Source organism: Lissotriton vulgaris, chromosome 1_1 (genome assembly GCF_964263255.1).
Source record: "Lissotriton vulgaris chromosome 1_1, aLisVul1.2, whole genome shotgun sequence".
NCBI classification, from domain to species: Eukaryota; Metazoa; Chordata; class Amphibia; order Caudata; family Salamandridae; genus Lissotriton; species Lissotriton vulgaris.
Window position 1 is genome coordinate 2139185768 of NC_141685.1, and position 144179 is coordinate 2139329946.

At 44.6% G+C, this 144179-nt stretch overlaps 1 protein-coding gene across 2 annotated transcripts; it reads left to right on the forward strand.

The window, feature by feature from the left end:
- Positions 1 to 30973: 30973 nt before the first annotated feature.
- TSPO (translocator protein) lies at positions 30974 to 111509 on the forward strand. Of its 2 annotated transcripts, none has more exons than XM_086922238.1 (4): positions 30974 to 31124; positions 63652 to 63854; positions 81242 to 81380; positions 106251 to 111509. In XM_086922238.1, exons 2-4 carry the CDS (start codon positions 63673 to 63675, stop codon positions 106422 to 106424), a joined length of 495 nt encoding a protein of 164 aa, XP_086778364.1. In that variant the 5' UTR covers positions 30974 to 31124; positions 63652 to 63672; the 3' UTR covers positions 106425 to 111509. The 2 variants fall into 2 exon arrangements, with proteins under 2 accessions (XP_086778364.1, XP_086778373.1); XM_086922247.1 differs by lacking the exon at positions 30974 to 31124 and adding an exon at positions 50650 to 50674.
- The last annotated feature ends 32670 nt before the right edge of the window (positions 111510 to 144179 follow it).

Here is a 144179-nt window from a genome sequence, read left to right on the forward strand (position 1 = left end):
AGGTGTGTAACATTACATGAATTGTAAATAAAAAAATAATGTAATTGAAAGTGTATGGTTTAAAAATGAAATGTAAAGGTTTATAGTTGACGTTTTGAAAGCGGTTCTAGAGGGCCAGTTGCATGATAGATTTAAAAAAAATACTACATGTTTTTCAAAAGTATTATGTTAAAAATATGTGTCTTTATGTACTATTTAGATTATCTGCCTGTTGCCTATTCTTTGAGTTTTAGTAATGCTGTGTCTTATAACTTTACCAGGGGCGGTTTGAGGCTCATGGTGGCCTTGTGGGCAGGGAGGGTAGGTAGGGGGTTTGTAATAGGGGGTCCGGGTGGGGTGGAGTGCGGAGTTTAGTGAAGAGGGAGGGGGGGGGGTTAGGGTGTTTGGTAGTGGATCAGAGTCAGAGGACGCCAAATTTCTGTTATGGGCTGCCACGCAAATATGTATCCATTCTCAGAGGTTTATTATATTAAGGATATATATTAACATGGTGGCTCTTGGGGTTTTGTGGTTCTGTGCAAGTGTACTGCTTTCATGTGTATAATGCTGGCCCTGTAGTTTTTGGACATGGGGCCTTATTTATGACGGCCTTGCGCCACCCGTGCGTCACTTTTCCCATGCTAAAAGTGACGCACTGGCGGCGCAATGTTTTCATAAATAAGGCTTTTGTATTTTTGTGACTTGGCCTTTTAGTTATGAAAGCCTACTGTTGTAGTTGCATGAATTTTAACATGGGGAAAAGTGACATATCTGTGGCACAATGCTTTTATAAATGAGAAATTTTGTATTTATTTTTAATGGAGAGGATTTTGGGAAACTTATTAGTTATGCTTGTTCAATGCTATAATGATTGTATATTGTGTAGGAAATCAGTTTGTAATAAGTTAATAAAATTTTATTATTTCCATTTTTAGAGTGTTTGGTGCCTGAAAGGAACAACCTGCTATTTGAATTCATAAATTGAGAGTATATATTCTTTTTTTCAGGTGAGTTCCTTTTTTTGCTTTGGCAATTTCTGTGGGTGGTGATGAAAATAATAAAGAATCATTTTTAAATGTTTAGAACATGAGTTTATCTTAAATTTTTCACATGTGGTTCTATCTGCTTATACTACATATGTTTTTTGAGATGTTCTCCATTGACAGTTCAAATTATGTTTTAATGAGCTTGGTACATGTGTTCTTTTGCAAGGAGTTCAGATTTAGAAATCATTGGAGTATAATTCTTTCAGGTTTCTTTTAATTAATACTTGTGAAGTGCTCATTATTTTTGAAATCTTGTTGTATTATGTTTGGCAGTGTTCCACCTTTATTTACAGAGAGGTATTATGATATGGATCTAAATGTAATGCTCATGTTTCCTGCATATCTGTGAATATACTATGTAAAGGCACTTTTTTACATATTAATGTAGAGCTTTATTATGAGGTGGTTGTTCATGGTTAGTATGACATTTTGCATATGCTAAGACATTGACATGGTGAGCATGCTGTTGTAACATAAATGGAACTGTCTCTGTGGGAAGTAGTAATCTGTTAAGTGAATTAAATGGTTTGTATAGTGTGATCCTTTTCTTCAGAGTGCATACATTTATATTGCTCTTTGTAGTGATGAAATAAAAAAATGGGTCTCTAAAAATTATTGTACAGGTAATAAATATTTCAAATATCTAGAAAATCTAAAAATAAATTTGACAGTGAAATGTCTTTTATCAACAGTAATTATTTAATTGAAAGAAAAGCACAGTGTCAATGTTTAGAGTTATATTGCCAATTTCTTTTTCAAAACAAGAGGAATGTGGTATCTTACAATATATAGAGTTAATAAGTTAGAGATTTTTAAAATTATATGTAGTTTAAAAATTAGTAAAGGTAGTTTTCAGTTATACACTTATGGACAAAGATATAATTTAGTCTCTATATTTTTTTTAAAGGATAAAGAAGAAGTTATTCAAAAATTACTATGGAGAATTGTTCAGAAGATATTGAAGTTCATTTTGATATAATAAATGAACTGATGGAGGAAATATTAGACACGGTTGTTGGAGAGGAAGCGGATGAAAATTATTATTTTATGGACATTTCCTTAGATTCAGCTTATTTAGAGCTGATAGAAGAAGATGAGGACAATGGACTTGAAGAAGTCCCTGATGAACTGATGTTGGAAGTTCTTTTAAATTATGAACTTTTGAATAAATAAAAAAAAAATGATAGCAAAGCATTCGTGATGATAGTTTTCTTGATATATTCGTCGATGAAGTGCTTCATGAGAGTGATAAGATATGTTCTCATGAAGTGTAAAAGAGATTGTAGAAAAAAAGATTAAAACACTTATGATGACCGATAGTTCTTGAAAAAAGTGTACTGTTTGTATGCTTTAAAAAAAAAAATCAAAAATTGTCTATAAAGTTAAAAGAAATATAGAGTGTGATAAATTTACAAGGAAAATTCACTACAGGATTTACTACTTTGTTGAGAGATTTTCTGTTATTATCTGTATTTTATTAGAAAATGAATGTGTGGTTTTAATTTGTACGGTATATGCTAGTAGTGAACTATAATATTTGTTATTTTTGTGTTTTACAGATTCACAATTTCATCAAAATTTTAAATTAAGATGCCGACCAGAATTGAAAAAAAGAAACTCTACAAACGGACTTACAGTTTGAAGAAGAAAAGTATAGAATTATTTTCAAAGAATGAGAGGACGGATACAAAGAAGAGTGCTCCTGGTAAGCAAACTAAAAAGTTTTTAAAAGAATTTTGGGAAGGAAAAATGTAAATATTGAAGGTCAGAAGGAGAAAACGATATCACTATCTAAAAGGAGATCTGGAGTCAAACATAATACTGTTTCTGGAATTAGGAAAGATGAAAGTGTGTACAGTAAAACCCGGAGTAATCAATTCAGCCAAATCAGGAAGCGTATGTTTTACAACAGAGTCGTTTCGAATTTATTACAAAAGGAGAAAGTTTCTAAAAGAAGATCTGCTTTTTTTAAAAAGAAACTATATATAGAGGGTATCATTGAGCGCGCATTTGAGACAAAAAGAAAATTATTTATTTTAATACTTAATAGAATAAATATTTTAAATAAGGCGATTCGAGTTTTCAAAGGTAAAAGTAAATGGAAGAGACACATAAATAGGAGTAATTTTTGTAAAGTGTTTTCTGGGAAGTGGATGCATACTTCAACTTCTGAGCCATTTTTTAATGAAGAGAGTTACTTTCAAAGTAACGATCTGTTGCATGCAGTTGACACCAGTGGTCGAGCGTATGAGGTGAAGGATGGTTGTGTTATTGAGAAAGAGAAAATTGTGGTTAGAAATGCAGAAGATGTTATGGCTAGAGAAGCTTTAGAGGGACGTCCTAATGCTCCTGATTACAGTTGGAATTGTAGTAGCATTTGTAGTGTACGACAGGATTCAATTGATTTCTTTCGCAATTTCTTACGTAAGTACACTAAAGAAAGTCTAAAAAAAAAAATTTAAATGTTGCAAGAATTAGATGAATGCAGAGTGCGCGAGAAAATAGGTCTGCATGGCCATTCTCTGGCTTGTCTCTCTAAAAAAATATGCCAGAGTGTCTTTCATCACTTCCGGATGTTAGCAGTGCATCATACTAAAATGAGAAAATTAGTGAGAAAGTTGTACTATGCAAAAAGTCCAGCACTTAAACTTAAACAGTTAAATAGTGCTCTTTTGTATGGATGTGAATTAGATGTTAAGAAGATTTGTGCAGAAATTGAGGTAAGTTATTTTGGTCCAGAGGAAGATAATGCAGAAGCTGATATAATTATAGAAGGAAATGTGTTAGAAAATGTTGGAAATGTAAATATTGAAAATTTTGAACAGGAAATAATAAAGTTTAAGGTAATTGCAGGTGAGAAACCAAATTTTTCTTGTGTCTGTTGTCGACGCATTCATTACAAAAGTCAAACGAGGTTAGTTGATTTATATTTAAAAAGTGAAGATGAAAGTAATGGTCAATGGAAAGATTTTGCAACTTATTTGTTGGTGGAAAACTATTTTGATTTGGGTTTTCAGCAACGTGTTTGTAAATATTGTTATAATAAATTAAATGAAAATAAAAGGCCTGCTAGAGCTGTTCATAATAATCTAGAGTTGGTAAATATTCCATCAGAATTGATGGATTTAAATACTTATGAGACGATTCTGATTCAATGTGTACATCCTTTTCAGGCTATTGTTCGAATGGAGCCTAAGACTGGTAAATTAAATCCTTCAGACTTACTAAGAGGATTAAAGGGTAGAGTTGTGTATTTGCCTCTTGATCTAAAAAAAAATATGGAAACAATTGGTGTTGAAAATGTAGAAGAGGAACCTCTAGTTATTCTAGTTAATGGTGTACCTACAAAGAGTAAGAAAATCTGGCAAGATTTAGTGGATGTTAGGAAAGTAAAAAAGGCAACGTTGTATTTAGTGCAAAATAATAAGTATTACAAAGATGTATACGTAGAACAAGAAGATGTAAGTGAAGAAGAGGATAGTGATTTGTCTTGTGGACAAATTGAAAAAGTTGATGTATCCAGATCTGAAGAAATTTATGAACATTACAGTGTTCATCCAGTGCATTCCAAAGAAGCAATAGGGAATGCTATTGAATTATTTCAGATGAAAAAGCCGAAAGGAAATCCTATTAGTGTCTGGGAAGAAAGTTTGGAAGGTCGTTGTTTTCCACAGTTATTTCCTGCAGGTGAAGGTACACGATATGATGATCGACCTATTGGAGTTCTGGACTTTTTGGTTCCGTCCAGAGGTGTCAGGGATAACACCCGAAGACCCCGGAGTTCTACCTGTCTCGGTGCACAAATAAACAGAAACACGGGCTTCTCGATGGTGGCGTCAAAGACCAAAGATTTATTACTGCAGGGACACAGAAGTCACAGAAACTACACACGGGCAGTATCTAGGAGCCTGTTCGATTTGTACAAAGAGGGTTTCTCCTTATATACTAAAAATTGGGCTTCGGGCAAATTCTTTACATGTTAGTACATTCCCAAACCTTTGTGTCCTAAACAATAAATATTTGGCGTTGCACAGGAATCGTCGACAATATCTGATGTCAAAACATTACGAACGAGGGGTTCCCACTTTTCCATCATAATCCCATGTCAACTTTTCATTCAAGACCCGGACCGCCTCATCGTAAATTTCGTTACCTCCCCCTAATAAAGGCCCAGAAGGAAAGGAGCAGAGCCAGGTGCAGAAGATAGAAAAGCAGGATAAGAGATGTTTGTGGGTCGTAAATGGGCAAGGCTACCAGCTTCGGCCGCCTAATCATGATCAGGCCAACGAACACGAGAACCAGTATAGCAGGACTGGCCTCAGGCAGAGGAGGCAGCTTCTGTCGAGTCATGCATCCATGGCGTGTTCTGTTCTAAGGTGCACGTGTCACTAGAGAGGTGAATCGCCGGCCAAGCCTACGTGTCCTTAATCGAAATGAAGTAATCAGAGGTCATTGCGTGTCCATTGTCTATGTGAGGGCAAGAAACACAAAATGGCTGCCATAATCTAAGATGGATGCCATGGGTAGATCAGAAATGTGTTTGTAACAGGAGTACTCTTGCTCGTAGCATAGCGAAAACACCAGGATATACTAAATGGACCATTTGCGGTTCGCTGATACCAAAATTATGTATTTACGACAATGTTGAAAACACGGGTTCAAATCGTCACGGAACCTCACTATGCAGATTCCTGCATCTGAGTACCGGACAACAAGATTATATGCAGAAGATCCAAGGTTTCGCCAATGCATTCCATATCTGTTTCATCTTCTGTTTGAGAGTGACTTATCTGGTCTGTCTTATGCAGTAAATCATATCTTAAAAAGTGGTGTACATCTGCAAAATATTTTAGCAAAGGAATTTATGGATAAAGTGCAACAGAAAGATAGTGTTTTGGATTCACATCTTATTAATTTAATGGCTTGTCAGCGGGGTACTAATGAGTATTGGTACCGTTGTCATGGAGATTTGAAGTGCATGCTTAGAAACTTAGGAGCACCAACATGGTTTTTAACTCTAAGCTGTGCAGAGTATGCTTGGGAAGATTTAATTGAATTTCTTCGGGAGGCGAATGCAAACATAGAAAACATAAACTACAAGACACCTGGAGAACTGTGTTCATTAGATCCAGTTAATGTTTGCAGATATTTTAATCATAGATTTGAAGCTATGATGTCTTTCGTTACTAACAAGAAAAATCCGCCTCTTGGTGAAGTACTGGATTTCTTTTGGAGAAAGGAATATCAAGCAAGAGGTGCTACTCATATTCATATGCTGCTATGGATCAAGGATGCTCCTAAATTTGGAATAGACTCGGATGAGACTGTACTGTCTTTTATTGAACAGAATGCCACTTGTGACATACCTAATAGTACCACTGATAAGGACTTAAGAGGAAAAGTGTTACGTTTTCAAAGTCATCGCTGTGGAAAATATTGTCGGCGAAAATTCAAATCAAAGAGCAAATTTTACACCAAATGTCGCTTTGGATTTGCACGACCGGTACTTTCAAAAGGAAGAGTCAACAATTTGATGTCATGTTTGGGACATAATATCAGAAGGAGGTCACCTAAAAATACGTACAATTTAAGAAGAGGTGAAGAATCGAAATATATTAATGACTATAACCCAGTCATTTTGTCCATGTGGAATGCTAACATGGACATACAATATGTTGCAGACAACTCTATTGCTGTGGCTCGATATGTAACGTCTTACATCACGAAATCTGAAAAGACGGAACTGAAGGAGATGTGGGAAGACATTTCTCATGAAAAGAGCCTGAGCAAGAAATTGTATACGTACAGTTTGAAGATGCTGTCTCATCGAGAAATTGGAGCATATGAATGTTGTGACAGATTATCATCAGCAAGTCTTTATGCGAAATCAAGGACTATTCTCTGGGTGAGTTTGGGCCTAGCAGAAACACGAAACCGTGTTCTGAAACCTGTGCAAGAAATTGAGTATTTAGCCCAGAAAGAACCAAACAGTACAGACATTTTGAAAACAAATATGTTGGATACATACTATCCAAATAGAAGTACTCTGCTTGAAAACATTTGTCTGTATGAAATACTTCAAAATTATACTTTTAAAAGAAATGTTACGGAGAATATTGATAAAGGTGTACATGCTGTAATTGGACATGAAGGATGTCTGGTAAAACAAAGAAAAGGACACTTGATAAATCAGCGGAAACTGAGTTGCGAAACACCTGATAAAAGAGAATTTTACTATTTTTCTCTTTTGCAACTCTTTAAACCATGGCGTAGAGAAGAGGAACTACTTGGAGACTTTGATAGTTATGAAGATTCATTCAACGCATCTAAAAGTAATATTGAATGTCCTGTTTTTAGTAATTATCTCCAAATGTTGAATGATGAAATAGAGCAAGAAGCGACAATTGCAGCGGAGATTGCTAGAGATAGTTCACAAGGTAGTCAAAGTTCGGCTTCATTAAGTCAAGATCCACTGGGACAACCAATTATTCAAAATGAAGCAGCCACCGCCATGGATGAGGTGGAAAGCGCAATGCAGCAAGGTCAAGAGGAAGTAATCGACTTAGAAGAATTAAAGAAGCAGTTTAATGTTGAGCAAAGACAGATATATGATGAAGTGACAGAGCACATTGAGCATGGCTTTCGTCATGAGAGAAAAGATTGCTCATGTATGTCATTTGAACCTATTCGATTATATGTAAGTGGAGAAGCTGGGACTGGTAAAAGTTTCCTAATTAAAGGAATTACTACACATTTACAGCAAACAACTCAGTCAACACTGTCGTGTGTTGTTACTGCTCCAACTGGATTGGCAGCACATAATATTAAAGGTGTTACTTTACATCGTTTACTGATGCTGCCAGTTGAACATGAAAATAAATTACAATATCAGAAGCTATCTGGAGAAGCTTGTTTTGAAGTTTCTAGAGTCCTTAAAAAAATGAAACTTCTTATTATTGATGAAGTAAGCATGGTCTCCGATTTAATGCTTGCTTTTGTGCATTTAAGAATGCAACAGACACTTAAGACAGAGTATGATGTGTTATTTGGAGGTAAACATGTCATAGTTTTTGGAGATCTACTGCAGTTAACTCCTGTGAAAGGACAACCTGTATTTGAAACTGTTACACATGAGGAGACCAGAAAGTGTCTGGGCAGTATTGGAAATGTAAATATATGGTCACATTTCAAATATACTGTACTGATTCAAAATATGCGACAGGCAAAGGATACTAAATATGGAAGTATTCTTCAAGATATTAGGATTGGAAAATTAACTGAAGATGCGAAACACACTCTACGAACCCGATTACTTTCCAAGCTGTTTCCTAATGAAGATAATGTACCTGAGAAAATATATAGTAAAGAGGTAGCAGATAAGTCAGTGATATGCTTGATGCCAACTCTGAAAGAATGTTCAGTTTTTAATGAGAAAATGTTGAATTTAGAAAATCAAGAAATTAAGAAACTGGAAGCTAAAGATAGAATAGAGCATGAAGGTAGTACTATTGTTTTGTCTGAAAAGTTGAAATTAAAATTGGATTCTCTTCAAAAAACTATATCTAAAACTGCTGGTTTAGAGAAAAATCTGTATGTATGTTTAAATTGTCGGATAATTTTAAGGAGAAATTTACATGTAGAAAGAGGATTGGTAAATGGAGCAATGGGTAATGTTGTTGGTTTTGTCAATTATACAAATAGAGATGAGATTGAATTTTTGAGGATAAAATTTGATGGGATTGAGGAAGTTCAACAAATTAGTCGATGTTCAACTCGTTTTTTGCTTGTGAAAGACTTATATGTCCGTCGTAAGCAATTTCCAATTTGTTTGGCATATGCAGTGACTATACATAAATCTCAAGGTTTAAGTGTAGATTGTGCTTTGGTAAATATTGGAAGCACTGTATTCAAAGAGGGCATGGCGTATGTTGCTCTATCGCGAGTTAGAACTTTATGTGGACTTTATCTAATTGATTATGATGAGACAAAGATTAGTGCAGATTTAAATTGTGTGAAGGAGTATAATAGGTTAAGAAGAGAATATGCTCCAAGTTTACCTCAATATCCTTTAATTGAAAGGCGTATAGTTGGTCAGAAAAGGAAAAATGAGGACAAATGTGCTGAAGTAGTCAAGAAACGACGAAAAAAAGATGTAGCTGTTGTTGTTAGCCGTAGCAAAACTGTTAGTATTGAAGAGATTGTTGGATTTAAGTTTGAAAATAGGTCTGGTGTCAACTGCTATGCAAATGTAGTAGTTAATGTTGTTTTCTTTCTGAAAAATGTTAAGGAACAGATTATAGAAAATCAGGAGCATACATTTTGCTATTCTTTAAATTCTATATTTGAAATGTGTAGTAGTGGTGATAGTGAAGTAGCAAGTGTTTCAGAACTAAGGAATGTTTTATACATATGTGCAGGAGTAAATCAATTTTCTCCGAATATTCAGCAAGATTGTCAGGAATTTATCATGTATATGTTTACAGTTTTGGAAGATGAAGGTGTAGATATTGATAGTCTTTTTGGGCTTTCTTATAAATGGGAACATAAGTGTGATAATTGCTCATTTTTAAGTAGTACTGAGATACCCAGTGAAAGATTTTTATATTTGACATTACCAGACTGCAAAGAAGTGCCTTTTAATAAACTAGTTAAAGATGCGCATCAGAACATGGTCTGTTCTCAATGCAAGTCTGAAATGTTATCAACTTTATTTATCCATAGATACGGACAATATGTAATTTTAATGTTTCAACGATGCAGAGCTGATGGAATAAATTGTCAACTTTAATTAAAAATTTTGTGGCTTCTCAAGTTTCTATTTCTAGAAGAACATTTGTAACTGTAGCCATTATTTTTCATGAAGGGCCTTCTACATCATCAGGACATTATACAGCTTATTTGAAGTGTGCTAGTGGCTGGACGCTTTGCAATGATAGCCAATTGACTTTTAAAAAACGTTTGCCTTTTGCCTTAACTAACTCTTATTTGTTATTTTTGGAACCCAAATTTCAGTAGAATGACTTGCTGTAGGAAGATGTATACTGTAAAGATCTGAAACTTACTAGTTTACAAATATCATGTAAATGAGGGTGTACAAATCTATAAATGAAATTTGTGTTTGGCATAGTGATAACATCAGGTACAAATTTACTTAATGTTTGATGGTATAAAATATGGTACAAATTTTAATTGTGAAGGTACAAAAAAACAATAGATAAGACTAAGATTAAATAATTTCAGAAAAAAAACTACTTAGCTCATAGTATTTGGCCACGTGGAAAAATATGAGAGAAGAAAATGAGTACTTTTGAAAATTATTTTAAAACTTATATGGACGCAAGTGTTTGGGAGAGGTATTTAAAAGATAATGAGTTAGCTTATACAATTTGGCCACGCGGAAAGGTATGAGAGAAGAAACTGTGTCTTTCAAATACATTTTTTATAGGAGATAGCTGCACAGGGCTTTGTTGAGATATCTTGAAAAATAAGTGGTATACTTTAATTAGTTTGTAACTGTGGAAGATGTAGTGTGCTTACTCAAGAAATTGCGAATTTGAGGAAAACATTTAAGACATGTTTTTTTCAGGTATTTATAATATGTATGCAGATTTTGTATGGGTTTTTTAAACACAATTGTGGTTTTTTTTCCCCGCTGTTATATGATGATTAATATTGAAATCACTCTTGATAGTGAAAATCAATGTATTCTGAGGACAGCAAAAATAAATCATTTAATATGTTGTTTTACTTATTTTGTTACATTGCATTCAGAAATATGTATTATAACAGATTTTTTTTTACTCTCCTCCACAGATATTATATCTATAAGGTAAGTTTAATTAATAATATCTGAGAGTTTTCTTTGCATCTCTCTTATTGTCTCCTATTGTTTTTTCTTTAATAAATATACTTTATAATCTTATTTTTAATTTTCTTCCACAGGTGCTACGTTTTAATAAGAAATTTACTTTTTTTTTTCTCTTTTTTTTAGGTAAGTATATATAATAAAGAAATGTTTACATCATTGTGTTATTTATTTGTCTATCCTTGTTAAAGCAATGTCATCTTTTATATTAAACACTTCCACATAGGATTGGGTGCATTGTTAGAAGGCATGCTTTAAAAGTGATTTAATAAAATGAGCGTCATTTCACTGAGTGAGTTTAGCAATAGTGATATATGAAAACAATGGTGGATATGATATTAAATGTTACATGGTGTTCTTTGCAGGACTTTAAATCCTGTGTTGCAGTGCTAATTCTGCCTCAAGATTAGGGGGCTGGGGGGGCTTAGTGGTACTTGTATGGTCATGATAGAGCTACTCCTTTCTGAGCCATGTTTGAGGTGTGTTTATGATAGAGTGGTTCCGTCATGGTTCTGCTTAGTGAATAGAACGTGTCAAGGAAGCGCAATGTTAGTGTTGTGCAAGCACAGCGGCAAGTTCATCACAAATGTTGTCCGTCCTGAGGACAGCTGAGGCAATGCTCGTGATGGAGCGGCTTTGTGATGAGTATGGAAGGATTTAACAGCTGTTAAAAAAACCTGAGGGGTCTCTATAAAGAGGAGATATGTGTCATTCTAAAGCCCTGTATCATAAAGAAGTGTTCCTCTGAAGTAATGCGTCTTGAAAGTGGCTGACTGTAATTTATGAGATTTTACTCAGTGACTTTCAGGCCCATGTTGTTTCAAAACTGTGCATGTGATTGAAGCAGGCGTAGGTCTTGACGCAGCAATTTGAATATAGGGGTATATTATCAAGGGGGTTTATCTGTGTTTTTTGGCTTTAAAAGCCAAGAAAGCAGAGATAAAATTATCTCTCTATTACCTAGCTGCCGCTAACACCAGTTAGCGGCAGCTAGTAGGAGATAGCGACCATTTTGGTCTCCACTTTGCATGTCAGTTATATTTATATCTAATGAGATGCAAAGTGGGCGTGCCAAGATGTTAGCGACTGAAAAAAGTCTCTAACATCGCTATCTTTTATTACTAGCTTTTGGAGATATTTGCGCTAAGCGGGAATATCTCTAAAAGCTAACACCTGCCCTGAGCAGTTCTTAGCCATGTTATCCAATGGGAGGTGGATAACATGGCTAATAGCATTAGGTCGCTATGCATGAATAATGCTGACTTTTCTGTGATATTCATGCTTTGCAACGATTTTTACCGCATTTGCGTTAAACCTTATTAATACCAAGGTTTATTTGCGGTAGAAATCGCCGCAGCGCTGCGGTAAACTTTTAGTCTCTAACCAAGCAGGAGGACTACTACATACTTGAATACTGTTTAGTGCTTATTTTCATTGAGACCGTCACAGAAGTTCAATGGATCCGAGACGCTGTTCTTGTGGATCTTGGCGACTGCCAAGCCGTTGTAGCAGTGGGAGTGAGGCCTCTCCAAGGGGCGCAGCGTAGCTCCTTTTGATGTTTACAATTGCAGATAGCAGGGTAGAGATGTCCGTGGAATTTATGGATGCTTAGTCACAGTAGAGTGTGCGTGGTGCTCTTAGCACCTCATTACGACACAGAGGGGAGTCGCGTTGCACAGTTGGAGATCAGAGACTTAGGAAATAAAACTTAATGATAGCAAGGGCTCTAAGCGATACAAATCGCCCGTTCTCGGTGTAAAAAATATCACCGCTATTGGTGGTATTTTCTACGGTGTTAGTGCTTGAAGGAGAATAGTAACATATATGTGAAAGAAAATTCTGTAACAGGCTCAGCATTTCACATTATCGCGTGAAAACAAAAGTTGTTTTCACATAGCAATATGTCCCTTGTAATTAAGGGACGGAGTGTATCTAGTGTTATTTACTACACTGCTATGTGAACGATGTCGAATGTTTCATAAGAGGAGGGTTTAAAAGTTTTTCGATAAACTATTTCTCCAGGGAAGTGGGTGGAGTGTTCCGTGTAAATTGGAGAATAGAAACTACTAAGAACCAATTGGAAGTGTTGTTTTGAAGTCACATGACTTCACATGCGTGTCTCGATGTCTGTACGCGATAAGTGGGTGCGCGCACCCGATCGCGCACTAAAAGAAAGCGGCGAAAAAATATCTCATAATATGCTCTTGGAGCTCGTTTTGGTACAAAGAGTTAGTTCTGAAAAGAACTTTTTTTTTTTTGTTTTTTTGGGAAACAAGTGTTATGATGCTTTTGATTTCTTAAAGTTGCTACGACATTTTTCAGTATGTCATACTATCAAAATAAAGTGAAGAAATTTAACTTTTCTCGGAGCATTTATGACTCTCAATTTTGAGTTTAATTAGAATAAGGCTTTGCTCTCCGTATAGAAGAAGTTTTCCACAGTTCTTGCATTTCATGTGCACGTTCGCAAGATATGGTCTCAAGTCCATCTCAGCACTCGATGGAGATACAGGTCGTCCTGCAGAAGATGTGCTGGTCACTTCTGATGGTAATAGCGTGGCCTCCTTTTTTCTTCTCAAAGGTGGTCACTCATTTCCTTCAGATTCGGAAGATGAATGCGGAACGGCAGCCATTTCAGCAAAGTCTTCGGGAAGATGTTCGACGTTGTTCTCTCTTGAGAGTAGAAAAGAAAGTGATGGAAGTGGGTGGAGTGCTGCGTGTAAATTCCAGAATAGAAACTACCAAGAACCAATTGGAAGTGTTGTTTTGAAGTCACATGACTTCACATGCGAGTCTCAGGTCCTGTACGCGATAGGTGGGTGCGCGCACCCGGTCGCGCACTAAAAGAAAGCGGCGAAAAAAACATCTCATAATATGCTCTTGGAGCTCGTTTTGGTACAAAGAGTTAGTTCTGAAAAGAACTTTTTATTTTTTTTATTTTTTTATTTTTTGGAAACAAGTGTGTTGATGCTTTTGATTTCTTAAAGTTGCTACAACATTTTTCAGTATGTTATACTATCAAAATAAAATGAAGAAATTTAACTTTTCTCGGAGCATTTATGACTCTCAATTTTGAGTTTAATTAGAATAAGGCTTTGCTCTCCGTATAGAAGAAGTTTTCCACAGTTCTTGCATTTCATGAGCACGTTCGCAAGATATGGTCTCAAGTCCATCTCAGCACTCGATGGAGATACAGGTCGTCCTGCAGAAGATGTGCTGGTCACTTCTGATGGTAATAGCGTGGCCTCCTTTTTTCTTCTCAAAGGTGGTCGCTCATTTCCTTCAGATTCGGAAGATGAATGCGGAACGGCAGCCATTTCAGCAAAGTCTTCGGGAAGATGTTCAACGTTGTTCTCTCTTGAGAGTAGAAAAGAAAGTGATGGAAGTGGGTGGAGTGCTGCGTGTAAATTCCAGAATAGAAACTACCAAGAACCAATTGGAAGTGTTGTTTTGAAGTCACATGACTTCACATGCGAGTCTCAGGTCCTGTACGCGATAGGTGGGTGCGCGCACCCGGTCGCGCACTAAAAGAAAGCGGCGAAAAACATCTCATAATATGCTCTTGGAGTTCGTTTTGGTAGAAAGAGTTAGTTCTGAAAAGAACTTTTTTTTTTTTTTTTTTTTTGGAAACAAGTGTTATGATGCTTTCGATTTCTTAAAGTTGCTACGACATTTTTCAGTATGTAATACTATGAAAATGAAGTGAAGAAATTTATCTTTTCTTGGGGCATTTATGACTTTCAATTTTGAGTTTAATAAGAATGAGGCTCTGCTCTCCGTACAAAAGAATTTCTCCACACTCGTTGCATTTCATGTGCACCTTCGCAAGATATGGTCTCAAGTCCATCTCAGCACTCGATGGAGATACAGGTCGTCCACCAGAAGATGTGCTGGCCACCTCTGATGGTAATAGCGTGGCCAGGGCTCTTGTCGATGCTTTTGCATAATGCTCAGGGTGCCTTTGTTTAACATGCCGCTGCATGGTATGTATAGAAAAGGAATATTTTCTATTTGGATTTCCCCTTGAGAGCTCCGAATTGCATATCGTGCAGGTTACTTTTGGCGCATTCACTTTCTTTTGATCTTCAGGATAAGTGAAAAATTGCCAAATGAAAGATTCCTTTTTTCTTCTTAAAGGTGGTCGCTCATTTCCTTCGGATTCGGAAGATGAATGCGGAACGGCAGCCATTTCAGCAAAGTCTTCCGGAAGATGTTCGACGTTGTTGTCTCTTGAGAGGAGAAAAGATTGTGAGGAAAGTGGGTGGAGTGGTGCGTGTAAATTCCAGAATAGAAACTACTAAGAACCAATTGGAAGTGTTGTTTTCAAGTCACATGACTTTACATGCGCTTCTCAGGACGTGTAGGCGGTGACACTATCTAGTTACGAACGTGATTTGGAAGTAGCGATGTTCTTCAGCGAAGTTTAAAAACGTGAAAAGAAGTGAATTCAAACACATACGGATTTCACATATTTTTAGAGCTCGATTTAAGTATACAATTATTAAATTATAAAACCTTTTATATATTTTTTTAAAAATATTAAGGTGTGTACAACCAGTCACGCACGAACGATTAAAAAGAAATTCGGCTCCATTTAATTAAAAGGTTTATATGACAAAAAAAAAAGCCTAGGTTCAGTGTCTTTAACGTACTATAAGTTCTTTCATTGGTCTATGAAGAAATTCATTAGGTTTAAATTGGAAAGCTTTCATGAAATAAATAGGTGGGTGCGTGCACTCGGTTGTGCACGTAAGATTGGTATGTCGATATTTATTTCAGGTTTATCCTTCATACTTAGGAACTAGCATTAAAAAAACCTATGAAATTCACTGAAAAAACCATAGGTTTTACACACGTTATAGTTAGGAAGTAGCATTTGAAAAACCTATGAAATTCACTGAAAAAACCATAGGTTTTACACACGTTATAGTTAGGAAGAAGCATTTGAAAAACCTATGAAATTCACTGAAAAAAACATAGGTTTGACACATGTTATAGTTAGCTGGACATTTCACTCATATAAAACCAATGAAATTCCCCGTTATAGTTACTTCAGCTAACTATAACTCGCGCGCCCGCAATGCACTGCTGATGATGTTACATATTACATCACTCATCACATGGTTAGTGACATTACTCTTGATATCACTGATAATATCTAGTATCTGACATATGCTGCCTACAACATATAGGAATAGTATGTCACTGATTCTTGCATGTATGGAATATGTAAAATCTCCTAATGTAGCATATTAACACTTAGACACTGAGACACTTTTGGTAATAATAAAGAAACAATAACCTATATAGATATAATGTATCAGTGATAAAGCTACTCATCAACACATTTAGCCACTAAAATAGAAACTGATAGACAGACACAGATAGGTATATATTTAAATATTACTCAGTAACACATGTACTCATTAAGATATATTTAATCAGTCAGTTATAGAATCTATTTGTCACCCAAAAAGCAACTGTTTATACACTTATATACTACAATTTTTTTCAACCAACTTTCTGATCTACATATATGAAATATATGTAATTTTCAAAACTAACCCATTTAATAGATGATGTCATGAGTGATGTGATGTGTGACATCATCAGCAGTGCATTGCGGGCGCGCAAGTTATAGTTAGCTGAAGTAACTATAACGGGGAATTTCATTGGTTTTATATGAGTGAAATGTCCAGCTAACTATAACATGTGTCAAACCTATGGTTTTTTCAGTGAATTTCATAGGTTTTTCAAATGCTTCTTCCTAACTATAACGTGTGTAAAACCTATTGTTTTTTCAGTGAATTTCATAGGTTTTTCAAATGCTACTTCCTAACTATAACGTGTGTAAAACCTACACACATATATATATATATATATATATATATATATATATATATATATATATATATATATATATATATATATATTGTGTTCTTTTAAAAATAAATTATTTTCACATTACTTTACATCCCGTTCTGCGAAGAGCTCCGGGGTCCGACTGCTGGGGGGCCTGGCCTTACCCTATGGCCTCTGCGGCCCTGGTTTGCACCTCATTAAATCCTGCTGTGCTGCTTGAATGAGGCAAAGCAGCACAGCAGGAGAGTTTAAAGAATTGAACTTCTGTCCCTGTTTCCAAGAGTGCCAGTCAAAACGTGAGCCTGCACAACACTGTGATTAACATGCAGGTTCACCCAACCCTCCCTTAAAAACTGGGACATTTCTTTAAATACCCTAGGCACTACCCAAAAAACGGTAAATTTCTTCAATTTGGAGAAAAGTGTCAGGACACCAGGACACTTCTCAAAAAACCGGGACCGTCCGGAGAAATCCGGGACATCTGGTCACCCTACACACTTTCTGCACTGATATACGCCATCACCATAAAACCGCTGGATGAGTGGCTCTGCATCAACGCGCAGATGAGAGGGTTTGAGTGGGGGCCAAAGGTTTCAGACATGGTGGGTTTATATATCAACAATCCGGTACAAAAGGGGGTGGTGATGGACGGAGCATCTGAACCAATCAAACACTCACACCCAGTCAACAGATTTGGGTTTAATCCATCACAGTTCTTTAGCCCACTCTGCCACCCCAGTTCAGACATGGCAATATGCAAATCAGTCTGACCCTATGCCTCATGGGAACAGTCCAGCTCGAACTGCAAAGCCATGCCTTCCCTGGACCGGATTCAAGCTTCCTCGGACCGGTTTCTGGCATTCCAGCCGTCTTCAGCCAGCTTGCTTAAATCCAGTCACAAAGTGAGCAAGGTACTCACGTCTGAGCATACCCTGCCAACTTATGGCGAACAAAGCGGCACAAAAGGGGGTGGTGATGGACGGAGCATCTGAACCATTCAAACACTCACACCCAGGACTGGATTTGCATATGGCCATGTCTGAACTGGGGTGGCAGAGTGGGCTAAAGAACGGCACCTCCTCAAGGGGAGAGGGACACGACTGCTGCTCCATGTGGCAGCTAGGGTTCTGATTCAGATTTGGAGGTCCACTCTGAGGGACATGGGATGTGCCAGAAGGCTTACAGAACAGACACCGCTGTGGGTGGGATGTGCGATGCCACAGGTGGCTGAGCTAGTGAGATTTCAAATATGGGACACAATAGGCATCTCAATCCAGGGCGACATGATGGAGAACACAATACTCAAACCATATCAAAGTCTACAGACCAAGTATGTCCTACATCGGAACCAATTCTATTGTTACTTACAACTACAGCAAGCACGAACACCCTATATATCGAGTCTTGAAGTGCTCCAGGAGTATAACCACCAGGCATTCTTACAACATCTCTCTTACATACAGATTTTGAAAGTCAAAAGCTTGTCTCCAAATCGTGGTTTCTCTAAAGTACTTGTGAAGTACATTCTGTTCTTCCAGCTCATGCATATCTCTTATATACAGGGTTGAAAGTCAAAAGCTTGTCTCCAAATCCTGGTTTCTTTTAAGTACTTGTGAAGCACATGCTGTTCTTACAGCGTATGCATATCTCTTACATACAGGGGTTGAAAGTCAAAAGCTTGTCTCCAAGTTGTGGTTTCGCTTAAGTACTTGTGAAGTATACTAGGAATGAATTTTAAAACAAATTCCGACTTGCAGATCATGTAACAAGTTCACCTTATACTGTGTTTAAACCACTGCAGAAATGTTTTCACAGAAAGATAACACATAGGGAAAATATGCTTGCTTTACGTGTCAGAATACCTTTAGAATGCATTTGAATTCTGCTTAAAGAATACATAAGTAAATCACACACAGGGAAAATGTGTTTGCTTTAAGGTTAAGCGTATTTGAAAAATAATGTGGAGAATTTTTTGTGTACTGAGCTATCATTCCTAACTGTTCCCCTGTAACTAGGTCCAAGTCTTTTCTTTCACCTCTTGCTCATACCTAAATAAACGTTTGTAGGAGGCTGGCTTAGTATATGGTGCACACTTATTTAGGTGATGCACCTTGCACTAATCCAGGCAACCCTTGTGGGGATTTTAGTGGTCTTTGATAACCATAAAAAGCTCTCAAAGTGGTAGCTGTGGAGAGAAGCCTTCAGTCTTATCTTGAAGGAGTATCATGCAGCTTGTTTTACCAGTTCAATCCTATAGTGTAGGTTAAACGAAAAAGAACCATACAGTGTTTATATAAAAATACTTATTTTTATTACACATCACTCACTAACACATTGGTATAGCTCCTACCCGGAGATCTCAACACAATACAACAAAATAATTCAAATGCAATAAAGTAAGTAGCACAAAATGCAGTGGTTGCCTGGGGAGACTAAACCGTATACTAAGAAAGTAGAATGCAAACTGGAAAGGGGGACGGGACTTGGACCAGAAGACCCATAGGAGCTGGGGTCACATGGAACCACCCAAGGTAAGTACCCAGGAGCCCTACGGAGGAAGACAGAAGGTTTGAGAGCCACCTCAACCATGGAGGCCCCAGGAACCAGGTTACCTACACTTAGAAAGCCAGGCGTATGGGGGTAAAGAGACATCGGAAGACCTGGAAGAAAATGCATCTGGAGAAAAAGGTGAAGACGTCCAGTAGAATCCAAATGTTGATTATGGAGGTGAAGAACCTGCAAGAAGAGGGGACAGAGTCTATGCCACTTGGGAGTGACCAGGAGGCTCGAACACACAATGCCCAACTATGCCACTAGGTTCAGAAGAGTCGAAGGTGACCTTGTCGCTGCAGCTGTGAGGACCAGGCATGCTGAGGAAGAACATGAGTCCTGCATGAGCTGTCCCTCGTCGGATGTTGGTGATGAGGTGATCGGTGTCCAACGGGAGCACCAACAGGCCTTGGTAGCCGCAACTGTTGTGGAGAACGAAGAAGGAGCAATGTTGGGACCAGCAAGGTCCGAGGGACTCACAAATAGCAGGCGGCTCAGAGTAGGCCCTGAGCAAGCAGGGGAGCCCACTGAAGCAGTAAAAGACCCTACGGAGGGCCCAGAGGCCAAAGGCACAGGAGTCGCAAGAGCACCTTGAGCAGTTCACCAAGAACAAAAGCCCACAATACAGAGGATGCGGTAAGGACACTGAGCTTGGAGGGAAGAGATGCTGGAGCTTCTTGTAGCCCAAAGATCTCTGGAGTGCAGTGCCAACAAGCCTTGGCAACGGCAAGTCGACGCAGTGCAGAGGAGTTCAGTCCCAGTGGCTCCGATGAGGGATACTGGCATCAAAATTGCAGAGAGGACAGGTCAGGCCTCAAGGGAGTTGCAGAACCACCACCTGTGTTGCTGAGCCTCGGGAAGTCCGCAGGATGAAGGGAACAGCAAACCAGTTAGCTTTGCTGAGGGGCCTTCAGGTGCAGGGACGTGACTCCTTCACTCTAAGGGAGATTACTTTGGGTGTCCTTGAAACCCAGGAGTCTATCAAAAAAACCTGGAAGAAGCACAGACACAGACAACGAAAAAGACTTGGAGAACAGGTACACCAGGAGCAGCAGGAGTCTTCCTCAATGCAGTCTCGGTTCCAGGCAGCTGACCAACAACAAAACCACACAATACAGAGGATGCTGTAAGGACACTGAGCTTGGAGGGAAGAGATGCTGGAGCTTCTTGTAGCCCAAAGATCTCTGAGTGCAGAGCTAACAAGCCTTGGCAACGGCAAGTCGACGCAGTGCAGAGGAGTTCAGTTCTAGTGGCTCCGATGAGGGATACTGGCATGAAAATTGCAGAGAGGACAGGTCAGGCCTCGAGGGAGTTGCAGAACCACGACCTGTGTTGCTGAGCCTCGGGAATTCCGTAGCATGAAGGGAACAGCAAACCAGTTATCTTTGTTGAGGGGCATTCCCTTTGCCAATTTCCCGCTCCCACCTCCCAGCTGCACCTCCCTCCTACCTCCCCTATAATATGCCGGCTGCTTTGTGGTGAGTAAGAGCAGTGTTTTTGCCTTTTCCTGTGTCTGCTTGCCTCTTGTTTCCTCGCCGGTCCCGCTTCCCGCTGCTGTGTCCCCTGCGGCCCCACCCCTCCACTCCCATTCATCCTTTTCCCCCCTGCTTCTCCTCCCTTCCACCTTCCCTTCTTATGGCGGCCGCGCGCAGCGGGCGCGCCTAAGGCAAGCCCATCTGCGCCCGTCCGCGCCTGGACCGCACCCAGCGCCAGAACCCCTGGCCCCCACGACGCCCGAATCCGCTACAATGCCGGCACCCACTATGCACTCAACTCTGGACGAGAACACACCTGCTACCGGGCCACCCCGAAGCGCACCCAAGGACCCTTCACCTGCCGGAACTGCAGCTTCACCAGCATCCAGCCTGCCAAACCACCAACCAAAGAACCCAACCACCTCAGATGCATCCTCCTCAACCCCCCCTCCACCCGCAAACATGCTGTCGAACTCTGGGACCTCCTCGACTCAACCTCCCCTGACGTCGTCTTCCTGACGGAGACCTGGCTGAAACCCGCCTCAGCACCCGACATCGCCATAACCAACTGGAAGGCTATAAGATCACCCGCTGGGACTGCACCAATGGAGTAGGAGGAGGAGTCGCCATTGTCCACAAGAACACCCTCAGAGTCTCGACCATCTTCGACGACACCCTCAGCACCGCCAAACACCTGCACGTCCATATCCACACTGACCTCACCACCACCCTCAGAGGAACGCTCATCTACAGACCCCCCGGACCCCAACCACAGTTCAGCGACTCCATCGCCGACCTCATCAGCACACACAGCCTCACCTTCACGGACTACATCCTCCTCGGGGACCTGAACTTCCACCTCGAGAACAACAACAACACCGACTCCACCAACCTGATCGACAACCTCACCAACCTCAGACTCAGACAGCTTGTGATAACACCCAACCATGCAGCGGGCCACACGCTTGACCCCATCTTCTCCGCAAGCCCCACGTCTCCTTCAACCACACCACCGAACCCCACTGGACCGACCATCGCTGCATCCACCTTCAGGAAGCCCACCACGCACCACCGCACACAACAGATGCCTTGTCGCTGCTGGGGCAAAGTCACCGAAGACCAGCTAACCACCACCCTCGCCCAGAGCCCACCTGCCGAGCCCATCGACACCGCCGCCTGCAACCTCAGACAGTGGATCGACGACTGCGCCAACACCCTCACACCGCTCAAAACACCCCCCAACAGCCACACCAGCAAGAAAGTCACCTGGTTCACCGAAGACCTCCAGGCCTCCAAAGGAACATGCCGAAAACTGGAGAAGAACTGGCTCCGCAGCCCACAAGAACGCCGCCCGCAGACACCATCACCTCATCAGATCCGCCAAGAGGGCATCATTCAAAGATCGCCTAGATAACAACGCACACAACAGCAAAGAGCTCTTCAACATCATGAAGGAACTCTCCAACCCCTGCTCCAACACCAACTACATCCCACCTTTGCAAGACCTGTGCGACTCACTGGCCACCTTCTTCCATCGGAAGATCGCTGACATCCATGACAGCTTCAACGACACAACCACCCCGACAACCACCGTCCCCACGTCCACCACCTGCACCAACCGCCTGCTCTCCTGGACCAGCATCATCGAAGAGGAAACCAGCGAGATCATGAACACCATCCACTCCGGATCACCGTCAGACCCATGCCCTCATCACATCTTCAACAGAGCCCGCACAACCATTGCACCCCCTCTCCGGAAAGTAATCAACATCTCCTTTGAGACAGCAACCTTCCCGGAAAGCTGGAAGCACGCCAAGATCAACGCCTTAATCAAGAAACCCAAGGCGGACCCCAAGGACCCCAAGAACTACCGAACCATCTCCCTTCTCCCGTTCCCTTCGAAGGTCACCAAGAAAATCATCAACAAACAACCGACTCACTACCTTGAGGAGAACAGCATCTTGGACCCATCCCAGTCCGGGTTCCGTGGCAACCAGAGCACCAAAACCGCCCTCACTGCCGCCACCGATGACATCAGGACCCTGCTAGACAACGGAGAAACAGCAGCCCTCATCCTCCTGGACCTGTCAGCCGCCTTCGACATGGTCTGCCACCGCGCACTACGAACACGCCTACAAGACGCCGGGATCCAAGAGATGGCCCTGGACTTGACCACATCCTTCCTCTCCGGCAGAACTCAGAGTGTCCGCCTCACACCCTTCCACTCCAATGCCACCGAGATCATCTGCGGCGTACCCCATGGCTCATCCCTCAGCCCGACGCTGTTCAACATCTACATGGCACCCCTCGCCCACGTCGCCCGACAGCCCGACAGCACCTCAACATCATCTCCTATGCCGACGACACCCAACTGATCCTCTGCCTCACCAAAGACCCTCACACCGCAAAAACCAACCTCCATGAAGGAATGAAGACCGTCGCCGAAGGGATGAAGAACAGCTGGCTGAAGCAGAACTTGGACAAGACGAGGTCCTCTTCCACGGCGCCACCCCTTCAGCCTGGGACAACTCCTGGTGGCCGACAACACTGGGAACAGCCCCGACACCCACCGACCACGCACGCAACCTAGGGGTCATACTCGACTCCACACTCTCCATGACTAAGCAGGTCAACGCCGTCTCCTCATCCTGCTTCAACACCCTCAGAATGCTCCACAAAATCTTCAAGTGGATCCCCATTGAAACGAGAAGAACGGTCACCCAGGCCCTCGTCACCAGCAAGCTGGACTACGGAAATGCCCTCCACGCAGGAACGTCGACCTAGCTCCTGAGATGGCTGCAACGCCTCTGCGCGTCTGATCCTCTACATCCCCCGCCGCAGCCACATCACTCCCCACATGAGAGACCTGCACTGGCTCCCCGTCAACAAGAGGATAACATTCAAGCTCCTCATCCACGCACACAAAGCTCTCCATAACACCGGACCAGCATACATCTACAGACGACTCAGCTTCTACACCCCCGCCCGCCAGCTCCGCTCCGCTGACCTAGCCTTCGCCACAATACCCCGCATCCGAAGAACGACCACCGGTGGCAGATCCTTCTCCCATCTCGCCGCCAAGACCTGGAACACCCTCCCCACCAACCTACGGCAGACCCAAGACCTACTGGCCTTCAGAAGACTCCTCAAGACCTGGCTCTTCGATCAGTAGCAGCTCCCACCCCCACCTCCTTCGCCCCAGTGTCTTGAGACCCTCACGGGTATGTAGTGATTGATTGATTGATTGCAGGTGCAGGAACGTGTCTCCTTACTCTAAGGGAGATTACGTTGGGTGTTCTTGAAACCCATCGAAGAACCTGGAAGAAGCACAGTCACAGACAACGAAAAAGACTTGGAGAACAGGGATACCAGGAGCAGCAAGAGTCTTCATCAGTGCAGTCTCGTTTACAGGCAAAGTCCAGCGAAGTCAAAACATCCAGAAGGTCGAAGAGTGACGTGGTTTAAATCTTGAGTCTTGTCCCACGGCGAATATAAGGAACCAACCACAGGTAGCCCTTAAGTACACTAAGGAAAGGGTTGGACAACTCAGGGGTCACTCCCAGAGGAGGAGTTGAACAGAGAGGATGATTCTCCCATGTGCTTTATCCAGTTTTGCACCAAAGCGAGACATAAAGGCTACCTGAACTGGCTCAAACTGGAGTATGCAAGAAGGGCACCAAACGTGCCCTTCAAAGCAGTCTGGTGGCGCTGGCAAGCGCCCCCCAGCCCAATGCACTAAGTTCTGTCCTGTGACAGGGAACCTATTGTTCTGCCTTCCCCTGCTCAAGCATAGCTCAGCAGCAGGAAGGCAGAATCATGTTTGTGATCCGCAGTAGCAGTAGGTGGTTCTCAGACCCTGAAAGGCAGTTACCAGGAGAACATGGGGTATCCCAAGAGAGCCACCTAGTACATGGGATCATACTTCCAAGACTGGAATCGGTGTTGGGGTATGATTGGGGTATGATTCCAACATGTTTGATACCAAACATGACCGTGTTCGGTCCAGCCACTATATAGTTAGCGATCTTGAAATGATTGATGTTCACTATATATTTAAAATGGCTGACCAACTTATAATGCCTGGAGAATCGACTCTGCAGTTTGTAGGAGTGACCTGCTCATCCAGGGGCACCCTCACACTTATAACCAAGCACCCTGCCACCAGAACTGAAGATCCTACCATAGGGGTGACTTATAGGTTTTATGTGCAGTGACCTCACATTTAAGGAAACGTATATCTGTGGTGAGAGATGCAAAGCACCAACTCAAACAGGAGGCAATGGCAGGTCTGTAGTCACAGTTTAAGTGGACTCCCATGGGTGGCACAATACATGCTGCAGCCCATTGGAGACACCTGGGGTACCCATGCGCTGGGTACCTTAGTACCATATACTAGGGTCTTACAAGGGTACACCAGTAGCCAATTGTGGATGTACAAAAACACTTACCATGGTCAATAGAGCACAGTGACTGGGGTCCTGATTATAAGGATACCAATCAGACTAGGTCAAAAAAATACTGACACCAAGCAAAAGTGGGGGTAACCAGAAAAGCAGATCCTACTTTCCTACAATGTTTAAATAGGACTTTGTGCCTAGCACCAGCATCATGCTAAAGAATGTGCGGCTTTCAAGATTATATCTTTTGCTTCATCACACCATATTAGATCACTTTATTATAACAATTAATCTTGCTGTGAATTCATAATGAATAGACTGCTAGAATAAATAATAGTTTGGATATATTTTATATATGCTTAACTAGAATATCATTGATAGATTTTTTTCGTTGCATCTGACTAGCCTTTTGTACTCACAATGCGACATTGAACACAGCTAATGGCTTAGGTAAGGACGTTCTCGTGAGAACTTTCCTCCATGTTACTAGTATTTGCAACACAGTTTTACTGGCGTGAATGTTTACCGTGGGAATCAGGTGGAGAAGCAACGGATATTGATGACATTATCGGATGAGCGGTGTACATTGGATGAGAGATTTAGACACCTACTAATTTTATATTATTGTGAGTTTATTTTATAATGAGTTTTCCTAGTTAGTGAGTTAGGAGATCCCTTGTGAGAAGTTGGCCTGCTATATGATGTTCACTGTTCTAGTGAGCACTTGCACCAGTCCAAACAACCCTTATGGTGATGGTTGTAAAGTCAACCTTATAGACCAGCTATCCTAGGGGTAGCATAGACAGAGCAGTCTTAGGCTAAACTCTAGCGGGCATGTGAAACCAGCTGTTTTACCATATGTAACCCCTTTAATACCAAATGAAAAGACACCACACAGGATATATATAAAATATATATGTGATTTATTACTAAACAAACCCTCTGAACTCTTTATGAGGTCAGAGGTCTAAGCACAATACAAGATAATCAATTTAAATACAATAAGTAGCACAAAAAAACAGGAGGGCCCTAGGGGCACGCTAAACCATATACTAAAATAGTGGTATAAGAACCACTGCACGGAAAGTGAATAGGCCTAGGGCTTAGGGAATCACTGGGGCTACGCTGAGCTACCAAGAGTTAGGAAGCAGAAGGCCCACAGGATGCGTGTGCAGTGTCTAAACACACACATGGGTTACCATAGAGAATGAATGGGAACGTAAAAGATGGAAACTAGTTCTTTTAGGGTACTTCTGACTGGACTCAGTGAAAGTTACTTGAAACCTAGACAGTTGGATAGTTAATACCTACAGGAGCACCGGAGTACTCGCGTTACCTCACCCACAGGAAGCGGGTGCATAGGTGTCAAAGTGTGTTGGGTTTCTTCGTCGAATCCTATGGAGCCTGGAGAAAAGATGCTGCAGGCGACCAGGAGAGAAGTGTCCGGGTGGATCCAAGGGTGGATCGAAGATGAAGAGGACCTGAAAGCAGAGGGGACAGAGTCTGGGTCACTAGCCAGTGACCAGGAAGGAACCAGGCGATGTCGCGAAGCAATCAGGTGCTGATTGGAAGCTTGTCTCTGCAGCCACTTGGATCAGGAGGCGTCGACGATGACCAGGAGTCAGGCACAGACTGTCCCATAAAGGCTCTCGCTGTTGGGGGTCTCGGCTTCAGGATTGGAGTCAACAAGCCTTGACAAAGGCAACCCATGCAGGAAACAAAGTTGGCTTCTTACTCAGACCAGCAAGGTCTGTGGGGCTGTTTCTTTTGAGGGAAGCAAGGGCCAGTCTGGAGCAACCAGACCAGCAGTGGAAATTCAAAGGATCGTCACCAAGATGGCCACTAGCCAACGGGCAAGTGACCGGGCTGACACATCGAGCAGAAAAATGCAGAAGGGCCCCACGCAGAACTCGTTGAGTGTGCAGGGCTGATCTTTGGTGCAGATGCTGCTCGGGCTGGGGCTTTTCAGTCCCCAATGTACAGCTTCGAGGGTGCCTCGGGGGCTGCACAGTTAGCAGGTTGCAGATTTTTCAAGATGACCGGTCCCACCCCTCTCGTCGCTTCCACGGGATCCAGCTCCGCTGGGGCTGTGGATGGGGCTGTCGGATGTCTGGAAGTCTGGTTCTTGTCAGGCTCAGTGCTCGGGCTCCGGCGAGAGCGTCGACAAAGCAAGTCATTGATCGCTAGGTTGATGCCTGCTTGTTCAGGGTGGTCACTCCTTGACCACAAGGGAGATTCTTCAGTCGTCTTCTTGCAAAGTAGATCGGTGAAGGTCCAGAGTTTCGTTTCAGAGTTTCAGTCAGGATAATCTAAAGTCTTGGGACTCAGCTCCTACCTATATACCAACTCTAGGGGCTGGATTACCTACTAGGTCCCTCCTATGGGTGGGACCAGGGAAGGGGGTGATTACACCCCTTTCCCTTTGTCCAGTTTCGCGCCAGAGCTGGGGCTGGAGTGCCCCAGCACCGGTTTGAACTGGACTATGCATGGGACACCTTGTGTGCCCCAGGCAGTGTCTCCTTTCTTTCAGCCCTGCCTGCCCTAATACACAAAATCCTGTCTGTGGTGGTGCTAGCACCTCCCAAGGCAGGAAACCTATTGTCCAAGCCTCCCTCGCTGGAAGGACTCCCAGCAGCGGGAGGTCAGACTTGTGTCTGTGGCAGCAGCATCCATTTTGTGATGCTGAGGCTCTGGTTAACTTTAACCGGGAATAGTAGGAACAACATGTCTTCTCCCTCTAGAAGGGTGGAATGCTACCCCCGTCGCCAGAACTGGTGAGGGGGTAGTATTCCAAATCGTATGACACCTTACTCGACATGTTTTGATGAAGCAAAACCAGAGTTAGCATTTAACCGCGAGGTTCATAATGCACTTAAGAGTATATGGTATGGCAATATCCTAGAACAGCTATAAGGACATGGTTCCGAAAGCTGCAGACAGGTTCAGCTCATGTCAGAGCACCATCTCACATAAAACCAAGCACTCTGCCTCCAGGATTGTTAAGGCCTGCCATAGGAGTGACTTATAGGTATATATGTGTCTAGATATAAGGTTAGATATAGGAATACTATATCTAAACAAGGGGTGATTACACCACCTTGCCCCAGCTGAGTGATCAGCCAGTTGTGTCAATTTGGATGGTCAGCCAGGGGTGGCAAAAGATATGCTGCAGCCCCTGGTAGGCCTTGGATACACCTATGCCCTGGGTACCTATAGTACACTGTACTGTGGCTCATAAGGTGATCCAGTATCCAATTGGAGATGTACCTAAGGTACATGGAGTCCATTTTACAGAGAGAGCAGATAGCCTGGGGCCCTGATTAGCAGGATCCCAGGCCAACTAAGTCGAAAACCAGCTAAACACTAGGCAAAAATCTGGAGTAACAATAGTCCGGTATCCACCTTCCTACGTCCCTTATGACTCTACTACGGGAGAGTTGCTCTTTTTACATCTTGGCCCTTTGTTACTGACAGATATTACTAAAGGTGACTTTATTCTTTTCCTTATTCTGACTTTCTTAGATCAGTGCTACTGCACCGATCATTCCTCTATCGCTGATATTCTAACAGTTGTTACTACAACTGGGGGGAACTCAGCTGAGTTTCCAGAATAACCCTTTATGGGAAGTTCTAGTCTTTATCCATGCTCCAAACATCTTGCTCTTTTCTAGAAGGGACTCTTCAGGGGTCTTACCTTAGGGTAGATTAGGTCCTTTAACTAATTCAGTGACAATTTCCTTTATGGAACATGCTGTATTGATTTATGCTGTCACTAATAAACTTTTAATTTGTCACTTCTGTAAATTGGACTAATCTGAATAGAGATGAACAAACCTACTAAATCTAAAGATAAATAAAGTCAGGGCTTTAAGTGGGATAAAAAACTGGTCTGTCTCTCAAATGGATGTGACCAATCTAATTAAGGGTGTGGCTTAAAAACTTGTTAGCTAAAAGTCTGTTCTTAGCAGAGTGTGCTGCCCGACTGGTATTTTGCTGCTTCTGTCATTGCATCTAGGTATATAATAAAACAAGTAACGGTACACCTTCAACAAGCCAGGTCTATTGTGTTGGTCAATGGTTGTTAGGTGCATAAGACAAATAAGCAACAACTATGGCTTTATTGTTTATAATATTAAAAATGCCTCAGTTCTGCGATGATGAGACTGTGCATGAACTATAACAAATATATTTGAGGTTACATCGAAGGCAGTGAAGGATGGTACTTCTGCAGAGTTAAGATTTATTTTCACTCTGAGGGTGAGGGCAAAAATGGAGAGCCCGATAGAGACCCGTACCAGCACCTGCTGTTTAGAACTGCAGGTGCTGAGCACAGGCGGGACCCGGCCCACTTAAAGTTCTGAATAAAGTTTTTGAAAACTTCTTTAACCTCTCATCATTGACTGAATATTGAGGATCTGGTAGTTGATATATGCATGACCTGTGTTTTTGTTCCAGCTCCATTCACAATACAGTGGCAAAGGTCCATCCGACCTGTCAATCGTCATGTGGATTTCCGAGGATCAATCTGTAAATTGGGGTGTGTAATCCAATGACCACTTGGGCAAATCCTTTAGACGCCAACATGTATATGATGCGTGCCTTTGTTTCTGCTCCAGTGCATTGGTATCTCGGTGTGAGACTTCAATAGCTGGCAGCCAGGATCATGCTGGAAGAAAAGGAGAGCTGATGTCCCCTTAATTTCAGCCCCGCTGGAGGTGAAAATAACCCCTAACCCCCTCGCCCCCCCTCCCTCACCTCCCTCTCCTCGCTGCCTGCACATTACTGCTGGGAAGGGAAAGCAGACATCATGCAGGTGCTGCTGAATGGGTACCTGTGCTTCTGTATTGTGAACGAAAGAGTACCTGCACTTCTCAGCACTGCTGCAATACTTTTAATGGGAGAGTGCCAGCACTTCCCAGGTGCAAACAGGTACTCTAAACAGTGAGCACCTGCACTTCATAGTTCCACTTCAAGCACTGGCTACGTTACACCATTAAACACTATGGGGCTTATTTACAAGCTCATTGGGCCACTTGTGCGTCATTTTCCACATGTTAAAAATTACGCAAAAGGGGCGCAAGAGGCTTGCAAATCTGCCCCTATATTTCTTAAATTGCAAACTGTGAATGGAGTTGAGTCTGGCATAGGAATGGGGCCCTTACATCAAATTTAAATTGGCCCCTCCACATATTTCACCTGGAAACGGGGTCACTTTAAACTATGAAACATTCTGTTGCTTGGAGAGTTCAGTTTTATTTTGTAAAAAAGCGTTTCTACTTAGGAACGTGACAAGCACTCGGGTGTAGAGCAAGTGTATTTAGTTAACGCCTTCGATCAACAGTCTGCGCCAGTTTAAAAGAGTTTATCTTAACGCTTTGTACTCAAGCCAAGCTCATGGTTAACTAAAGAATTCTTTCTTGAATCTCTAGAAGCTGTTTCTCCGCACCCGAAAAACAATTAATGTCCTTTGAAAAGCAGTAAAAGTGCCAACCGCACGCACAAGCTGGGTCAAAGGCTGACGTAATCAAACCAAAGCGTGGAAGGTGAAGAGTTAATATGTAACAAGCACCATCGAGACGCTACACAAACATAGCACTATTGTATTGTATTGTAATTGCATTTATATAGCGCGTACTACCCCTGACTAGGCGTCGAAGCGCTAACTATGAGAACTATTGCAGACCTCGCTGCTAACAATAATAAAGCACCTATCTTAACATTGCTCAGAAAGGTCTTTTGGGCACCTTTTTAAAAGGTGTGAGTTCCAGACCGAACGAACTTCGCGTGCGAACGATTGATTAGCTCACTTCCGGTTAGCATTCCAGGGACACTCATGGGCTGGGAAGGGCAAGTCCAGAAACCAAAGAAGAGAAGCTCATGTGTTGCAGTTGCCACTTCCTGTCCAACTCGGAGAAGAGCACCAGGGACCGCGGGACCCGCTGCATGTGAGGTAAGAGTGAGACACATCCCAGAGCACAGTACTGACTGAAGCGGCTCCATGGGGGAGCTTTCCTCACTGCGCAGGGTAGGTAGGGAACTCCCGTGACGATTTGCACGGAACGCAGCAGATGTTATGAAAGAGGGCGGGAGCTTATGTAAGGCACGCTTTGCAGGCTGCAGCGCCGGTGTCCTCGGTCCCCATGCACTCCACGGATACCCATTTATTTGGGAACTTCTGCACCTTAAGACTGCATTTGCTTGATAGGCGCGGGGACGTTTCCTTTTACTAATGAAGTCGGCATTTAAGTTTAGAATGTGTTTTTGTGGTTACGCAAGAAACTCCTGCGTGGCATTGTGCTTGGGGGATTGTGGGCGGCGCCGTTGCTCACCTGGAGGAGTAGGTTTGGGAATGAGATTAAGGGACATGTTGTTTAGAGGTTTGATGAAGTTCAGCGGTTCATCTGGTGAATGACATGCTAATAGAAACTATTTTTATTTAACTCCCGTTTCTATGTTCTGTAAATAAGAGACATTATTACCCACTTTGGTGGCTGTTGTGTATTTCAGCATTTATATTGTGTTTAATCAATCAATCAATCAGAGTACATGTAAAGCGCGCTACTTACCCATGAGGGTCTCAAGGCGCTGAGGGGAGGGGGTGCCGCTACTACTCGAAGAGCCAGGTCTTGAGGAGTCTTCTGAAGGCGAGTAGGTCTTGGGTCTGCCGTAGGTGGGTGGGGAGGGTGTTCCAGGTCTTGGCGGCGAGGTAGGAGAAGGATCTGTCACTGGAGGTTGTTCGTTGGATGCGGGGGACAGCGGCGAGTGCGAGGCTGGCGGAGCGGAGCTGGCGGGTAGGGTTGTAGAAGCTGAATCTGCTGTTCAGGTAGGCTGGTCCGGCGTTGTGGAGTGCTTTGTGTGTGTGGGTGAGGAGCTTGAAGGTGATCCTCTTGTCGACCGAGAGCCAGTGTAGGTCTCTCAGGTAGGGGGTGATGTGGCTGCGGCGGTGGATGTTGGCGATCAGTCGGGGGCGGAGGCGTTTTGGATGCGTTGTAGTCGTCGTAGATGTTTGGCTGGGATTCCTGCGTAGAGTGCGTTGCCGTAGTCCAGTTTGCTGCTGACGAGGGCCTGTGTCACAGTTTTTCTTGTTTCGGTCGGGATCCGCTTGTAGATCCTGCGGAGCATGCAGAGGGTGTTGTAGCAGGAGGAGGAGATGGCGTTGACCTGTTTAGACATGGAGAGGGAGGAGTCTAGGATAAATCCTAGGTTGCGTGCATGGTCGGTGGGTGTCGGTGTTGTTCCCAGTGTGGTCGGCCACCAGGAGTCTTCCCAGGCTGAAGGGGTGGGTCCGAGGATGAGTACCTCCGTCTTGTCCGAGTTCAGCTTCAGACGGCTGTTCCTCATCCAGTCGGCAATGGCCTTCATTCCCTTGTGGAGGTTGGTTTTGGTGGTGTGCGGGTACTTGGTGAGGGAGAGGATGAGCTGAGTGTCGTCGTGTTGGCGGGCCACTTGTGAGAGGGGGGCCATGTAGCATTTGAACAGTGTCGGGCTGAGGGATGAGCCCTGGGGGACGCCACAGATGATGTCGGTGGCCTCGGATCGGAAGGGCGGGAGGCGGACGCTCTGGGTTCTGCCGGAGAGGAAGGACGTGGTCCAGTCAAGGGCCTTCTCTTGGATTCTGGCTTCTAGGAGGCGTGTCTTTAGAGTGCGATGGCAGACCGTGTCGAAGGCGGCTGACAGATCCAGGAGGATAAGGGCTGATGTTTCATCGTTGTCTAGTTGGCTCCTGATGTCGTCTGTGGCGGCGATGAGGGCTGTCTCGGTGCTGTGGTTTAGTCTGAACCCGGACTGGGACGGGTCCAAGATGTTGTTGTCTTCCAGGTGGCAGGCCAGTTGCATGTTGAATATTTTCTCGATGACCTTCGCCAGGAACAGGAGCAGGGAGATGGGCCGGAAGTACTTGAGGTCCTTGGGGTCTGCTTTGGCCTTCTTGAGGAAGGCAGTGTTTTCGGCTTGTTTCCAGCTTTCCAGGAATGTCGCTGTTTACTACTCCTATGTGGGGCACTTAAGTGCCTGTCTGCATTAGCAGCCAGCCACGTTATGCAGGGTGTGTGTTGGGGGTTGTGTTGTCTTTCTTTTTTGATCCTGTGTGGTAAGTGTTTCCATGTCGTGCATGAGGACCACTGAGTGCGGTCATTGTGTTACTAGACTTTGTGCTTAATAGTGTGGTCATGAAGAAGTGGTGAGACAGACACACAGTTTGTTTTTCTGTAAACTTGCAGCTTTGAGTAGCTCTGCAGGTCCCTCTGTAAGTACTTATTATAATCCTAGTCCATACATAGCTGGTTACTGCACTGGATTTTCCAACCTAATATTTTGTTTTAAGCATGTTTGGTCCTAAGCAGGCATGGTTAAAGAGTGAAGTGGTGGGGAGATCTGCTGGGATGAGCTTTGTTACTATCATCCTATATCTGAATGTCATTGTGAGAGGTGAAGAAACAGTCATAGTGTGTTGTTACTTGGGACCTGCAGTGGTGGACTAAACTAGAGTCATCCAAATGGCCAGCATTAAATGACAGATCTATTGAGTTATCCCATTCTTTCTTATTTGCTGTTGGCTTGTTTATTGACTGGTGCAGTATGGGTTGAGGGACAAGACCTGTAGCAGATGCTTTTTATGTCAGTGTAAGAGGATTAAGCTACAAATGGGTGTCAACCATTTAGTGTTATGTATTTGTGTGGGCCAGAGGAGGAATGTATGAACTAATGTTCCTATATAATAGTCAGCCTAACCATAGGTCAGCCCGCCTTAGCTTAGCTTGGTATAGAGAAGTAGTGTTGTGGTTCAGTTGTCTGTATGCTGTAGATTTTACTGAAAGTGTGATTATCTTTCTGGGTTTTATCCTAGGGTTGTGTGATTATTTAGTTAACTTGGAAAGAGACACATTTTCAACTGGCTTCTGAAGTGCATATGCTCCTAATTGCTAAGAACCATGGCTGGTAGTGAGTTCCAGAGTTTGGCAGCTTGTACTGAGAAAGCAGCACCATCAATGGAATTAGTATGGTTTGGTATTATCCGTGGGGCAAGCTTGGAGCAACGTCTGCTATTTTGTTTGTAAAGCTTGAATTTAACTTGTAGGTATCATGATCCTTTTCCTTGAGAGGCTCTGTGAACAATGCAAAGTGCCTTGAAAATTGCCTTTTAGCTGTACGTCGCGAGTGGAGTTATGGAATGACTAGAGTCATGCGTTCTCTTGGGCGAAGGCAGAGAACGAGTGTTGCAGCAGCATATTGGATTAGTTGCACTTAGGATATGATGAGTCTGGAAATGCCAAGGAATAATAAAGCTCAGAGATTACAAGTGCAAGAATAGCTTGTAGTTTTTCTTGATATCCAAGGTATGGGAAGAGGTAACAGTATTTCCATTGTATAGAACGTGCTGTGTTTGTGGCGTTGACATGTGGTATAGAGAATTCAGGGTTACCCCATGGTTTCTGATTTCTGATGATGTTGGAGAGGCTTCAAGTTCCTTGGGCCATATTGCACAAGGTTTGTGTTTCTGCCATTTTATGCAATTCATGATGTGTTGCGCTTTAGGTGGTTGCTCATCATCCATGGGTTTATAGCCCAAAGGCAGTTGTAAAGTTTTAATTTGTAGAGATCTTCTCGGCCACTTATTTAACCCCTTCCATGCGGCCGCGATTCTGCGCCTGTGCGGCAGAATCGCGAGTGGGCGGGTTTATGACTGCCCCCAGCCGTCATCAGCACACAAGCACCGTAGTGCATGACGGCTGGGGGCCGTCATCCGCATGAAAGGGGTTAAAAAATGATTTGGGTGTCATCTGCATAGTTGTAACACGTGAGGTTGATTTAATCGTGTTTGGTAAGGGGGTTAGGTAGGTGTTGAATATTAGAGGGGCATTTGATGGACCCCTGAGGGAGCCCACTGTGTTGAGTGTAAGGAGCTGATGTGAGGTTCTGGTTCCGCAGGCACCCCGTGCAGCGTGCCATGACCGCTTTCAATTTTAAAGCAGCCCGGGACAATCGCAGCTGCTGCTTTGCAGTGAAATAGGTCTTGCATTTGCAAGAGTTTGAGCTATTACCATTATAAATAATAATAGCTTAAACTCTCGCAAATGCAAAAGCTATTGCATTACAAATATTTTTTTGTAAAAGTGCCCCATACAGCACTTCCACATAAATGTTAGCCATTCCCCTTTCTTTACATGCGGCTCGTCTACAAAGGGGCTCTGCTGCAATTAAAGTGAAACCGCAGCATGGGGTACTGTTACAAAAAAAGCATTTGTTTGTCAACTTGACAAACGGATGCTTTTTTGTAAAAGCGCCCATTTGTGGCACCTTCACATTAATGGCAGCCACACCCCTTTCTTTAGACGCAGCTCATATAAAGAAAGGGATGTGGCCGACATTAATGTGAAGGCGCGGCATGGGGCGCTTTTACAGAAATTGTATTTGCAATGCAATAGGTTTCGCATTTGCGAGAGTTTAAGCTATTGGCTTGTCATTTACAATGCCAATAGCGCCAATTCCCGTAAATGTGAGACCTATTGCATTGAAAATTAGTGTTTTCTGTTTCTTTTTAAGGGAGTTGAAGCTGCAGGTAAATGGAAGAAAGGATACATTTATGTTTTACGAATTATTAGAGGTCAAGGGAGTAATTAATTTTAGGAGTTTGGTGTTGGTAGAGTTGAAGAGGTAAGGGTCATTTTTGGGTTTCGGTAAAGGGAGGTTATGGTAATTTTAATGTTGATGGAAGGGAAGCGGTAAATGGAGGCTAAGAGAATCTAAAGGGTATGTATGATATGCATAGTAATGTACAACCATCAGGAATTGGGTCTTCAGTGCCGAGTGGCAGCACATCGAATAGTAAATAGAGAGGTAAATCTTATGATTGAGATGGCGTAGTTATTATACCTCATCCGTATGGTGAAGTCGTTGTAAGGCTGTGTTGGAAGGAGTCACCCATTTTGGAAAGGCTGCCTGTGTCTATCTTTTTCTCGGCATGGTGTGCTGGTCAGCACTGTTCCCTAAATCTGGACTGTAAACATACTGGTAAGAGAGATCATTCTATATATTTTCTTGGAGTCTGCGATTCATGTAATTCTTTGAGGAGCAACCAAGTTTTCACATCTCCTCTGAACTTTACATTTAATAATGTAAAAGAGGCAACTTAAATAGGCTGGCACCCGGTGGTTGGCGGCTGTGAAATTGTCTGCAGACAGATTATTAGAAAGTTGGGATCCTTTGTGAACAGGTCCAACTTTGGCCTTGCAGTCTTCCCTGTGGATGCAAACCACATTAGGGTGGTAGTGTGCTGATTACTTCCCAGTATTCTTCATTAATGTGATTGTCCTTTCTCCTCTCCGTACATGCTGAATTTATGGGAGTCACACCTTCACCCAAGTACCACATTTCAAAACTAAAACTATAAAAAAAACATTAAACACATACCTGCCCCAAACTTTATCTCCTCTTGTGGGATCAAAAGGGGAGGGATACCACATCAAATCGCGTCATCCTAAAGCCAAAAGGAATCTGGGTCACAATCAAGTGAGCGAGACTGGGGTGTTTGTACTCGGACAAGGAAGGATAATCAGAGTTTCATAAATTAACAATGCAGGATTTAGAACCCTTGTCCCAAAGTCCAAGCCTGGTTGATTCATTAAATGGAAGTGGAAGTGTAGTAAGGCAAAAGTACCCCTCTACTTCGAAGTTGCTGTACGTTAAATCTCCTAACTAGAGGCACCCTCTGCTTCTGCCCAAGAAGCTGCTATTCCTCGAGTGGAGCTTCCTTGCAACTGTCTTTGTGGGGAAGCTCTCTGAGATTGATTGACTAGAGAAATAATTCATGTAATCTACCAGTTGGGGGAGGCATATAATTGACAGCCCTGTTTAAAGATACTAAAATTAACACAGTGATTGTCACACAGCCTGAAATCAGTCAGAAGAACAAGATAGAATTTGACTACATTTCTAAGACTGAGAAGATGAAAGATTTCTGCTCCATTGAGGAGGGAGAAGTTAAAAAGTACGGTAGAATTATTTCGAGTTGATGTGAAAAGAAGACTCCACTTTGGGTCTAAAATCTGTTCCTAAACAGAGAACCAAGCTGTCTGGAGAAACTGCAGGGATTAAGACTTGATAGGTAAAGATCATAACTCCCCCAGCCTGTGATCTATTGTAAAGCACTGTGGCCGGGGGTAAGGAGTGTCAAGACCCCAATAATAAGAATACAGAACAGCCTTATTTTCAGGTGAATCCCGAGCAGAATATTAACAATTTCAACCGAGGGGGCTAACATTTGGGGTGGACAATTTACTTCAGATGTTGATTCCTTGAAGATAAATGAACAAACCAGGGTTCGGCCAATTTAATGTCAGTAAGGCTAGGTATCAAATACAAAACAAGAGATGGTACTGACGTTGCTTCAGACACCATTATATTATGTTCGCAAGCATGGAACTTAATTAGCGTGGTCAGCATTTATTTCATAATTTTTTGGTCACCTGATCATTATTAGTTTTTTTTTGTATCGGTCATAGACATAGGAACAAACAAACAATTCTTGTTTACTTCAAAGAATACTTGTTGTTAACCTATGTGACATAAAAGCAAACAATTTTATATTACAAAGGTCCTAGGTTTATCATAATATCTAAAAGATTAATTTCCACAGGCTAAAAATAAAGACTGTGTTTTTTGCTTTAGTGTCCAGCCGGACCTAAAAGTATTTATTTTCAAAATAATGAAGATAGACAACATAAAGCGAAAACATTTCGCACATTAATAACTGGGCACAAGCCTGTACCAAGTCAGGGGGAGACACAATACAGGAAGGAAAGACAAAGAATTCACAGGCAAACAAGGAGAACAGGGTGGCTTAAAAAACAATGCAAGAAATTCTTGAGTAAGCACAAACCCACAGTAACTGCCGGGAAATTACAATTCATATAACGGGCAGTACTGCAAACAGTCGACGAAAACTAGAAAAATTGAAAAAGAAACAAGTCAGGCTGGAGCTCATGATTCTGATGCTGACAGATTATTTAAAGGCCAACGTAATTCCGCTAGGTTTACAAGTTCGAAATATCCCGGGTATCTTCACTGATAATCCTAAATACATTCAAAACTTCAGCTTTATAGGTACAACCTGCTCACGCCATTGGTTAGCCCTTGGCATAGACATTGCGAGTGAAACCCTCAAATCGCTGGAAACAGAAATCGCAGACCTCCTCAAACAATTAACAGACTCTGACCCTAGTGCAGATGCTAAAAAACTCCTTGAGCAAATTGACAAAACTGTGGCAGAGTTCCACAGGATTGAACAAAATAAAAAATCAAATAAAATCAAAAAGGACGTAAAACTTTACAATATTGAAAATACTTATCCATACTTGCAGAAAGATTTTTACACTAATAAAGCCTATCCCCGTTATCAAAATAGCCGCCCTTGGGGCCGCTACAACAGACGCCAAAATTTGGTGGGATTCTCAGACACCTCTGCCGATTCTTCCGACGGTTCTGACCCAGGGGAAGGCGGCAGTGGGGCAAGAAGAGGTGGCCTAAATCAGAATTCTTTTTTAGCCAGAGGTGGACAAGACCCACCACAACGTGGGAAGGTAAAAAAAAACCAACGATGGAACTATCCCCCCGGCGAGCGCAGGACTCGCAACAACTATTACCAATGGTGAGCGGAACACTGATTCCGCCCCAGGGCACTGACAGCATCCCTATCTTTAACCTCTCTAAATACATTCTTGCACAAGAAGAACTATCATTACTTATGAAAGGGCTTTCTTTTGTGCCTACTATCCCACCTAACTACATGGATTTACAAGCAGAATTAATGAGATTCTTTAGACGTATACGTCTACAGGCATTTTTTCAGTTGCATCCCACACCTGAAAGGGTCACTAATACCCCCTTTCGCCCACCATCTATTTTCTCACCATCTGCAAGTATGATTCCCACAGAGGTGGTTACTTTTGAGAAGGTAATTTTGAAGGAATTGCAAGAACTCCAAAACAAAAAGATGTTTATACCCTATAACATCTCCAGGGAAGAGAAAAATGCCATTTCCCAACTTAAAATTAATGATAACCTCATAATCAAAAGTGCAGATAAGGGAGGTGGCATCGTATTGCAAGAAAAAGCCGCATATATTGCAGAAATATTGCGACAACTTGACAATAAGGAACACTACAAGAAACTTAGTCATAATCCTACCAAAGAAATTCAGAACCTAATACAAAAAATCACTAAAGAGGGACTCGAGGCCGGTTTTTTATCGAAAAAAGAGTACAATTTTCTGAACGTAAAATCACCTAGAACACCGGTGATATATACGCTACCCAAAATACACAAAGATCAAAAAAAACCTCCAGGCCGTCCAATTGTTTCGGCATGCGGCTCCATCTTGGAACCATTGGGTTCCTACGTAGACTTTTTCATTAAAGACTTTGTCCCCTCCACACAATGCTACATAAAGGACTCAATGCACATGATTAACATGATCGAGCATCATCCATACAATCCTGCCACTGAAACTCTGGTAACCATGGACATTGAGTCCCTATATACTAATATCCCACAGACCACAGCATTGCTAGTCATTAAAAAAATCTTGGACTCACGACCTCGGCCTCATGCTGTACCCAGCATGTTCATCCTCCAACTCCTAGAGATGTGCCTAACGAAGAATTTTTTCCTCTTTAATGGCACCTTCTATGAACAGATCAAGGGGACCGCCATGGGCGCAATTTTTGCTCCAAATCTGGCAATTCTGTTTATGGACGAAATAGAGACTAATGTCATTAACAATCCCACCAACCCCTTCTTGTCAGGCATCGGGTTTTGGCGCAGGTATATCGATGACATTTTCATCATTTGGATTGGAAGTGATGATTGCCTGCGCCAATTCCTACATTGGTTAAACAATAACTGTTTGGGCCTCACCTTCACCATCAGCACTGACCATGACTCCATCTCCTTTTTGGACCTGTCCATCTATCATAGCGAAGGCTCCCTATTGACACGTCTGTACCGGAAGCCCACTGAAAAAAACACTCTTCTGGCTTACAATAGTAACCACCCGAGAGCATTACGCGATTCACTTCCATATTCGCAATTCTTGCGCATCAGGCGTAATTGCTCCTGTAAAGAGGATTACTTCCGAGAAGCCAACATGTTGGCAACCAAACTAAAAGATAGGGGGTATCCCAAGAAATTAGTCAAAAACGCAACCAAGCGTGCATGGTATTGCCCGAGGGAAGTCTTACTCACACCAAAGGAAAAGACTGCCTCCAAACGCATCCCCTGCATATCCACTTTCTCACCCATTTCAAATCAACTGAGAAAAAGTATTCTTAAACATTGGCCCATACTAAATACAGGTGTCCTCTGCATGGAGAAACCTGTTTTTGCCTTCAAAAAGAGTAGAAACCTTAGGGATCACCTTGTAAGAGCTGCTCTACCTGCTCCTTTACCATCATCTACACTTGAAAATGTATGGGGTCTGTCCCCCATTGTTGGGCATGCAAAATGTGGCGGATGTAATAACTGTGACACCACAATAGAAGGAAAAAGTTTTACTTTTAATAACATTACTATTCAATGTCGTTCCTTCTCCAATTGCAACACCTGCAATGTTATTTACCTTATCTTGTGCCCATGTCAGAAAGTATATATAGGGCAGACCAGCCAGAAGGTAAAAATTTGCATTGGGCAACACAGGAGCCGCATCAGGTGCGGCACCCCGAATGCACCATTGGTGGAACATTTTGCAGCAAAAAAACACACTGAGAATGAACTGAAATGGACAGTGTTGAAGGTATTGAAACTCCCTCCGAGAGGTGGAAATATGGGACAATTACTAAACAAAGAAGAACTGAAGTCCATCATACAGTTCAATTCCATCCAGGATGGCCTTAACAGGACTGAGGACTGGACAAGCCTTATATAAACTCTGATCAATTGATTCCCTTGAAGCATGAGCACACACAAAATAATTGTCTGTTTTTAAATGTAACAACACTTGAAATGTCAGTCTGTTTTATAATTGTATATGAACAGAACAAGCTTTAGACCGTGAGCACTGCGATTCACTTGATGGCACCTTCTTTTTTTCCCCCCCTGTGTTCACCTCCACTGTGCCTCACCACTCCAAAATGGCGCCCAAATCGCAACAACCCTCAGTTTGTTGTCCACCACCGTCATGGGGCACGCCGGCTAGTCGAGCCAGTAATTAATTAAATTAATTTATGTATATCGATTCCCCTTGTTGGTACACCCAACATAGGCCTGTACATTGGTCACCCAGCATTTTCTGATTTTACACGTTTCACCGTTCCAATATGGCGTCCGATACCAGCCAAACGACTGTAGTCCATTCTCGCTGTCTACCCTGATCGTAACAACACATATGGACGCCTCGGCACGCAGACGCTTATCATTCGGCCATCGTGCTGCATTGACGGGACCCCATCGCGGCCCCTCTACGAGTGATCCAAGGTAAGCTCCTGTCTGAACCATGGCACCCTTATGGTTCCAATCATGTCCGGTATCCCACGACATGATCCATGTGTGGTTTTATTTATTGCAGGCTCGCACGGAAGGCTCCATTGAAACGCCTTACTAGTAATCTGATTCCCGGTTACGGTAAAAACACCCGTCTTTACTTATCACCACTCACTCACTCATTGCCCTTACTTCTTGTAGTTAACCATCAGGGCCGGACTGGGAACTGAAAGCAGCCCTGGCAAATTTTGCCAGACCAGCCCCCGTCCGGCGCGCAGCGAGCGAGCATAGCCAGCGAGCCCGACCGCCACTAGGCGGGTTTGGGGGGGTTCTCCCCCCAAGAAAATTTTGGAAAATGACAGACCAAAATGGTGAATTTTACAGCACATTTTTGATTACATATTCAAATTGTATCAACTTTCAAAGCACAGAAAATAGTAGATGAATACCTTAAAGAACATCAGGTTACCCACCCAGTAACCCCGGGTCCGCCAAGAGGTCTGAACACTCATGAAAAACAAATGAAGACATGTGCATAATACATTCATTGACAAAACATATTGTATTGAAACGCTGGGAGCATGAACAAGTACTGACTGCGGGAATAGGTCTGGCTATGTTTTTATGTGGGGAGGAGAGAGAGGGGGAAGGAAGGGGGAGAGAAACAGAGGGAGACAGAAGAAGAGAAAGGGAGAAGTAGAGGGAGAAAAAGAGGAAGAGAATGAGAGAGAAGAATGAGAAAGATGGGGAGAGAGATGAAGAGAGAGGGGCAAGAGAAAGAAAGTGGGAGGGAGGGAGAGAGAGCGAGAAAGAGAGGAGAGAATAGCGATAGAGAGAGGGGTGATAAATACAGGGATAGAAAAGAGACAAAGGGAGGGATAGAGAGAGAAAAAGAGAGGAACCAAGAGAGATATGGGGATAGAGAGGGACATAGGGGGAATAGAGGGAGGGAGAGATGGGGAGAAAGTGAGAGAGCGAGAGAGGGATAGGTATAGAGAGAGTGAGAGGGATAAATAAAGAGCGCGTGAGGGAGCGAGAGAGAGGGATAGAGAGAGAGGGAGGGAGAGAGAGAGGGGGCAAGAGAGAGAGAGAGAGAGGAGAGAATAGATGGGGAGGGAGGGGAGAGAGAGGTAGAGGGAGAGAGAGGGGAGAGAGAAATACAGGGATAGAAAAGAGAGTGGGAGGGATAGAGAGAGAAAATGATAGAGAGAAAGGGATAGAGAGTGGGAGAGGAACTGAGAGAGATATGGGGACAGAGGGAGAGAGGGGGGATAGAGGGAGGGGAGAGAGAGTGAGAGGGGGATAGGTACAGAGAGATTGAGAGGGATAAAAAGAGCGTGTGAGGGAGTGAGACCGAAGGGTAAAGGAATAAAGAGGGGGAGAGAGAGAGAGAGAGAGGGAGAGGGGGCGAGAGAAAGAGAGTGGGAGGGAAAAGGAGGGCGAAAGAGAGGGGGCACGAAAGAGACAGAGAGGGAGAGAGAGAGGGATAAAGAAAGAGAGGCATATAGAGAGAGAGGGGGAAAGATGGAAAGAGAGAATGAGGGGGGGAGAGAGAGAGATAAAGAAAGCGAGGCATACAGAGAGAGAGGGTGAAAGATGGAAAGAGAGAGAGAGAGAAAGAGAGAGAGAGAGGGAGAGAGAGGGGAGAGAGAAGGATAAAGAAAGAGAGGCATACAGAGAGAGGGGGAAAGATGGAAAGAGAGAGAGAGAGGAAGAGAGAGAGAGAGAGGGAGAGAGATCACACTGTTCCCTTTTCTGTACGCATTTGTCTTTTCTTCTGCCTTTTATCTCTACACCCCCGACTGGCTCTGCTTCAGCCACCAAAGCGGCAACATACATGCCAGACAGACCCCGACTGTTCTACCTGTACGTCCCAATATTGACAGCAGGCAACACTTAAACCAAAAAGTCCATAGTCATACAGACGTTTTAAGGTTATGGACACAAGATAAATGCACATCCACCGAGTCTGAAAGTGAAATGGAACACATTACACAGTCTGTTCTTATCCCAACACCAGCCAAGGATCCAGCCTTCCTGGACCAAACTTGGATGCCTCTGAGTCAGCAATTCAAAACGTGTTGTAAACTGCAGCGGATCCAAAGGAAGAGACAGTTTTTTTTACATTACGTTTGTCAGCCTCACTTTCCTTTGCTCCTCAAAGTACAAACAAATGCCTGATCATACGATTACCTCCAAGGTTTAAACACAACTGGATTTTTAGTCAAAAATATGTAGATTTCACTGTTCGGAATGATCACTAAGGCACATGATATGGCAATTTCAATGGACACCATGGGGTCAGGTTTGCAGAATGCACCGCTGTGTACAGTTGTACTCCAATGATGGCCTTTCCGGCTCTGCCAGTGATTTACAACAATAAAGTGTGTCTGCATCTCACTGAATAGTTTCTCAAACTAAGAGCAAAAATAGCTTGGTGCAGCCTACAGTTTCCATGCCCAATCCCTCAAAGTTACAGCAATTGCTGATCACTAATATTAATCCAACCCATGCCTAGGCCGTGATTAAAATAGGAGAACGAACAAAGCAGCCAGCCAGCCTGCTGCATTAGCTTAGTTCAGTTCTCCTACTTTAAATCGCGGCCTGCTGGCCTGGCCGCCTGCACCATGCGCACCAATTCAAAAATTGTAATCATGATGATGATTGATTCATCATCATAATTAAACATTTCTGATTTATTGCCTCCACCTGCAACGGTCCTGTCATCAGCATGTACACACAGAGTGTGCATATACGGAGGGGACCCCCGAGCCCCTCAGCCTGAGTTGTGCGCTCAGCTCAGCCTCTCACAGAGCGCTGGCCTGGAAGACAAGGAGCGCCGTGTGCTACTAAACAGATCACTCTGTAGCAGTTACTGGATGGTGGATCGCCACTAATAAGTGGGATAGCTCCTTATTTGTCAGACAACTAGCCTGGGAGTAGTGTCCTGGGTGGTCAAATTACAAGGGGGAATAGTTGACTGGCACTCCAGAAAAGTAGGGAGTTTCCCTTTTTTCTTGATGCCAGGGAAAATGCAATCATACTAATAGGCTGGTATAAATTGAGACTGAAGTAGCTGTGGGATTGTGCATTATCAAATGTTTTTGACAAGGATATTGGGGAAAGTGGTGGCGAAATTCCGAAAGGCCACAGTGAACTCAGCCTGTATTCCAAATATCTTTCAATTTGAACATTCAGGAGGAGAATCAGCAGACAAGCAGAATGGTGGTGCAGGCAAATGGTATGCTCGCGGTACACCCAATGCAATGTGTCTAACAATCTGAAAATGTTTGGACGAAGGGCTCTAGCCTACATTCTAGTGCTGAAAAGAGTAAGGTGCATACAAACATAAAGTTCATGAGGTCTTTATTAGGGGATTGCTCAAAATGGGACTACTTTCTATGCACTATTGTTGACATGCTGTTACAAGTTGCACCCGAGTAGTAGAATAGGCTGTGGTTGGTTGCCTGTGTTTCTGTGTGTGTGTGTAAGTAGGCGTTTTTTTCTGGAGTTGTGGGCAAAGAAAGGTCCAAGGTGATTATAACAGGTGTGGATATCATGCGGGGCATCATGTTTGGCCAGGGGAGATGGAAAGTAGGGATCAGGTCAGTGGCAATAGGAATACATGGAAGACCGTTACACATAATGTCAAGGGTACGAATAGCTACACAAAAAGGCACAAGGGTGCAATATTACCAAAAAACAAAAGGAATCGTAATCCCAGTGTTACAAGAGAAGAATATACCTCTAGCGGAAATAGATAAAGTGCGCAAAAAATGGGAACATTTAGTGCATGTTGGGACTTTCTCTAGTTAAGCATATGGTGTACTTACATGTGGCTGCCCTAGTTTCGCTGCAGATGAGAGAGGTAAACACGAAGGGTAGATATCTACTGGGACGCTAGGCGGTCAGGAAATATGTCTCATTAAGTTGTATGTGCCGAATGTAGATGCTAGCCTTTCTGGGAATCAATTCTAGATTATCATGTTTTATATAGAAACAAAATTGGTGTAGGTGGGAAATACAAGTTTTGTTCTGGACAGACATGGGGCTGGAATATTCCACCAAGAGACAGTGCTAAGCCAGGGGTGGTGAGTCCTTTGTAGCAGAATATGGATAAAATAATTGTGATACACTTCTGGAGGGTACAACAACCTGTTAATATTCGTGAATAGATGGCACTCCTAATTACCTGGAATACATCATTATTACGAAGGACTTCCTATTTAAATATGAAGAGTCTGCATATTAGGCCAAATTCCTGCTGTCCCATTCCAGACCAGAGTTATAGTAAAAGTCGGGCACAAGGCAGAACTAAGATCCCAACATGGAGATTCACTGTTTGGGCCTTATTGAGAAGGGTGAAGGAGAATGCTAAATAATACAGCGCAAATAAATAGGAGCTATTCAAAGTGATGAAATGCAGAGAGTGCATGGCCAAAAAGTATAGTAACAAACAATAACTGGGACTGAAGAAATAGACAAAAATTGCAGTTAAGAGAAGCAGCATCTACAATGCAACCGAAAAATGCTAAACTTGTTATATGTATGAGAAACACATGGGATACCCTTGACAAATTCACTATTGCTGATTTATATACAAACCAGCACAGTGACCCTATAAATAGACCATGAACATATGAAATACCACAAAAGACTTGCACATTTGCTCAAAGTTGCGTGAAAAACTTTGAAATCCACAATTGTCTCAACCTTATACAAACATATTTTGACTTGAACTTATGTAGGTTGTCTATTTACTTATATATTATTGCGGGACCTCCTCTGATGTGTATGTAAAACGTACCTTTTGCCCCAAAGATTTGTACTGAATTTTGACATTCTGTCCTGATTTTTTGTCCTGAATTTTGACCCTTTGTCCTGAATTTTTACACTCACCGTCCTGAATTTGCACCCATGCCAGTTGGTCACCCTAATCATGCTGGTTACGAGGATCATCATGAAGAAGGCTGCCTTGGCGCGGTGAGTGCAGGGGATGGGACAGGTGTGAATACTGATGGCGATGGTTTGGCACAGATGTATTAAGGGGTTGTATTGTGCCGTGCGAGTGGGCGATATCTGAGGGTTACTGTTTTGTGTTTGTGTTTTGCCTACGTTCAGGGTCCCTTTGAACTGCGATGCTGCTGTGGGATGGATCCTCCAGAGCTGAGGCCCGGAGCCGCAGTTGTAGCACTGTAGCTTGTTTCATATGGTTGGTTGCCCATCATTGAATCTGTCCCTGCCCTGCTGCCAGCCCACACTCCTCCCTTTATGGGGTACAATATCAAGCGGAAGCGCTCAGATTGCACATCATAAAAACGTCTTATTTATCCCTAGTTAAGTCTTTCACAACAGCACTTTCATAATAATAACCGAATTGGGGCGATGTGACTTGTGGGCACCCTTGATCAGGACAGCGCGGGACGCACTGAACAAAGGAGGCAGGTGCCACAGTGGCTCATTACCTGAACCTTCCTTCCAGGGTACATGACTGCAGACTCATTGTTGCCCCATGCCTCCAATATTCTAATCCTCTGCACCTCACAGTGTCTAAAGCCTCTTGCCGTGGTTTAAACTGCTAGCGCCGGTTTTCTCCACTTACTGGATTTCAGGGGCACCTCTGCCGGCACAGTGTCTAGGGCCACATCATGGTGAAGTTATAAGACGGGAAGACACACCAGAAGCAGACGTGGGAGAGCTCAAATGTCCAGCACAGAGGTATGTTTGTATGGCCCAAACCAAGGTGGCATCCTTTTCATTTAACACACAAAAGGCTTGGCAGTTCTGAGCAGCTGCAGTGCCTGCATGGCATGCCCTCTGTTACTAAGGACTGCAGTCACGCAGTCTTTCTCCTAATGTATTTCAGTTTCTGGAGCTTTGCCACACTTTAAAGCTATTAGTTTCATGTTGCTCAAATGAGTGGTACAACTTCTGAAATGTATGTTTCCCGTGTCTTCATTGCTTGCTTTTGCTTCCGAGAAATTGTCACTCATAGTAGTTGAAATGTCACTCTAAGTTTCTCTGAAATTACAAAAATGTAAATGTCACTCGTACCAAATCTGAAACCTTGACAGCCAATAACTATGTTTGGGAGTCTATGAGGTGAAAGGAAGACATGAGCGCATTTCCACAAGGTCGTGTGACTCGTAATCGTATGCATAATAACACAAGTAAGTAAGCATCAAAAAAACGGAGGCACTGCCACCCACTGCCCGCTGAGAAATGCATTTCTCAGTGGGCAGTGGCAATGCTTCCGTTTTTTTGATGCTTAGTTACAGCTTGTATCTTGTGGGATTTTGTCTGCGATCCGATAATTGCATTTTTAATTGAAAGAAGCAGCGCGATCGCACCCAAAATAAAATCCCAATGTACCTGATACATAACCTCTCGGCCTGGGGCGGTAAAACGGACTCTCACTTACCACCAGGCCTGTCACTCACTCAGCTCAGGCCTGCCCTGCTGACTGCTGTTGGTGGGCAGACACCCAGCACACAGGGGGGTCGGGCCGCGCAGGCCGTGGTGCAGAATAAAATTATGACCGCTTGCCCGCTTCAAGTTCCGTGCGCACCTCTCTCTGCTCGTCCTGGCAGTCACGTGCATTTAATGCGCATTGGAAGTCTGAGAGTCTCAGAAATGATGATGAGTACACGACACCTGAACCTGAATGTGACTTGACTAACTTCTCCTCCCTCCCTGAACTAAGTGAGTGACGCTGTTGTGACTGCACTGCCTGGGGGCCGATTTTCAGTCCGACCGTCACGGTCGGACTTAAAATCGGCCCCCAGCCACAAAACCGGCCCCCCTGTCCGAAAACCGGCCCCCAACCCCCTCCAGCCTACCGGGGGATTGCCCGGTGCCCGGACTCACCAGTCCGACCCTGTTAACCATGCGTCCTTGTTCACAGACCATCACCGCCCCCTAAATTGAAGTCCGGTCCCGAGCCCACGCTACTCGCCTGGCTCTCCCGGTAATGTGTTTGTTTACCTTCAGTTGCACAAAATTGTTATCGTGGCATCACTGCAGCACTTGTAATTTCGGTTTATAATACCTCCTTTCCAGGTCATGAATAAAATTGATTGATGCTGGCCGGTTTTTCACCCTCCCTTCGGTACTTAAAGAATCATCACCTGGTAAATCTGAATTCTTACAATTAAGCAGGCAGTGTTTATAATTCACTTGCCATATATGTATTTTTACCATACAAATCCCCTCAGGTATCAACATCAATTGGAACCGTTCGGAAGCTTGTTTCTCCCACAACTGGCCTACCCAGCCCAGCTCGTGGTAATTATTCGCCGCTAATTCACCCCCGTCACCACGATACCCCACCACAAATATCACATATTCCCCGCCACCTAGTCCCACTGCCACCTAAAAATACGCGGTATGCCTTGTTCGTTTGTTCTGTTGTCATGCATCCCAAACACGAGCACAATGAATTCCGTGCCCTTTGGGAAACACCCGACTGCATATGCACACGTTGCACCTTGCATGGAAAATGGCGGTTGACTAGCACATTAGCCTTTTAGCGCTCACATTGTAAATAATGGATACAGAAAAAATCTTTCTTTTTCCTTCTTTTTCCCTCCTGTTTATACCTTACAGGCTCACTTGTTAACTCAGGCAAAATCAATTTTAGTCCTGAAGATGATCCCAGTACATCATTGGAGATAGGGATCGAAACGTTCGTCGACTGTTTGCAGTACTGCCCGTTATATGAATTGTAATTTCCCGGCAGTTACTGTGGGTTTGTGCTTACTCAAGAATTTCTTGCATTGTTTTTTAAGCCACCCTGTTCTCCTTGTTTGCCTGTGAATTCTTTGTCTTTCCTTCCTGTATTGTGTCTCCCCCTGACTTGGTACAGGCTTGTGCCCAGTTATTAATGTGCGAAATGTTTTCGCTTTATGTTGTCTATCTTCATTATTTTGAAAATAAATACTTTTAGGTCCGGCTGGACACTAAAGCAAAAAACACAGTCTTTATTTTTAGCCTGTGGAAATTAATCTTTTAGATATTATGATAAACCTAGGACCTTTGTAATATAAAATTAGTAGCCTAACCCATGGTCCTTGGCCATTACTTTGGGTTCCCTTGTATATTTAACCTACCTATAAAAGCAAACAACACAATACATTGAAAAGCAAATTAATACAAATTGTGGCACATGCACTTGGAATAAACATGAACAAAAATCTATCACAGTTCTCAATTATAACACTGCAAAGGAGTTTATGTGTAATTTCAAAATAAGTGAGAGCCCCTACTCCATAGACAAACCAGGGGAATGAAACAACAAAGTGTCACCAAAGACGGACAACAGGGGCCATAAAATTACAAATTGTTCCTATTTATTGTGCCCTGTATCATGCAAAATCTTTTGCTTTTTTACTGCAATCCTCTTTTGCGTGTTCTGCTGCCGAAGTGTTTCGAACCCAGACCATGTTATAGGTTCTCTCTTCTGGACCAAGACCTGCTAACAACTGTGTGCAATGAAAAGGAACAAAGAAAATCTCTCTTTAAAATCTTTGGACTTCGGGGAGTACTGGACTGAATTATATTATTCAGTTCGTCTCGACATAGCAACTTACATGGGGTTCACTCACATGTGCTGAGATGCATATCTATTCTGCATGAAATTGTTGTGGCTAAATAATAAAAAATAAAAAAAGTTGTGTGACCAATGTGTGGACTGTCAAGTGCTTCCATGGATGAGGAAGTGGCTGGTCACATTTCACGCACTTGTTTCGATGTAAGCATGAAGCAGGCAGAGATCAACTATATTTTGAAGCTGTATTACATTTCATTATAGAGCTTGCTGAGGTCGCCAACCATATTTTCAGAAGCCTGTGTGAAAATAGTTATCTTATATCAGTATAATAATTTTTCAAACGAGGCTGGGAGACGTGTTCATAGTTCATGCATGTCCGATTGGTTTCTTTTGTTTGAACAGGAGGCAGTAAAATCTGATTACTCTGTCTGTGGAAGTTGAGCTGAACAGTTTACTGGAAAGGTTTCAACTAGTTTCAGGTAATTTGTTACAAACCTTGTGCTGGCTAATTGTTGTAACATAATAGCGAAATATTATCGAAATGAAACACTTGTGGCATTGGTTGCATGAGGCACATAAAAAATGTTCTTGAGACAGAACCTTGTATTCGAGGCCTGCGTTCTTTTGTGGCATGAAAGCAGAGGCCTTTTCAACATCTCTAGCAGTTATTTGCGCAAGCTTACTAAGGCTGTCCGATAAAACCAAAGTTCAAACAAACTTACAAGTAATGCTGCCAGCAAAGTCATTCTGTATCGATTGATCACAATGTGCCTGATTTTTCTTTCAGTGGATCATGCAGAACAAACGGTCGCCTCTGTCAGTCCAACAAAGTGAGATTACTTTTTTGTGAAACCTCTTATTTATGTGATACTTTTGGGCACTGATTTGAGAACAGTCTGAAAAGTTGGCCTAACGGCTAGGGCGCTCGACCTCGGACCTGGGGAACCCGGTTCGAGTCTCGGTAATGTCCTCCTGTGATTCTGGGCAAATCACTTAATCTCCCCGTGCCTAACAAAATGAATGTGTGTCCTGTGTAATGTAACTGGTTCTGGTAAAGCGCTCTGATACACGTTCGGGTCAAGTTCGCGCTATATAAAACTCTGTAAAAAAAAAAAAAATCCTGCATTTCTTGTGCAACTTAAATGGTTGGAACTTGAAATAGGCCATTGTGTTACTTGGCAATTCACCGAAATGCATTTCGATACATGTAGTGTTCGAGGCCATTGTGATGTTAGACTATGGAATTTAAAATGTTTTTTGGCCAGAGAGGGAATCATGCTGGGATCAAATGTATATCTAAGAAGAAGGGCCAACACTATTAATAAAATTATAAAACAGTCTAATCCTGTTTCAAATAATATGCTGGAACTGTCACAATGCTTTTTTGTTGCCTAAATGTGCTCAAAGGTGCATTCTGGGACATGTAGTCATCATGGTGATTTATATATTAAACCTTGGAGCATCCTTCATCTATGACCGATATAAAAAAATACTTTTCTGGTGAAAAAAGAAGGATGAAATAAATGGTGACCACACTAAAGAGGGTGTGTCAATGTAGACTAGAGCCTGGCTCAGCGATGGGATCCAATGGGACTGTCGAATCAAATTAGTGATGGGCCAGCATCCTTGTCTCTCCCTTCACTAACGCAAATTAAAAAATAAAGGCGATTCTTCAGCCTGAGAAGGACTGTTGTCTCGCATGCTGTATATTGGCATACATCCAAATGCAAAAGTGTGATCTGTGTGAAACTCTTCCTCTGAGAAAGCAGATTAAATGCAGCCCATTCTCAAACTGGAGCAGTGCCTGCAACCTGAGAACATACTATTTGTGCCTATGTGGCCTGTTTGTTTTACAAACCTTTTATATTGATTTCAATGGGATTCTGGGAGTGTTTTCTGTACCCATAGCACTTTTCGCACGTAACTTTGTACTTTAAGAAACAGCTTACTTGCATTTTTAGATTTTGCTTGCTCAATCTCTTGTAAGGAAAATCAAGCATTGGCATAACCAATAGGTCTTGCCTTTTGGATCTTTTAAGTATTTAGCCTTGAGCACATTTTCCTCGGAGCTCTAATGCAACGGATTGAAGAGCTATAGAAATACTACACGCTGGATTTGAAAGAGACCGTGAATAGTTGTGTGCATGAAAATAGTGTGGGGTGAGTGTGTGTAAGAAACTGCAAAAGGGCTGTACCTTAAAGAATGTGTCCATCTTCTGTGCAGCATGCTGGTACCACTGCGTTTTGCACCATTAAAGGTAGGCAAGTAAAAAAAAGTGTTAAAAGAGCAACTCACAGTCAATCACCCTTACATCCTTTTTGTAGTGCTGTAACACTAACTAACAAAAAAGTTGTAATGTCTTATGAGAAGCTCAAACAAAATAAGTGTGTAAGAAGCATATCTTAGGCAAAGGCTTAAAAAATGTGAATAGTTTGGATTACTGTTACCTTACTTACACGATTAAGTGGAGTAGTGTGGCTCACTGGTTAGAGACGGCAGACCCAGAAGCATAGGTCGGCCCGGGACCAGGGTTCAATTCCCGACGCGGCAGGGTGTTGGGCCAATGTCAGCGGGCTCAATAAATCTCACCTTCGGTGCCACTCTAACCATGGGTTCCACTCAGCAACTCTGGGCAATAGCTTGCCTAATCTCCACAAACGGCCCCATCAACGCCGGGGATGCCTGGTTTTACTTTGGGGGTGCCCAACAGGGGCCATCTCACAGGGAAAAGCCAGGACGGGTTCCTCAGCGTTCCGCAGCGCCAGGAAACCTACGGGTAGCAGTGCAAGCTCAAAAATTAATTAATAAAAAAAAAAGGGACAGCTGCATATGAAACCCACTGAAACATGCCCCCAATACATGAGACTACACCGAAGCATGGTGCTTGTTAAAACAAAAAAAATCCTTAACAATAATATTGCAGTGGTTAAAAAGCATTAACCAGCAAAGTTATTAGCACAGAAACACTGAAACCGGAAACTCCCACAAGAACAGGCACCTGTAGCTAAAATCTCAGAGCTTCTAAGGTAGCCCTAAAGTTAACAGTATAAAAGAAGAATGTGTTAAGACTGTTATTATGCCATCCTGGCATAGAACCGTCTAAACAAGCTTTTACAATGCAATAGGTGATAGGTCTCGCTTTTTTGCGAGTTTGAGCTATTGGCATTGTAAATGACGATGCCTTTTATTTATGTTTTGGTTTCTAAAACCTAAATCAATGGCGTTGTCCTTTACAATGCCAATAGCTTAAACTTTCGTAAATGCGAGACCTATTCCATTGCAAATGTTTTTTAAAAGCTGAGCCTGAAAGACTGGCGTAACTTGTCGGACACGCTTCCTTCCATGAATACTAGAACTCAAGGAAGACTCACCTTTCGTCCTACCGGGGGCTCTGAGTACAGGCAGCAGAAAGAGAGTTGTGGAAAAGCAGGCTTGGCAGGGAGCTGTTCTATGCCCTCAAGGGAATGCAGCGCTCACTTGCATAACCTGCTTATAATTTTTCTTTGATACATAATTTATCTAGCACTGAGAGTTGAATACCGCTCCGACGAACGGCCCCTGTGCGCTAGCACCTTTGTTTGAAAAGAAACTGCGGTCCCGGTGGCAAGTGAAAGAAAAGCTGCGTGGGATGGTAGTGAGGAGGTTATGGGTGAATAAAGATCGGCGCCGGTGTTGATAATATGAAAGCTGGCGCCATGTTGTGAGAGGAAGAATAATATTGAGCAGTAAGCAGGCCACCATTGTTGAAGCTAAAGCACAGCATGCCCGCTGCTTTCAAAACTACCTGAAGCAGCGCCTGGCGTGCTTGCAGTAATAGAACTCATTAAAGGAAATAGTGCTTACAGACTTACCGTGTAACAACCGGGGTAAAAGGGCCAGTCCTCATGGGAGGTTACAAATGAACACAAGGCGGTACTAAGAAGGGACTAACAAGCCTATGAACGAATCAGGAGCCAGCATTTACGAAGGACAATGACACAAGCCAATTAAAAATATCGATGGAAGTCGGGCGGGGTTCAAGTGCATGCTCCAATACTACATGCCTCGCAGCAGCGCAAGCGCTGCTTTGGCTCAACCTAAAAAAACTAGTACAACAAACTCAACGTCCAACCAGTGTTCAATTTGGCTAGACCGTTTCGAATATTGGTGTCTTACAGAAGTGATACGGGGATGAAACCATTCCCTAAGCAAGAGCAAGGGAAAAGAAAACAAGAATTGGTAAAGCCAAAAGTTCTGGCATTGCCTGGCAATCTTTTCTTGTTTTTCTCATGGATATTTTAAAACGGTATTACTGGGAAAGCTGTTGGGAGCGTGTAGTTCAAAAAAAGAAATTGATGACTGCAGGCACATTTTTGGTCTCTAAAAACACACGTTACCTACTTTACAAATCCTTGGTTAAGATTCTGACCTAGAAAAAACTGGCAAAGAAATAAAATGTACTTCCCCTTTTTAGGCAACCCTTCTAAGGCTTTGCACCATATAACTGACCTGGTTGAGGTTTGTATCACTAGTCCCCTAAGCAAACTTCTAACACACCCACCACTTTTACATGATTTCACAGGCAGAGAAACGGCCAAAATATGCACTCAATCAGGTTTCTACATTTGTGCACCTTCGTGACAAACATGGCTCTGCCATGGTAAATAACAGCCTGCAGAGGAGTCGACTGAAGAGAAAATATAGAGCTGGGCTCTAGGGCATAACATGTTGTCTAACAAAAAGAGCGAAGAGGACATCTGTTGGTGGGAAGATGCACACCATTTCATACCCACTCATCTAAATATGTCAAGCAAAGCAACCTCAATTTGATTCTACGCCGCACCCACTTGAGCAGCTGCTGCTGAGAAAATATTTGCAGGAATTAGTGATTTGTAATATCTCTCTAGAGCGCACACCAAAGTGCAAGCCAACCCATCTGTAGCTTTGAAGCTGGAATCCCATCTGGAGGTCCACTTAAAGCCGGAGCTTGCGCTCAACCAAAGTGCCTGAAACAGGCACATCCCGCTGGTTACTTGACTTGGAATTAAGCAGCAAACCAGGACTCATTTGGCCCCCAAACCTCAGTGCACTGCACACTCCTTCAGACCAACCAACTAACCTCGACAAATCTCATGGAACCAATCCTGCAAGGCATAGAGAAAAATACATGTTTCCCCATAAATAAGGCCTCCTAGCAACTAGCAAATGAGAACAGCCATGCAGCACCCTGCTACACTGTGCATGCAACATTAATATCAGCGGCTTATGTTGTAACATACAACAATGTCCACCATGTCAGGAGCCCTGTCTGGAGCAGCAATGCTTTAAACTCAACAGAACAGGCCCGAATGGACCATACAAAACAACACTCTATACCCACTCCTCCAACCAATTACAAGTTCTATAATCACACTAAGATTTAACATAACATGTTCTGTACTGAGGGTGTTGGGATTACAGCACTAGCGGAGTCACATAAGAAAATGATCTGATTACATATGCAGTACAGCAAAATAATGTTATAGTATAAATGCAAATTAAGTGGAATGCACGGTGCATTGAGGCAGCCGCTTTACATAAAATTGGCTGCGCACCACGGGTTGACAGACCCCCGGCTCGTATTCTCACTAATGAAGCGGTCATTACGGACGCCGAGCATGAATATTTTACTGGGTTGGTGACCAAAGGCCTCTGATCTCTGCCTCTCCCATGTGGCTGCCCCACCCCAGAAGTGATGTATCCGTCACCACTGTAAACTCTGGTTGGGGAAGATTTGTGAGCCAAACTTCAATTGTCAAGCAGTGCCCTCCGAGATCTGGATGCAATCGGACAGATTCCCCTGATTCAGGTACCACTGCAGAGCCCGCATATGCCATCTGGCATGATCCACCAGCAGGATGCAAGAGGCCACGAGGCCCTGCATCCTCAGGGTCTGTCTGACCGAAACCTGGATTAGCGGCTGAAAGATTGGAATCATAGTCTGAATATCCCGGACTTGCTGCTCGGGGGAGGAGAAACCCGAAACTGCGTTGTGCCCAGAACCACTCTGATGAAAAGGATCTTCTGAGAGGGAGGCAGGTGTGACTTCGGCGCATTGATAGCGTTGATAGTGAACCCCAGCGAATGCAGGAGGTCCGCCATAGTCTGAAGGTGGGAGACTACTGCCTGGGACGAGCCCGCCTTCAACAGCTAGTCGTCGAGATAGGGAAAGCCTGGAATCCCTGATCTGCGCAGATGAGCTGCGACCACGGCCATCACTTTCGTGAACACCCGAGGGGCGCTGGTAAGGCCAAAGGTGAGAACGGTAAACTGAAAGTGCTTGTGGCCTACCACAAACCGTAGGTAACGCCAGTGGGCCAGCAGGACTGGGATGTGAAAATAGCGTCCTGCACGTCCAAGACTACCATCCAGTCTCCCGGATAAAGGGCAGACCGGACCTGAGCCAGTGTCAAAATTTTGAACTTTGCCTTTGAACTTTGGTTGACGTTTCTGAGATCAAAGATAGGACGCAGGCCCTTGTCCTTCTTGGGCACCTGAAAGTAGTGGGAATAGCAACCACAACCTACTTCTGGGACAGGAACTCGCTTGTTATCTCCCTTGGCCAAAAGAGCCATAACTTCCTGCTGGAGGAGGGCCAGATGATCCTCCAACATGCAATGGAATTGAGGTGGTATGGATGGAGGGGTAGTCACGAAGGGGAGGGAGTAGTACCTTCGGACTATCTGCAAAACCCACCTGTCCGACGGGATGTTGAGCCAGTGGGGGAGGTGATGGCAAATCCTGCTGCCCACTGGCGATTGATGGGCCTGAAAGTTCGGACTAGGAGGGTTTGGAGGCTGCTGCAGAGGGGGCGCTGGTGGACTGGCCCGCCTGCTGTCCCCCTGACCCACAGCGGTGGGATCCACGTCCTCTGCCGTGCAGAGGCTGGACAGCTGGGGCAGGCCTGTGGCTCCTGATGGAACTTGGCGGGGCACCCCTTCCATAGCCACGAAAGGAGCAAAAAGCAGACTGAGCTGGGTGGGAGATGGAAGCGAGGCCTAAGGATCTGGCCGTAGCCCTGGAATCCTTAAAGCGCTCGAGTGCGTTGTCTGCCTTGACGGCCATCAAAGGGCATGTCCAAAAGCGTTGCTTGGCCATGACCCGCAAAGCCAGCAAACGTCAACCAGGCGTAGCATCGCAGTGCTACTGACGTGGAAATCGGCCTGCCCAGTGAGTCGGCGGTGTCCAGCCCACACCGGATGGGAAACTGCTGCGTCTCTCCCTTGGGCAACAGTACAGGAGAGCACAGCCTGGGCCTCCGCCTGGCCCTGTGGCAGCACCTGCGCAACTGTGTCCCACCCTGAGTGGGAGTAACAGCCCAATAGAAATGCAGTGTTCACCGACCGCAGTCCCAAGTTGAAGGACGAAAACATCTTTTCGCAAGGTGGTCCAGCTTCTTGGATTCCCCATCAGGTGGTGCATTAGGGAATGTGCCTTTGGATGTTAAGCCTTGGACTACCAAGCTCTCTGGGGTAGGGTGGGAAGAGAGGAAAATGGGGTTGCCCAGGTCTGGGCGGTGGCGTTGGGCAATCATCCTGTCCACAGGAGCCCCTGTGTTGGGCTTGGACCAAGTGCCCAAGAGGATGTCCGCAAGGGCCTCATTGAACGGCAGCAGGGGCTCCGAAGAGGCCACTGCTGGCTGAAGCACGTCGGTCAGGAGGTTAGTCCTGACCGCCACCGCAGAAAGCTCGAGGTTTAGGGCCTCGGCTGCCCTACACAAAACCACTGTGTAAGACGCACCCTTCTCCGTAGCCACGGTATGGGGGAGAAAGCATGCCAAGGTCTGGGGAGGTGTCCACACCACAGGCGTCACCCAACTCCTCTCCTCAGTCCGGCTCCTCTAACTGGTCTGCAAGAGGGTCCACAGAATAATGCCATGGCTTAACAAGAGAAACAGCAAGAATGTCATCTGAGCCTCTTGTCACCATGTATTTAAGAATTATCTGGCTGACGGAAGAAATGTTGTAAAGATTTATCAGACTCGCAGAGTAACCAAGAATGACTCTGCAAGACGGTCTGCCTCTGGCACTTCTGGAAAGTTGTGGAAGGATTAGCAGAACGAGCTGCTTTTACCCACAGCAGTGAATGAAAGTCTGCGTATAAAAAGCAAGTTTCATTGCTATGTTGTTTAGATAAAGTAGGTTTAAAAGAATATTACACTTTGCCTTGGTTGGAATGTGAAGAATGATATTTTAAGTTAATATACTAACATTTTCGAGTTACAATTAAGTATGTTTATTGGCATGCTTCACAAAAAAAGAAAATTCATCATGGTGAAAAACAACAATGAAACGATGCCAATTTAATTCCCAACACTAAAACCAACATCATTTTGGACTGTTGCTAGTTTTTTTACGAGGCAAATATTAGTATACAAAACTTAATGCGATTTGAGGTTACAATATGAATACTTTACACCCTTCATTTAATTTATTCTTGCCTGAGAGGTCCTGACTGAGTCTGGGGAAAGGGGGGCATCCATGTTTTTTGCAGGGGGAGCGGGTGCTCAAGTTTCGTTACACTACTGACATGCACATAAAGTTGTTAAAACTCAAAACGTTGTGATCCAGTTCTGATCACTGTGCCTCTCGCAGAGCCCCCGAACTTGGAAATTAATTATCTGCAAACTGCAGGAGCATGAGTCATCCACAGAGCGCTGTCAGGGATATCATAAACAGCAGCTAACATAAAGAAACACATTCAAGAGGGAGAGGACTGAAAGTAGCAATAACGTCAGTGGCGTAACACAGGCCCCCGCAGGCCCTGCAGTGCGGAGAGGGCCCCAAGCTCCAGGGGGGCCCTTTCAGAACAGTACTGGCAGGAGAGCTGCCGATTTAGTCGGATGGGCCTCCACGTACCTTTCAGGGAGCCCCCTCAATACCGTTTTACCTCACATGCAGGTGGCTTTCTCCCCCTCACTGTAAACATGCCGCCTGCATCACGAGTCAACCGCTACCCAAGCTCTGCAAAGATTATTGTATCAAGAGGCTCCCTCCCAGGCTTGCCACTGTTGTTTTCTCTTCAGAAATGGAGCGTGTGAGACAGACTCTCCTGGACCCTGAACAAGTCTTCAAGGAAGTGAGAGTGCGACAAGGTTGGTGTATTCATTCACCACTTAACTAGACAGTCTCTTGCCCCATCCTCACTTAAGCCACAATTTGTGACACATTTGCTATTTTAAGGCTTGTAATAACATAGCTTTTATATATTTAAGTCCATACAGATACTGAAAACAGCAAAACCACAAGTACTAAAATGCAGAGTACAGGGGGCATAAGCCCCAAACAAAAAAAAATAGGTTTTGGAGGGGCAGGTTTTGCAAATTAGCATAGGCAGTGTGCAGTAATGTCACAGAGAGAGACATTGCAAGTCTATTATGCCACTCTTTAATGGTAATGAACCAGATTCACCTAATATAAGCATGCACATGAGCAGTGTATGCCCTCATGTACATAAATAGGGAAGGCTTAAATGTATTTTGGTACAAAAATGTGGGAGGTTGTTAATGAAACATAGGGGAATATATTCACATTAACTTTTATTGATCAGAGCAAGTTTCCAGTGGAAGAAAGCTAAAATATTGTAATGTATGATATAGAATTAATATAGGCCTCACTGAATCTGACTTGCATATATATATATCTGTGCTTTTTTGACTGCAATGCAAATGTATTCTATTATTCATTTCCTTTTGCATGATAACGTGGATTAACATAAGCTAATAGATACAGACACATGATCCACTTTTTCCGCTATTTAATTCACTAATAGGGAGTATTTTCATGTGTTCTGCCCGTGCATATTCTCTATTTCAGTGTGACCCTGATAGTTGGCAACCCACTAGCAATTCCTTTGATATTTACTAAATACCAGGCAATTGGGGTATACCTGCTACTTGCTACCAAATGGGGTTTTGAACACATAATGAACCGGAAAAAGAAAATGCGATGTGTTTTCACAAGCACAATTAAGCTGATTGTTGGTGTCTCATCATTTCCATTTGTTTCAGTTGGCGAATTTTAATATGCTAATTTTCCAATTTTTTTGTTTACTAGACTTTCATACTAGTGTCCAGCGGGAAGGCTTTGGTACGTGAAGTAACAGTAGGTGGTATAGCACCCAGAATAATGTGCTGCATGGCTAAATCCTTATAAGATCCCAAAAGCGAGAGCTATTGGCTGTGCCCATGCTTGTTTCTGTTTGAGGTTGCCAGGTTTTTCCTGGCAGTGACGGACAGAAAAAGTAATACATTTGACATTCTGCCCTAAACAGGGTGGGTGGTCTGGTGTCGCCCTTTTGAAGTTAGCTTTCTGACACCAGAGCCAGTGGGGGTACTTCCATTGGAAAGATAATGCTGGTCTATGAATAGGGTAGGCTAACCGCTGGTTTGGCGGACAAGTACGCATGTTCTGGTTCCTAAATCTTGTACTTGGTGTAGTTATGTGAGATCAGACACTTGTGAAAGTTAAGGCTAAGCCTCATGGTATGTTTGCTCTTTACTAGAAAGACCGGTTTTTCAACAGCACTGCTTATGTAAAGACACCTGGTTCCTGTATACTCCAAGAACTAATAGCTTTATAATACATAAGAATATTCTAGCATATTTGGCTTGGATTTGTTAAACAGGAAACAGTAAAGTATTTATGGCACGTCTGACTGAGTTTATGTAAGTATTGAAAACCATTGGCCGGGTTTTCTCCTTGAATAAACGCCATAATACAGATCTACGTTTGGAAAGCTCTTAACGCAAGCCCAGAAACTGCTATACTTGGCTCAAACAAAGCCAGTCCAAAAGAAGGATTGTGCCTGTTTGTGTTAGTATTTTTTATGTTTTTATTAAATATTGCATTTATGTATTTGGTAATGATTTTAATTAATAAAGCAATAAAGATTACTTACCATTTGGGTTGGCATTTGTATAAGTCAAGCGTGGCTGGTGAGCAACAGAGCATTGGTCAAATACCTAAGTGGGGAACAGTTGCTGTCCTTGTTTTTGCCCAGTTTTATGTTCTAGTTTGTTCTATCGATGGTAGATCGTGCACATTTTCAGTTGAAGGGATCCTACTCTCTGTGCAAGATTTATGCAGCACTTTACGCTTAGGCTTTACTGAATCCAGTATTTCTGAGATGCACATATTGCCTGCAAATTGGTCTGTTCAGACCTCCGCCCTCCAATACTACTGGTGGGACAGTTAAAAACGTCATATTTACGTCCTGCTAGATGCAGTACTGACAAAATTACAAAATTAACACTTTAAGCCGTCTCTGGCTCCCCCATATTGACGCCCATAACCTGGGAATAGATTCGATTAGACATTTAGAGCTTGATTCAAAAGGGCCTCCAAACTTATGGCGGAGGCCCCACAGAATGCCCACACTCGGTGTGGAATCCCCACAGTGAGAACTGTAGAGATTGCGCCCAGAGTGTAGACCCCCCCCCACACACACACGACTGCGGGACCTCCCTCTGCCACACGTTTGGAGGCCCTTTGTGGATCGCCCCCCCTTGGTGACAAATCGCACACTGTTTTTGGTTCCTTTTCAAGTTGAAATATTTTCCCATATTAGTGAGAGGGATGTTCTTTAGGGTTTCGCGGTCGTTCTACCACTCCTTTTTAGTTTTTCGTAAGCATTCTTCAGTATGATAAGCTACATGCTTGTTGTGCTTTTCATTTGTGCCATTGACACCCCGCGCACTCCCCCCCCCCCCCCCCCGATTATTTGGATACGTTTTCAAAGGTTGACATCAAAAATAGTATTCTTGTACTTCTGTCCTTAAGTGGTGGATGCTAACACATTCTGTCAAGCTTAGTCTGCTGGGGGTTAATAAAAGCCCTGGGATGCCATGCATAATTGAAATCACATTTGTCACTTTAATGTATTATAGTTGCACTTATACAACGATGTAAACATCGTTTTCCATTAATATATTACTATTTTACTTGAATCACTGAACATTTTAAAAAGAAACTTGAACTTTTAACGTGATTCAATATGCAGTTGCTTCCTTTCATAGCAAATCTTTTTTTAATGTTTTGAGATAAAAACACCCCTGTGACTTTATTGAAATAAAACGTTGTCCCACTGTCTATCATGGGCTTTCATAGACGAACATGGTACACGGTGTGAACTTTTCATTAGTACTCTCACTGTCCAAGTAACATTCTTCTAGCATTCTTGTCTCGTGAAAATTAAAGATGGCTTGAAAAGCAGTAAATCGTTTATTCTTTAACATTACTTCTGAATAGTTGGTGTTGCTGGCTATTAGCCTTACTTTTGAGGATATACATTCATGTAATAAATCATCTGGCTCTTACAATATTGAAGATTTGAATTCGCATGAAAAAACAAGCATTTACAATGCAATAGGTCTTGCAACTGCGAGTTTTTGAGCTATTGGCATTGTAAATTCAAAGGCACTGCCATTTACAATACCAAAAGCAACACCTATTGCATTGCAGAGCGTGGTGTCCCTGAAGCGGGCGCCACGCTCATTACTAAAGTTAATAAAAGATAATGATACCGAGCGCGGTGTCCCCGAAGCGGGTGCCACGCTCGGTATTAAAGGTAAAAAAATAATAAAATAAACCAAGCGCTTTGTCCCTGAAGCGGGCGCCACGCTCAACATGCAAATACAACAAAATAAAGCAGCCGCCATTGTCCCAATCAGTGTCAATAACAAAAATAGTGTTCCCTCACTAGATAAAGCAGTCCATGTAAAGTGCCAAGTAAAAGGTCCGGTCCTTATGGGCAGTAACAAATGGCGACACAGCGGTAACTAGGAGGGACTAACAAGCCTCTTAATGACTCAGAAGCCAGCATTTAACAAAAACAATGACACCAGCCAATGAAAAATATGGGAGAGTGGCGGGGCTTCCACAGCATACTCTATTACAGCATGCCTCGCAGAGCTGCTGCTAGGCTCGACCTAATGAGAAGAGCATTGTGAAAAGAGCAGGCTAGGTACAATAGCGAAACGCCACCCGGGATGCAGTAGGAGCTTGAGTTTATTACATATGCCACAGCCAGGGACCAACTGTCATTACCGTTGTGGGCCAATTCCCAATGACAATGTCAGACTGTCGCAATCCCAATGTCAGAAAGGGCAGCTAAAGACTAAATATCACTTGCCGAAATACACTGGGCTTGGCTTCAAGCACCTAAAGGCGATGCAAGTCTCACCTAAACAGATTCAGCTATAAAAGCATGAAAATTGTGCATGATTAAAATCACTACTGTGCAGATATGTAGGAATAGATCTAGTTTACATTAGTGTCACTTGTGATGAGTGACAATTGGCAGGCATAGTGGTTGCATGGAGCTAATAATGTCAGACCAGCTGTAGCGTTTTGATTTGGCTTGAAACTGCATGTTTGAGCTTTTACTTTCTGATCGATCATGCTTCCACTGCTGATTATATAAAATCTTCTCTTGCAGAAATCGCCCCTCTGATTGAAAATGGTACCATCCTGGGCTACAGCTGTTGGTTTCTCTCTTATACCACACGTTGGAGGAATATTGGGAGCCTCAATAACCAAAAAGGCAATCCCAACCTGGTATGCTTCACTTAAGCTACCATCTTGGCGCCCACCCAACTGGATGTTTGCTCCTGTGTGGACTACTTTGTATACATCAATGGGGTACGTTTTGTTTCCAGAGATTGGTTTTTGCCTTATTAACATATTTAACAGTCTCGCGAGGATCTTCTTTTGAAGAGGAATGTTTACCATGAGCAAACGAAAAAATACCTTTAGTTTCAAATGTAATTTACTACGCATAATTGATTGCTATTAAAAAAAGAAAAAAAAAACGAACTGCAGTACTTCAATGTGAACATCTAACATGTACAACACTTGTTTTTTTATTCATTTTTGGTGTATTGCACCCCAGTGCATTGCTGATTCATATACATTTGACAAGATGTTCAAATATTGTCATAGACAAGAAATGTAGTCCAGATTTCTGGAATCATTTAACCTGATAATCCGTGGTAGTTTTTATTCCAGACATTAACACCCATGATCTTCAACTTTAAACTCAAACCTGGGTGCCATCCTTTTGGTTGTAGCTATCATATTTTTCTGTCTGTGTGCAATATCATGTTAAGATATACATACTCCTCATCATCTTCGCGGTACCCACTTCATCGCTCTCCGTCAGATCAGAACTTAGTTCTGCTATATACCCCGTCCATGATACTGGAATCATTCATGACATACTGAACAAAATCAGTATCTCCTGAGAAGAGGAAGCCTTGAGACAAAAACTGTGTTTCTGATTAGACAGTAACATTATCAAGAAGGACTCCAGCTTGGAGTCGTCATTTCTAGTGAGCGCTGCAGAACCTGGTATGATCTGCCACTCGATGTACATGCCTTGTAACCTTTTGAGGGAACGTGAAATAGGACTAGAAAAACATACTGAGTAATCACAAATGATGCTTGATTGAGGTTTGAAAACAAATACTATCTGACGTCTGCAAACATCTTTTACTACATATTCTCCTGGCCCTATTTATCATTAAGATTGATTCTACACTTTGTCCAGTAGATGCGGGGGACAGGTTGGTCCTACATCCGACACCTCTGCACAGATCCAGGGGAGCAGTGTCTCTCTTTGGGCCTGTGCATAGCCCACCGAGGCTTAGTGCAGAGTCGGAAGCGCTGTATGGGGTGTAATGAACTCGCGACTCCTTTGTCCTCAATGAGAATCCTTCACAGAGAGCTCCTCTGAGAAGCTGCTGCAGCCCCACGGAGAGACCTGTCTAGGGAATGCAGGCATGTCCATGGGGGTGCAAAGGAGGTGAGCCCGGTCCTGTGGCGGTACATAGGAGGTGAGGCCTGTCAGGGGAGATAAAAGTTCAGCAACCGCTCCTTTTCCAGTCTACCCCAAGAATATGGAACGCACTGCCTCCGTAAACCTGGACAAACCCCTCGACTACCTCCTTCAAAACGAAGTAAAATGCTTCTTTTGAATAGATTCCTCTAAAAGTACCCCTAAAGTCACTCAGCATGACTATTTTTCTGTGGTCACCTCTGGATCTTGAATCTACCAGGATGATTGTTTATATTGTATCTGTATTGCTGATTGCTTATTCCTTCTTGCATTTTTTCCTTGTATATAGGACTTGATTGCTATATATATATATATAGCACTCTAACACCCTGATGGGTCATGTCCGCACTATATAAAACTCTTCAGATAAATAAAATGAATAAATCGAAACCACAGCCTCAACATTCCGGGTCTAGATACTAAACACTAGATGCATTTTTCAACACTTTCCAATGTACACCACCACTATATCCCTGAACAGCAGTATAACGAGCAAGCTATATTACTTTAACCGTCTTAGTTAAACTGCCCAACAAGATCACCACCTTTGCAGCTAGGAGGCGTTTCAGTCTTCAGAAGCACCCGCCCACCATCCAGGTGGCGTTCATCTAAACACACAACCGAATGTCAGACCACACTTCATGCCCTATATTCAGCAAGTCTCAACAACGTCTTGGCCCTAAAGCCCCTTTGTTCTATCTCGAGGGCTTTGAATTGCAAGGCACTTTCTACAGAACTGTCTTCCTGCCTCAACTCACAGCTGTACCTGCTCTCCCAGTTTGTTAACATTTCTTTAAAGCACACCTATTTAAACTAGTAAATAAGACCTACTAAAACACCTACCACCACATGTAAACACCCTCTCAGACCTACTACACCACTATGGTGTCTTTGTATTACATGAATGTACTACACCTATTTAAGCAAAGTGCACTTGCATCTCTTTCCCTACAATGAACTCACGATGTAGTTATTAATGGTTTTATGTTTCTACTCTTGCATATACATATGTATCCTGCTCTAAATTATGTACAACACGAAAGTGTGACGGAATTCCGAATGCGTTTTTCATGCATGCCTTTTGGAGCTCCGTCATTTGAACGAATGCGTCTTTAGCATGCATTTGTTCTTCACGCAAGTAGTTTTAACAACTTGCCTTGGGGGCGCTGGATATTGAAATAGTTTAATTTACTATTTCAACTCCAGTCTGTGCAACAGTAGGGAAGGTTTTGAACTTTATATCCAATACCACTCCACCATTGCGCCCCCCCAAAGCAAGTCCTTGTAACTAGTTGCGTGCAGAACAAATGCGTGCTTAAGACTCATTTGTTCTGTTGCCGGCGCTGTGAAGGCACATCATGATTCTGGTTTCGTCCTAAAGGACGTTTCCCGTACAACAAGTCTGGTAGAAAGGCTGAGCGAAAACAAATTACTACCTACAATCACACAAGCATTTACAATGCAATGGTTTCGCCTTTGGAAAAGTTATAGCTATTGGCATTGTAAATGACAAAATTTGTATTTATGTGTTGGTTTTGAAAACAGATAAATAAATGGCATTGTCATTTACATTGCCATTAGCCTCTGCAGTCACTCTGCAGTCCCTAGCACTCCATAGCACTCCCTAGTCACTCTGCACTCCCTAGCACTCCCTAGTCACTCTGCACTCCATAGCACTCCCTAGTCACTCTGCACTCCCTTGCACTCTGCAGTCACTCTGCACTCTCTAGCACTCCCTAGTCACTCTGCAATCCCTCGCACTCTCTAGCACTCCCTAGTCACTCTGCACTCCCTCGCACTCCCTAGTCACTCTGCACTCCCTAGCACTCTGCAGTCACTCTGCACTCCCTAGCACTCTGCACTCCCTAGCACTCCCTAGTCACTCTGCACTCCCTAGCCACTCTGCACTCCCTAGCCACTCTGCACTCCCTAGCCACTCTGCACTCCCTAGCACTCTGCAGTCACTCTGCACTCCCTAGCACTCTGCACTCCCTAGCACTCTGCAGTCACTCTGCACTCCCTAGCACTCTGCAGTCACTCTGCACTCCCTAGCACTCTGCAGTCACTCTGCAGTCACTCTGCACTCCCTAGCACTCTGCAGTCACTCTGCACTCCCTAGCACTCTGCAGTCACTCTGCACTCCCTAGCACTCTGCAGTCACTCTGCACTCCCTAGCACTCTGCAGTCACTCTGCACTCCCTAGCACTCCCTAGCACTACCTAGTCACTCTCCACTCCCTAGTCACCCTGCACTCCCTAGCACTCCCTAGTCACTCTGCACTCCCTAGCACTCCCTAGTCACTCTGTACTCCCTAGCACTCCCTAGTCACTCTGCACTCCCTAGTCACTCTGCACTCCCTAGCCACTCTGCACTCCCTAGCCACTCTGCACTCCCTAGCACTCTGCAGTCACTCTGCACTCCCTAGCACTCTGCACTCCCTAGCACTCTGCAGTCACTCTGCACTCCCTAGCACTCTGCAGTCACTCTGCACTCCCTAGCACTCTGCAGTCACTCTGCAGTCACTCTGCACTCCCTAGCACTCTGCAGTCACTCTGCACTCCCTAGCACTCTGCAGTCACTCTGCACTCCCTAGCACTCTGCAGTCACTCTGCACTCCCTAGCACTCCCTAGCACTACCTAGTCACTCTCCACTCCCTAGTCACCCTGCACTCCCTAGCACTCCCTAGTCACTCTGCACTCCCTAGTCACTCTGCACTCCCTAGCACTCCCTAGTCACTCTGCACCCCCTAGTCACTCTGCACCCCCTAGTCACTCTGCACCCCCTAGTCACTCTGCACTCCCTAGTCACTCTGCACTCCCTAGTCACTCTGCACTCCCTAGTCACTCTGCACTCCCTAGTCACTCTGCACTCCCTAGTCACTCCCTAGCACTCCCTAGTCACTCTGCACTCCATAGCACTCCCTAGTCACTCTGCACTCCCTAGCACTCTGCAGTCACTCTGCACTCCCTAGTCACTCCCTAGCACTCCCTAGTCACTCTGCACTCCCTAGCACTCCCTAGTCACTCTGCACTCCCTAGCACTCTGCAGTCACTCTGCACTCCCTATCACCCTGCACTCCCTAGCACTCTGCACTCCCTAGCAGTCTGCAGTCACTCTGCACTCCCTAGCACTCTGCAGTCACTCTGCACTCCCTAGCACTCACTCTGCAGTCACTCTGCACTCCCTAGCACTCTGCAGTCACTCTGCACTCCCTAGCACTCTGCAGTCACTCTGCACTCCCTAGCACTCCCTAGCACTCTGCAGTCACTCTGCACTCCATAGCACTCCCTAGTCACTCTGCACTCCCTAGTCACTCTGCACTCCCTAGTCACTCTGCACTCCCTAGTCACTCTGCACTCCCTAGTCACTCTGCACACCCTAGTCACTCTGCACTCCCTAGCACTCTGCAGTCACTCTGCACTCCCTAGCACTCCCTAGTCACTCTGCACTCCCTAGCACTCCCTAGTCACTCTGCACTCCCTAGTCACTCTGCACTCCCTTGCACTCCCTAGTCACTCTGCACTCCCTAGTCACTCTGCACTCCCTAGCACTCTGCACTCCCTAGCACTCTGCAGTCACTCTGCACTCCCTAGTCACTCTGCACTCCCTAGTCACTCTGCACTCCCTAGTCACTCTGCACTCCCTAGCACTCCCTAGTCACTCTGCACTCCCTAGCACTCCCTAGTCACTCTGCACTCCCTAGCACTCTGCAGTCACTCTGCACTCTCTAGCACTCCCTAGTCACTCTGCACTCCCTAGCACTCTGCAGTCACTCTGCACTCCCTAGCACTCCCTAGCACTCTGCAGTCACTCTGCACTCCCTATCACTCTCCACTCCCTAGCACTCTGCACTCCCTAGCAGTCTGCAGTCACTCTGCACTCCCTAGCACTCTGCAGTCACTCTGCACTCCCTAGCACTCTGCAGTCACTCTGCACTCCCTAGCACTCCCTAGTCACTCTGCACTCCCTCGCACTCCCTAGCCACTCTGCACTCCCTAGTCACTCTGCACTCCCTAGTCACTCTGCACTCCCTAGTCACTCTGCACTCCCTAGTCACTCTGCACTCCCTAGTCACTCTGCACTCCCTAGTCACTCTGCACTCCCTAGTCACTCTGCACTCCCTAGTCACTCTGCACTCCCTAGTCACTCTGCACTCCCTAGTCACTCTGCACTCCCTAGTCACTCTGCACTCCCTAGTCACTCTGCACTCCCTAGTCACTCTGCACTCCCTAGTCACTCTGCACTCCCTAGTCACTCTGCACTCCCTAGCACTCTGCAGTCACTCTGCACTCACCACTCTGCACTCACCACTCACCACTCTGCACTCACCACTCTGCACTCACCACTCTGCACTCACCACTCTGCACTCACCACTCTGCACTCACCACTCTGCACTCACCACTCACCACTCACCACTCTGCACTCACCACTCTGCACTCACCACTCACCACTCTGCACTCACCACTCACCACTCTGCACTCACCACTCACCACTCTGCACTCACCACTCTGCACTCACCACTCTGCACTCACCACTCTGCACTCACCACTCTGCACTCACCACTCTGCACTCACCACTCTGCACTCTCTACTCTGCACTCTCTACTCTGCACTCTCTACTCCTCAAGTACTCGAAGTCTTCAAGGTCCTTACGGAACTCAGGAAAAACAAGGGGCAGAGCCCTGAGTTTAGGCAAGAAGACTGCCAAAAATTTCAGGACTACTTCTCCACTAAGATCAACGATCTCTTATTGGAAATAGCTACTACCCCAATTTTGGACTGTCCTTTACAGATTGTCCCGATCATCCGCCCAGTAGATGATCCCTTAGTCACCCTGCCCTTGATTAAAAAGGACAGATTGGCAAATCTTGTAAGGCGGGTTAAATCAGGCTCTCGGGCCGACCCGTGTCCCCCGGAGATCTTTAAACTAGCCATGCCAGGCATCGAGGACGATGTTCTGTCTCTACTCAATAATTCCATACAATTAGGACTGGTCCCATCCCCCTTTAAGGTGGCACGGTTGATCCCCCCTGCTGAAAAAAAACGGGGGCAGACGTAAAGAACTTAAAGAACTTTAGGCCGACCTCTCAGCTCCCATTTCTGGCCAAAGTTCTGGAGCAGCACATTCTTACGTATCTCTCTGACCACCTGGAGAAAAATGTCCTACTTGAGGAAAACCAAGCTGGGTTCCGTGCGCATCATAGCACGGAGCTAGTGATGCTATCCATCCTGGATGAGTTAAGGAATAGAGCTGACAAGAAACTTCCTGGGGCCCTGGTGCTATTAGACCTCTCCGTGGATTTTTTGACACCGTTTGTCATAGTCAATTGCTGCTGCGGTTGAGGGACTTTGGCATACAGGGCACTGCACTTGTCTGGCTCGCTTCTTTTCTCCAAGGGAGAACTCAGAGAGTTCAATTGGCGGACCTATCCTCAACCACAGTACCTATTACCTGTGGTGTACCACAAGGTTCTGCCCTTTCCCCTCTTTTATTTAATGTTTACTTACAACCCCTGATTTCGGCCCTTAACCAGATGAACTGCCAAATTTACAACTATGCCGACGACACCCAAATTGTCATCCAAATGGAGGATTGTTCGGATGCACACGCAAGAATGCAGAACATCCTGAGATACACTGCTAATTGGATGTCTCTAAATTCGCTGAAAATCAATCCAGATAAGACAGAGGTGTTGCCAATTACCATCATGGGCAACCCCTGGAATGATCTGTTCTGGCCATCAGAACTAGGAGCGCCTCCAAAACCGGCAGCTGTAGTGAAAAGCCTGGGCATCTCCTTGGACGGGAGTCTGACGATGCAAAGGCAAGTTTCTGGAGTGGTGGGCACGTGTGTGGGCCTATTTCGACAGCTTAGGAAAATTTCCTCACTCTTGTCCTTTGCCACCCTAAGACGCGCTCTCTCTGCCATGATCCTAGCCAGAATGGATTATGGTAACTCACTTTATGCAGGGCTCCCTCAAAAACATCTGAACCGGCTGCAAACTGTTATGAATGATGCCGCCAGATTGATTTTCAAGAAACCCCGGAGAACGCATGCCTCTCCCTTATTGCGTGAACTCCACTGGCTACCGGTCAAACAAAGGGTTCTGTTCATAGGGCTCTGCATCACGCATAAAGCTTTGTATGGAAAGGCGCCAAACTACATCAAAGCCTGTCTGGCCCCATACAAGCCTGGTAGATGGCTGCGTTCTTCAGATGCGACTTTGTTAACTCAACCGCGCTTCATACTATCCACCCTGGGTGGTCGTGCTTTCTCTAACATCTTTCCAGCTGTTTGGAATACTCTACCTACCGATCTGCGCACAGAATCCAACTTGCTGCCTTTTCGGAAAAAACTGAAAACATTGCTTTTTCAGCAAGCATGGGGTGTGCTGTAATTTTTGACGATCGGCTGTAGAATTTGGTTGGTACATACCTGGAAAAGCGCTTAGAGACCCTGGGGTGATTACGCGCTATATAAATCAAATAAATAAATAAATAAAATACTCTGCACTCTCTACTCTGCACTCTCTACTCTGCACTCTCTACTCTGCACTCACTACTCTGCTCACTCACTCTGCACTCACTACTCTGCACACTCACTTTGCCCTCTGCACTCACACTCACGCCACATGAAAGATCGGCTGGTTTAGGGCTCCGGTGTCTATAAGGAACCTCAAGCTGAACCGGAGCCAGGCATCAGGCTGGAACGTGTTCTTTTCAAGCCTTCATAACAAAGCCTGGGCAAGGACCCTGGTAAAGGACCACTGGACTAACACTGTCCGCGAGGGGGCAGTATTGTGCTACCACAGACTCCGTGCGTGTCAAGTGATAAGATTCCCTTCCTTTATGCAGGGGTTGTATAGGACGCTGTCTTATTTGATAATAGAAAATCATTTGCGTTGTCGCTCACCCTCGTTTTCGCCAAAGACTACATTTTCTTTCAGTGTGTATGCTGCTGCTGCTTCATGTGTAATTACCGCTAAAGACGCCCGCATTTTCTACCAGTGTGTGTGTTGCTTCATCTGTAGTTAATGCTAAAGACGTCTGCATTTTCTACCAGCGTGTGTTTTGCTTCATCTGTAGTTAACGCTAAAGACGTCTGCATTTTCTACCAGCAGCGTGTGTTGATTCATCTGTAGTTAAAGGTAAAGGCGCCTCTTTCGGTCCTTCCAACTCATCTGCTCTTCCTGTTATTTACAGCAGTTCCAGTAAATAATGTATATACGTATGATCAAAGATAAGTGGGAAACCTAGGAGTAACCACCGACTCGCATCTGACCCACAGTGCTTTAATTTGTAAAATAAATAAATAAGTGGTAGGGTCAATGCGCAAACAAGTCTCTCATAATCAGAACAAACAGCAGCAAAGGTGCACCACAAAACATACAACAATGAGTGTAAACGACGTTTTAGGAAAGTAAGAAGATATTCCTCAGAGATGTTGGAGTTCTTCTGTGAATCTTTATTTTCAAACGGTAATAAAAACATACAGCCGACGCGTTTCGTCCCAAACTGGGACTTCTTCAGGGCTGTCGGTAAAAAAGACATATATACATACAATCAATCTTTATGTACAAAACTCGTCTTACAATTGAATAAACATTTACAGTGACGAAAACATGTTAAAAACAATGCTGACATAGACGTGGAGCCTATACATGCATTTGATGTTGGGGCTTTGGCAGCGGAGTCTTAATCATACCAAGAGCACGCGGAGGGCTGGGATCGGGAGCCGTTGAGTCCCAATACGGATTTTGGTGCTTTCCGATTGGCCCTATCTCCAGTTTATTCTATGGGCTCGAAATCAATAATCAGAACAGTAACATTCTTAGTAAAAAAAAATGACCGACACAAATCAAAGTTTCAAAGGGTTATATAAAGGATTAACAGGCATAACACAGGAATTATGCCGTCAATAAGTTCATCAGCAAAGCATGCAAGTCATAAGTACAGGGATCTCAAAGTACGGGAAGTAGGGGCTTCTAATTACAGAAAAAAGCATGTCGGGGGACGGGCTCACGGACAGCGGGAGGGGGGATGGGCACACAGACAGCGGGAGGGGGGACGGGCTCACGGACAGCGGGAGGGAGGATGGGTTAACGAACAGCCGAAGCGGGGGACGGGCTCACAGACAGCGGGAGGGGGGGGCGGGCTCACGGACAGCGGGAGGGGGAGCGGGAACAGAAGTAAAATATGCCGCTTACCTGCTAGCCGATGCCAGGCAGACGTCCCTCGTTGCGGTGCCTTCCAGGAGAAATGACTAAAACAAACCCCCCCCCCCCCAAAAAAAAGCACCGCCCACAGCTGCATGACGTAGGCAAAAGCCTAAAAGTCTAGGGAAAGCCCACGAATCTGCTTCGGCTTTGACGGACAGATCTCTGTTCCAATGGCTAGCCTCCATTTATGGAGCTAGCCAATTGAACAGAGGGGCGGCACTACACTCACATACTCTAAACAAAAGATTTTGCCTGCGCAAAACGCTGCTTTCGACAGGCGAAACCTAAAAAGCAGGGCAGGTGGCTGCTGGTTTCATACGATGAACTGTTCCTGGTTGTTTATCAGATGCACAGATGTTTTAAGAGTTGAGGCAGAAGAGAGAATATTTTCATTGTTGTAGGGTGCAACTGAGGGGCACCTGAGATGATTGATATATATCAAACTCCTCAAATAAATAATTCTACTCCTCTTGTAGTAAGGAGCATGGTGGTGAAGACTGATGAGGTGGTAGTAACATTCTCTCCCTGTGTCACTTTAGTTTGATAAGAAAAAAAACTTGGATTGCCAGGTCTACCTCGTGTAGAGCAGGCCCTGTATGAGTCAATCTCTTCGCTTTTCCAAGATATATCTAATTTAAAACCAGAGGCAACTCATTCTCTTCAGTGTGTATTCCCATGTCAGCCTGATCATGCACATTGTTTTCAGTTCATTAGTCATGGTTACACTGCAGTTACCATGCCATAAATTAAGTTGCATTTCAAGCTTCTGTATTTCTGAACGTGGATAGACTTGTTTCCTGCTCCCTTGTCAGGAGTGATGACATGTGTTGTTCCTGCTCTTCATACAAATATGTTATATGGTGGGATGGCCATCGTACTTGCAAGTGCAAGCACTCCATGCCTTTTCAGACAGCTGGTTCCCTTGCCTGAAAGAAGTCGCACCGATGTGCACTATATTCTTTTTGTACACCAGCTATGAAAACACTCCGTAGAATGGTGGAGATTCATAGCTTGTCTCTAGGAGTGTGATACCAGTGAGGGTTATATTTTCAATCTTCGGGCATTGGTATGAGGGTGGGTCGGTCAGCTATGTGCTTGACTCCTAGCACAGTTTGCATATTTGTTTTGTTGCAACCATGCACAAACAATGCTTGTGATTCTGCTTCTTCGCCAGCTGTGAATGCAAATGGTAAAACCATTAAGGGTGACACTAATAAGGATTATGTTCTAAAATCTGCAATTCAGAAGCAACTGTTGCTGTGGTTTTCATCATTCTTTATCCATTTACACAGAATGGTATCGCTCAATCCTGCCACTCGAATAGAATATAGAGAATACTGTTAGGTGTGGTAACGCTCTTGCGTTAGCGCACTAATGTTCCGCTAGGCGGAACAGGAAGCACGGCATACGGAAACGTAAGGCGGCCATTTTATGATTGGCGCCGACCGTTTCAGAGCGATTCAGTTGTGTATCCCCGACGCTCCGTCTTCGAATAAAGCAACTACACATTCAAACCACGTGTAGGTCTTCTTTTACAATATTACAATGGCGACGAGGCTTCAGGATTAACGCGGAACCCCAGGAAAATTGCAGAAGAGCAATCGAGGTCAGAGGACGCTGATCCAGCCGGCGTGCTCGCAACCCAAGTGATTTACACCACGACGGAGCGTGGCAGAGGGCTACACCTGTCACCACACGGCGCACACCCCAGCCTGAGGCATACAACAAGATCAGGCAGCGGAGGTAGGCCTGCAAGCGCCCAGGGCACCACGCACCACGGAGGCTCGAACGAGCGAGCGAGCATAGCGATAGAGCCCGCGCTAACAGGAGGCGAACCGAGGGGCAGTGGGGAGCATCGCCCCAGGGAGAATAAGACCAGCCAAGCAAACTGGCGGAACAGAGTGAGGGCAGAGGGGAGTCATCCACCACTCGCCCTGAAGAGACAGCAGTCGCACAGGCAGTAGGAGGGGCAGGGGTGCAGACACTACCTACCCCTTCCCACGCACAGCTAAGAGAAGATAGCGAGAGTGACCCTGAAGAAGGGGACGCGACCAGGCATAACGCCCCAGGCAGCCACCAAGGGAAGACAGTTTCTGTACAACCCACCAGGAACAGAACAGGCAGAATGGCGGTGCATTCATCGTCCCTCACGCAACTTGTACCATTCCTAACCAACCCAGGGGAACCGGAGAGGCTATGGGAGGACTGGAAGAGGTATTTCCTCAACTACCTCGACGCATTAGAGGAGGAGGCAGGCGCTCCATACTCCAGCAAAAGAAGAAAAAAAATCTTGCTACACAACCTAGGCCCGGAGGGGATCAGAATCTACGACCCCATCGTGAAAGTGGAAAGAGATGCTGCAGACACCGATGTCTTCAGCCATACCATTGCTGATCTAGATGCACATTTCCGGCCCTTGGTGTGTGTCGCTATTGACCGCTACAATTTTTTCCAAAGGAAGCAAAAGAGTAGCGAAACTATAGATGAATATGTCGTCGCCCTGCAGAAACTCGCCATCTCATGCAAATTCGGCGCGCTACACGACGATCTCATCCGAGACCAGATTATCATGCACACGTCGAGCTCCCATGTCCAGGAGAAACTATGGGTGAACGGAGATGCCCCACTCAAAGAAATTTGGGCCATGGTAAAGAAAGCTGAACTATCTAAACGCTGTGCCCAAGCAGCTAAGAAAGAAACAGGAGGTACGCAGTCGGTGTGCCAGATTTCGACACAACAGAGAGGGGAACGCCCTAGGCAAAGGGAGCCGCAGAAAAAAACGGATGGCAGAAGGCAGAAGTCCACCAATCCCACAGACCAGAAGGGGAATAAGGGAGGACGTCCGAGCTGCTACAGATGTGGGAGTGTTAACCATCTGGGTAATGACAAGGCGTGCCCGGCGTTCCGAGCAAAGTGCTCGTATTGTGGAATATTTGGCCATTACGAGAAAGTATGCCACCGGAAACCGAAAGGGACAACTGTGAAGTTCGTTGACCGAGAACAACAAGACGATACCAACGAATCGGAAGGAACTGATGACCAAGAGGAAATCCTGTACATAGATGTCCAGGTATTGGAGATGGACGACTCAGGAAATGACAAGCCCCGATTAGACATGCACATCGGAGGTATACCGTTGGAAATGATAGCGGACAGTGGAGCTCCCATCTCAATAATTCAAAGGAAAGTATGGGAAGACAAATTTGCGTCCACACACGGTGAGAGACTACGTCCCATGGATTTGCGTCCTGTCACATACACCGGGCAGAAGATCCCGATGTTGGGGTACTGTTCCCTGTCGTTCCAGTTCAGGGACCGCCAAGCCATGTGCAAACTGTACGTAGCGGAGAAAGGCCCATCAGTCCTGAGCTGGAGAGACCAGGGTGCCTTAGGAATCCAGCTGAATCCAGGAGGAATTGAGAAAATCCTGCTTATGGACATGGAGAAAAGAGACGATGTGGAGTCATGGAAGAGGGCGTACCCAAGAGTGTTCAATGGCCAAATCGGGGAGCTGGCGAAATACAAGCACCTAATCAAGCTAAAAGAAGGAGCAACGCCAGTGGTGCACAAAGTGAGGAACATCCCGTTCAGGAGCAGAGAGGCAGTACAACAAGAGCTGGACAGACTCGAGAAAGAAGGGGTGATCAGAGCCATAGAAAGTGCAGAGTGGCTTTCTCCCTTGGTGGTAGCTCAAAAACCCAACGGCAAAGTCAGACTATGTGTGGACCTGAGGGAATTGAACAAAAATATACTTGTCGACAAGTTCCCCCTGCCACGCATAAACGAGATGTTGTCAAAAACCAAAAACATCAAATGGTTTTCAACTGTGGACCTGTCGTCGGCCTACCATCAGGTCAAGCTACACCCCTCCTGCACACACCTCACCTCCTTCATCACACCATTTGGTTGTTATGAATTCTTAAGGATGCCATTTGGCCTAGCTTCGGCGGCCGCAGTCTTCCAAAAGATGATGCACAAATTGCTGAGAGGAGTAGTCGACGTTCAATTCTTTCAGGATGATATCCTAGTAATGGGGAAGTCCATGCACGACCACAATGAAAAGCTCCACAAAGTATTCAAGATCCTACAGGACAATGGACTGACAGCAGAATGGTCGAAATGCAGATTGGGAGTGAAATCGGTCACTTATTTAGGCCACGAAATAAGTGAAGAAGGGATTAGGCCCAAAACCGCCAACATGAAGGCCATTCAAGATGCACCCACCCCGTGCAGGAATGAGGACGTTCGGTCATTCTTGGGAATGGCCGAATATTACAGCAAGTTCGTGCCACAATTTGCTTCCAAGACGCACCACTTACGACAGCTGCTCAAAGAGAGGAACAGATTCCAGTGGGGTCAGGCAGAACAAGAAGAGTTTGAGACATTAAAGAAGGAGATGAGTACCACCATCCCACTCGAAGGATTCGATCCCCAGGCAAAGTCAATCCTCACGATGGACGCAAGTGACCGAGGGTTGGGGGCAGTCTTAATGCAACAAACTGAGAAGGGAGAGATACACACAGTCAGCTTCGCATCCAGATCCCTAGCCCCCAACGAAGAAAAGTTCAGCGTGGTGGAGAAGGAGATGCTGGCAGTGGTGTGGGCCATGGAGAGATTCCGCCAGTACCTGTGGGGAGCGCGATTCCTAGTAAAAACGGATCACAAACCTTTAGTCCGAGTGTTGACATCGAGTGGCCATGCGCATGCCACACCTAGGATCGCAAAAATGACTCTGCGCCTGTTAGACTTTCTCTACGATGTGGAACACATCCCCGGGCCACAAAACAAAGTGGCGGACTTCCTTAGCAGAGCAGCAGCCATGGAAGCTGAGAGTGACCAAGAAGAACAGGAATGGGCAGGCTACGTGGTCGCCACGATCCAAGAGGCAGAGAAAGTGATTAGTATGCAAGAGTGGGAGGAAGCATACAAAGAGGATGTCGACCTCGAAGCCATCAAGGGATATGTCGTCCATGGATGGCCGGAGAAGAGACACCTAAGAGAAGAGCTCCGAAGGTACTGGGAGGTCAGAGAGGAACTATCACTGGCCGAGGACTCCGTCTTCCTGTTGAGAGGAGACAAGGTGATACCACCCAAAGGCGTACTGGAACATCTGATGGTTTTACTACATGAAGGGCACCAGGGCATCACCAAGACCAAAGCCCTTGCCAGGCAAGCTTACTGGTGGCCGGCCGTCGATGCACAGGTTGAAAGGCACGTGAGACAGTGCGAATCTTGTGCCAAGGCAGACAAATCTCAAAATCTAATCAGACCACCCCTGGGGAAATTCCCCATACCAGATGGACCGTGGGAAATGCTGTCAGTGGACATTTTAGGACCAGTCCTAAACAAAGCAGGGACTCAGAAATACGTAGTAGCACTGGTGGACAAATTCTCCAAATGGCCAGAAATCGAAGTAAGAGAAAACATGGACACGGAGGCGGTGGTGAACTTCCTACAGTCCACATTCCTAAGAGAAGGTATTCCGAAGATCATCATTAGCGATAATGGTCCTCAGTTCACTTCGACAAAATGGACAACCTTCACCGAAAGGAACGGGATAGAAGTGAAGCACCCACCCATCTACCATCCCGCGGGCAATGGCCAGGTGGAGCGGTTTAACCGCATGATCATGGGAACCATCCAAGCTGCCATCAACGACGGTTTAGATTGGGAGAAGGAGCTGGAAAAGATGGTCTGGGCATACAGGATCACTCCGGGCAGCACCGGGTACAGCCCTTTCAAGATTTTGAGGGGGAAAGAAGCGTTCACCAAGAACAATCCGGCGTGGAGGAAGTTGGTGATACAGAGCAGATGGTCTCCGGCAGTGGTGAAAAGGAACCTGGAAAGAGCACAGGAGATCTACACGACACACTTTAATAAGAACCACAAAGTAAAGAGAGCAGAGCTAGAGAAAGGGGACTGGGTAAGAGTCAAACTAGCCGTCCTCAAGAAGAAAGGTGAGAGCAAGTTCTCGCCGCCATTACAAGTTTTGGAGCCGTACGACCGATCGGCCTTGCTGAGCGACGGAAAGGTAAGGTCGCAGGACAGGATGGCTAAGTGCAGCAGGATCATCAAAGAGGAATGTGATGTGGGAGATGGTCCAGAGAATGTCGAAGAAGATGGAGAAGAAGAAAGTGGCAGAGAAAGAAATGTGAACGTAGAAGAAGGACAGCAGGAGGTAGCCGAGAACGACAATGACGCAGGAGAGCGAGAAGGACAGAGGAGCGAAAGGAATGGAGAGAGGGACAAGGACATGACGGTCAAGAGTGGTACTCAAGGTAAAAAGAGCATGGAACAGGAGTGCAGAGAGGGAACGATGAAGGTGAGAACCAGAGTGGGAAGAGAAGTGAAGACACCAGAGAGATTCAAAGACTTTAACATGGACTGGAAGTAAGAACTTTTATTGTTGATTCACTGTGAGTAAAGGGGGGAGATATGTGGTAACGCTCTTGCGTTAGCGCACTAGTGTTCCGCTAGGCGGAACAGGAAGCACGGCATACGGAAACGGAAGGCGGCCATTTTATGATTGGCGCCGACCGTTTCAGAGCGATTCAGTTGTGTATCCCCGACGCTCCGTCTTTGAATAAAGCAACTACACATTCAAACCACGTGTAGGTCTTCTTTTACAATATTACATTAGGTAAGGTGTGAATTTGAAGACACGAATCTTAAAGTCCAATGCTGAGTTCACCACACAGTTAACCTGTTCCCTCTGGCAACCCTATGTTAATCCATTTAGCATTTTCTTTTTGCAGACTAACACTTAATTGTTGTATGATCCTTGTTTTGCCACTGATATGAATCTTTCTTTTTTTTTTTAACCATGTTTTGTAATTTTGCCCAACCTAGCCAGCAGAGCAGTGGAATCACAAGCTGATAGTCGTAAATGTCTATGCATGCATGTATGTGATTTTGCATGTGTGTGAGAATGTTTTAGACAATACATATTTGGGCTCAAAGTGCCCCTGTTTACAGTGCTCTGGCAGACTTTTCCTCATCAAGCCCAGCTGAATAGAAGGCCTTATTGACTGGCTAAAAATATTACAGTGGTTGGTTTATTTGAAAGTTGCTTTCGAAATAGGTTTTGGAGAAATTCCATGTTGAAAAACTTCCAAAATAATGTTTTATCTTTCCCTTTTCTTTTTAATACTGTCCAGGAGACTGCACTGGCTCTGTGCGTCCAATAAGCGGGTTTAAGTGAAGTCGAAGTCACGACAAAGGCAATCTGCAGTAATTCATTTACCCCAATGAGTAGTGGCACAGAGCGCAGCCTTTTCGGTTTACATAAAATGTCACAGTAACTCTTCTTCTTTCTCCAGTGTTACAATGCAGTGTTTTGTTACAGTTTATTAAGACTAGTATACCTGCACATTATTAAGGAGATTGTTAGATGGTAGCCTGCACAGGGTCTCCCACAAGCCTGCCAAATGGCACCAGAGTCAACATCCTGGTCTGCCCGTAGCCAAGGCTTGTTTGTGATTACAGATGGGCACGGACGCTGTTAGGTAACTTCACACGTGTTCCAAATATACATGACTCCGCTCTTCAGTCGAGGCAAAAATGGTTAACAGTGAAAGAAATAAGCTTGTTGGACTTCAGTGGACTGGTCTTTTAAATTGGCCAAGCGATCTGCTGAGCCATAAAAAGGACCCTGGAAAAAAACCAGGAATATACAAAGACAAGCCTTTTCAGCACAGTAATGAGCCTCTACTAATCTGTAGCATCCAACACTTTTTGAAATGTACACATCATTGTCTTATGTAAATCTACATTGTGATCAACTTTCGATTTTCCATCTGTCCGAGGGGTAAGGACATGCTTAAAATGTTATACGTGCAAAGCCTGTGTATTTTAATTCTCACCAACAGGGGTCCTCTCCTTTGGATAGCAAGGTGTTTACTGTGTAGAGTGTTCTGAGGATTTACTTGTGTGTAGATTTGCAACACTCACTTTTTCTGCCAATTATTTTCTAGCTATGGCTCCTATCTGGTGTGGAAGGAGCTCGGAGGCTTCAACAAAGAGGCAGTTGTTCCTCTTGGACTTTACGCTGGACAGCTGGCACTAAACTGGGCATGGACTCCACTATTCTTTGGTGCTCACAAAATAGGATGGGTAAGTGTGCATTTGAAACCATCGCCCCGTTTGCGTGCTTTTGTTGAATTCTTTGTTAGCTTTCATTTTAAAAGACCTATCCTTTGAACACAGCATTTCCAGTCATGTATGGATACATGTATCTACATGCATATATTCTATAGTTTTGATTTTTTTATGACACTAATGTAGGAGGTTGGTTTAGTATATGGTGCACACTTATTTAAGCGAAGCACCTTGCACTAATCCAGAAAACCCTTATGGTGATTTTAGTAGTCTTAGACAACCATTGAATGTTCTCTGCGTGGTAGTTGTGGAGAGCAGCCTTCAGGCATAGTCCAGAATGAGTGTTAAGCAGCTTGTTTTACCAGATCTAATCATTTAGTGTAGGTTAAAGGAAAAAGAACCACACAGTACATTCATAAAAATATGTCTATTTATTATACAACACTCACTACACACTGGTATATCTCCTACCCGGATATATCAACACAAATACACACAATGCTTCAATTATAAACAGCTATCTAAGCACAATACACAGTGGTCTCCAAGGGGAGACCAAACCATAAACTAAGAAAGTGGGATGAGAACTGCGACCGAAGTTGGGACTTGTACCAGGAGACTCAAAAGAGCTGGGGACCCAAGGTAAGTATCCAGGAACACCACGGAGGATGTGTGCAGAGTTGAAACAGCAGCGTACGCAGTAGAAGTCAACGGGTAAGTCGTGGTTGCAGTTTTGAAGAAGGACCCTTCCCAGTCAACCCTGAAGAATCCCACATAGAAGACAGAAGATAGGAGCGTCACTTCACCCGTGGATACCCCAGGAACCAGGATTCTAAACCAGGGAAGCCGGGTGCATAGGTGCGAAGTGACATTGGAAATCGCCGTAAACAACAGGAGCAGCAGACCGGTTAGTTTTGTTGCAGTGCCTGCAGATGCAGGGGAGTGACTCGTTTACTTCAAGGGAGGTTACTTTGGATGTCCTTGATACCCACCGGTCTGTTGAAGATCCTGGAAGAAGCACAGACCTAGACGACGAAGACTTGCAGAACAGCGAGACCAGGAGCAGACAACCAGTTGGGTGGGCACCATGTTGGTAGCTTAAGTGAAGCATACCATGTAGGTGAATTTCCTTTTTTTGTTATGGAGGTTCCCAATCCTTGATACAGTCTTGGTTCCAGGTAAAATTCAGCGAAGTCCAGGTGTCCAGATGGTCAAAGAGTGATCTGGTTTCAGTCTTGAGTCTTAGCCCATGACTAATCTGAGGCCCCAACTGCAAGTACGCCCTCTCATACCCTAAGTATGAGGTTAGGCTGACCCAGGAGTCTCTCCCAGAGGAGGGGCTGGACCGAGGGTAGGATACTCTCATTTCCTTTGTTCAGTTTCTAGCCGGAGCGGGTGCCAAGGGCTCCCAGAACTGGTTGTAACAAGAGTGTGCAAGGAGGGCACCAAACGTGCCTTTCAAAGCAGTCTGGTGGTGCTGGCAAGCGCCCCCACCCCAGCCCAATACACTAAGTCTTGTCTGAGAGTTGGTCACACTCACTGTGACAGGAAACCTATTGTTCTACCTTCCCTTCCTCAGCTCAGCCGCAGAAGGGCAGAATCGTGTCTAGGGTCGGCAGCAGAACAAGCTTGCTGGCAGATCCTGGAAGGCTGTTACCGGGAATACTGGGGGCTTCCCGTAGGAGCACCCCAGTGCATGGAATCATACTTCCAACACCGGTAATGGTGTTGGAGTATAATTCCAACATGTTTGATACCAAACATGCCCAGGTTCGGCACAGCCAATATATATAGTTAGTCATCGCATATTGACGCATGGCCACTATATGCAAGAAAATGACTGACTGCACTTCCAAAGCCCGGATAATTGAACCCAGGCTTTGTAGGGAGACACCCTCACACTTATAACGTAGCACCCTGCCTTCAGGATTGAAAGGCCTGCCTTAAGGCTGATTTTTTGTGAAGTGACCTCCGATATAAGGAAGCTTATATCTGTCGTAAGTGGTGCTAGCACCAGCTTAGACAGTCTGCCAAGGCAGGCATCTAGTAATAGTTTGAGTGGTCTCTCATGGGTGGCACAATACATGCTGCAGCCCATGGGAGACCCCTGGTGTACTTATGCCCCGGGTACCTTAATACCATGTACTAGGGACTAACAAGGGGACACCAGTAGATAATTGTGGTAATACCAAAGTACTTGCCATGTTAAATTTAGGGAACAACCACAGTACCGTAGTGTCCTGATTAGCAGGATTCCAGCTAGACTAGTCAATAAAACATATTGACACCAGCAAAAAGTGGGGGTAACCATGAAGGCGAATCCTACTTTCCCACAACTAACTTATGTGTTCTAGTTGTTTTTAAAAATAAAATGCAAAACTTGGGTAAGCCATTCGGTCTAACCAGGTTTTAATGCAAAAAAGAAAGCAGCACAGCAAGTAATCCAAAGATAATTGTCTTATCATCTGAACAAAGCTCTCACTAGAAAAGGGTCAGTTGGAGCCTAATGCTAAAGTACATTTAAATTTATGACAGTCTATGCAGATGACAAGATCTTCTGTGGGAGGGTGCGCAAGAAGGTCTTGCGGAGAAGATATCATTCATGCATACAATTGAGTTTGTTATTCTCCTTAGATTACGCTTCTAGTTCCAGTACAGAAAACAAGGTTATGCTTTGTAGGAAAGTGCATGTGAACTACCTCGCCATGCACTGCTTATTATCACCTAACTATAACGTCACTTTGTAATAATCCTGAGGTACGTAACAATATACGCTTGTTTCCATACTTTATGATCACAATTATTGTACCCTTCTAACGTGAAGAAACATGGGTATGGTGTGTGCCAAAAACCTGTATGTAATAAAAGAATGAATAGGCCTGACGTATTTTTCAAGATAAATGAGACCTTTTGTATTTGTAAACATTTCAGGATTCTGAATGTGTTTTAAATGTTATGTGCAAAATTCCCTCCAGCTAAATGTTATCCATTGTGTAGTATTTATTAGCAATGATCATTAGATATACGAATTAGGCTGGGCAACATTTCAATTACACTGGCCTGATTTGTATAATTTCATGAATTTCCATTGCTGTTTTCCTCAAATGACACCATTATGCTATGTTGTGTAGTTATTGTTGCATTTTCTGGAAAATTATAGTGTGGGAATGATACAAACAACCAGAACATGAGCGACCATATTTTGCATCCTAATTTTTTTTGGGGTGCTAATTTTTAGCGTCAAATGTTCTTTTGTGTACAAAATTGCCTGAAGAGCACATTTCATGTTGAAATGTAGCTAGCTCTAAATGGGAATTTTGCATTTTGTGTAACTACGTATAATTGTCCAGAAATGTCACATTATTACACTAAAGCAATTTATGAGTTTTGCACATCCCTAATATGAACCTTTAATTTAAACACACCACCGCCTCGTTTCCTTAACTTCCCCAGAACTTTGTTTCAAAAGGATAAACAATAAATCGGACCATTAGTCATAAATAAAAATAAAGGTAAATGCAGGTTGAAAGCAAACGGGCATTCCTGGAATCCGCAATGCATTCCATTGGCAGTTTAACCCTTAGCAGAAAGACACTTTGTGGTGGAAGAATATATGAACAGCAGACTGCCTTACTGCCCTTTTCCACTTTACCAAATCATTTTTTTGCATTTCTCATTCTTTATTCCTCTTTAGAAGGAATATATTCCTTTGAACATTACTTTTATGGCGGTGGCAATGAAAGCTTGTTCATTAGCGCTTTTGGGCCCGGCCCTTCCAATTTGCAGACTTTTAAAATTAATTGCCTCAGTCTAACTCCGTCTTACCAGCAATGTTAAAAGTATCTGACTGCCTTACACTCTTCCAAGCATGGTCATGTAGACAGGTGTGGACAATAGAACTACTCTGCATGTGAGCATATGTGAGGCAAGATGGCGACCGTCAGCTCTGATGAGTGAGCTGGCTGCTCCTGCACTCCCGCATCCACACGAGGATTGAGCATATGGCGAAGGCAGAGGAGGAAGGTGGGTACTAAATGCTGCTCGAGACCTGAATACAGCTGAGACTCACCAGTAAGCTGGGCTGTGCGGTTGGCCTGTGGCTTCATTCCTTGCTCGTTATTCGCGTCTCCGCAGCGAATACATTGTCTCAGCGAGGAGCTGGCAGTGGAGGCTGAGATGCCCAGTTGTAACAGTAGCAACTCTGAAACACAGAAGTTCGGGTGGAGGAAACCATAGCGCGCTCACGATGCCGCCAAAAGCCGGAAGAGGGAAACCCCGGCTTCAGGCTAATTCCGCGGCTGCAGCAAAGACTGCAGAGATAGCTAGCGATAAAACTATCTCCAACTCAAGTGGCAAAGCAAACAAGGGGGATTGCGCTACCAACACCAGTACAGACAAAGAGCTCATACTACACGGCAGAGATACTAACAACCGCTCCGATAAGCAAACTATTCCCCAGTTCTTATAAGCGGGGAAAGGCAAAGAAAAAGATGCTCAGACTCAGGGCACAAGTCCTAAAAAAAGAAGTGGGGGGACGCTGACGTCACGACAGGAAGTGATGTCACGAAAGGTGGCTTGCACCATCAGACTCATTGCCTCCCCTCGCTCACCCCTTAGATGCGTGTGCATCAGAGAAGCCAGCGCGTGAGCAGCGTTCTGAATAAGCTCTGATCTCGCCCCAGAGAGGCCAAAGAGTGAATGTGTGGCTCCATTTGCTCCAGTTATCGAGATCCCGATAAAATAACTGGGGGATCGCCGTCCAGCCGCGTGGTACTCCGACTAGAGCCCTGCAATGGGCAATGGTGAGGTAAAACCAGCAGAAGGATCGCCAGGCAGGAGCATGAGCCCCCCGCAGACTGTAAAGTGGGTTATCCAAACTTGAGACAGTACTAATTAATGGCGAGCTGGAGCTGGAGATGTCTTTGGAATCTAGCATAACTACTAACGCTAGTGCTGGAAATCAGGAAAGTGCTGACACTGGTATTGCTGGTATCTGTAAAAAGCCGGAACAGCCGTGCAGTGAGCCTCTCATGAAGGAGGCAGACTTGGTGTATTTGGTGGAAAAGTTGTTTTTCACATTCTGACCACTCAGAGGCATCCAGTGATGATGCACTAGGAAGTGGGCAGGCACAGAAGAACCGACAAGGTGGGATATGAGCAATCATAGTAGTACCGCCCCAGAGAATACTGGAGGGGACTCATCGGAGAGCATCTCTCGGACAATGCGTAAGAACATTCTACTGACAGAGGATCTGAGGCATCCAGATAATAACAATGGAAGCAATGTGGAGCGATGGGATAACTCCTTCTCTTCAGAGTTAAATATGAGAGCTAGGATTGCTGATGAGACAGACAGGATAGATATTTTGCCACGGAGAGCGTCAGAACCAGCAGAAGAGGTAGCTTTGGCTCTCATATATCAAACTATTATGACTCCTAGAGAGGAAACATGGGCAGAGAGCCCGAGGACACAAAATGCCTGTTACAAAAGGCAAAATTCGGTTAGTTGTATAGTCAAAACTTGTACAGAGTTCACCACAAGGATCACTGAGGTTCGTATCTCCTGTCTGGAGGTTGAGCTGGCAGCACAAAAAACGCTGACTGAGAACTTGCGAACAGTGAAGGATGACACGCAGTGGAAACTTACTGATTTAGAAAATCGGGCTCGGCGAAATAACTTGCCCTTCAAATTCCGAAGGGCCTGGAAGGACAGGATCCACGCAAATTCATCATTGAATTATTTACGCAGGCTTTTCCGCAACTCTCCGAATGGGACTGGCAGAGAGAGGTGCAGAGGGCACATCGTTTTCCCATTACCTTTAGAGCTCGGTCTGATCAAATGGCAACAGCAACTAAGCCTAGAGCCATACTGATTTTGCTTAACAACTTTTTGGCACATGAAGCTGTATTTAACTATGCACAGCCTGATAGAAAAAGAGCTGGGAAGGGCGTGGAGTTTTTGGTCAGACCAGATTACTGCCATCAGATGGTAGAGAAGCGCTGGCAACTTCGCCAACTCATTGCACCATTCCAAGCTAAAGGGGCCTCAAGCTTTCTTGCTTAATCCAGCCAAGTTGACGACAGGAGAGCCCGCACCCGGCGAACAGGAGCAGGACCCGCAGTCTTTCGGCATTTGTGGGGTCAGGAGGCGGTGTTTATTATCCCAAAGAGCCCCGGTGTGTGCAGGCAGTGTAGTGGAGACTCCCCCACCCCTCCACCTTCCAGCCTCTCTCAGTTCCCCAGCAATCAGCAGTTTGTTGTAATGTACCTTTACTTAATACACCCTCCCTACTGAGGTTCTCTCCCTGCTGCTCAGCGGTGATAACATCAGATGGAATGTTGATTGTGTTGGTTTGGATGAGTATGTCAGTTGGTGTGGATGGGCTGAGCAGTGGAGAGCCTGCTCCTGGTGGGGCACTCTTATGGATCGAACTACATCTGGTCACCTGTAACTATGAAGAGATCTATAGAATAAAGTAGAGATTGTATTCCCTCCTTCACCTGGTCCACGCCTCTGTCTTCAATTGTAACACTGGCGACGATTCAAAGAACCCATGGAGCTACCTTGGATGGATTGACTTTTAAGACTGAAGTAAATGAAGCTGTTTTTGAAGAAGTAAGAAATTTAAGACATTTCCTACTGTCTGGAAATTATTGGACTTAAAACAATCAAGTAAGTGAACTTAAACTTATGCTTTCGATGAAACTAGGCACCCAATTGCCCCACCAGTGACCCTGCCAACGGTCGCCCTTACTAGATTGTGCCAGTTTCTATTTACCTGCCTACAGCCTGGAAAATGTGTCCGCATATAACTTATGTGCCTAAATGAAACTTATAGCGAGTTTTAAATGTGTTGATGTGGACGAGAGTCAAGTGAGACTTCAGCGTTAAGAACCCTCACCATCACATGTAATCTTTGAAATGACAACACATGGATTTAGTTGCTCCTGCGGTAAGAGTGACACGCAGTTTATTTTTGTAAGAGTATGCTGCCCGGCGTGTGAAATATATGAGCAGATTTATAGTCTGACAGCTGTCCTCTGTTACTGGCATTCGGAGTGGAAGTTAACACCCTGCTCACTCGGTGTTGTTTTTGACTTTATAATGACTATCTACTGAGAAACACGAAGGATTTAAGATATCAAGATCACGAAAATATAGCAGCAGTGTTGGAGGTCTTGGCTGTTTGGAAAAAAAATAACGGCAATGTTGCTTGCTCGTGTTCTGGAGCTGTGCTGGAGAAGTACGTTGTGGCAAAGAGCAGCTGAGAGGAATGAAACCTGTTTTTTCTGCGCGGGAGAGCAACGTTGTGTTATGAATGTTTTGATATTATTTTCCACATTTTTCGGGTCTGCGGGAAATCGTGTTTTGATCTCAATTTTAAACACATTTTCTTCAAATGATTGTTTAACTGTCACTAAACAGTTTAAAAATGAGGCTCAGCACGCGCAATCTTACCTGCTCCTCGAAGGCTTGTGATGTCCTCGTGGGTCTCCTCCTGCATTCTGGTCTGCGCGCTGTGGATTTCTCTTCTGCCTGCATGCCCTAACGTGCCGAGGGTCATCCGGCACAACGTGCGCTGTGTGCCGCCATCTTGTGATGGGCGGCCTCATCTTCCTTTCCCTTTCTTCTGAATGTTTGCCGCCAACCACGCTGTGGACAACGCGATATTTATTGCCCATTAAAAAAAAAAGAAGAAACAAACGTTCAGGCATGGCGGGTTCTGGGACTACACTAGGAGTAAGCTTCCTCCGTTATTTGATAAAACGCAAAGTCTTTTCCTGAAGCGTGGCAGACTGTTGGTTAACGCACTCAAGTTTGCAGTGGACTCATTCTAATGACTTGTGCTATTTTGCTATTTTGGTTCGGGTGAGAAATCGCTCACTGTAACGATGGTCATTATTTTTATCTGACTTTTATTCTAATTTATTGTTCTTTGTAATATGTGTTCTACCATTTTCATGGGTGTATAAATGTTCTCATATGTTCCTATTTAATGTAGGGTGATGACTCTGTGCACATTTTGGTTTAAAGATAGCCTGTCTGTTTTACTTTCTGTCATGACCATGTAATGTAAATGTGTCCTATATTTTTCTAGGTTTTCCTGTGTTTGTGGGAACGTTTTGGTTTAACTGTAACTTGTATTACCTTGGGTTAGAATTACCCATAGTGTGCGTGAGAGTGTTTTGAGGTTTAACCTTACCCTAGTTTGTCGTGTTTGTTATGGGTTTATAGTTACCCAAAGGTAATTTTTAGTTTGTTCTGGGTTAAGGGATACCCTGGTTTGATTTACGTCTTTGGATTGTGCATTTTTGGTTGTGCACGTTGGGTTTGGTGATTCTCATAATAGTTATGAGGCTGGTTTTTGAGTGTATCTTTGGGGTATGTATTGGACTGTACGTTATAGATACGCATGTAGAGTATTTTTCGGACTGTGTGTTACTGGTGCACACAGGGAAGTTTTCTTCTAGTGTTACTTCTCCTTTTTGTTTTGCTGTTACCCTGTATGTGCTTATGCCTCAAGTAGGTGTTTGGGGCTGTGCATTTTAGTTGCGCTTGTGGAATTTGGAGATTCTCACGATATATATTTACTTTGGTTTAAGCAGACCATCATATGCTTGCTCTGGGTTAAGGGATACCCATATTGGTTTTTAGAGTGTTTCGGGGGTTTTATTACCCTGTCTTAGTTGGGGCTGTGTCTTTCCATTTCTTTTGGGTAGACCTGGTTCTTTCTTTGGTTTGTGCAGTTGGGGGTTGTAGATCCCTCTTCTGCCACTGTTGTGTGCCTTAGTTTGTGGTGCACTTCGCTACTCATGATTGTGCCCATAGTTTGGGACGTGAGTTTAGTGGATAGTTTCCACTGGTTTTGAAGTTTGTTTTAATTAACTTGCCTTCTTTTTGTTTGTGATCTTTATGAAAGGGAGATGGGTGTAGTATTTGAGTTCTCATCCATCTTCATTTGTCCTCATTTGTATGTTTGGAAACTTTCATGCATTTGTTGTTGTGATCACTTTAGCATGGGGATGATGTATAATTTTTCTTATTATTGCATCCTCTTTTGTCGTAATGTGTGTTTTATCATCTTCACATGTGGTGTTTGTTTTCTATCATTATAAAGCAGGGGATGTGTTGTAATGTACCTTTACTTAATACACCCTCCCTACTGAGGTTCTCTCCCTGCTGCTCAGCCAGTGATGACATCAGATGGAATGTTGATTGTGTTGGTTTGGATGAGTATGTCAGTTGGCGTGGATGGGCTGAGCAGTGGAGAGCCTGTTCCTGGTGGGGCACTCTTATGGATCTAACTACATCTGGTCACCTGTAACTATGAAGAGATCGAAAGAATAAAGTAGAGATCTTATTACCTTCTTCACCTGGTCCACGCCTCTTTCTTCATTGTAACACAGTTCTGGCAGTCTCAATGATGCGTGTTCTTATGAAGGGATTTCTGATGGCGGTAAGCCGATCAGAGCGCCCATCACTCTTCCTTGTGGCCCTGACGCTTTGCTTTTGATGACGTGGCTGCTTTCAAACTAGCATGATATGCTCTGCATTGGCTCAAGATTTTACCTCTTGGGAAGGACTTTCATCCTCTAGCTCCAGACCGAAGTACGGCCCCACTTGTTTAGTAATTTTTTTCAACACAATGGGACCTGGTGAGAGGCACAATCACAGGGTAACCAGGAAATCCTTTAAGAGAGTAGACACCAGAAGAATATGGGGGCTTATTTACAAGCCTCTTGCGCCACTTCTGCGTCATTTGTAACATGGGAAAAATGACATCCTGGTGACGTAAGGGGCTTGTAAATAAGCTCCATGGTTTGTAACGAGAAAATACATTTTCCATTGCAAGCCCTGCAACTTGGTAATTTGTATGGTTTGTGATAAGAACATGTGGTTTTTGAATGCATTGAACCATGGACACTCGCAAACATTTTCCTTGGGGCCAAAAAGTTTGGTCTGTGGTGTGACCGAGCTCACAATTGTGCCAGCAGGGTGGTGGTTGAGAAAGGGGGGAGGGTTGAAGCAAAAGGTGGGTGTAAGCAAAGGCAATCATGTATATCTAGTGGCTGAACTGACTTGCGCAATTACTTCAGTGCAGTGTACTTTGCTTTAGATTGCGGAATGGTCTCTACAGTTGCGTTCAGTAACACATGGCTTTCTCTCACGTGTCGGACTTGTGCATGCATCACTTTGTCATCTCACTATCTTGTCATAGCATCGAGGTGGGGTCAGCACTTACTACACCTCGGACCACAAGGACTGCACTGATAAAGATAAAATCATGGACAGTTCAAAGAGGAGTTCAACTATCCCAAGGTCAACATCCCTACTAGGGAGAGACTATACAGGATCCCCTTGCCAAAAAACTCCAGGAAACCTTCTTGGGTGGAAAAGTTGTTTTCCAGCACACATAGAAGGTGGGACCTGCATATCTACTTTGGTCTTCTGTTGTGGCAAAGTTCCGATCTGGAGTAACCCCTAAAAACACTCTGTCACAAGCATAAACAAGCATTGAAAATGCAATAGGTCTCGCTTTTGATTAAGCCATTTGCTTTGCTATATAATACCATTAGCAGAGCAAATGGCTTTAACTTAATCAAAGGCGAGACCTATTGCATTTTCAATGCTTGTTGATATAGCACAGGCAAAATCCAGAGAATTAGGGCTGGTATTACTCGCTGCTGAAAAAGCATTCGACCGTGTGTCATGGTATTTTTTATGGGGGGCCTACAGCAAATGGGGTTTGGGCAGGGATATATTCAAACCTTGCAGGCCTTGTATCACTTCCCCACGGCTAAAATCTGCTCAATGGGGCGCTTTTCTGAAACAATCCTGATTTTTAGAGGGACACGACAAGGATGTCCCTGCTCACCCCTTTTGCTTGCGCTATATATTAACCCTTTTATTATTATATTAGAACAGAGTAAAAAGATTATACCCTTTAGTGTACGACAAGACCCTTTTTGTGTATCGCGTACGCCGCTGATATTGCGATCGTAACCGCAAACCCAGGCCTTGCAGTACCTGAAATAGAATATCCGGCGCAGAAGTTTGGGAAAGCATCTGGGTATACATTGAATACATCTAAAACCCAAATTCTATGTACAAGTCCAATACTGGGCAATGATCCTAGAGTGGTTAGTGAAGCCACATATCTGGGCATTAAGATACGTACTTCGGTAAAAGAGATTGTAGAGGTCAATTGGTGTGATATTATTGGGGCAGTTAATAGTTCACTCGAGAGGTGGGAAAATTTGCACCTTACATTAGTTGGTAGAGCTAATGTACTTAAAATTAATGTTCTGTCTAGGGTTATGTATTTCTTTAAGGCAGTCCCCTTGGAGGTATCAGGTTAACAAATTAATGCACATATCTTGCTGACTGGGGAAGAGGTTAGTAGCACAGCTGAAGCCCCCTCAATCTATCAGATGATTCTAGGCCCTGAGGTGAAGTACTTTTTGTTCAAGAAGTTGGATGGCAGCTATTTCAAAAGAACTCGCTTTAAAGTTCTAAATGCTGTGTTCAAAATCTGGAACACAGTTGGGAGAAGTTTTAAGATCCCCGTACTCTCTGTTTATACACCTACGGATGCCATTGGATTGCTATCATCTTTCTTCTGGGATCATGTGGCTGCCATTTGGAGACTAAAGGGCATTTTTCGACTTGGCGATATGTATCAGGCGGAAGGGATATTATTTTCGTTTTCAGAGCTGGTGGATAAACATCACTTATCTACAACTCAATTCTTTAAGTTTCTCTAATTAAGGGACTTTTTAGGTAAACATCCTATTAGTACGACAACATATAAAATTGTAGAAGCTATTAGACGACAGGGAAAAATTGGCTCATTATAAAAATGGGGAACCTGGTTGGAAAATCCCTCATTTTCATTGGAAAGATCGATCTGTCTGGGGGAATTCTAATGGCAGCCAATTAAAAAACCCAACATTATAAAATGCTATTTAATCTGTACCGTACTCCTGCCAAAATAATGAAGTGGGGGGGTCATAATGATGGAAAATGTTTTCGGTGTGGAGCGGATAATGCAGATATTCTTCATGTTTTTGTGTATGCACTGCTTTGAATCCTCTGGTAGGATCTATAGAAAGATTCTTATCAGAGATCACAGGAGTCCCTGTTAAAATTTCCAAGTCTATGATGTTGTTAGGAATTGGGGAAGAACTGAGCCAAGGGAAACCAATGTATGCATTTCGTTATTTAATTTTTATGGCCACAGCGGTGGCACGGATATCAATAGCTTCCTTCTGGCTACTACGAGAGGCTCCATCTTTTGAAATGTGGCAGGCCAAGCTGCTCAATATTTTTAATATGGAATTTAGCCTTTATTCCGTTAAAGGACCTAGAAAAAGAAAGTTGGGCTTACAGGTTTTTGGGTTTTGAGGGATTATATGGCTGGATACTGTGTTATGGTTCTATGAAATCTGCTAGTTTTAATTTTTGTAGAATGAGAGCTATATTTATTTAGGATCGTGAATGGAATATCTTCTGTTATCGCTTGTAATAATCAAAGATGGATTTTTATATGTAGCTTGCAGCTTTGGATTTCAATAAAAAAAACTACTCTGCACGTCTGCCTTGGCTGGTATACTCAAGATTCCACCAGAAGTGATTGCCACCAATCTCTCATACATCTTTAATTTGTTGTTTTCATCTAGAAGCTTCCTATCGGCTTGAAAAAAAAGCCTCCACCAAAATAAGGAAACCCAATCCAGCAGACTCCAACACTTACCGTCCCATATCTCGCCTTCCCCTCCCTGCCAAAATTGTTGAAAAAATACTGAACACAGATCTATCTCAATTCATCCATGAGAACCAGCTCCTGGACCCAATTCAGTTTGGGTTCAGGCCAAGGCAAAGCACAGAAGCAGCCTTCATCAAAGCCACCGAGGAAATAAGAGCCTCCCTAGACAATCGTTGCTCTGCGGCCCTTGTTCTCCTTGACCTATCAGTTGCTTTTGAAAGGGTTGACCATAAAATCTTAATCAACCATTTGGCTGAATTAGGAGTAAAATGTAAGGCTTTCTCTGAAACAGGATCAATCCGTGGCCTTGGGCTGCTGTGGGTCCTTTTATCTTACCATGCGGGGTCCCTTAGGGATCCTCGCTTAGTCCCACACTTTATATTATATAAGTGTCCTTTTTATCTTCTTTCATCAAAAGATAAACTTTTCACTTGCCTCCTACGCGGATTACACACTATTGGTAATGTGCGCTTTCCATAATGACCCTATAGTGCCCATGCACTTCCAGGTCTGTACGAGAGCAGTCATTTCCTGGATGAACAGGCACTGTTTAAAGCTCAGCTCAGCTCAGTGAAAACAAAGGTGGTAGTATTTGGCAAACTATCCCCCGCCTGGTCTAATTTCTGGTTTGCAAATGAGATTGGCTCCTTTCCCACCCCTGTAATATGTTGACAATAAGTTAAAGTACGGAGCTCAGGTTTCTGCAGTAGTATCATCTGCCTCGTTCACTCTCCGTATGATTTAAAACATTTTTACTATACATTCCTATTGACTCTTTAATTAAGGTGATCACTGAGTTAGTTCTTTCAAAGCTAGACTATTGTACCGACCTGTACTTGAATATTCTGGAACAACACATCAACAGGCTCCAAACATTACAACATGCTGCTCCCAGATTAGTGTAAGGACTACCTAAATTCCATGCTATATCTCCTGGAATCCGAAAGCTTTACTGGCTTCCTGTCTGAAGTTGTGTAAAATTTAAAGCTCTGTGTGTTGCTCATGAAGCTCTACACAACACAGGTTCTGACTATCTGAGACACATTTTCCAGTGGTACATTCCCAAGTACAGACCCCTGTGCTCTCTGGGATCTAATACTCTTATACTCCCCAGAGTCAGGAAGTAAACCTGGGAATATGAGTCGTTATTTCGCATGCCATTACTTTGCATGCTATTACTATGCGGTTATTACTTAGCAATAATCATTACTACGCAAGTTTTTACTTCGCATACCATTACATTGAAAGTGTTAATGTATGCAAAGTAAAAACTTGCCTAGTAATAAAAATGGTATGCGGAATAAAGTGTCATATTAAAAAAAGAGATGTTTAAAACACACTACAATGAATAATAAATAGAAATATACTACCCTACACATCTAAAACACTACCAAGACACTAAAACACTGCACTACCCTACACTACTGAAACACCACTACACTACCCTAAAGCCTAAATCACTACCCCCTGCACTAACCTACACATTCCCCTACTCCGGTCCCTACACTCATTCACTACCCATCACAACCCCCTACGCTACACTAAAACAGTAAACTACACTAACACCATAACACTGCCCTAAACTCTAAAACACTACCCCCAGCACGACCCTGCCCCTAGCCCCAGTCCTATCCCTACTCCCAAACATTACCCTGCACAACCCCCAACACTACCCTAAAACACTACCCTACACTACCCCCACAACACTACCCTAAACCCTAAAACACTACCCCAAGCACGACCCTGCCCCTACCCCCAGTCATGTCCCTACACTGAAACACTACCCTGCACGACATCCCAACACTACCCTAAACCCTAAAACACTACCCTACACTACACCAACACCACAACACTACCCTAAACACCAAAACACTACCCCCGGCACGACCCTGACCCTAGCCCAAGTTAATGTTAATGTTAATCGTACTTCTAAAGCGCAACATTCATCCTGGCAGGATATCACGGCGCTAAGATTGTAACAGTATGCTATGAGCAGATACCCAAGACTAGAGAGTTTATTCTGTTTCGGGAAACAGCACAGTTTTAATTTTTTTCCTAAAGGTAAGGTAGCAATCCGTGAGCCTTAGATCTATTAGCAGATCATTCCAGAAATTAGCGGCTAAGTGGGAAAAAGCACGCCCGCCCATTCTGGCTCTCTTTACTCGCGTAGTAACTGCTTTTGCTGTGAATTGTGAGCGAAGGTTCCGGGTCGGTGCATAAAACCTGATTCTGTTTTTTAGAATGTTAAGACCAGTTTTATGCAGGGTTCTATGAGTAATACATAGCATTTTAAAAGATGCTCTTTGCCTCATTGGGAGCCAATGAAAAGCTCTCAAACAGCTCTTAGCGGAGTCATATTTTTTCTTGTTGCAAACTGCTCAAACTCCCAAACACTACCTTTCACGACCCCCTACACTACCCTACACCCAAATACACTACTCTACACTACACATGGGCGTCCGCAGGGGGGGGCAAGAGGGGGCACTTGCCCCCCCCTGGATTCAGGCCCGGTTCTAGAGGATAGGCCCACATACCTGGGCCGATTTTCCTACCTGAAAGGCTGCTACAGCGCAGAGTGTGACTCTCAGCAGGTCACAGAGTGAGGCCGGTTCATTGCCATGCACAGAATGACAATGAGCCGGCAGAGGGATGAGGGATGGGCAGAATGACAATGAGCCGGCAGAGGGATGAGGGATGGGCAGAATGACAATGAGCGGCAGAGGGATGAGGGATGGGCAGAATGACAATGAGCCGGCAGAGGGATGAGGGATGGGCAGAATGACAATGAGCCGGCAGAGGAGGCACAGCATGGAGCATCTCCGCCCATCCCAGGCCTCAGGAGGTACGCAGCACAATTAGCAAGTCTTAGGCAGGGGACGGGAGCTTTAGTCTCTCACAGCAGGCCACAACAATCAGATAAAAAGCTACGGGGCGCGGGTGGGGGCGTTTGGGGAGCGGGGTTAGTGCAAACATTCTCAGTTTAAAAACTGTGAAGTGACAGACCGGCTTGAAAATTAAACTTTATTATTAAATTCCATCCGTTTGTGCAATAGGGAGAATGCTGTATACAGCTAACAGTGAAAAAACTCAGCAAAAAACACCATGGACTGAAATAACTACATTTAAAGAACAATATGACACAAAATGAAAATTCGATTTTGACAATGTTGTAGTGAAAAATTTAATTACTCCTCCATGTTGTGGCCAAGGGAGACGTAAGAGCAGAGGAGAGATAAAGAGAGAGACAGAGCCAAAAAGAAAAATAAGAGACTTAGTGGGGAGTAGACACAAACGGAGAGGGGGAAAGGAAAGAGGGAGAAATTATTGAAAAGAGAAGATAGGAAAAGAGGCGAGAGGGGGTGACATAATTATAAATAAACACAATGAGGGAAGGAGATGGAGGGAGACAGAGGGCGACAGACAGAGGGAGTAAGACAGAGGGAAGGGGGCGACAGAGGGAGGGAGACAGACAGAGGGAGATACAGGGTGGGATACAGACAGAGACAGACAGAGGGAGGGAGACAGAGAGAGAGGGAAAGAGAGTGAGACAGAGAGAGAGGAATACTGAGAGGGAGACAGAGAGAGGGAGGGAGACCGAGAGAAAGGGAGACCGAGAGAGAGAGGGAGACCGAGAGAGAGGGAGACCGAGAGAGAGGGAGACCGAGAGAGAGGTAGACCGAGAGGGAGGGAGATCGAGAGGGAGGGAGACCGAGAGGGAGACCGAGAGGGAGACCGAGAGAGAGGGAGACCGAGAGAGAGGGAGGGAGACAGAGGGAGGGAGACAGAGGGAGGGAGACAGAGGGAGGGAGACAGAGGGAGGGAGACAGAGGGAGGGAGACAGAGGGAGAGGGAGACAGAGGGAGAGGGAGACAGAGAGAGAGGGAGACAGAGAGAGAGGGAGACAGAGAGAGAGGGAGACAGAGAGAGAGGGAGACAGAGAGAGAGGGAGACAGAGGAAGGGAGACAGAGGGAGGGAGACAGAGGAAGGGAGACAGAGGAAGGGAGACAGAGGGAGGGAGACAGAGGGAGGGAGACAGAGGGAGGGAGACAGAGGGAGGGAGACAGAGGGAGGGAGACAGAGGGAGGGAGACAGAGGGAGGGAGACAGAGGGAGGGAGACAGAGGGAGGGAGACAGAGGGAGAGGGAGAGAGAGAGGGAGACAGAGAGAGAGGGAGACAGAGAGAGAGGGAGACAGAGAGAGAGGGAGACAGAGAGAGAGGGAGACAGAGAGAGAGGGAGACAGATAGGGAGGGAGACAGAGGAAGGGAGACAGAGGAAGGGAGACAGAGGAAGGGAGACAGAGGGAGGGAGACAGAGGGAGGGAGACAGAGGGAGGGAGACAGAGGGAGGGAGACAGAGGGAGGGAGACAGAGGGAGGGAGACAGAGGGAGGGAGACAGAGGGAGGGAGACAGAGGGAGGGAGACAGAGGGAGAGGGAGAGAGAGAGGGAGACAGAGAGAGAGGGAGACAGAGAGAGAGGGAGACAGAGAGAGAGGGAGACAGAGAGAGAGGGAGACAGAGAGAGAGGGAGACAGAGAGAGAGGGAGACAGATAGGGAGGGAGACAGAGGAAGGGAGACAGAGGAAGGGAGACAGAGGAAGGGAGACAGAGGAAGGGAGACAGAGGAAGGGAGACCGAGGGAAGGAGAACAAGGGAGGGAGACAGAGACAGACGGAGGGAGACAGAGAGCTTGAGACAGATAGGTGAGAGACAGAGGAAGAGAGAGAGAGAGAGGGTGGGAGACAGAAGGAGGAAGACAGAGGGCGACAGACAGAGGTGGGGGGTGACAGAGGGAGGGAGACAGACAGGGAGACAGATAGAGGGAGACAGACAGAGGAAGGGAGAGGGAGGGAGACAGAGAGAGAGGGAAAGACGGAGACAGAGAGAGAGGGAGACGGAGAGAGAGGGAGACAGGGAGGGAGGCAGCGGGGGGGAGGCAGAGGGAGGGCGACTGAGGGACAGAGACTGCGGGAGGGAGACAGAGGGAGGGAGGGAGACCGAGAGAGGGAGACAGAGAGAGAGAGGGAGACAGACAGAGTGAGTGAGACAGGGATACAGAGGGAGACCGAGAGAGAGAGAGCGAGGGAGAAGGAGAGAGAGAGGGAGACAGAGAGGGAGGGAGACAGAGAGAGAGAGGGAGGGAGGGAGACAGAGACAGACAGAGACAGATGGAGGCAGAGACAGGGACAGGGGAAGACACGCAGAGACAGACAGAGACGCGGAGAGGGAGACGGAGGGAGGGAAACAGGGATAGATGAAGACAGACAGATAGAGGCAGAGACAGGGACAGACAGGTAGGGGCAGAGACTAAGACAGACAGAGAGACATAGAAGGAGACGGAGGGAGAGAGAGAGGGAGGGAACAGAGGGAGACAGAGAGGGAGACAGAGAGGGAGACAGAGAGGGAGACAGAGAGGGAGACAGAGAGGGAGACAGAGAGGGAGACAGAGAGAGGGAGATAGAGCGAGGGAGAAAGACAGAGGGAGACAGTGAGAGGGTGACAAAGGGAGGTAGACAGAGGGAGGGAGACAGAGGGATGTAGACAGGCAGAGGGAGACAGGCAGAGGGAGACAGACAGAGGGAGACAGACAGAGGGAGACAGACAGAGGGAGACAGACAGAGGGAGACAGACAGAGGGAGACAGACAGAGGGAGGGAGACAAAGGGAGGGAGACAGAGAGCGAGAGGGAGACAGCGGGAGGGAAACAGAGGGAGGGAGACAGATAGACAAAAGGCGACAGACAGAGGGAGGAGGGCGACAGAGGGAGGTAGACAGACAGAGGGAGAGAGACAGACAGAGGGAGGGAGACATAGGGAGAAAGAGGGAGGGAGACAGGGAGAGAGAGCGAGATAGAAAGACAGAGTGAGTGAGACAGATGGAGACAGAGAGAGGGAAAGGGAGGGAGAGAGAGAGATAGAGAGAGAGGGAGGGAGACAGAGAGGGAGACAGGGAGAGAGAGAGAGAGGGAGACAGAGGGAGGGAGACAGACAGAGGGCGACAGACAGAGGGCGACAGACAGAGGGCGACAGACAGAGGTCGACAGACAGAGAGAGACAGACAGAGGGAGGAGGGCGACAGAGGGAGGTAGACAGAAAGAGGGAGGTAGACAGACAAAGGGAGGGAGGGAGACAGAGGGAGGGAGACAGAGGGAGGGAGACAGAGGGAGGGAGACAGAGGGAGGGAGACAGAGGGAGGGAGACAGAGGGAGAGAGACAGAGGGAGAGAGACAGGGAGAGAGAGGGAGGGAGACAGAGAAATAGCGAGGGAGAGAGAGATAGAGTGAGTGAGACAGAGAGAGACAGGGAGAGGGAGGGAGACAGAGAGATAGAGAGAGGGAGGGAGACAGAGAACCAGACAGAGAGATAGAGAGAGAGAGAGAGAGAAAGAAAGATGTGTGTATGCCGGGTCTGGTGGCTACGTGGACGAAGGCGTCCGCTGCAGGGACCTGTGTTCAATCTCATGGTCATAGTTGTTTTTGTTGCTCTAGCTTCACCCCCTCCCCCACTGACCCCGCCTCCACCGGTGCAGCTCTCGGCCACAAACCACACTTTAAATTTGGCCCCTGAGAGAAAGTTTGTGAGTTCCCATGCTCTAGAACCGCATCAACCTGATTTAAAATGTTTTTGTTTTTTTCCGGTCATTTTTAGTATTTCCCTCTGTTTTATTGTAGTTGCCAGGTCGTCTGCTGTGGTGCCTCACAAGATTTTTCTCTTCCCCCTATGGGTTTCTTTGTTTATTTAAGCTCTGTGTCTTATTAGATTTTTTTTAATGTATTTAATACTTGTGCTCAATCATGTCGGGGAATGGTGATGAAGTTAAAATGTTGCCCCCCCCTGGAAACATTTCTGCGGATGCCCATGACACTACACCTACACGATCGTTCACACAGCCTCACTTACCTCTCTCTTCTCGTGGATCACCTTCCCCTGCTCCAGCCTCCTGGGTTTTCAGAGTCGTACTACGTTATTTAGAAACGGAAGCGCCTAAATAAAAACAACGATGTGGATATCCTGCAAAGTAACGGTCATGTGCAGTAAAACCATGCGAAGTAATGGTTTCTGCGTACTAACGATGCAAAGTAAAGGCTATCCGAAGTAGTGGCCGCGTAGAGAAGGTCACCGACCAAACCTGGAGTAAAGGAAGTTTTGTTACTGATACTACAAAACTCTGGAACCATCTCCCACCTCATATCAGGGCCACCCCTTCCTTTCTTCGGTTCAGGAAAGTACTTAAAACATGGCTTTTTAATTTCTAGGATGTTTGCTCAATAATTAGAGCGTTCTGGTTTTAAGCTCCGGTTCAGCAAGACACTGCATTTGTGTGCTGTATAAATTGCAGTAACATAACATACTGGTTTTCTTTACTAAATAAAACAAGAACATGTTCATACAATTGTGTCCAGATAAATACAGCAAACCTATGTTGTGCCATAATCACATGTGACTAAGTCTGCTTCTTTACCATGAAAGATATCAGACCCTTTGAATAAAAATACATTTTAGGGAGTAAGGGAAGCAATTGTTTTTTGAGTGATTGTATTTTATAAATGTCTCTTTTTGCATTGTCTCCCTAATTTTTTGTGGACTGATGATGACGCTTTTGTAATTCTGTCCACTCGGGAGTCTTCACTATATCGGCTCTGACCCTTAAATGTGAACAAATTGGCTTATTCCAAATTGGCATATTTAAAGTTCCAGTAAGGCCATATTTTATGGGGCAGGAAATACACCCATTGCATGGATGTTGGCCTCCTCTGAAATGCTGCACATATAGTGCCATCCACTTGCTGACAAAAACTTTGCTTCATGGCTATGTGTAGCCTGTTACTGCAGATTTTAAACCAACAGATGAACCTTTCAAAATAACCCTGTTTGAAAGAAGGAACCCAGCTTCTAAATATTAAATAAGTCACATCTATGGAGACATTGTAGCCCACAAGGCAGGGTGCCAGCTGCCCTCCTTGTCAGTGTTTTCCCTTTGTCTAGGTGTGAAAATTGGTGCCAAAGCAGAAACCATGATGTGCGCCTTTTGAAAGGAAGACCTAGGTGTAAAGTATGTGACTTATCAATCAATTAAATCTGAATTTGTAGAGCGCACACTGTCACCCCTAGGCGGATCTGGATGATGAAGGCGGCGTGTCTCCATCAAAGAGCCAGGTGTTGAGCTTTACTGAAATCCGCGAGGGAGGTGCTGTTCGGAGGTGGAGAGGTGGGTCATTCCAGGTCTTGACGGCGATGTTGGAGAGCATCCCCCACTGTGGTGAATTCGGGATAGGGGGTTTGGGTGCGAGTCAGGCAGAACACAGGTGTTTTGTGGGCAGCTTCTCAGAAAAAAGGCTGTTGGAGGACGATTCAGGAGTACATTAACTTGAAAGGTACCAGTGTTAGCCCATTCAGAGTTAAGTGTGAAGTGGGGCCCTTTGATCTCTGGGACAGCTAAAGCCAGCCTGGTTCCCTTTTCCAGTGAAAGGGGGAGCTTGTCCCAGAACTAGTTTGTTGTGGTTGCGGTGGAGGGGACTGATCATTTCACAATACACACCCCTGGTTGGGCACAGGCCTTACTCAGTTGCAGAAAGGTTCTGCCATCTTGATTTTCCCTGAGAATGGCGCTCTGTGAAATGGCTTGCATTAAGGCAAACAAGATGTGCTACAAAAGGGAGAGGTTTGTCTGTTGGTTAGGAGATGCCCACGAGTCATCCCCATCCACAGGCTAGTGAATTCTACAAACATGACCCCTAATCCCCCTAGGATCTCAGAACACACATGGACCTGTGGATGAACAGAAGAGGACTGGACCTGATGTATGTGACCTATGTGGAGGCATGATGCTCCCATTTGTACCCAGGACTGAGAAGGGGAATCCAAGGGTTAGTTGGCAGGCCTTGTGTTTGGATACAGGGACATTTTCCTGCGGTGACTGCCTGATAAGTTACGACTGGATGCTGCTGTTAGGCACTGCTAGAGCAGCTCTTGGCCCTCTTGAGTGCTTTCCCAGAGGTCCTGGGAGCCTTAGAAGTGACCAAAGGGAGGTAAGTGGAACTTAGAAAATATTTCAACGAACAAGACCTCCAGTAGGACCTCACAGCACATTTAACCAAATTTGGCAGGACCTCCTAAGATACCTCCTGCAGCCTTATTTCTCTGCAGGGTTTTAAGCTCCAAAAAAAGAGACTGAAGTCTGAAGGTAGAAATCTTGCGAGGAGCATCGCGCCAACAAGAGGACATTTTGGCAGGTGCAAAATTTGAACTTTCCCTGCTCAGAGCTTTTACTGCCAAAACCAATAGGTTCAGTGTGACCGCATCTAACTACTGTTTGACTTTGAAGGGGGGCATCTTTAGATACAGCCTTTTCCAGCTGGAGGATTTCCACTTCATAAAAAAGACTAAGAAAGAATAGGCCGCTGATTGACTCCATTGCTGTATGCCTGAAATCTCGCCGAGCAGTGACTTTTGATTGGCACTTTACTTTTCTTGCCACTATTTGCCCTAAAAGTTTCAAAATTAAATGCTCCGGTTCCCCTGATTGAATTATAATCATACTTGTTTATATTTTTTTTATTAGATGTTTCTTGATCTTTAGAAGGTAAATGTATTTTTATTGTGTTATGATTTTTTACCCATTTTAGCTGCTAGATACTTAACAAATTTTCCACAAGTTAGGCCTGTCTGCTGCATGTCATAGCCATCGGGAGTTGAACCAGGATGATTTTATTTAACTTGTGTGTTGACCTGGCAGGATTTCGGACGTATTACTTGGGAAAGAGTCGCATCCTCCAGAACCAATCCCCCAGTGTTTTTTACACTGTATTTCTCTTAGCAGTTTACAGACTAAAATTCCTTTGCAGCTCCCCGTGTTTCATTATATGTTCAATTACATGTTCATCAGATGTTGGAATTTTCTGTTACTGAGGGATTCTTGGACTCCTGCATTAAAGGAAAGCTGATGTAGGCTGTCTATATATGGGGTTTCTAATCCTTGCACAACTATTCATTTTAAGGATGGGCAGCCGAAGTCTCATATGTCTTTAGTAACAATTTGATTAAGGTTTTAAGTAAATGTAATGACATTCATGCTGTGTCTTGGTAACTCATTTAAATCTTTAAGGTATAGCACAAATACATCACTAATATAGCATTTGTAGTATAGACAGACATGTCGCAAATGCATCATTTATGACTAATCATTCCCAAGTAGTTAATACTATGCAACTGCCTGACCTGTAAAAGTATGTCACTGTAATTAGGAATGCATCACTACCGCCTCCAATTTCTAGCCTAAATGCTAATTCTGAGAGATTCCCAACTAATTATTTCCATCTCTAAAATTGAGCTAATGTGGTGGCGGGTAACAGAAGCAACATTTCTTGGCTCAAGCCTTAAGCTAAAAGACTGCTAAAGCTTAAGGAGTTATGGTCCCGGGACGTGGGGGGGGGGGGGCTGGACCCTCTCAAAACAATAAATATACAACTTGCTCCCCTCACACTTCTTTGTTGCTTGATAATACAAGTACATGAATCAGGACTATTTCTGATTATGTAGGTTTATTTAGTTTCACCCTTTACTTTTCAATTTCAAATACAAAAAGATTTTTCCATTGCATGTTTGAGAAACACACGAAACATGTAACACTTAATAACAAATATGAAAACCATGAATGACAACACAATAATTTCAAAAACATCAAATTCAACAAAAATGAAACAACACATTGCACATTATTGTAGTATTGCAGCATTTGTTCAAATACTCAAATTGGAAACAGAAATGCTGGTATCAAAAATACTCCTTTTCATAAGATCATTGAAGGACAAAGAGTCTGAAAGAGGGCTAAATGGATACAAATCAATGAGTGCAATGTGTTTCATTTTTGTTGAATTTGATGTTTTTGAAATTATTGTGTTGTCATTCATGGTTTTCATATTTGTTATTAAGTGTTACATGTTTCGTGTGTTTCTCAAACATGCAATGGAAAAATCTTTTTGTATTTGAAATTGAAAAGTAAAGGGTGAAACTAAATAAACCTACATAATCAGAAATAGTCCTGATTCATGTACTTGTATTATCAAGCAACAAAGAAGTGTGAGGGGAGCAAGTTGTATATTTATTGTTAAGCTAAAAGACTGCATACTGTGGCATTAGTGTGGTGACTGTCTCGGGACAGAGGGGCCACTAAGTAGACTTGCCATTGTTCTCCTACAGTACATCCCATGCCCGCCTACCATTTGTGCTGCTAGCAAGAGCACGCCAAAATCTTGTTTTGGGTTTAGAAAATGGAGTTAACAAAAACATAAAAATGTAAAATGGCTGTCATCATGGGATCTCCCACTCCTCGACCATCTATTACTTTGGAGTCCCTTTGTGACTGTCTATTGAGTGGGAACTTTACTTCCCATTTCTAAATTCCCACTTCAAACTTTTCTATGAGCTCTCATCCAGCTTTGGGCTTTTCTCATTTCTAATCACTTGACTTATATGGCTGATTGTTTTCTGTGTAAGAAATCACACTTCAGAAAGCTCATCCATCTAAAATCCGCCTACTCTTTAAGTATTGAGAGGCAGTGAACACCTTGTTATGTTCACTGTTCGTTTCAATTGACCGAGGCATGCTCTCCCTAGGTTACGTATCTAATCACACTGTGATCACTCTGGTGGCAAATAGGTGCAATGTAAATCATTCATTCAGTCAGTCTGAAAAGGAGTACCATAATGGTGCATGTAAGGGAAAACAGTTCTAAGAGAGATCCAGTGTCTTAAATCTGTGATTCAGAAAAATTAGATGGGAGACCTGTAAGGCAAATTAGTATTTGAGATTAAGGTACAGAAGAGGAAATGGGTTTGTGCCACTAAAAATGCACTTCATAAACAAGAGGCCTGTAAGAAGATTTGCTGGGATGCGGAGGATCGGGACCAACATAGGGAAATTATTTTTGACGAGGGTGGTAAATGCATATAACTGCATTCTGTGGTTGTGGAAAAATGAACAACATTGGCCTAATAAATTCAGAATTTAAAACACTGATTGCTGCATTTCCCCTATTACCATTTTGTAACTGTTGATTGAATGTAGATATACTGCATACTGTCTAATCACGTTAATCGTGTATTATTTATTTTTCACAGGCTGCAATTGAAGTAGTTTTCATGACTGGAACAGCGCTCGCCACAACAATTTCCTGGTATCCTATAAACAAAACAGCAGCCTATTGCATGTACCCTTATCTGGCATGGCTATGCGTCGCCACTACTTTGAATTATTGTATTTGGAGAGACAACAGAGACAAGAAAATCGAGTAAAAATATGACCGTTTAATTCTCAATAGTTATATTGAAAATATACATTTTATACAGACATTGAAGGTATAACTACTTAAAAGTAACAATACTGTAACTTTTGTTTAAACATGATTGTACATTCTTTGAACATATGTTGTATTACTGATAACATGTTTATAGTGAGGCAGTGAGTGAAATGATGACAACCAAACCATGCAATGAAAGTAATCTAAAAATCTTTGTCTTTTCTACTCTGTATAAAAAGAATTCTGTTTGTGAAAAAATATCGGCAAGTGTCTTTTTGTTAAATCTAATCCTGTCTTGAGTGGCAGGTTGTTATGTTTATTTGTATTGCGTACTAATCACCCAGGGGAATCCCGGCGATTGGGTAAGTATGTGGTTCACAATGTGCTTATACGAAGAACCAGATCTCTAGCTTCTTGTGGAACTTGAGAAGTGAGGAGGAAGCACTGATGAGTTGAAGGCGGTTGTTCCACGTCATGGGTGCGATATAGGAGAATGAGCAACCTCTAGTTTAGCTTTTGCGGATGCAGGGAGTTTGTGCGAGTGAGAATGAGGCAGATCGTAGGTGTCTAGTGAAAGTGTATGCGACTGTTCAGATGTGCTGGTCCTGTGTTGTGTAGGGCTTTCTATGTGTGCGTGAAAAGTTTTAAATGGCTGCACTTGTGAATGGGGAGCCAGTGAGGCTTTCAGAGTTGGAATGTGGGAAGTAGAGTATGGGTATTGTGGTGGTGTTCTAGATGAGTTGGAGTATGTGTCGAAGTTGTTTATAGATACCCACGCAGAGTGTGTTGCCGTAGTCCAGCCTGCAGGGGATGAGTGCATGTGTGGTGGTCGTTTTAGTGAGGCAACCATTTGAAGATCTTTCGCAACATGCAACGGATGTGGAAGCAGAAGGTGTACACTGCTTTGACTTGAGCTGTCATGTTGAGCTTGTTATCTAGCATGATCCCTAGATTTCTTGCGTGGCCTGTGGGCGTTGGTCCTGGCTCTAAAGGCCACCAGATGGAGTCCGAATTGGAAGTCTTATTGCTGAAGAAGTCATTCAGTCTATTCAAGTTGCGCTTAAGAAAGTTGTTCACATCCAGCCTGCAACCATGGTCATGCAGTTGGTAAACTTGATTCTGGTGATGGTTGTCTTGTCCGTCAGGGAAAGGATGAGTTTGGTGTCATTGGCATAGGAGATGACAGTGACGTTGGCGAGTTGTCATGTATTTGTCTAAAAGAGTGGGGCTGAGAAATGATCACTGTGGGATTCTGTATATCTATTTCTTGGTTTCTGATCTGAAGGGTGTCAGCCTGACCCTGAAGAAGGAACAGATCCATTTGAGAGCAGATACTTGTATGCCAATGTAGTGGAGTTTTCTCATGAGGGTATTATGGAAGACATTGCCAAAGGCTGCGGTAAAGTTGAGCAGGATGAGGGCGCTGTTTCTCCTCAGTCCCGGTACTTTATAACTAATATGCAAGATTACTGTTTTACAGGTCTATAGGTGAAAACTCTATGCTAAATGTTTCCCCCAAACATTGTATCGGGGACTCCAGCTTCATCCTGTTACCTTTGTGTTCACCAAACAAATGCTGAAAAAGAAGGAAGTCCCTTAATTATGCCAGAAAAGGTGGTGTATTATCCCCAATTTAGGACTCGCCAAAGATTAAGGCTTTCAATGCTGAGAGAACTGCCTTCAGCCAAAAAAGGCACTGATTCAGAATTCCTTGCAGTGACTACCCCACCCATATTGTAAGAAGATGGTTGTGATTGTGTCTCAGGTAAGAGGCAAGAGAAAGAGGCATCACACTAACATTTTTGAGAGTCTGTGCTCACCATTACAATGATGAGAGTAAGGATGGAACTATTCAAATGGGCTTGGACTCTGTGGCGTAGCTAGACTAGTTGCTGACTGAGGCAGCCGCCCTGCAGCCGTATGTAAGAGTGGGGGGGAGGCTGCTGCCCTTAAAAGATGTGCTGCCCGGGGCGGACCGCCTTCACCACCCCTTGCCTTACCACTGCTTGGACTGTTGCTATTGGGACTAATCCCAAAAATACGATATATGAAGCTGCAAGGATCATATGTGGCCCTTGGGGAATATTGACTACCTTTAAGGAGGAACCTTATACCCAAATGTATTGAAACACCAAGCTTATTGCCTTGTTATTCAAGAAGTGGTAGTCTTTCCTCACAAAGAGGCATGGCTGTTACCAAGCTGGAGTGAACAATTGCCCTAAATGAGCTGAAGATTCATTAAAGACATCAAGTAGGATCTGTGGTAGTTTCCAGAGGGCCCAGGGTCGTACAAAATCTTGAGTGTCTAGGTGAAACCAAACTTTGCTTCCTATTTAACCTCCATTCATGAGAAAGTTGTCCAGGTAGAGAAATTATTTTTTCTTGTGCAATCGAAGGAAGCAAGCCATTGGACCAGGATCATGGTAAAGAGTCGGGGAGCCCATTAAGACCAATGGTCAGAAGGCTACACAAGTAGCGTTGTTTTCCCGCAGTGAATTGAAGGTGCTGTGTGTCTGCGTGTGTAAATGGAAGTAAGGTTTTCCACAGAAGACAGCCAGTCATTGTGAAGGAAGTTCGAGACCTAAGCCAAAATTAACATCTTGAACTTCTGCACAGAGCAGCAACAGGTAGTAAATATGCAGAACATTGTAGAGTTTTTTTCCTTGCAAGTAAATTAGCAGCCCTGCCCCATTTCCCAAAGTGTTGTAGGCTCTACTACATACGAGCAAGCATTTGCAATGCTATAGGTCTCGCATTTGTGAGAGTTTGAACTGTTGGCATTGTAAATGCCAATAGATTAAACTCTCACAAATGCGAGACCTATGGCATTGCAAATATTTTTTTTTTGTTAAAGCCCCCATGCCGCACTTTCATGTGCATGAAGCCGCGCCGCTTTCTTTAAAAATGCAGTGTCTAACAAAAGGTGCGGAGCCACTATTAAAGTAAAACTGCAACATGGGGCCCATACAAAAAAAGCATCTGTTCATCAAACAAATACTTCCTTTAGTAAAAGCCCCCATGCCGTGGTTTCACTTTAATAGATGCCATGCACCTTTCCTTAGACACTGCTCTTCTAAAGAAAGGGGCGTGGCCTTCATGAACAACAACGTGCGGCATGAGGGCTTTGAAAATAAGAAAAATATTTACAATGCCGTAGGTCTCGCATTTGCGAGAGTTTTACGCTATTGCCATTTACAATGCCAATAGCTCAAGCTCTTGTAAATGCGAGACCTATGGCATTGCAAACAAGCGCCCGCCATTGTCCCAGCTGCTGTGAAGGTGCGCATGGCGGGCTGAATAGAAGGAAAGCACTTCGTGCCTGCACTAGTGCAAAACCCCATTAAAAAGAATAATGCTTACAGACGTATTAAATCATACCGTGTCTCAACAGAAGTAAAAGGGCCAGTTGCCATGGGAGGATTCAAATGAAGGCAAGGCTGTACTAAGGAGGGACTAACAAGGCGGTTAAGGAATCAGAGCCAGCGTTTACAAAGGACAATAGAGTGGGCAGGGTTTCAAATCCTTAACTCAATACAGCATGGCTTACAGATCCGCGCATGAGCTGACCAGGCTCGACCTAAAAAGTAGCTCTGAGACCCACTACTGATGTAGATTCGGCCAACACATTGCGTTGGGCGTGGCGGGAATTGCAAAGGCGAGCCCATCCCCCACTATTATACGCACCGGCCATTCCGCTGAAATATAACCCAATGCTTTCCTGTCTGGCGGAGAGTGGAGGTGAGATATCCTTAGCCGGCACTTCTTTACATACATTCGCTGATATATACCCCGATGGGGTGTTCAGGGATCCACAGATAGGAGAGGAGGGTTCAAATGCGCTATTCCGGGACACATTCACTTATTATATTTATAAATTGAAGTCATCCTGTCGGGCATTCTGGGAGGGTTTTCCAGATGAGCCTCCAACACTGCTTGCACTCCAAAATGTATTGGCTCGAGCTTCACCGAAAAAATTAGTGACTCGTCTATACACTACTATGCAAGACCAAGCCCTGATTGTACTGCCAAACTCTATGCAACTTTGGAATAGAGAACTAGACCCACCATTGCGCGATATGCAATGGTCCTTTTGTTGTAAACAACTCTTGGAACTCTCACCCAACTACAAACTGCGCCTAGAGCATTTTAAATTCCTGCATAGATATTATCGCACCCCTGTTAGCCTCCACCGCATGGGTTTAAGGGACAATGCTGGAGATGTGGCATGGATGAGGCTACTTTCTTACATGTGGCTTGGAGCTTCCCTTTACTTACTGATTACTGGACTGAAGTTTTCGATGCTATCAATCAACTAATTGGAAGATCTGATGATCCCTCACCACAACTAGGTCTCCTAGGTTTGGTAACTGACACGGAACCTACCAGACGCAAACTACATGCTCTTTTATTGTTGTATGCCAGGCGCCAGGTAGCCGTCAGATGGGGCTGTAGAGTTTTGCCTAAATTCACAGCCTGGCTATCTGATGTAACATATACAACTTGGCACATACTGGGAGTTGATGCCAACAGCATCTAGACCCCGTGATATATGAGAACCATTCCTGCACTGGGCACGGGCTAGAGTAGATTCCCCTTCATTTTCACAAAATGTACCTGGGATTGTAGGACAGGATAGCCAATTGGATGTACATACTCCGGGCCCAGGAAGGGTGGATGAACTACCTCAAATGAATGTAAACAACTGTTCCCTGTAGACTGATCACTTGACATAGAACTGTAACCTTGCATATTGTCATGCCATGTACTGCTAATTCCCTATAATGTTTATCCTTTTGTGTGTACACTGTGTCATGCTGCCCCCTTCCCCTATTGATTCCATATAGCTCAATCTGGGATTGGGTGTTTTGTAATGCGAACGATGCATGCTCTTCATTCGGCCATTAATTGAAAGTCCTGACTGATACCTGTTTTGTTGTTATGACCCAGATAATTACTTCATATCTTATATATAACTCTGTCATATGTAAATTGCTGTTGTCCCATATATATGCTGTCTCTAATAAATCATATGTACTGTATTTACATGAAAACTTCAATAAACAAAGTTTATTAAAAACAAGCATTTACAATGCAATGGTCTCGGCATCATTAAAGGTAGAGCTATTGGCATTGCTCATGACTTTTTTTTTAATCATAAATAAATGGCATTGTCATTTACATTGCCAATAGCTTAATCTTTAAAGTAATGGCATTGTCATTTACAATGCCAATAGCGTAATCGCTGGCAAATGCAGGACCTATTGCATTTACACCCACACAGAGCCACACACACAAAGCCACCCACACACACATACAAAGCCACCCACACCCTCCCCCCCCACACACACAGAGCCCCCCCACACACACAGAGGCCCACACACACAGAGCCCCACACACACACAGAGCCCCCCACACACACCCAGACGCCAACAGGTGCCAAGGCTGTTCTGGAGCAGGAACGGCCATCTTCCAGACATCTGAATTTCACACCAACGAAGTAGATTGAAAACAGAGGTCATTAACTTTGCTTCAAGGCCTGCACTTTTCTCTCTCGCAATACCTGAATTTACTTACTGTAGCCAACCAGCACCCAGAGGCGCAGTAATTGTAGTTAGAAGATATTTGTAGTTAAATAAACGCAAGTCTGTGGAAGGGAGAGAGAAAATAAAAAACACAGAAAACATTGGACTAACCCTCTGAGCAGCAAGACTTTTGCTTAGAGTTAATTTTGGAATTCCAATTATTTATCAATATTTTAACACTAGTAAGCAAACAATGAGGCCTACATACAAAGGCAGCAGAATGTTTCTGGAAATGAGCACTCCGTGGATTACAAGACCAGAGGGGTTCTGATTTGGCCTCTGTACCATAACCGTGGTATTAAAAAATATATGGCACGCTCTACCTCCAAATCTGGCGATGCTGCCTGGAGGTACCAGGCTGGCTGGACATCGCTCTCTCCCATTTAAACAGCAGTCTCTTCAGAGTGAGTCAATGAGACGAGATATTCACTAAAATCCTTCTGGAATTAATAACGAACCGCTAAGCTGGTGTTATGGCCAACACTGCAACCGAGAAGGGAGTGAACAAAACTAAAGTCTGCGTGAACTGGGGGAATGTGCCTCCAAGACGTCGTTCCCAGTTTCAGTTCAGTGCTGAAAAAGAATAACCCTGCTGCTCCCAGAGACAAAAACCATTAATCAACCCAAGAAAATCCATGGAGGCAGAAACCCACCCCACCGCCTAGACACAAAAGCGCACTTTGGAAAAGACAGCCTTGTTTGCTGCCAGCAAGTCTGGTCACAGTTTTAAAGGGCGCAGCGCGCAGGCTGGGTCTGGTGATTGGGGTCTCCACGGACAGTATTCACACCGATAAACACTTTCACACAAACCTTGCAGTGCCTCGCATTATACCTTCCTGGCCGACTTATCCTGCCCGAATTAACCCTCAACCCTCCCACCCCTAAGAAAAAGTCTCACACAAACACGACTAATACAAATTACTTCACAGAGACACACACACACAAACACACACACACACACACACACACTTTGGGTGGTGCCTGTTATATGTGTGAATAATGGATGGTCTGTGATGAATTACGGGATATTTTCACAACTTGGTGTCAAGTCATACTTTGTGCTCATCGAACCACCGATTTATTAAAATGCAATCTGGCTTAGAATGGGTAATGTAAATCCAGTATTTGTAAAGCGCGAAAAATTGCCCAAAGTCATCAAGGCGCTGGTGGCCGTGGGGAAGATTAAGTGAGCTATTGCGCATTGTCACATGGTGCTGGGCTGACCTGCCCTCATTGCCGGGGATTAAACCGTGAACCCCTGTGCTCCGGAGTCAGACGCCCTGGCCGCTGCGCCACACCTCTTCCACAAATAAATGAATTGACTTGCATTATATAATACATTTTTCTCACACCTGCTCAGTGTTCCTACTTGTATATGTGTATATTTTATATATTTTGACAGGGTCGTTTAAAAAAATGTCTGCCCTGAAATTTGGCAGATGGCAAATGCTTTCATTAAAACCATGGTGTGGATTAAAAAAAATGTACGCGTGGGACATTTTGTCCCTGAGGGAACTTGCGGGCTTGGAGGTACCGCTAAAACTCGTTACCAGTTAAAAATAGCCTTTAAGGAACGAGAGGAGAAAGTGGGGAGATTTTTTTTTCTTAAAACTGAAAAACGAAGTTCTTGGTTTATGGCAAACAAGCCCAGCAGGACATAGTTTGAGCGAGATTTGTTTTTCTGCTCCAGTTCCATCTGGCTGCTAACATCAGGGGTGAGGCTGCTAGTCACTGTGTTCTAGAATCCAGGACCAGATTAGGGCCAAGATGTTCAATACATAGTGCTTTTGTGAGTAAATATTTCTTTCAGCCATAGCTAAACATGTCAGTGCCAGAGTAGGACTCTGTTGGGTCATCTGAGGCCTGGAAAATGTTTGGGCGCAAGAAACATAACAAAATGAATAGCTTGTGCCATGCCTTGAGTTGTTTCCACTGACCGACCCACCTGGGTGATACATAATGAAAAGGCCACGGAATTAACTGGTGTAATCCCACCCTTTTTTAAAAAAATTGTTAAATCTTTCTTGAAATGCAAAAGTCATTTCATAATGGATAGAATGGATTAATAATCATTCATATTTAAGGCTCAAAGTTGTTAATATATGGATGATGAATGGTGGATGGGTGGGTGGATGCATGCAGGAATGAATGATGGGTGATGGGTGGGTGGATGCATGCAGGAATGAATGATGGGTGGATTCATAAGCATGAAACATTGCAAATAAACGTGTTTTTGTATGTGAAATCGGTCAATATATAATAAAAACATGGAACACATGAAACATTGCAAATAAACGTGTTTTTAATAAAAAAAAAAACATGACATCGCTAGCGATGCCAACGTGACAACTGACGCCATGAAACATTGCTCAGCTTGCAGATGTCAATATATAATATGGAAACAACATAATTAATAATATACATGTAACAGCCACGCATATGTTAACATTACATTAATAAACATGAAACGGGTGTCAAATAAACGTGTATTTGTATGTGAAATCGCCGCACAAGACAAAGGAAGAGGATGTGGTCTGACGCCTAGCTCTGCCGACTTTGGTGCTGTCAACCAAGGTTCGAACCTCCATTGCGATGCCAACGTTATTTCATAATGGATAGAATGGATTAATAATCATTAATATTTAAGGCTCACAGATGTGGATGGGTGCATGATGGATGGTTGGGTGCGTGGGTGGACAGGTGGGTAACTTTGTGTGATGCTTCAGAGTGCATTGGACTTTGTCAAAAGCACTCAGTATGCTAGCGTTACCCTCTGACATCGGGCCACAGAGCAGCGAACAAAATTCACAATGACATTTGCAACTGTGAAACAATTTTTTCAGGAAGGATTTCATTATTGTAGTGATGGGGTCCTGAATACAAAGAAACGTATTTAATAAAGGCTGTATACACAGAAGGCAAACAAACGGGGCCATACTTTTCTTACACATATTTACGCCAGCCACTGTATTTTTCCACCTCATGTTTCTATTTACTCTTCCAGCCCACTACCCTTGAAATCTTATTTTCAGCTCAGTGGGGTAGTCCTCCTTTGTGAACTGTGCAGCTGCCTACCAGCGTCAGCGGTATGGATTATTGTTAGCTGAATCATTTGATCACATCCCGAGAAATAAAAGAAACTGCTGACAGAAATATTTAAGATCACTTTATAGATACGAAGGCATAATCTGACAAATAATCTCGGTCAGCATGCCTAGGCAGGAAGAAGGCCTTGGACGTTTGAAAATGAGATCATTAGAGTTTTGACCCCGCCCCCTGAGTGCACCTTCATTTTCACACCTACTAGTTTTCACGTTATAATAGTAAGAGGTGAGCATTCGTGATCTTATCACTCACACCGCACTGATATTAAACAACACATTCTACTGCTGTATTTATTGCCAGGAATTCTTTTTGGCCGTATATTTTTGATAACCACATAAATTTAATGGAAGTTATATATAACAAGTTTTAACGTAGTAGGAAACATGCTTACCTTGAAAAAGTGCCCACCGGACTTGCTCTATGACATGTGTTTAACAATGCATGTATTTATGTATTTGTATTTACATTTATAAAATTATTTACACCCCCCCCCAAAAAAAACATGCAATAAAAAGTGAAGAATTGGCGTTAGGGGGAGAGGGGGGGGAGTGGGGGCCAGGGCTTAGAGGCGGGTTCACGCAGGCGATATCAAACACCGCGTTGTTTTGCCATGCGACTTGGTGTACTGTGGGGTAATGTACGGGCCAATAGAAAGCAACGGAATCGCGTTGCAACAGATAGCGAGGTAAAAACAGACAATGTCATAGTCTGTGCGATGTAATAGGTGCGGGGAAAAGCGCGCGATCTCAATGTGTGCGATGTAACGTCATACATCCACACTGCAGCAGCCGCGCACGCGCGCGCTCCTTCCGGGACAATTATAGCCGGCCCGGATGCTCGGAGCGCACCATCCTGCAGCGGGGGTGAGTGTTACTGAGTAACAGGGTGAGCCATTCGCCGAAGGGAGTGGAGGGTGAAACGTTCTTCGGTAACAAGTGCTAATCCCAGTGGTTAAAGCCAATGTAAAAAAAAAAAAAACAGGCAGAAGGAAAACTAGAAAGAGAGCAACACTCCTACCCACCCCCCTCGGGAGATGGTATCTTCTGTCTCGGGAATGAAGGTGCATGAACGAGCTGTGTGAGGGGGTACGAGTTGCGGAGGGTGCAAGCTACGCACGCAGACTTTGGGGTTTCCCCGGAAGAAAGATGGACAGACATATTGCGAGTGCCTGCATTCTTAACAAGCATTGGCCGCGCGTAAGGTGGAGGAGGGTGAGAAGTGAGAGTTGTGAGTGCGCACGGCAAATGCACCTAGCGGGATACCAAAAACAACAAGCTGAGGATCGCGGGGCTTGAAACAGCGTGGTGGGAGCGCACGTCGCCGTGAGCGTGCACATCGTATCGCCGGAGAAGACACGCCGACCTCCGAGTCTGCCTGCTGCCAAGACTGACCTGCTGCAGTGGGAGAGGGACACACGAAAAGAAAACGGTGAGTGGTGGTGGGTTGGGGGGGTGGGAGTGTGTGTGTGTGTGCGCATGTGTGTGTGCGCGTGTGTGTGTGCGCGCGTGCATGTGTACGTCTGTCTGTGTGTATGCGTGTGTGTGTGTGTCTTCGGCTGGCCTGTGTAAGCGCGTCCACAGAGCCTGGTCCGCTCGTGCACCAGTCTATCTCACTTGAGGAGCAACTCGAAGACAATAGGTCTCGATGCCGAGACCTAAAAAGAAAAAGGGCATACGCCTCCAACACACAGTGAACAGAACAGAAGAGACTGAGTCACTCTGAAGACCACTACCCCTTCCACAGTCCTCAGTAATGTTTAATTCAGTCTCACAATTTCAGGATTGAAATATTTCCAATATTAATTATTGAGAACAAAATAATTGCTATTAGTAATTTATCTTAAACCAGCCAGAAGTCTTGGCTGGTTTTAGGTGTATGTCAGTCATGTGACGTCCCATACACTTCCCTTGGGTCTCTTTTGCCCTCCTTCCATGTCCCATTCCATTGCTCTCTAGCATTCATCCTCATAATATCCCTAAAATAGCCCCATGGCCTATACGGTCCCAATCCCGTTTGTCATTATTCCAATACACCAGATACGTTTCCGCTCTCAGACCTATCATATGAAAGAACAGAAGTTAAGGTTGGCAACTCTATTGTTTTTTGTAAACTTTACAAGACTCAGCACTGTACATGCTGTGCGCACTTCTCTAAAGTGGAAAAGACAGGCTTTATTTTTCCAGTGCAGGCGGGGTGGGGTGAAAAGGTTAACTGATTTCGTAAGGCACTTCCTATCTTAAACTATCATGAGTGCAGAACAGCAGCGGCAGCAGCAGCCTAAAGGAGTGGGGGGGTGGGGCTTGTGCTTTCCGGGTGTGAATTAAAACACCGCCTCAATATGCCAGACCTGCCCTGTGTAGCGCTGCACTGATAAGGACATCTCTGGTATATGGAGTGTCCTTAAATGTCTGTTTCATAACCACCATGAGTCACCGCATTTTACCTCAGCTGCTTGTCATATCAGCTACCTCCCAGCGAAACAAGAGTTAAAGGCTGGTGAAACGATCTGAGCATAGACCGTTCATTGTGGCCCAATAAAGTGTTCTACTCTCCAGAAACCCAGTTCGGAAGCCGTAAGACATTGCTTTATCTCTCTCAAACTACAACGTGGCATGCACCTGGTCAAATTTCAATGCACGTACTTCACTGCGCTGAATCAATCGATGATTAAAAGTGCCTCTACAGCTCTGAGATTGATTCTTATAAGGACTGTACACAGGTGAATACGGTGATAACCTAATAGAATATGGAACAATGCATATTTTTGGGCTGCCTACCGGTGTGACGCTGAAAGCTAGCAACCTAAACTGTGTGTGTTTAGTGTGTTTAAAGTGTGCAAAGAAAGTTGGTTCACCCTAAGAATCGAACCATCTTGATTTGGACACCTTTTATGGGGCTAAATGAAAACAAAATGTAAAGATGGTAAAAAAAACAATATTTGTTACGTAACAAAACTCTTCCTTAAGATATTAGTCTAAAATATTCACCCCAGTTTCCTTACTCTCACAAAAAACAATAGTATTCTTTCTTTTCTGCGCTTGTTTTTTTCCACTTTTCTTTGGAAAAGCTGCAAAGTCAATACTCTCCCGTAAGCCAAGCAGTCACAGGTGATCCATTAGAATATGGATGAGAAGCAACAGAGCAGACGTACACATCAGTACAATAAAGCATGCATCACGTAGTGCTGTGTGACAGCGAAACTTTCCATTCAAGGTTAAAAGCTTACCCAGTACCTTATTAGCGGGCTGATTGCAGGCCACTGTGAAAATATTTGTTAATGGCAGCACCGCAATGCGCTGCAGTTAACATCAATATTTTCACAATTGCCCGCAATCGGCCCACAGCTGTGCTCCTTTCAGAGAAGAAATGCATCACATGTCGTGCTTTTGGACTTGCTGCATTTCTTCTCTTAAAGGAGCACGGCTGCGGGCTGATGGCGGGCCATTGTGAAAATAGTGATGTTAATTGCAGCGCATTACGGTGCTGCCATTAACAAATATTTTCACAATGGCCCATCAACAGCCCCTGGCCGCACTTCATTAAGGAGGAAATACAGCAAGTGCAGGAGCCACCACAACCAGGAAATTATCCTTTTTCGCGCAGCTCACGTTATAAAAATGGCGGCGCAAATGATCTTCCCGGATGTGCTGTGGGTACGCACTCTACATGAAGCACTGCACGCTTAGAGGAACAGACTTGCGCGCGCGCGCTCGGCCGCGCACGTTGCTGGGAACACTGACCATAACTTTCTTTCCCTGTTTCCAAATTTTTCCTCTTTTCTGTACATTTCCGCCCTTCATATTTATCCACTAATCTGACTGGATACATTCCATCACACATGTCAGCATTTCTCCATCTGCGCATTCAACTCTCATGTGTCTCTCCCCATAAACCACGCAATCTACCCCTTGGTCTGATATGTCTTTCCGACCTTTCTCGTTCCATTTTGTGCATCTCATCTTCCCATTCCACTAAAGCTTCAAACTGAGTTGGTCTAGGTCTTGGCTCAAGCTTCATCATTCTTTCTCTCAAATTTCGCAAAACTGCCAAATTAAAACATCCGACTTCTGGGAAAGCTAACGCACCATCATTCCTGGTATACCTTGCCCAATTCTCTAACCAAACACATGTATGGTAACCATATTTCGATAACATATAGGAAGCAGGCGTTTTCTGCGGAGGAAGTATTTTTCCTTCTTTTGTTACTATCGCCTTATCTTTCACAAACACATTTTTCAATTTCTTAAACCATGAAGATTTCTTCTTTTCTTCTTCGTAATAGTAATCCATTTTTCTGTAAATTCCCTATATTTTAAAAGATCGCGTACTTCTCTGTTGCAGTTCCGTAACACCAACCTATCACAGCGTGGTTTACACTAGCATACCAATTAGAACAAGATACGTCTCCTTAGTGCCTAACCAATAGTTTCGCTGCTTCTCCGTGATGCACCAATCAGCACTTATTCGGTCTCGATCACAAGGGCCAATCCTTGCGCGACACTTTTTACGTCACCAGCGCTTCGGCTTCTGCACCGCCGACTGACCCCCTCCTTTACAGGATTTATCGAGAAGCCAGATTTACAAGATATACAACTGAATCAGTTAGTAACTTACACAAAACAACTCCATTCGTCTGTTTCGCTAAACAAAGTGATAGTTTTTCTTAATCACACAAGTATTCTGTATTTCCAGTAGACAGCGCTTACCTCTTCTCTACCACAGAATTTTACACTTGCCGATAAAGTAGCGCTTACCTCTACCTTTACCCTTCTCACAAGCTCGGGTTAAGTTCTATTACTCTCCCAGCAGTAAGTTTTAAATCAGGATACGCAATGATCCCTGTACTTGAAGGCTAAGTTTTTATAGACTGTCCTCGCTATGCATTTATCCTTTCACACTTAAAGGTCCCTAAACTTGTGATATGCGCAAATACCACTGTAGTATACGACAATACTAACTTTGAAACAGACTATGTGATGTGCAACTTCACTTGCCACACTTCCTCTGCCTGCAGACAGAGTAACCAGCTCCACGCAATCCTCAGAAGCCTTTTCAGGACTACATATAACGTAAAACAAACTCAACAGATGTTAGTCATGTTCTGTACATCAAAACCCTTATATAAAGCTTCATACATAGTCCTAGCTAATTCTATAGCAACCAATGCTCTACTACCAAGCTTATTACTGATGCAGCGCTACTCCAGAAATAATTTCTAAAATCATATCACCTTTCCCTGAAGTACCAAATCATACATCTACTCACCAGTGGGGCCCATAACACTGTGAGTTACTCACAAGACACTTTCATCTTACTTCATGGATCAGTGAAATTCAAAGGAGTGTTGCTGTATCATAGTGGAGCGTCTAAATCAAAACTAAATATTTATACTATTTACACCTGCAGTTTAAATGAGTTTTACCATGGTTTTATTTAACACGACATTTATTTAGGCACACCACACCATTATGGTGGACGAATCTGCTAGTAAAAAATATGGCGTAGGAAAATACAAGACCAGCTTAATTCTCCATTTATCTAATTTTTATTTCAAGCAAAATTTAGCGTGTCTAGCAGTTAATTCGCTTTATTTATTTCTTTATTTCAAAAGTAACTTTTTTTAAAAAGGATTTTTTTTTATCTCAAACAGTTATATTCATTTTATTTCAAAGATTCAGAAAATAGACATTAATATTTAGGTTCAGGACATGGGTATTAGCAAAAGACAAATAGTTCCCAAAATTCATTTTCTCCTGACTTCCCTAACTAATAACCTCAACTAAAGATTCAGTCCTCATTCAAAATAATAGGAAAATTATTAAAGCATCTTACATCACAGGAAAATCAGCATTCCAACAGCATCTCAGGAGGAAATCGAAAATTAGTTTTTTTCTTAACCCTTTCGATGCTCATGACGAGCTCAGCTCGTCATGATGCACAGTTGAGCTGTGCTGATGACGAGCTGAGCTCGTCATGACACCAGCAAATGGTAATTTTCAGCACAGGGGGGGGGGGGGAAACGCCTAGCAGCCAAGGTGTTAAGGAAAATCATGACTTTATATACCCTTTTCACTAACTTTATCTATCTACAAAAGTAACTATCAGCATAAACTCGAGTTCTGATTGGACAATTTTGGGGGGATGTGCATCACCTCATCATTCTAATATTCAATTTCCGTTGTCTCAGCTGAATTTTAAAGAGTCCTTTGTTTAAGAAAATGTCTGGTCTAGTCACCTTCTCAAAATGTTATATCAGACTATTTTCCCAAATTATACAAAAGTGATATCTACAATTGTTGGCAGTCAGCTCATTTCCTCGTATCAGATCAGCACCATATCCTACGCTGACGATACGCAGCTTATCCTGGTACTTGACAGGGAGCTGCCAGGAGCCGAAGAAAACCTTAAAACATGCCTGACTGCCACATTTGAATGGATGAAGACCAACCATCTTAAGTGCAATTCTGGGAAAACAGAAATCTTACCATTTGGTCCGCAAAATCTGTTCTCCCCTAAGCAGTGGTGGCCTGAAGATGCTGAAGCTCCCCCAAATACCATCTCTCCTGCCCGCAACCTGGGTGTTAAGTTTGATGATGCATTATCATTCAAGCAACAAGCCATTGGAGTGGCCAGTACATGCTTCTATATCATCAGAATGCTTAGAAAATTATTCGACCTCCTCCCACTGTCTACAAGGAAAACGGTAGCGGTGGCACTCATTACATCAAGACTGGACTACTGCAACAGCCTGTATGCGGGACCCAATAAGTCTGTGCTCCACTGGCTGCAGATGGTCCAGCATGCCACCACCCGCCTGGTCCTGGGCTGGCCCAGGAAATCATCTGCTTCAGCCGCACTACATGCCCTCCACTGGCTTCCCATTCACAAGCGTATCTTATTTAAAATCTTGATCATTACTTTCAGAGCCTATCACGCACAAGGACCTAGGTATCTCTCAAAAAATTTCAAACGCCACCTCCCCATCCAGAATCTGAGATCCTCTCACCTGAATCTGCTAGTTGTCCCAAATTCAGACAAGCCACCAAAGGTGGAAAATCCATTGTGGTGCTAGGCTCCAGAGCATGGAACAAACTGCCTCCTGAGCTCCGGCAAATTTCATCAGAATCTCTTTTTAGGAAAGCCTTGAAGACCTGGGTCTTCACGCTTACCGATGCTGCCTGTAGAGCTTTAGTGTAAAGGATTTGTTCTTGGGAATTGCTCCAGCCAACCACCTTTTCCACTCTGGGTTGGTATCAAGCGCCAAGATGCTCCTTGGAAGAGCTATTTTACATTACATTACATTACATTACATCTGTGTTCTCGGGGCAGGATGTCCTTGAACCTCTTTGCTCAGGCACAGTCAGCTCATTTTCATATCTATTCAAAGTGCCCATGCGCACTCCATCTTTTATTCGTAGTTTGGCACAGCAGTCATTTTATTGCTAGTCCTCACAGGCCAGAACGGGAACTATCATAGAAACAAGCACAAATAAATGTTAATTATTGTATTTTAACCCTTCTGTTTACCTCCCCCATACTAAGGTTTCCCTGTTAGCTATTACCTAGCAAAATAAGCAACACATATGCATAATATACTCACCTGTCTTCAGGTTTCTGCCTCTAAATACATAAACAGAAAGCACATTTATGCCGCTTTTCATTAATTTAAATGTTGCATTAGTAAATATGACAACATTACTAAATTAGTCAATTACAGTTTTCCATGCAAGCAGATTAGTATTCCCACGTGTATTTGTGTGTGCATTCTATACTATGTTGGTTAATGTTTTCCACACCATGCAATTAATACAATATAGTTATGAGGAATTTACTTTGCGAGGGGTATACAAAATGTTGTTTCTCCACCTCGCTCCATCACTATCAATAGTCCAATACACAGATGTAGGAGGCTGGCTTAGTATATGGTGCTCACTTATGTAAGTGTAGTACCCTGCACTAATCCAGACAACCCTTATGGTGATTTTAGTGGCCTTAGACAACCTTAGAAAGCTCTCTAAGAGGTAGCTGTGGAGAGCAGCCTTCAGGCAGCTTGTTTTACCAGAACTTAATCTTATTGTTATAGATTTTTTTTATTTTACTGAGAAAAATCCTAATTTTAAGACTTTCGGTATTCACAGAAAGCATTTCGGAGTCTTAAAATTAGGACTCCTAACTTCTGTGAATACCGAAATGAGTAAGTGCGTTCTGTGAATACCAAAATGAGTAAGTGCCTTCTGTGAATACCAAAATGGTAGTTAGTTTAGGATTTTGTCTTAAGTTAGTTCTGTGAATCGGGCCCCATATCTTCAGACATCCATCTATGACATGCAATGCAAAGGCACATATCCCAACTAATCTGACTCCGTGTGTGCAGGCGTAGGAGACTCTGGGTGACGCTGGGCCCATGTTAAAAATGGTTCCCATATGTTGCGGGGCCTCATGGTCGGGGCCATGAGTACCCAAAATAATACTCAGTTGTGTGTGGCTATATGTGACATCATTTATCCAACCCGTGATTGAGGGCACCTTCTTCCGACCCCAGTGAATTGCAACCTGCCTTTTAGCAAAAAGTATGAGAAGTGCATGTAATTTATGTAGCTTAGGCGTTGTGTCTTTAACATACCCCAGTAGGCCCTGGGCTTGAGACGGGACATCCATTCTACCAATGATTTGGTTCACTGCTACAAAAAATTTAAACCAGAATTCAGCTATCTGTGGTCATTCCCACGGCACATGCAAAAACGAAGCCAGAGTGTATCCGCAGCGCCTGCAACTCTTGTCCTCCCTAAGTTTCATACAGACCCACAGGCATCCTATAATATCTATGCACGTATTTAAAGTGGATCAAACGTAGCCTATAATTTGGAGAGAGTTCAGTGAGCTGCCCGCAGCAGAAATCCCACTGGGCCTCAGTCAGTGGAGCGGGGAGCTCGCTGTTCCATCACTGAAGGGACTTCGGTTTCACCAGCGGGTTTGTGTTTTGCATTTGGGTATATAAACGTGTTATAAGTTTACAGGGAGAAGAAGATTTCAACACATTCTCCAATGCAGGCAGCAATAGAGGGGCTGCAGGGAAGCCATCCCAGATGGCACAACATGCTGAATGCAGTTTGTGATATAAAAATAGCTCAGCAAAGGGTATCGTTTGATCTGCACCCGCCATGGGAGGAGGCCTGAATTTCTCTTCAGGATACAAATCTGCAAATGTGTGTAGGTTCATGTCATGAGTCAGGGTCATACTAACCCCATCCTGAATACAAGGCAGCATGGGATTCTGTGCCAGTGGGATTATTGTTATAGATTAAGCGAAAACGAAGCACGCAGTGTATTCATACAAAAAGTCTGCAATAGTAACAGCGCCGAGACGCCTGCGGGCATTTGTTCGCGCTTTATTAAATATCAAAAATAAATAAATAAATATGTATTTATTATAAGACACTCACTAACACACAAATATCTCCTACCCGGGGATATACGCAATAAACACAATACTTTGCAAAGAAAACAGGTGAGCAGCACAAATACACTGTGGTCACCAGGGAGGACCAAACCATTTACTAAAATAGAGGGATGCGGACAACAACTCAAGTGAAGACTGTACCCAGAGGACTCAGAAATGCCAGGGACCCAAGGAACTACCTGAGGTAAGTAACCAGGATCCCCACTGAGGCTCAGACTCCAGTCCCCGAGAGGTCAGACTTTCTTAAATAGCATTCCCTCTGGGCCCACCTGGCGCTCAGACTGTCCCAAGCAGCCTGTCCCTCTAGGCCCACTGGGTGCCTGTCCTTCCGTGCGCGCTGAGCACAGAGTGACTCAAGGCGCCTGTCTTTTCATGGGCAGGGCTTCTGAGCCATGGACATGTCTCCATATAGGTAATGATCTATGTGACTTGCGTACATTATATAACAAATGCACGAGAAGAGAGGTGCGTTCATTTATTTAAATTCAGTTCTAAGAGTACTCCTATATAAAAAAAAAACCTGCCCACAGAAGACTAGCAATGCAAAGCCATTCAACAGAGCGTAAACATAACGTAACATGTGGCATGTGATGTAGCGGAAAGAGGAATTGTCAACAAATGCAGCTTCTGAAAAAAACAATACTCATGTATAAAAAGCTGCCCGAGAGCCCCCCTAACACCTCCTCATACTCCGGCCCCAGATACAATTCAGTGTCTACAAGAATAATGCTGACCAGCGGCGGGCCCAGCAGGAAATGTAAATCAACCCAGGCAAAAATATTCACACAAACCCACACACTGCCGGGAGCTGTGACTAGAGGGAAGCCAGGAGAGCATAGATGGATCATGGCAGCCAAGCCAGCCTCTAGCGGCGCCCTAGTTCTTACTTTCATTTGTGCCCTTTCAGTTATTTCAGCTGTCTGGAATGTCCGCCTCATCGACAGGTGCTTGTAATGTCGTGACTTGTGACGTCACCGTCACGTCGCGACGTAAGGGTCATGTGACCCACAGTTAATAAAAATAACGGGACGCGCTCACGTCGGCCAGTCGGCGACGGAGGTGAAACCCAAAAGTTAAACACGCACTTTGGCTCCTGTGATTATTGGGACACATGTGGGCCCCCATAGAAATACCAGAGTGCCCTTCGTGTGTTGGGGCTGGCCATCTGCCCAACACAACATTTGGCGACGAGGGTGGGCGTGCCCTCGCACATCCAAGTGGCGGCCGCAAGCGTGTTGTGCCGCTTGCGGCGCTTGTGCCCCGCAGACCCGCGCTGACCTGCTCCTGGCACCTGGAGCCCGGAAGACTGCTCCCATCCGGTGCGGTGCTGGAGATCCTATGGCCCGGTGCGGCCCGTGAGGTGAAGCTGCTGGCTGTGAGGCTCTCAGCTGTGGCGCGTGTGAGGCCCGGCAGAGAACGCTTCCGCAGCCGACGCTGCCCCACTGGCTTACAGAAGCGTGCGGCGGAGGATAGCGGCTGGCTGGTGTAATCGGCGATGTGCGCCCGTGTACAGTGAGAGCGTGGCGCTCCAGACCCCGGCCAACGTCGCCACCACGTCATGAAGGAGCCTAGAGACTGTGCGGGGACAGACATTAATTTAGCAGCGAAGGAAGCAGCAAGCAAGGCCCCGTCCCCTTTTCTGGCCTCAGCTTGGCCCACCACGTGCTAGAGGGACTCTCTGTCGTCTGGTGCCACAGATAACAACCCCCTCCCACGCACACAGGGAGAAGCCTGCCAAGTGTGGAAGTCCACCTTTCTAATGTAGTGCACACAGGTGGGAGAACAGGAAAAGGGATACCTCAAGCATTCCCAAGCCCATGCAGTCTACTCTGGGCACATCTAGGTCACACGAACCAGCCCTGTGCAAGTGACTCATCGCAAGGAATTTACAAGACTGCCCAAACAGGAGAAGAAGGCCGATCCCTGCCCATCCGGCAAACGATCACTGTGAGGAACGTCCCCTAACACAGTCGCACTCTCCAAAAGGAACAAAACAAAAGGTGGGACGTGATCAGGAGGTCCTGGACTTGAAACATGTCGCAGATACCACCCATTGAGCCATTCATAGTAGAGGGATCGCCATCCTCCCTTCCTCCCAAATGGAAAGATTGGGTGGACTGACTACAAATTTTCTTTGAAGCCACCAAAGTGCACAAAGATCAGAAACGAGCAATGTTGTTGCACCTAGGGGGAAAAGATATACATAACATTTCCAAAACACTTGTGGAAGCAACTCGAAAGAACCACCACACATTAATCAATGCACTCAACGGGCACTTCGAGCCAATGGCTAACCAGGACTATGAGAGATTCATCTTCAGGCAAGCCCAACAACTTCAAGATGAATCACTGGACACGTACCATGCAAGGCTGAAGAACTTAGCCTCAACGTGCGGGTTCCAGGACTAGACTGAAGACATACAGGGTCAAATAATCCAGGGGTGTGCCTCCGCCAAACTTCGAGAACGCATCCTAGAGGAGTCTGGCAAACCTCTGACCGAGATCTTAACCCTGGGGCACACCAAGGAGCTGTTCAAAGCTCGCGCAGCTCATATGGAGGCGGCCCTACAAGTCCCTGTGAAGACGGAACCGGTTAACGCCCTATCAACCAAACCCGCGACGTGATGGAACAAGAAAGGATCCCGCACTACGACGGCGGGGACGGACAAAACGTGTGGATACTGTGGCGGACCGCCACACCATCCAGCGGAATGTCCTGCCAAAGGGAAAAGATGCTCTGGATGTGGAGGGTTTAATGAGAAGGTATGCAGGGCCAAGAAATACGGCAAGCCACGGCAGATGGTTTGGGGAGACAAAACACCAAGTGATATGGACGACGATGAGGAGGAAGTGCGGGTAGTCCACAAGGTGCACATGATTGGCACCGCAACCTGCAAGGTGCGATGCCTGCCTCAGTGCAACATCCAGGTAGGGGCTCAAGAAGTCATGGCGGTAGTAGACACCGGGGCCACCATCAACATCATGGTCGCCGCCCTTCACCGAACATTGCACCCCGCACCCCTGCTACAACCGTCAACCATCACAGTGTTTGCGTATGGTCAGGACACCTCTCTGAAGATCCTGGGATGTTTTAAAACATCGGTAACTCACGGAGAGTGGACTGTCAACACCAATATATATGTCACCGAAGATGGCCAAGGCATGCTTCTGGGGTGTCGGGCTGCAGAAGACCTGGGGGTAGTGACATTTGCCCTCAGTGTGCATCATGAGTACATACAACATCTACTCGAGGAATTCTCTGAAGTATTTGAGGGCATCAGAAGGTTCAAAGGAAAAGAGGTTCATCTGCATGTTGACCCCACCGTCCAACCCGTCGCTCTACGACATCGAAGAATAGCCTTCCACTTACGGCCACAGGTTGAGCAGGAACTGAAGAAACTGGAGGCCGCTGGGATCATTGAGAAAGTCACAGGTCCCACGCTTGGGGTTCCCCATCGTGGTCACGTGGAAACCAAAGCAGCCTGGTGCAGTACGAATCTGTGTTGACATGCGCCTACCAAAAGCGCCATTTTACTCCAACAATCTATGATCTAATCGGAGAAATGGCTGGAGCCTGCTGGTTCTCCAAACTCGACTTACAGTGAGTACCACCAACTGGTCCTTGATGAGGCGTCACGAAACATAACCACATTCTCAACTCATGTGGGGTTACGACGTTACACTCGCTTGAGTTTCGGAGTATCCAGCGCCGCGGAGGTGTTCCAGAACGTCATACAAGAACTGATCATGGACATCCCGGGGGTAATTAATGTAAGTGACGACATCATGGTCCACGCCAAATCGTTACCTGAACACAATGCTCGCCTCACGCAGGTGCTATGACGGCTGCGAGATGCTGGTCTCACGTTGCATAGAGAGAAATGCGAATTCCTAAAGAAGCTACAATTTTTTGGTTACACCTTCTCTATGGAGGGAGTCAACCCGGATCCCGAAAAGGTGCGGGAAATCAAAAATGCTATCGCCCCTGCCAGCATGACGGAGGTTCGCAGCTTCCTATGCATGATAAACTATTGCGGAATGTTTATCAAAGACCTTACCACCCTCACACTGCTCCTACGGGAGCTGACCAAGAACTCTGTTCCGTGGAAGTGGGGTCCGATTCAAGACAAAGCATTCAACAACATTAAAGACACCCTCTCGGAAGCAACCACTCTGGCCTTCTTTGACCCTGAGAGAATGACTCAAATTGCGGTTGATGCTTGCCCGACGGGCCTAGGAGCTGTGCTCTTGGAGAGACAGCGTCAGGAGGAAGATTGGGCCCCGGTGGCGTTTGCAAGCAGGTCCCTCACAGAAACTGAGCAGCGTTATTATCAAATAGAGAAGGAGGCTATTGCCATCCATTTGGGGTGTTGTCATTTCCACTTATATGTCTACGGAAAACTGTTTGTGGTCACGACCGATCACAAACCCCTTGTGGCCCTGTTCACAGGGACATCCACAAAGCCTCCGCAAAGAATTGAAAAGTGGATGCTAGAACTCCAAGACTATAATTGTAGAGTGTAATACCAACCAGGGTCCCGCAATCCGGCGTACTACTTGTCCCGACATCCCAGAGCAGCCACTGACCGAGAGATGGAGGACGCTGCTGACACTGAAGAATATGTTAAATGTATCACAGCACGGTCCTGTCCAATTCCCCTGTCCATGCAGGATCTGTCCGAAGCCACCGCTAAAGATGAGTGCCTGCAAAGAGCCAAGCTGATTTTGCAAAATGGAAACTGGCACAAGGCCAAAGAAGAATGGAAAATTCTAATAATTCCAGCTCAACGGATTATGGAAAGCTTACACCATGTGAGAGATGAACTCACTGAAGACCCAACAGTCTGTTTGGGAAGAGGGCATCGCTTGGTTATCCCCACGTCATGCCTTGATACCCATGTGGGGCATCAAGGCATGGTGAAAACAAAGTCGCGACTCCGCACCAAGGTGTGGTTCCCCCTAATGGATGATTTGGTGGAGAATGCTGTTCGTTCGTGCTCGGCATGTCAAGTTACCAGAGACCTGCCTCATCCTGCTCCAGTCATCGCAGAGCCTCGGCCACTGTCACCGTGGTTCTGTGTCAGCATGGATTTTGGCAGCCTGCCTGATGGCCGTCACACATTGGTGGCAATCGATGATTATTTCAGGTATCCTGAAGTGGAAATTGTGACATCCCACAATGCTGATGAAGTAATACCCAAGACAGAGAAGGTCATGGCCACCCATGGTTTGATACAGAAGTTGCGCACTGATAATGGGCCTCCATTTCAGGGACAAGAGCTGGCCACCTACCTCACAGCCCTTGGCATCCGACACCGCCGAATCACTCCACGCTGGCCTCAAGCCAATGGTGAGGTGGAACGATTTATGAGGTCTCTTAACAAAGTAATCCGAATTGCACACAGCAAGAAACAATCCATAGAGCTGGCTATCTTTACCTTCTTTCACAGCTACCGGCAGACACCCCATACCACAACGGGGGTAGCTCCAGTTCACTTACTGATGGGTCGAGTAGTCATTGACTCCATACCTCATTATCCTAGATGGCAGCCAAAGGACCCTGATGACCCTCGGATTGATGCTCGTCGGAGAAAGGCCTATGCCCACGTAAGCCACCGACGGAATGCGCAGGAGAGCCGAATCAAAGAAGGGGACTTAGTGTTGCTCAAGAATCGCTACTATACTGGTAAATTACAACTGTAGTATGAAAAGATGCCCTGGACTGTGGTGAACATTAAAGGAACCAGAATCATCGTCACTAGAGGGTGGGAGACCGTGACTCACAACGTGTCTCACTTCAAGAAGTTTCACCCGGAACTGTCGGCATCACCCTCCACCATATCAGGAACTGAGGACAGTGGCCGTGGGCCCATGGGACATGTCCCTGCGGAGGAAGAGTGCGGCACTGGTGACCTGGATGACTCCTGGCTTGGAGACACTTGCGGTGCGGAGAGTGTAAGCTCTTCGGCTCTGCTGGAAGATCGCTGCTGTGAGGTAATTCCAGAGACTGACGCAATTCCTTCCTCTGGGCGAGGTCAGTCTCAGTACCAGCTGCAAAGAAATCCTGAACCGTCGTCCAGACTGAGGGACTATATCACGTAAGACTGTTCTATGTATATCGTTGTGTTTTGCTGACTAACTGTTACATTATGAAAAGTTTTAACTTGTTGCCAATGAAGGTTTTTGCCGTATTGTTTTGATCCTTGTTGGGGAGGAATGTAGTGTCGTGACTTGTGATGTCACCGTCACGTCGCGACATAAGGGTCATGTGACCCACAGTTAATAAAAGTAACGGGACACGCTCACGTCGGCCAGTCGGCGACATAGGTGAATCCCGAGAGTTAAACACGCACCTTGGCTCCTGTGATTATTGGGACGCACGTGGGCCCCCATAGAAATACCAGAGTGCCCCTCGTGTGTTGGGGCTGGCTATCTGCCCAACACAACAGTGCTGATGCCGGGGCTTTCAATCCAGGGCGAAGTCAGCCTATTATTGAGCGCGCGCGCTGACGGTGGAAGTTCATTTTTGACATATTAATTGAAGGGTCTTTCTGTTTTGCTCTTTCTCAGCAAGCTCTGTGCTCGTTTCTGTCAGTGTAATATGCTTGACTCTACCCAATAACGCCTTCACCAACATAGTGCCTAGAAGGACCCATAACTTGCTTTGTGTGCCTCTTTCAAAATGCTTGTGTGCCTAGCATGATACTTCTCTTTAGCCAGGCAGGGTCACTTAATTAATGTACAGAAGTGCTATACTTTGGTGCATAGAATGACATATTTTTATAGCGTCATTGGCATTCCTACCTCCCATCTCACCCTTAAGGGTTATTCAGCCTAATCAGCCTTCGAGTGTCCAATCAGACAAACTTACTTCTTTAAAGTTCGGCTGTTTCCTTTCATCAGAAATGTAGCTCTTTTTCTATACATATGGAGCGATTTCTCTCTGAGAGCACTGCCTTCCTTGGGAGAACAGAAGGATGTGGAAAGAGCAAAGGTAATTTACTATAGCATGCTACCCTCTGAAAAGCGCTTCAGCACCTTCTCAGGGGTAGTAAGCGCTATATTAATGCAATTACTATTAGTGAGGCAGGTCTCGTGCAGAATTTGGTACTGCACCAAAGTGCATTGAAAGTATTTGCCCATTGATTGTTGAATTGATCTCTTTTTAGGTCAAGCCTAGCGGCAGCAAGCATCCCTTGCTCTCTCTGCGAAGCATGCTGTAATAGAGTGTGCTGTGGATGCTCGCCCACTCTCCTCCCATATTTTTCCTTGGCTTGTGTCATTGTCCTTGGTAACTGCTGGCTTCAATACGAGTCTTGTTAGTCCCTCCTTGTTACCGCCTTGTTTTAAGTTTGAATGGCCTAACCGATGTAGTCCGATATAAATATTAGAGTGACCCCCTATTAGCCAATTTTTTTTAAAACTAACCAACTTAGACACCTGTGCCCTTAATCGTTTAGCTGATTGCTATGCTGCTAGAAAATTACCTTCCAAGTTTCTTTAATTCTAGTGATGTAACATTTTTTGTCTTCCTTTATGGCATTGTAGTGAGACCAAGAAATGTTATTTACTGCCTGATAAGTCCTTTTGTATGCAGCTCACTGCTAAGCATGTTTTGTAAAATTTGTTTAATAAAACACATTTACTATACATTTTAAAACACAAATGACAATCCAATTTCTCAAAAAACTGTAATGACTACCCCAGGTAGAGCTTTGTTGCCCATCCACGTACTGGGTAAGAACATAACTGCTTAAGAAAATGTGGTTTAAGTGCTGTAGTTTTTAGGTCGAGCCTAGGCAGCGCATGCGTTGGTCTGCGAGGCATGCTGTATTTGAGTGTGGACTTGAAGAGCCGCCACTCTCCGCCCATATTTTTCATTAGCTTGTGTCATTGTCCTTTGTAAATGCTGGCTTCTGATTCATTAATTACCTTGTTAGTACCCCCTTGTCTTTATTTGTAACCTTCCATGAAGACTGGCCCTTTTACTTCTGTTGTTACACAGTATGTCTTATTTAGTCTGTAAGCACTATTTTCTTTAAAACGTTTCTCCTACTTCAGACACAGCATGCCACATTCATTGCACCATGTGCGCTTTCACTTTCCAAGTGGCCAGGGATAGTAAGGGCTGTTTCTTTCAAATGCGTATTTTCAAGACTTTGAGCTATTGGCATTGTAAATGACAAAGCCTTTCATTTATGTGTTAATTATCAAAACAGATAAATAAAAGGCAGTGTCATTTACAATGCCAATAGCTTAAACTTTTGCAAATGCGAGACCTATTGCATTGCAAATGCTTGTTTGACAGGCAGACCTGACATAGTGTGGGCGTCCTCATGTTGGATCTAGAGTGCTAATTTTCAAAATGGCCGCTCGTGATGGGACTACTTCCTAGATCCTAGGGCCACATATTTTTACGTATGGGATGTGAAGTAAGTGCTATGGAGTAAAACATTTAAAAGTACAGGGGTATCAATGAAGAGAAAAAAGTTTTAAAAAATGTGTTTTTTTGTAATATTCCAACTAGATATCAATACTGCATTTTCAGAATGGTTTGAAAACAGGGGGTCAAGAGAAAAAATTGGACCTTTGGAAAAATTGAGGTGTATGTGAATTGTTTAGAAAGGCACCCCTGAAAAACTCATTCTTTCTTATTCCTTATCCAAAAATAATATATATTCACACATCCCACAGATGATGATAAAGTGGGGTGGTGGTGGGTATACCTCCTCCATTTTGTTTTGGGGAACAAATTATAATGAACAAACAGGTGAATGGCTTATATAGGTCTCAGTGCTGGAAACCCAACAAAAAGAACCATTGTACACAGGGGTATGTAAGGCATTCAGGAATCATTAAAGGTAGAAGGGTTTAGGAGAAATGGATTCAGGGTATATTATCATTCAGCCCATTAGTCTGAGTTTGCAATCTGAAGACCCAACTTTGTTCTTTTTTGTACAGTTCGGAGTTGGTATGGAGTTGTTCAAGAATGGTCCAGTGGAAATCCTGCACTGTATGTTTTTTTTCTCCATGAAGTCTACAGACATTTTTGTAGTGGCACAGTCACATCTCAATTTACTGCGGTGTTCGCAGAACCATGTCTTGATTGATCGTTTTGCCATACCAATATAGTGAAGGTGACACAGGCAAGTGATCATGTATACAACACCTTTCGAGTTTCAGTTGGTGAATTGTCTTTGTTCCCAAGTTGTGTTATTGAAATTCAGTTGTTTGGTTTTGGCATTTAGGTGACAGATACTGTAGTCTCCTCAAGGGTGGTGGTCTGTGATGGGGGAAAGAAACCTTTGGGATATGCCTGAGTTTTCCCTATTCGGGGCAGCTTTGAATTTATGATCCCATTTCAGCTCTTTCATGCCCTCTTTAGCCAGGTCAGCGACAGTGCACAGCCCCCATCAAATTCTAAATGTGTTTACATCCAATCATCAGGGATAGTGATGAATGTTTTCAATATTGTAACACAGCAGAATTTCACTAGTATTACTATAAATAATCTCTGTGACATCCTCCCATTTCTCATAGTGAGGTCCTGCTTCGATCTAAAAGAAATCTTTTTTATGGAAGTTGCATGAAACTCTAACACATTTTTCTACAAAATGTCTGTAATACTCTCACACATCACCCACAAAATGGTATTTAAAACAATCTGTTTAAGAATTATTAAAGGACATCCCGGCAAAACTCTGCAGAACAGAGCTGGATCGATCAGGGGCCACCTGAAAGGCTGGGGTCTTGGGCCGGAGCCCACTTTGCTCATGCCTTAAAACTTCTCTGGAAGAAACTGTAGAGGTGTGGGCCCTAGGTTCATGTGCTACTAAAATGAAGCACACAGACACATGAAGTATGCTGGTTAACTGGCCACGAGCGCGTGCACTTGAACCCTTTTATTTGCAGACTCAATTCAGTTGTGAGGCCTGTGTGGAATGGTTATGGCGTGTAAGTGTGGCCAGCCCTCGAGAAAATGGCTGGTAAAACAAGTGCCAGCAGGACACTACGGAAACAACGCTGCATGAGACTTGCAACATGTCACGCAGGAATGAGCAATGGACACACGTCTGTGCATACCCATCCCATTTTTGCATATGGCTGGGGGTAAACTAGATTGGCATGGGGAGCAAAACAAAATGATGAATTTAGGGCCAGATCTTTGTACTGGGGTGAATGTTTGATATTGTTCAACATTCTTTCTGTTCATCAATTGTTCTTTTCGCATTTGTCACCCGAGTCGGATGGGTATGCCCAGACATGGGTCCCGTGCTCTGCATGCCTCTGTAGTCAAGCTAGCCTGGCTGATGAGGGGAGAAACCTCGAAACCAGTCCCAGGATGCTTGTTTCTGGCTCATGGGGCACAGGGTCAAGACAGATTTACGTATCGCTGGGTTTAAACTGGAATGGCATGGAAAGCAAAAAAACGATGGCTTTAGGCCCAGACCTCTATACTGGGGTGAATGTTTGACATTGTTCAACATTCTGTCCAACAATTGATCTTTTTGCATGGGTCACCCTGAGTCGGACGGGTATGCCCAGACATGGGTCCCGTGCTCTCCATGCTACTGGAGCCAAACTAGCCTGGTTGATGAGGGATGAAACCCGGAAACCAGTCCCACCACCTTGTCAAGGCCGGATGTCGTAATGGCCAGGATGTTCACAAGCAGTGCATCAGTGATACACATTATTACGCGAGAGGAGGCCACTTTTATGTCCAGTGTGGCCAAAGGCAGGCTAGTCATGCTCACTATATGTCAGTGATGGCTGTCAGTATGCACAACTTTCAGGAAAGCCCAGATTATGTCAAGGACAACAGTTATTATGCAAGGGCCACTATTATGCCAGGAATGGACAGGTTGTGTCAGAGCTAAAATTTGCATAATGAGAAGCAAGATATACTTTTCTGTGTCACTGACATAAGCTTTCAGGGACCAACAGTCTTTATCAGTGAGAAACACAACGATAAATACACGCATACAGACACATATAAATGTGCACGCACATACAAGATACATGCATAGTGATGATCATAGGTGGATCTCACCTCTGAATCCAACATCTGCTCACCTCAGCTCTGGTGTGATATGGCGCCCAACTCAAACCCTTTCTCTCTGGCTCCTACCTGTTCACACTTAGGTGACTCTGCTCTGACTCTAGTGATGGCACTCTTCTGTCTTTCCCATTGTTCACTCACACTTAGTGTGACTGATAGAGTGGAGCCTTCATAGATCGCATGTAGATACATATTGTCACATTGCAGGCCCCCACAGGCCAACACAACAGAAGCTCCTTCCATTTGTTTGGCTGGTTGCCATTGTGAGGTTCTTGAGATGAGCAGTGCTATCTTTTGTAATGTTCAAAAGCCCTTATAATCATGTACTGGTCTCAGCTTCTCTGTTCTCCTTCTATTCAAGCCTACATGTACTGCATACCAGAATAGATTTATTCTACTTCAATTCGGAGGGAGGATAGTGATATATGCAATAGCTCCCTCTATAGCCCTGTGCCAGTGGGCCACGCATACCCAAGTGGATGAGCACTGCATGCAAACCATTAGATCTAAACTTAAAACCATTTCTGGTACCACTCTTTCTGCTGTTGGAAATTTGTGTACTTTCAATTTTGGGTTCCTATATACTGAAGCTTCAAAAGGAGCTTTTTTCTTCAACTGCTTATTTTAGACTGCTTTAGGAATATATTGATACTATAGAGGCTACAGATCTCTAGGTCTGTACACAATTGTCTGCATTAGTAGCTGAGGGAATTTCCTTCCATCATATTACTCTCACGTATCGTATTTCCTGCAGCATTTTCTTAGCTTTTTATACAGACGTAATTTTGAGTATTATTTTTCGAATTAAGATTTCGTGTTCTCAGAGGTCCCTGTGCACAAGCATTTGAATTCACATCCCAATGCTAAAGAGGTGTACACTGGAGCTTTTTCCAGGCTTTAATCAAGCTTGACACTGCCTATGCCCATAAACAGAATTTGACCTGTTCCCTGACTGATGTTGAGATTAAATTTATAGATGAATTGGAAGATAGAAGATGGGTGATTGCGGAAAAGAGAAACTAGAACAAGTTCTAGGGAAAGACAAGTGGGCCAAGGAAGAAAATGAACATAAGGAGTTCAACCCATATTGACATTAGATTGGCAGCATAAAGGCAAGTTATGTGTAACTAGGGTTAAGACGATGAACTTATGGGAAACAATGATTGTGAGCACATCTTTGAATTGGGAGGAAAGACTGAGCAAATTATGGAGGGAAGGGATTCAGTTATTCCCAGAGTTTGTTATCTGTGCAGAGCTCATGCTTATTTTAAATTGCCTAGAAATTGGTATCACACTTGCTATTTGGCTATATCTTTCCAGAAATGTAACATGTAGAACATTTAGGTGATCATGATTTGAGATTTCCTGGTAGACCAAAAGTCAGTAGCTTTGCCTCTGAGATAGTAGTAGTTATCTTTGGCGCAAAGATCCTTTCTGCTGGAGTAGTTTTGAATGATCTCAAGATTAGAAAGCTTTAGTCTCTAGTAGATAGACTAGCTGCTAGTACAGCTGAATCATTGTTAGCTGTTGATACTGAGATGATGGTTATTACGTCGGCGGTTCTACAAAACCACCTTGCGTTAGACATCCTTTTCACGGAGGAGGGCAGAGTCTGCAAGATGTTAAAGGTACAACAATGTTGTACTTATAAACCTGACAAGAGTGAGGAAATAAGAAATGTATTAGGGACGTTACTGAATTGAAGGGGGATTTGGGAGAGTTGGTAGGTACAGGGGCCTGGGAGGTGAATGGAAAGAGATTTACAGCTGTAGGCTGTTGGTTTGGGAAATTAGGTAGCATACTTTTTGGTGCTATATTTAGACCTATCGTAGTGATCGCAATTCATTTGTTTGTCATGTTTAAAGGGTATAAGCGCCTGAAATCGAGGAAAGAAGAAGAACATGGGAAAGGAATCAAAAGAAAGAGAAGGGATGTAGAATTGGAGGAGAGTCAGTGTAGGTTTTATGATGAGATGAAGTACCTGGAAAACACAAGGCGTAAGAAGCTAAAGGCGCCCACATTTTGAGTAGGTGTCAGGGGAAGGTGCATGTGATATTGTACTGGCTACCACAGCCATCAGAGGGGGAATGCAGCAGCGTAATTTTGGCCCCAGCCTAACTATGTCATGAATATACACTTATGTCTTATATATGGCATTTATACTTAACGTGTTGTCTAGTTTTATGAATGTGTGTTGCACATTTAAAGGAAATAATATGTAACCATTATGGTTGCTGGAAGCCTTTACAGAATTGTATTAGGCTAATTCATATTATTATTATTATTATTAATTTTATTAAGCGCACTGCTACCCAAAGGTTTCCCTGCGCTGACCAACAAAGGTATGAGATTGCAACAGATTACTGGTTGAATAGCCATGTCTTCAGGTCCCTGCGGAACTTCATAGACTGATGTAATCATGTTCAACCTATATAACCATTAGACATTAATTGCGTCAATTGATTTATAATACTGTAACGTGCATCCATTTGGATTCTCAAAGTTAATTTGGCTTGACATTAGGGCTGAACTCAAATTGTTTGCTTTAACACTGCCAATATGCTGTCTTCTTTTCTTTACATGTTTGTTACCGTGTTACTCATTAGTTGGAAAAAGGCTTCTGGTTGTTGTAGGAAAGTAGGATCTGCTTTTATGGTTACCCCCACTTTTTGCCTGGTGTTATGCTGTTTCTGACTAGTCTAACTGGGATCCTGCTAATCAGGACTCCAGTCTCTGTGCTTTCTCCCTTAAATTGACATGGTGAGTACTTAGGTACATCCCAGATTGGCTACTGGTGTACCCTTATTAAGTCCCTAGTATATGGTACTGAGGTACTCATGACATGGAGAGACCCTGCTAAACAAGCTGCAGGTGATTCAAAACACTGCAGCTAGAATGGTATTGAATCGACCAGCGGGGACCGCATCGGTTCCATTACTGCACGAACTCCACTAGCTACCAGTGAGGAAAAGATCATACTTAAAGATCTGCTGTCTTACGTATACAGCACTTAAAGGAAGAGGCCCCAAATACCTCCAAAAGAGAATTAACAAATATGTACCTCATAGAAACCTCAGGTTGGGGACACAAGATCTCCTACAAACTCCACGCATAAGGCTGTGCGTTTCGGAGGAAAATCCTTCTCTACCTAGCGCCAAGATACTGGAATGAGCTACCAGATTTCCTTCACAAACTGGACATCTACAGCACTTTCAGGAAACAGCTTAAAGCCTTTTTATTCTAGTTTCATCTGCTCCCTTTCAGACGCAGGAATTTTACTAGTTAGCGCCAAGATGCCGCCGGGGGAATCGAGCGCTATATAAAAACAGATAACATAACATAGGTACACCAGGGGTCTCCCATGGGCTGCAGCATGTATTGTGCCACCCATGAGAGACCACTCAAATTGTGACTACGGGCCTGCCACTGCAGCCTGTGTCAGCTTGTGCTAGCACCACTTATGGCAGATATAGTTTTCCCTAAATCTGAGGTCACTGCACTTAAAAAACTATAAGTCACCCCTAAGGGAGGCCTTTCAATTCTCAAGGCAGGGTGCTAGGTTCTAAGTGTGAGGGTGCCTCTGCATGAGTAGAACACCCCTACAACCTTCGGAGTCCATTCTCCCGGGTTATAAGTGCATCAGCCATTATAATACAGAGTGGCCATGCATCATAACGCAATGACCATCTCTAAACTGGCTGTAACAAACCCTGTTGTGTTGGATATCAAACATGTTGGAATTATACCCCCACTCCTAAACGGTGTGGGAGGTATGATTCCATGCATTGTAAAGCTCCTCTGGGAGGCCTTGAGTGCTCTCGGTGCCAGTCTACTAGACCTGGACAGCACAGCATGGCTGCTGCTGACCAGAGACACAATTCTGCCCTCCTGCTGCTGAGCCAAGCTTGAGTAGAGGAAGGCAGGACATTAGGTATCCTGTCACAGGGAGGTGTGACCACCTCCCAGACAGGGCCTAGTGTATTAGGACAGAGTGGGGGCACTTGCCAGGGTCACTGAGACTGCTTATGGGGCACATTTGGTGCCCTCCTTGCATATCCCAGTTCAAACCAGCTCAGGGAGCTGTTGGCTCCTGCTCTGGCACGAAACTGGACTAAGGACATGGGAGTATCCTCCCCACTGTCCAACCCCCTCCCCTGGGAGGGAACTCTGAATCATCCCAACCCTTTCCTTAGGGTACTTAAGGGCTTACCTGTGGGTGGGTCCCTAGATTTGTCATGTGGCATGATTCATATCAAGAGACTGTGAGAAGTTGGCCTGGCATATGATGTCCACTATTCTAGTGGGCACCTTGCACAAGTCCAAACGATCCTTATTGATGGTAGGTTTAGACAACCTTTATAGAAAGCTATCCTAGTGGTAGCTGTGGAGAGCAGCCTTCAGGCCAAGTCTTGAAGGAATGTAAAGCAGCTTGTTTTACCAGTCTATAATCTCTTATTATTATTATTATTATGTTTCTTATATAGCGCCAGAATCGACCCCCGAAGGGGTATCTCCATGCTTGCCTTGGGAACCCGTCCTGGCTTTTCCCTGTGAGATAGCCCCTACAGGGCATCCCCAAGGTGAAAGCCAGGCATCCCGCCGCGGGGGGCCGTTGTGGAGATTAAGCAAGCTTAATGCCCAGAGTTGCAGAGTGTGAACCCATGATTAGGTCAGGCACCGAAGCGAGAATTATCGAGTCCATGGACATTTGAGCTCAAGACCCTGCCGTGTTGGGAATTGAACCCTGGTCCCGGGTCTGACCTCTGCTTCAGGGTCTGCCTGCTCTAACCAGTGAGCCACGCTTCTCTTGAATGACCAAATGAAAGCAGAACCACACCAGGTATATATATATATAAAATATATGTATTTATTCTAAACACACCTCTCTAGTCTCTTTATGAGGCTCGAGGCAAACGTACAATACAAGAACTTAAATAACACACAGTAAATTAGCACAGTATACGTTTTGCCCTAGGGGCCTCACAAACCATATACTAAGAAAGTGGTATAAGAACCACAAGAGGAATAGAAGCAAGGTCTAGGACCTGTAGAACCGCTGGGGCAACCAGGAACTACCCAAGGTAGGGACACAGGAGACCCATGGGGGACGCGTGCAGTGTCTAAACACAGCCGCGAATCACCATTGACTTCTATGTAGAAAGTCGTGATTAGATTTTTAAAGAATAAAGACACTTGGGAGTGGACTAGGAACAAACCCCTTCAGTACTGGACACTTCGAGAGTCAAGACCCACGGGAGCACCGAAGTACTCGTGTTACCTCCCCAAGGGAAGCGGGGTGTAAAGGTGTCTTTTCGTGTCGGGTTTCGTCATCGTTTCCAATGGAGAGCTGCAAAGAGGTGCTGCAGGTGTCCAGGAGAAGAGTGTCCGGATGGATCCAAGGGTGGATCGGAGATCTGAAGAACCTGAAAGCAGAGGGGACAGAGTCTGGGTCACTAGCCAGTGACCAGGAAGGCGACAAGAAGATGCCAGCCGATGTCGGGTGATTTCAGGTGATGTAGGTGAAGCTTGACTCTTCAGCCATGAGGTCCAGGAGGCATCGAAGACAACCAGTAGCTGGATACGAACTGTCCCACATTGGATGTCGAGTGCTGCAGTGTCGGTTTCCGGTTTGGACTCAACAAGCCTTGGCAACAGCAACCCACGCAAGATGACAAGATAGGCTTCGGTGCAGATCAGCAAGGTGTGAGGGACTCACCCTTTGGAGGGGAGTCAGGGCACATCTGGAGCAACCAGGAAAGCCCAAGAAACAAAGAAGATTCCTTTGTGGGGACTAGTCTACAGACCCGGGATTGCAAAGGGGCCTCGATCAGAAATGCAGGAAGAGGGCCCATGGAACACTCGTGGAGTATAGGCCTCTAAGCTTCAGTGCAAAAGGTGCTCAGGCCTTGTACTACAAGTAGCCCAATGCACAACTTCGGGAGAGCTTGAGAAGTTGATGCACTAGGAAATGTGCTGGATGTCCAGGAGTTCCAGTCCCACGTCTCTTGTGATGGCTACAGGTCTCGGCTTTGCTGGGGACTCGTGTCGGCGATGTGTTGGAGATGTCTGGAAGTCTGTGTCCTGTGTCGCATATTCTTTGAGATGGGGTGGGAGCCTCGAAAATGCAGACCAGCAAGATGCTTCTTTGGTGCCGGGTCGAACACGGGGGTCACTCCTTGACCCCAAGGGAGATTTCTTCCATCTTCCAGTCGAAATGGAATGTCGAAGGTCCAAAATTTATGTTTCAGAGTTTCATCCAGGGTAATCTAAAGTCCTAGGGACTGGGGTCCTACACTTATATCAAGTTTAAGGGTTGGACTAACTCTAGGGTCCCACCTATGGGAGGACCTGAGGAGCGGGTGGTTATACCCCTGGGGAGGGGGTGGTTATACCCCTTCCCCTTTGTCCAGTTTTGCACCAGAGCTGGGGCTGAGTGCCCCAGCAACCAGTTTGAACTGGGAAATTCACGGGGACACCTTGTGTGTCCCAGGCACTGTCTGGAAAGCATTCACTGAATGCAACCCACCCTGCCTTAATACACTAAAGTCTGTCTGGGGAGGTGCTGGCACCTCCCTGGACAGGAAACCTATTGTCCAAGCCTCCCCTGCTGGAGTTTCATCCAGCAAACAAAACAGGTGATGGACAGAATGTGGATCAATGTCACACATTCACCCCAGTCCAAAGATCTGGGCACAAATCCATCGTTTTTTTGCACTCCACACCACCCTGGGTTAGACAATGGCGATATGCAAATCAGCTCTGACCCTGTGCCCCATGGGAACAGTCCAGTCCGAACTACAAAAGCCATGTCCTTCCCAAAACGGAATCAAGCATCCGAGGACCGGAGTTTCATCCAGCAGCAGGAGGTCAGACTCGTGTCTGTGGCAGCAGCATCCATTTTGTGATGCTGGGGCAATGTTTAACTTCTACCGGGTTTACCAGTATGTACATGTCTTCTCCCTCTAGAAGGGTGGAATGCTACCCCCCCCCCCCCGACAGAACTGGTGGGGTAGTATTCCAAAGTGTTTGACACCAAACACAGCATGTTTTGATGCAGCCATTCCAAAGTTGGCATTAAACGCGAGGTTTATAATGCACTTAAGAGTATATGGTATGGCTGTATTATAGAACAGCTATAAGGAAGGGAAAGCTGCAGAGGGGCTCAGCTCATGCTTGGGCATCCTCTCTCTCAAAACCAAGCACTCTGCCTTCAGGATTGTCAAGGCCTGCCGTAGAAGTGACTTATAGGTTTATATGTGTATATATATATATATATGTAATTTATTTTAAAGTGTTCTCAAATTCATGAATTATACAAGTGTGAGGTTAACACATGTAACAATGAATACATGGGACCGCTTTGCAATGTGGTTCAATTGAGCGTTACCAAGTTGCATAAACATAGGTGAAAGACTGATGTGATGTAACATATGCAAGTCATGAAACTTTTCTATGTCCACACATGAGGGTCAAACATGTAACCATAACAACCCTGGGCCAATTGAAACTTGTAACACATCTAACACCTGAGCAACTATGTAACATTCATGTGTATTTAAAGTGTAACAATATGTCAATGCAGATGTAGTGAACAAGGCGGGGGCAAGCCGCCGAAACGCGTCTATGCAGCAAATGAGCCATTAAATATCGTTTGGATTATGATTCACGGAGTCAGCGCCTTATTTTGATGGAAAGTTTGGTTTGGTGTCGATATATATATATATATATATATATATATATATATATATATATATGTGTAGATATAGGGATACTATATCCAAGTAAGGGGTGCTTACACCACCTTACCCAGGCTGCAAGAGCAGACCTGTGGTGCCATTTTGGAAGGCTTCCCAGGGGTGGTATAATACATGCTTCAGCCCCTGGTAGGGCTCTGGGGTACCTATGCCCTTGGTACCTAAGGTACCATATACTAGGGACTCACAAGGGTAACCCAGCAACCAATCTAGAGTATACCTAATGTATATGCAATCAATTTAGAGAAGAAGCAGCTAGGCTGGGGTCCTGGTTAGCAGTACCACAGCCAGACTAAAGTCGATAAATCAGTGAAACACAGCAAAAAGTGGGGGTAACCATAGTAAGCAGATCCTACTCTCCTACACAACCCCCCGCCCCCCCAAATGCAGTGACATTATAATAACCTTGACCATTTGAGTCTTCATGTTCTAAGTGAAAATATCTGGAGAGTCCATCTGCATTGGCATGGTTACTCCCAGGTCTATGTTCCACTGTATAGTCCATCCCCTGTAGGGAAATGGACCACCTCAAAAGTTTGGGGTTTTCATCCTTCATCTGTTTTAGCCATAAGAGGGGCTTATGGTCTCTGAACTGTGAAGTGAGTGCCAAACAAGTATGGCCTCACCTTCTTCAGAGCCCAAACCACAGCAAAGGCCTCCCTCTCAATAGCTGACCAACGGGGGCCCGGAGGGACAGGCAGCTTGAGACAGCCAGAGCACCCGGTGAGCCCAGAGGGACAGGAGCCTTGAGACCGTCTGAGTGCCCAGTGGGCCCAGAGGAACAGGCTCC

Bases quoted from the DNA above. Each gene is read 5' to 3' on its own strand.
- TSPO (XM_086922238.1), top strand. From the start codon at position 63,673: ATGGTACCATCCTGGGCTACAGCTGTTGGTTTCTCTCTTATACCACAC. The intron at 63,855-81,241 runs GTACGTTTTGTT...ATTATTTTCTAG, and splicing joins ACTTTGTATACATCAATGGG to CTATGGCTCCTATCTGGTGT. The intron at 81,381-106,250 runs GTAAGTGTGCAT...TATTTTTCACAG, and splicing joins GTGCTCACAAAATAGGATGG to GCTGCAATTGAAGTAGTTTT.